General features: G+C 38.7%; 6 protein-coding genes across 8 annotated transcripts; 3 read left to right on the top strand and 3 right to left on the bottom strand.

The window, feature by feature from the left end:
* Positions 1 to 27,427: 27,427 nt before the first annotated feature.
* On the top strand, positions 27,428 to 45,993 carry LOC306847104 (importin subunit alpha-7-like). The gene is made up of 14 exons (XM_079380885.1): positions 27,428 to 27,588; positions 31,185 to 31,318; positions 31,592 to 31,687; positions 31,894 to 31,993; positions 32,072 to 32,166; positions 32,250 to 32,381; positions 32,483 to 32,571; positions 32,727 to 32,826; positions 36,257 to 36,420; positions 37,544 to 37,622; positions 37,731 to 37,856; positions 38,069 to 38,196; positions 41,514 to 41,692; positions 42,465 to 45,993. Exons 1-14 carry the CDS (start codon positions 27,585 to 27,587, stop codon positions 42,650 to 42,652), a joined length of 1,614 nt encoding a protein of 537 aa, XP_079237011.1. The 5' UTR covers positions 27,428 to 27,584; the 3' UTR covers positions 42,653 to 45,993.
* A 2,452-nt stretch (positions 45,994 to 48,445) lies between these two features.
* On the bottom strand, positions 48,446 to 50,831 carry LOC306847380 (THAP domain-containing protein 6-like). The gene is made up of 4 exons (XM_079381301.1): positions 50,308 to 50,831; positions 49,342 to 49,534; positions 49,164 to 49,265; positions 48,446 to 49,068 (listed from the first exon to the last, which is right to left on the bottom strand). The coding sequence occupies exons 1-4, from the start codon at positions 50,385 to 50,387 to the stop codon at positions 48,835 to 48,837; spliced, it is 609 nt and encodes a 202-aa protein (XP_079237427.1). The 5' UTR covers positions 50,388 to 50,831; the 3' UTR covers positions 48,446 to 48,834.
* A 6-nt stretch (positions 50,832 to 50,837) lies between these two features.
* On the top strand, positions 50,838 to 58,430 carry LOC306847379 (alpha-taxilin-like). Of its 2 annotated transcripts, XM_079381300.1 has the most exons (12): positions 50,850 to 50,965; positions 51,434 to 51,604; positions 51,681 to 51,941; positions 52,454 to 52,545; positions 53,106 to 53,276; positions 53,548 to 53,742; positions 54,103 to 54,222; positions 54,432 to 54,506; positions 55,844 to 55,936; positions 56,128 to 56,223; positions 56,310 to 56,345; positions 56,434 to 58,077. In XM_079381300.1, exons 2-12 carry the CDS (start codon positions 51,454 to 51,456, stop codon positions 56,572 to 56,574), a joined length of 1,431 nt encoding a protein of 476 aa, XP_079237426.1. In that variant the 5' UTR covers positions 50,850 to 50,965; positions 51,434 to 51,453; the 3' UTR covers positions 56,575 to 58,077. The 2 variants fall into 2 exon arrangements, with proteins under 2 accessions (XP_079237425.1, XP_079237426.1); XM_079381299.1 differs by having other exon boundaries at positions 50,838 to 50,965; positions 56,310 to 58,430.
* A 92-nt stretch (positions 58,431 to 58,522) lies between these two features.
* Positions 58,523 to 66,578, top strand: LOC306846747 (eukaryotic translation initiation factor 3 subunit I). The gene is made up of 11 exons (XM_079380336.1): positions 58,523 to 58,659; positions 58,943 to 59,035; positions 59,109 to 59,196; positions 59,363 to 59,428; positions 60,664 to 60,813; positions 60,895 to 61,022; positions 61,490 to 61,600; positions 61,684 to 61,773; positions 61,878 to 61,951; positions 62,055 to 62,147; positions 65,627 to 66,578. Exons 1-11 carry the CDS (start codon positions 58,657 to 58,659, stop codon positions 65,706 to 65,708), a joined length of 978 nt encoding a protein of 325 aa, XP_079236462.1. The 5' UTR covers positions 58,523 to 58,656; the 3' UTR covers positions 65,709 to 66,578.
* A 380-nt stretch (positions 66,579 to 66,958) lies between these two features.
* LOC306846746 (putative histone deacetylase 1-B) lies at positions 66,959 to 72,457 on the bottom strand. Of its 2 annotated transcripts, none has more exons than XM_079380335.1 (14): positions 72,319 to 72,457; positions 71,390 to 71,502; positions 71,184 to 71,301; positions 70,953 to 71,027; positions 70,709 to 70,847; positions 70,387 to 70,528; positions 70,202 to 70,294; positions 69,978 to 70,086; positions 69,756 to 69,896; positions 69,563 to 69,671; positions 69,148 to 69,272; positions 68,840 to 68,986; positions 68,625 to 68,673; positions 66,959 to 67,677 (listed from the first exon to the last, which is right to left on the bottom strand). In XM_079380335.1, the coding sequence occupies exons 1-14, from the start codon at positions 72,368 to 72,370 to the stop codon at positions 67,650 to 67,652; spliced, it is 1,440 nt and encodes a 479-aa protein (XP_079236461.1). In that variant the 5' UTR covers positions 72,371 to 72,457; the 3' UTR covers positions 66,959 to 67,649. The 2 variants fall into 2 exon arrangements, with proteins under 2 accessions (XP_079236461.1, XP_079236460.1); XM_079380334.1 differs by having other exon boundaries at positions 68,828 to 68,986; positions 72,319 to 72,442.
* Positions 72,458 to 76,657: 4,200 nt separating this feature from the next.
* Positions 76,658 to 79,366, bottom strand: LOC306846931 (uncharacterized protein). The gene is made up of 2 exons (XM_079380637.1): positions 79,097 to 79,366; positions 76,658 to 77,960 (listed from the first exon to the last, which is right to left on the bottom strand). Exons 1-2 carry the CDS (start codon positions 79,181 to 79,183, stop codon positions 77,424 to 77,426), a joined length of 624 nt encoding a protein of 207 aa, XP_079236763.1. The 5' UTR covers positions 79,184 to 79,366; the 3' UTR covers positions 76,658 to 77,423.
* Between the last annotated feature and the right edge of the window lie 64,813 nt (positions 79,367 to 144,179).

Here is a 144,179-nt window from a genome sequence, read left to right as displayed (position 1 = left end):
AGGACCTATATTTGCCTGATGAATAATTATAATTGTTTAAAAGAATTTCAGATTTTTACATTTGTGATTAAATGAGGCATTTCATTTTTGCCTTTAAATGTTGCCCTGTGCCCTTGTTTACACAGAAAGCATTTGTTTATGATAGAATATTATATCCGATACCATTATTGTATTTCCTGAAAAAAATGTAAAAATGGAGATGACTGCTTATTTATTGCAAGGGCTTAAATATGGAATTTAATCTAACTTTGCTCTTTGTGTTTTACAGGAAGCTTGAAAAAAATCTCTTACAAAGCAAATTACCAGAAAAGAGGCAGAAAAGTCAGTGTCAAAGTGGTTAATCGGTGACGGGAGGAAACTGTTCTGCGAAGTCAAGGGGCCGTTGTGAGAGCGAGGACAGAGGAGTGAGGAGCTGCACTGTTGGTTTGTTTGTTTGTGAAATGCACTTGAGAGTTTTCAGATATGAATATACAAACGATACAAGTTATGCCAAATAATGTTTGTCAGGAGCTTCACTTTAACTTTAAGATACTTATGTTTTATAAAGTTATAAATGTACAAGCTATGATAGTATGATGGTTTAAATTATTCTCAATAAACTTTGCTTAAAAGCATGAACTACTGTACTGGTTTCTGTTTATTGAATACCTTTAGCATTTTAGTGTATTTAATGTAATGTTTGTGTTTAGGGGATTACTGTAAAATAAGGTAACCCAAGCAGACAAATATGTTAGCCCATGTGAATACCTGTTATGGCCCATAAGGGACCTACATAAGACCTAGCTGGGTCCCATCACTAACCCATGTAGGCAGACTCATGTAGGCACCAAATGGGAGCTACCTGGTTAACCAATATGTGCCCTATATGGAGCCCATCAAGGGCCCATCATCACCCCCTCTGGGTTAACCCATGTAGGGCCACCATGGAAACTGAGGACAAAATTAACTGGGTCCGAGTTGGTTGCCCCAGATATCGGCCCAGTTGCAACCCCTATGGGCCCCACATGGATGTGTTGGCTGGGAAGTAACTCGTTGTTGTCCCTACGAGCCGTTTTTGTAGGCATTATACTGTCAGAATTTTAAAAGACATCTCCATTTGCATTGAACTTTCAGCTTCGTAACTTTGCAGATATCGTTTATGCTCAAACAGCAACATTACACACTAACTAACGTTAAAAAAGTGAAATCGCAATCAACCACCCCTTTAAAAAAAAAAACATTTTCATAACCATTATTTTAATAATCTAAAGAATATTTCCACTATAAAGACTCTTTTGGAAGGCTTTCATGAATGTTAAAGATATAAAATAAGTTAATGTAAAATAAGCTTCCAATGTCCCCAGAGCGTATATGTGAAGTTTTAGCTCAATATACCCCCCAGATACATTTTTATGGTTTGTTAAAATTGCCACTTTTAGGGTATAAGCCAAAACGCGCTGATTTTGAGTATGTTGCTTTAAATGCAAATGAGCTGTTGCTCCCAGAGAAGAGGGCGGAGCTTCAAGAGCTCAAACTCAGACATTAGCAGTGCTAGCCTTTGCAAATAAACATTCCACTATTTGTACAAGCCTGTTATCTTTAGAGAAAACATACTCAGTTTTAAAGTTAGTCATCTGATTATACTGTGCATAATAAATTCACGTTTATGAAATACACAGATGGGGAGCACGGCAGGATAAAAATAACAACATAGCTGGTCTTATGCTATCACAAACTTTAAGTCCCAATTCTGATTTTGAGCTCGACAATTTCAAACGATCAACTCACGTTGCTTTCATATGCAACTTTTAACTACCACATTCCTATTTAAGATCATTCTGGTAGCACTTGAAGGCAGCATCAGTGAAAACAGGCAGAGACAATGATAGCTTTAGCAGTTAGCCTTACACAGTGCCAAGAAGCTCTTTCTGAAAGAAAGGTAATTTGGAAAAAAAACGTGTGATACTTACTTTGTCTGGAGCTGACGTTCGCGCACAAATTGTTGGTATTGATTCCTAAACATTTAGGGGACGTTACTGATTTTTTCTGGGATGTTTCCGAAAATGAAATTTAACCACAGTGTGCTCGGCTCAGAGGGGGGGAGATTATGGTGACTCCTATGTTCATTAGTGCATCCCAAAACACAACACTTGTAAAGCCGCTTTGGTGCTGACATTGTATATCTCTACAGTAATGGCAGACTGCAGCTTCTCATTCAGGGCTGTGTTTATGCTAATAGGGCAGAGAGTGTCACAAATGGGCAGGACTTTTTCCCGCTTGGTGACGTGAACAGAGGGAGAATCTGAAACTAAAAAATTAGTTGGTGGATTTCTAGCATTATAGGCTGGTTGTTTTCACACACTACAGCCATACAACTGTGTTCAAACCAAGGTTATAATCGTTAACGAAAACGAACGAAAAAACGAAAACTAGGTAGGAAAAAACATTGTCGTTAACTGAAATAAAAATAAAAACGAGGCATTACAAAAAAACGATAACTAACTAAAACTGTAATGTGTGTTTGGCAAAACTAACTAAAATAAAATAAAATTATAGAGTAAATGTCCTTAGTTTTCGTCTTTGTCAAGGTCTTTAATTTTTTAACACTATTTAGAACATGCAGCGTATTCGTTCAGCTGCATTTCCTTTCCCTGCTCTCCCTCCGCCTCTCTGTCACTCATGTGTCTCTCACATGCGCGCGCGCGCACACACACACAGCCCCTCCCCTCCGTGCACACCGCGTCTCCATGAGAACGACTTCGTTCGACGTTGAAAGTTCGCGAAAGGTTGGTATCTCCATCTCTTGAACACCTTCAATCAAACATTAAAAAGTGATACAAAAATATTTTAAATTCTGAATATAATTTTGTCAGTGTGTTAATGTTGACCCGAGAAGCGATTATGCCTTCTTTAGAAAGTTAACTAGTCGCAAGTTTGAGGTAAAATGCACTTTTTGGTTGTGGTTGTCGATGTCAAAACACTATATAAGCTGTGATTCAAATATAAAATAATGTTATGTAATTTTTTTACTTTTACACTGAATGTTTGCTGCTTCAATCCAGATGAGTAGGCTATTGACTGTAGGCTATAGGGTAAATTTAGTATAGGGTGTGAAAATTGTACAGCTGTGGTATTTGTAGGGTGTGAATTCTAGAACATGTGTAGATTTTTGGTACGGCGTGTGGATTTTGTAAGAGGTATTCTTACACATGCTCACACACTCTCGCGCACACACACACACACACACACTCAAGCAACACACACACACACACACACACACACATACACTCTTGCTCACTCGCACACACACACACACACACACACTCTTGCTCACTCGCGATCGCACGCGCAAACACTCACACATGCTCACTCACTCGTGCACACAGTGACTGAAGTAAAGCCATCTCTCTCTTTCTCACCCATGCACACTCACTCACGCACACACCCACGGCACACACCCACACTAAAAAAATTGAAAAGCTGTATTTTAAACAGCTGATTCATTAATGCAAGGGACTTACATTATTTTGTTTACCATGTTGGAACTTGTCGGGACACAAGTTTATTTTTTATTTTTATTAGTTATGTTCTTTTCTCAGATTGAGCTCCCTGACAATCTTGACAGAAATGTCTTGTGTGGCTCAAAAATGGGTTGAATACATGTGGTTCATGTATGTCTTCTTTAGTCTGTTGGCTGTTTTGTTTTTTTCTTGGCATACGTACGTCACTTACACATTTTGCACTTACTGCGGAGACGGTTTACATACATATTTGTGCCCATATGTACATTTTATGTACTGGTGTTATTGTTGAATAAATATTTTCTAAAATTGTATGATGGTTTTGTTGAGTTATTATTACACAATACTTTTTCTGACCTTTTTAAGTCTTGCCCCTGACAAATAACCCAAATTACAAAAAAAGACTAAAACTAACACTAAAACTAATAAAAACTAAACTAAAACTAAGCATTTTCAAAAAATAAAAACTAAACTAAACTAGCAAACTCACTTTAAAAACTAATTAAAACTAAACTGAATTTGAAAACAAAAAGTCAAAACGAAATAAAAATAAAAACTAATGAAAAATGCAAAACTATAATAACCCTGGTTCAAACACCTTATAAAATGTTTTTTTTGCATAATAGGTCCCCTTTAAAGGTTGTTCATGGAGCCATAGTCAATAACATTTATTTTCAGGAGTGTAGATTGATGCTTTACTTAGCAAGCAGGCTAAAGGTTAGGTTTTTATGAGCAACTTTGGCAATGTTCACATTGCTCTGCATGTATAGTGTAGGCCTACTACTTTCTAAGTTTCTTATAACTTTTAAAAAGCATATCTAAATTTAACTGGGCTACATCATATTCTTTGGGGACACAGGCTGCTGTGCATCGGTTCCGATAGGTGTTGTCATTGTGAGGAGTCATCAGGCGGCCCACAGGCTATGTTCAGAAATGAAGCCCTCTTGTCTCCCTGACGGTTTTTCAGCACATTCACAGATAATCCAGCTGCACCTGCCATTTATCAGCTCTGTCAGTGATGCTTGAGGGAGGGAAGTACTGGAGAATAACTGCAGAATCAAGCCACAGAAGGATACACACCTTGACATGTGAAGCCAAGGAAACACACTCTCATCAGGACGCATCATACTACAAAATATACTACTGTCACTGGGGTGGTATCTTTTCAAAGGGTATTGATATGTACCTTTAAGGTACCAATATGTATCTTTTAGGGGTAAATAAGGTACCTTTTTTTCTGAGAGTGTACCAACTTGTATCTTGCAGCACTAAAATGTCACTCCGGTGGTGCATTCAGTACTTTACCTAAAGCATTTTTGGGGTACAATGAAAAATCAGTTACTGCTCACCCTTAAGTTGTTCCAAAAACACATCCAAAACATCCAAATCCAGTACAAGAACTGTACTCTTGAAATACCATAAATGCCATGGTACATAATTTTCAGTACCAGGATATATATATCAAAGTACGGTCACACTTAATTTTAAGGTCCAATTCTCACCTTTAAAAAACCATTAACTATGACATTTTCTTCAGGAAACTCCTAATTTATTGCTTATTAATAGCTAGCAAGGTAGCTGTTAGGTTTAGGTATGGGTAGGATTATGGATATAGATTATGGTCATCAGTGTTGGGGGTAACGCATTACAAGTAACGTGAGTTGCATAATATACTTTTTTCAAGTAACTAGTAAAGTAACGCATTAATTTACAAGAAAGAGTTACTTTTTTCCCATTTATTGACTGACAGTTCACTGTGTGAACATGCTGTTACTATAGTTCTAGACTAAATGTGAATGTGCATTAATTCATCCCACTCGCAAAAAACAGATTTAGTATTCATCAAAATGAATTAAAACTTTGAAATGCAAACTTAGAATATGACGCAAACCTGCAATAATTAAATATGTTAAACAACACAAATGTATCTAATCCCAGTTACTAACCAATGTCTCTGCTGACCTTTGATGGTCCAGTTCATCCATACTAATAAGCAAAAATGACTTTAGATAAACTAACAGTTGTGCTTCATTGTTTTTTTTATTGCTGAAGAGTGTTGAACCCTCTTCTTTAGTGTTCTACTGTACAGACGTGAATTTACTTCTCCTTCAGCCTCAAGTTTATTCATTACACTTTTTGGTGTGAAAGGGCTTTTACATTTGCTATGATTAGATCTTCTTGTATTAAAAACAATCAAACCCTGCTCATATTTAAAAAGTAATGCAAAAGTAACGTAATGCATTACTTTCCATAAAAAGTAGTTAAGTAAAGTAATTAGTTACTCTTTTAGGGAGTAACGCAATATTGTAATGCATTTCTTTTAAAAGTAACTTTCCCCAGCACTGATGGTCATGTATAATGTAGGCTACTGATAAACAGCCAATAAGTTAATGAGACAAGCTAATAATAAGCCACTAGTTAATATTGAAAGTTTTTCCCAATACTAAAGTGTTACCCAAAGTACCATGACATTAAAATAAAATGCACCATGCATGATGGTAATTTTTTTTAAGCCTTTTTATTTATTTATTTATTTATTTATTTATTGTTTACCTTGTAAGCAAGGTTATAAGGAAAAGTTAAAGAATCTTTATACTACCATTAATGTTTTTTAAATAAATTATTTCATTCATCAAGGATGCATTAAATTGGTCAAAAGTGACAATAAATTGATATATAATGTTACAAAAGATTTAAATAAATGCTGTTCTTATGAACTTTCTATTTTGAGTCATGGTTTCCACAAACATATAAGCAGCACAACTGTTAATACTGTTAAAACGTTAATAATAATAGTAATCATAAAGTATGTTTCTTGAGCATCAAATTAGCATATGAAAATTATTTCAGAAGTAACATGCGACACTGAAAACTGGAGGAATTCTACTTTAACATCACAGGAATAAACTACAATTTACAATATATTCAAACAGAAAATAGTTATTTTAAATTGCAATAATATTTTACAATATTAGTGTTTTACTGTATTTTTCATCAAATAAATGCAACCGTAAGCATGAGTCTTAAAAAACACACAAAAAATCATACCAACCCCAACATTTTAATAGTGTATAATGCCATGCATATAGATAACATATAATGCATACATTTATTATATTTAATAAATATTTGGAATACTCCAAAATGAAGTGACAATGTCACAAGAGTAAGATTATCATGGTGCATTATAAAAGTTTCCCTTATATGTCCTTTATGACTGCCCTAACACTTGCCACAGATTCCTGTTGGACACTGAGCTTATATACTTGAGATGGCAAGACTCAATAAGATATTGCTGTAGCAAAATGCATCCACTGTGTCTCACATTTTTTCCCCCAAAGACCCAATTAGCATCCCTTCAAGAAGTATGATATTTTAAGCACAGAGTTTTTGTCCCTCTACATTTCTTTCCCAGTAAATTTATCCATCAGTCGATGGCAATAGTGTGCTACATAAATATATTACTTATCTCCTCATTTGATTCCATACCTGGTATAATGTCAACTTTAGAGGGTTAAAGTCTCTTCCAGAAACAGAATCAGAATCCAGAATCATAATTACAGATTATTTTTGTCAAACGAGAACTCAAAAAATACCTTTGGGCCTCTGGACTTTAGGGTATAAATAGGTCAAATTATTTTCGACAGATTGCGAATTGCTTCAGGCTAGTTTACAACCACAAATTACACATGCGTGAGAGTGTGTCTATAAAAAAACATCTCTGGTCACTAGCTCCGTAGTCAAGAGGATTCTAAAATGTCAGCTTTTTCTTATTGCGAAGGGTCACCCGTTGACTGCCATCCCAGCATTGAGTCTGCAATCCTTTGATTAAGATTGACTTCTCACATCTCCACTGAGTACTTTTGCCAAAACAGATAGACAAGCGCCATAGTCATGTTTATTCATCACCACGCAAACACGAACATTCCGGATGTTTCAGAATTCTAAATATGCAAATTAATTTTCCCACAAGCACTTTAGACGCACAATCTTAAGGCCACTTCAAGCAAATGTTGCCGGCAGTCTCAAAAAGCCAAGCCTTTAAGTGACACGCCATTATCGCAAGCACACTATTTCAGTCTGGATGTGAAACCAAGCTCTTTCAGCAGATGACACTTCAGGGCCAATGAACTTCAGTGAATCCCAAATCGCTGGCAATAACGGAACCATTTAATGTACTCTCAGAATGTCCTGGCAAGGTTGCACTGGCCTATTCATTATAAAAGAATTCATATATAGTGAATTAACACCTGCAGTGTGAGGCAGGAAGACAGGGATGACTGTTTTACATATTTCCCACTTTTTTTTTTACTGGGTCAGCAAATCCAGTCTTAGGTTTTGGTTCTCCCAGCAGGAGCCTTTTTTGAGGACTTCCAGTGGGCGATGAGAAGTGATGACCTGGATGCCCACTGCTTCTAGACAGTGCCACACTTAATTAGTTGCCATGTAGTCCCACTCTGGGCGCAGGAAGTGAAGGGAATGTATATGTGTGGATGTGTGTGTCTTGATACACTTTCAGTGCAGTGGTGGTTTTCCTTGCCTGTGGGGAAAATGATATAGTAATTCCTGTACTCTCAGTATGAACATGTGCAGTTCAGACAGAGTACCACCGAGACACAAATTATTCGACCATAAACCATTGCTGAACCAATATTTACCTTCATTCAGCGATTGGTATAGAATTTGATATAGATGTAGACTCCTGGCACTGTTGAGGATGAGCTTAAAGTGTAGTATGATACTCTGTCTTCTAACATTCTAACATAATTAAATTTATTGAACAGCAATATTGATGACTCATGTTGCGCTAAGTAGATTAATGTTCAGTTGAATGCCCTCTAGAAGGACAATGTCTTTCCTCCTAATACCACCTGAATATGACTTGCAAATCATGGTTTTTGACTGTAATAATGTTATTAAATTATGTTATTGGTTCCTCACCAACATCCTGGAAATATAGAGAAAATGTATAGGAATAAGAACTGCAGTATTCATGGAGTTTTAAATGTCAACATAGCATTATTGAAAGAAATAGCACAGTATAAAAACAACAACAACTTAGAATTCATATTGTAGTAATGGATAGATTGTGATACCTAAATGTTTTATTATTATTATTTCCTCTTGTTTTTTCCTAGTTTAGAAATGCTATATTTAACAGAATTTCTCTGTTTTGACTTTGTGGCTTACTCACTCATTTACTCAAACTTTATCAACACAGATAATAATGACAAAGGTTATTTGAGCAAAAGAATCAACCTATTAGTATGATTTCTAAAGTATCATGTGACACTGAAGACTGGAGTAATGATGGTGAAAATTCAGCTATGCATCACATAAATAAATTGTATTTCAAAAAATGTATTATTATAATTTTTTTTAATTAAATAATTCCACCCTGTTACATTGAGAGGACAGGACGACAGAATCACAAGTGAAGGTAGGTTTAATGATCAACAGAGGTAATGGTAACTGGTAAGTGATGACAGAATCTGGAGCCGCTGAACGAACAGGTTGTTGATCTTGGGTTTCCTTCTTGCAGGAGAAGAGAGGGATTAGGAGAATGTGACAGACACACACCGCAGACTTGGGGTTTATCCGGAAACGCTCTCGGAACGGATGTCACTGGAGCTGGGTCTGGAGGTTGCCTAGGAGCGAGCAGAACAGGTAAGTAATCAACAGGTAAGTTTCTTAGGTAGGTACTGCACTATGACTGAGCGTAGTGAGTTAGTCCTCTTCGTAGAAACGAGACTGGACGACTGGTGTTGGGCGGTGTGTGTCTTTATACTGCGTGGGTAATGAGAAGGGAAATGAGTGACAGGTGTGCATGATCAGTATTCTGGTGAGGGTGAGCGCTGTGATTGGGTAGCAGAACCTGGCAGATCTGTAACATTACCCCCCTCTCCACGGCCCGCTCCCGAGGGCCGAAGACCCCGACGCCGTGGCGGTCTACCTCTTCCCCTAGGGGCAGGACGATCTGGGTGGTTAGAGTGGAATTCTTCGAGTAGCACTGGGTCCAGCACATCATCCCTGGGGATCCAGGACCTCTCCTCAGGACCATATCCTTCCCAGTCTATGAGGTACTCTAACCTGCCGCCTCGGCGTCGGGAGTTCAAGATCTCCTTGATCTGATAGACCGTTCCATCCTCCAATACCAGCGGGAGAGGGGGTTCTTCCTCGGGACCAGGTTCTGCAGGGGGAGAAACAGGAGGGTGAAACGGTTTTAGCAGTGACACGTGGAAGACGGGGTGAATTCTATACTGTGAGGGGAGCTGGAGCTGGTACGTGACTGGATTGATTTGTCTGATTATGGGAAAGGGACCAACAAATCTGGGACTGAGTTTCTTGCAGGGTAGACGTAACCTGATGTCCCTAGTTGACAGCCAGACCTTCTGCCCTGGATGATACACGGGAGCCTTGGAGCGGCGGAGGTCGGCTGTCAACTTACGTCTACTCACTGCGCGCTGGAGGTGGTGATGAGCGTTGTCCCAGACCCTCTCGCTCTCCCGGAACCAGTGATCCACGGCAGGTAAGTCTGAAGGTTCGCCTGACCAGGGAAACATGGGAGGTTGGAAACCAAGTATGCACTGAAATGGGGTTATACCTGTAGTAGCCTGGCGCAGGGAATTCTGGGCATACTCAGCCCAACCGATGAACTGGTTCCAGGAGTTCTGGTGGCCATGGCAGAAGGTTCGGAGGAACTGGGCTACTTCCTGGATCTTCCTCTCCGTCTGCCCATTCGTCTGTGGATGGTAACCGGAAGACAGACTGATGGTCACACCCAGGAGCTTGAAGAAAGTTCTCCATACACGGGACACGAACTGTGGACCTCTGTCTGAGACTATATCTTCCGGGATCCCAAAATATCTGAACACATGATTAAACATTAGTTCTGCAGTTTAACATGGCTGTCGGAAGGGCCTTAAGTGGGAGTAATCGGCAAGCCTTAGAGAACCGGTCTACAATCACCAAGATACAGGTATTCCCGTCCGATGGTGGTAAGTCCGTGACAAAGTCAACTCCTAGGTGTGACCACGGTCGGTTGGGAACGGGCAGAGGAAGTATCTTACCGGCTGGCAGATGTCGGGGAGATTTGGACATGGCACATTCCTTACATCCCTGGACGAATCTACTCACATCCTTGGCCATGTTGGGCCACCAGAAGCGCTCTCGTAGCAGCGAGAGGGTGTTGTTGGTCCCTGGGTGACCAGTGCCAAGGGAAGAGTGAACTGACTGAATGATCTGTGAGCGTTGGTTTCTGGGAACAAATTGTGTACCTGGTGGGCAGCCCGGCGGAATGTTGGAGGAGACATTGGAGGAGGTAAAGCTAGGAGAGGTCCACTGGATGGGGCAGACAAAAAGAGATTCTGGGAGGACTGATTCTGGAACTTCATCGTATTCTTCATGGGATTCGAATTGTCGGGAAAGAGCGTCTGCCGCTGTATTCTTGGAACCGGGTCTATAGGAAATGGAAAAGTTGAAACGGGTGAAAAACAGAGCCCATCTGGCTTGCCGGGGGTTTAATCTTTTGGCTTCTCTGAGATATTGGAAGTTTTTATGATCGGTGAGGACTAGGAACGGATGTTGGGCTCCCTCCAACCAATGTCTCCACTCCTCCAAAGCGAGCTTGATGGCTAGAAGTTCTCGGTTGCCAACATCATAGTTCCTCTCCGCCGGGCTGAGTTTACGGGAGAAGAAGGCACATGGATGGAGTCGTGGTGGAGTCCCCTGTCTCTGGGACAATATGGCACCCACTCCTGACGTGGAGGCATCGACTTCAACCACAAACTGTTTCTCTGGGTCTGGATGTACGAGGATGGGAGCTCGGGTGAAAGCATCCTTCAATTCTTGGAATGCATTGGTAGCGGCTACTGTCCAGGAGAGGGATTTGGGCTTTCCCTTCAACAGGTTGGTTAGGGGACTGGCTATGGAACTGTAATTGTGAATAAACCGGCGATAGAAATTGGCGAAGCCTAGAAAGCGTTGAAGTCTCTTTACCGTGTCAGGAGTGGGCCATTCTCGGATTGCCGTAACCTTCCCCTCGTCCATCTGAATACCACCGTGGCTGATGTTATAGCCGAGGAATTGCACTGAGGGTCGATGGAACAGACACTTCTCCGCCTTAAGGAACAGGTTGAACTCCCTCAGGCGTTGTAGGACCTCCGCAACGTGGCGACGATGTTCGGCCATACTCCGGGAGTAAATCAGAATATCATCAATGTACACTAGTACAAACTTATGGAGAAACTCCCGGAGCACCTCGTGCATGAAATCTTGGAATACGGAGGGGGCGTTGACGAGCCCATAGGGCATAACGAGATATTCATAGTGGCCTGTGGGCGTGACGAAGGCGGTCTTCCATTCGTCCCCCTCACGTATTCTGACAAGATTGTAGGCGCTGCGGAGGTCTAACTTAGTGAACACGGTGGCACCTCGCAGATGTTCCAGAGCAGCTGGGACGAGGGGAAGCGGATATCTGAACTTGACAGTGATTCGGTTCAAGGCTCGGTAATCAATGCAAGGTCTGAGTCCTCCATCCTTCTTTGCGACAAAGAAGAAACTGGAGGAGGCAGGAGAGGTGGAAGGGCGAATGTATCCCTGCTTTAAGGCTTCCCCGATGTACTCCTCCATGGCCTTCTGCTCTGGGATGGATAGAGGATATATTTTACCACGAGGCACTGGTTCACCCGGAAGGAGGTCAATGGCGCAATCCCAGGGTCGGTGAGGTGGTAACTGTGCGGCTTTCCGGGGACAGAAGACATCTTTGAATTCATCATAACCAGGAGGAATTTCGGTGGATAGTTTCTCTGGGGGACTCTCTACGGAGGTGGTAAGTAACTTCAGGATCTCTGCGGCTGGTCTTGTTGGTCTAGGTATATGTGGAAAACACTCGGGAAAACATGACTCACCCCACTTAATGATCTCGCCCGTTCTCCATGAAATGATGGGATTGTGTTGAACTAACCAGGGTCGCCCTGAGATGATGTCCGTAGTAGCATCTTCGAGCACCAATAATCTTATATACTCTACATGGAGTAAACCTAATTTAAGGCATACGGGAGTAGACCATCTGTTCACTAACTTACGGCTTACCGCCTTGCCCGTCACCGATTGGATCTGGTAGTTCCTTGGGGTGATGGAGGTTGGGAGGCCGAGTTGTCTGCAGAGACTGCCCGAAATGAAGTTCCCCGCCGACCCTGAGTCGAGGAGGGCAACGACTGGCACGGAGAAAGTGGTACCCATAAGAAGGGCCTCAGTGGTTAAAGGCTTGAGATTAGGGATCTCGGAATTCAAGGCACTCACCAAAAGGCGAGTTGGTCTTACTGGGCAGGTGACTCGGAGGTGCCCCTTCTCTCCACAGTACAGGCAGAGTCCATGGGCATATCGGCGTGCCCTTTCTTGGGAGGAGAGACGAGAATTATCAGCATTCATAGGTTCAGGAATGGATTCTGGTGGGTTCGGTGTGACGGGGAAATAGGAGCCATGACCCGGGTTGAGTTCAGACAGACACGTCTTCATGCGTGTGGCACATCGGATGGAGTGTTGAATTAAGCCCTCTAATCCCAGGGCATCAAAGGCGGCAAGTTGTAGACGGAGGTGAGGTGCCAAACCTTGCCGGTAGGCGGTTAACAGGACTCGCTCGTTCCATCCGCTGGCCGCGGCTAGGGTTCTGAACTGTAAGGAATAGTCTTGGATATTGTTATTGCCTTGGCGTAACTGATAAAGTTGATCACAGACAGAGGAATCATAAGCGGGTTTACCGAACACATCTCTGAAGTGTTGGATGAAGGCTTGGGAGGATTGGGTAACACTGCGTCCTTGTGTCCATATGGTGCTAGCCCACTGCAGAGCTCTACCCTGGAGATGTTGGATAATGAACGCAATCTTGGCCTTCTCAGTGGAAAACAAGTGGGGCTGCATCTCGAACGCCAGGTCGCATTGTAGCAGGAAACCATTGCAATCTTCCGCCGAACCAGCGTAGGGCGCTGGTCGGACTGTCGAGTGGTTCGTGGGCAGCGAAGAAGAGATTGCGGAAGCACCTGGGCTGGAAGAGACCGCTGCTGGAGCGAGTGTTTGTTTTAAAATGTCGACCAGGTCCTGGAATGCATCCGGATTGCTCATGCTGTTGATCGTTGATGTTAGGGTCCAGTCTTCTGTTACATTGAGAGGACAGGACGACAGAATCACAAGTGAAGGTAGGTTTAATGATCAACAGAGGTAATGGTAACTGGTAAGTGATGACAGAATCTGGAGCCGCTGAACGAACAGGTTGTTGATCTTGGGTTTCCTTCTTGCAGGAGAAGAGAGGGATTAGGAGAATGTGACAGACACACACCGCAGACTTGGGGTTTATCCGGAAACGCTCTCGGAACGGATGTCACTGGAGCTGGGTCTGGAGGTTGCCTAGGAGCGAGCAGAACAGGTAAGTAATCAACAGGTAAGTTTCTTAGGTAGGTACTGCACTATGACTGAGCGTAGTGAGTTAGTCCTCTTCGTAGAAACGAGACTGGACGACTGGTGTTGGGCGGTGTGTGTCTTTATACTGCGTGGGTAATGAGAAGGGAAATGAGTGACAGGTGTGCATGATCAGTATTCTGGTGAGGGTGAGCGCTGTGATTGGGTAGCAGAACCTGGCAGATCTGTAACACACCCTGGGTTAGCATAAGAGACTTGTTTTTTAACATAAAAATCTGACCCAAACTTGTGAATGGTGGTGTATATAACCTCTATCTATCTATCTATCTATCTATCTATCTATCTATCTATCTATCTGTCTATCTGTCTATCTGTCTATCTGTCTGTCTGTCTGTCTGTCTGTCTGTCTATATATCTATCTCTGTCTGTCTGTCTGTCTGTCTGTCTGTCTGTCTGTCAAGTCTGATCCACTCTGAAAGTCTTTGTTCATCATTACCATAACACTCAGTTTCTGTTTGAATATTCCAGGACATGTGATACAGTAAATGCTAGCAACGTTTTTTATTTTATTTATTTATTGCAATAATTATTACAATTTATTGTCTATTCTAATTTGTTATAACTGTTGAAATCTAAAATGATCTCTTTTGGCAACAAAAAATTAGAATTGATTCATTCATGGAATCGTAAAAGACCAGGAAACATCGCATTGAATTGTAATCAGAGACAGAATCATTATGTTCCTCATGATGCCCATCCTTACATCAGTATCCTCTGTGTTTTCTCTGATCTCAGGCTGGATATCTGCTATAAAAAGCTCTCCTCCTGGGGCTGCCTTTTTTACTGCAGCAGCAACAGCCGCTGGGTTTCTCTGGTGGCCACTGGTGCAGAGCGGAGTGCACCTGCCCTCACACAGCCCCACATCTGCTCCACCCCTCCAGACCAGGGCTGTGACTGCCAGAGACACACGCACAAGAGGGCAACAGTGTGCTGAAAGCACACTAACCTCCCATTTTTCCACCCTTCAGTCAAAGATTGAGACTCAAGAACAGACACATGTCACGAGGTCTGGGTGTGCATGTCCTGACTGTTTCTTTTTGCCAGAAGCTTTGTTCGAGAAAAAACACTGTTCCTCTTAAGCAAAAGAATGGAAATGCCCTGCAGGATGATGTTCTCTGTCTCCCTCCATCTCTCAGAGTCACTCAGTCTTTCTCTTTTGTCTTCGGTTCTCCTTTTTTGACCTTTTTTGTACACTTCCGCTGTCTCTCAGAGCGACGGTCCAAATGAATGAATGGTCCAACTGAATGAACATTGTGAAAGATAGGAAACAATTTATCTTTGCATGCTCAAAAAAGGTAAAACGATGACCCAGAATCATTTTTTTGTTAGGAGGTCATTACTTCATGACGCATTTATTCTTTTGATTTAAATATTTTCTCCTATCTTAGTTTAATAAATTGGAAACAGTTGCAGATTCCAGCTGAAATGGCAAAATACCAACAACAAATTATTGATTAATGAAGATTGTTTTCTTGTTTCTTGTACAATACTATGTTTTGACCTCAAAATACTTTTACCATAGTTCATAATTTACAAACACATTAATATATGTAATACATTTTTACATTTGAATCACATAACCAGCTCCATATGCTTGGCTTTTCTGAGGTAGTAAACTTGCTCGGCAGCTCACCTGGTACAGCACTGACTTGCTATGCAGCACTCAGGTACGAGTCCTGTGAAACACAAGTCATGATAAAACAGATCAAAGACTTGTAGAAGGAAGCTAAAATGACTGTCACATGTCGGTTTTCCTTTCAGTTCTGTTTTGACCTTATTTGGTAGTTCCTGTTCTTATTTAGTTAATTAGTAATCATCATTTAGTCTTGTCACCTGTGTTTGATTAATTATCTAGCTTGCTCCTTTGTTTCCTGTTTCTTTATAAGCATTCAGTTTTGTCCCTATCCTTGTCGGTTCTTAAGTTTACAATGGTTCATGTGTGTTGATGCTAAATAAATATATATTTTGTTATTCATCGTTGTGGGCGCCGATTACTACAACCACCAACCTTGACAGAAGAACCGACCTCTTACAGAAGACGAGAACTGCTCAGGAAGCTGGAGCTTGTGCCCGTTGTTTGCGGGGGTTCACGCCGCCGTTCGCGGCTCGCCCCTGCCCGTGCTGCGTGGGATGTCGGGCTGCCTGTAGCGGAGTACCCTGGCCACCCGTTTTGGGGACAACGGGTCGCCATTCGCCGCACACCCTTACCCACCGCCCCAATGAAATTCGTCCCGCCTGAGACGGCGATGAATGTTCCGCCCGCGGCGAGGAGGATTCCGCCGCAAAGGGCGATGAACGTTGCGCCGTCCGCGACGAAGAGGATCCCGCCATACACGGCGATGAATGTTCCGCCTGCGGCGAGGAGGATTCCGCCGCAAGGGGCGATGAACGTTGCGCCGTCCGCGCTGAAGAGGATCCCGCCGCCTATCACGGTTCACCCCGAACCACCGAGGAGGGCAAAACAGGTGCCGGTAGGGATTCTGATAGAGTTTGAGGGCATGTCAGTCCCTCCAGTGCCTGCTCCTCGCCAGTGCCCTCCAGTGCCTGCTCCTCGTCAGTGCCATCCAGTGCCTGCTCCTCGCCAGTGCCATCTAGTGCCTGCTCCTCGTCTGTGCCCTCCTATCCCTGCACCTCGCAAGAGGGTCCCGTCCAGCCCACCTGAGTTCCCGCTAGTCCCGTCCAGCCCACCTGAGTTCCCGCTGGTCCCGTCCAGCCCACCTGAGTTCCCGCTGGTCCCGTCCAGCCCACCTGAGTTCCCGCTGGTCCCGTCCAGCCCACCTGAGTTCCCGCTGGTCCCGTCCAGCTCCGCGCCTCCCGTGCGCCCTCTAATGTCCGCGCTGCAAGAGCGCCCTCTAATGTCCGCGCTGCAAGAGCGCCCTCTAAAGTCCGCGCTGCAAGAGCGCCCCCAAGTGCCCGTACTGCCAGAGCGCCCTCCTGCGTCTCCGCTGGTCCCGTCCAGCTCTCCTTCGTCTCCGCTGGTCTTATCCAGCTTCGCGCCTCCCGTGCGCCCTCAAGTGTCCGCGCTGCAAGAGCGCCCTCAAGTGTCTGCGCCGCAAGAGCGCCCTCACGAGTCCGCGCTGCAAGAGCGCCCTCCTGCGTCTCCGCTGGTCCCGTCCAGCTCTCCTTCGTCTCCGCTGGTTCTATCCAGCTCTGCGCCTCCCGCGCGCCCTCAAGTGTCTGCGCTGCAAGAGCGCCCTCAAGTGTCTGCGCTGCAAGAGCGCCCTCCTGCATCTACGCTAGTCCCGTCCAGCTCTCCTTCGTCTCCGCTGGTTCCATCCAGCTCCGCGCCTCCCGTGCGCCCTCAAGTGCCCGCTCCTCCAGAGCGCCCTCAAGTGCCCGCTCCTCCAGAGCGCCCTCAAGTGTCCGCTCCTCCAGAGCGCCCCCAAGAGCCCTCTCCTCCAATATGGCCGCCTGAGGGGAACTTTCCCAAAGAAATTTTGGGGGGGGGCCATATAGCCTCAGTTTGTGTGGCCAGGCCAAAGGCCAAGGCCACAAAGGACCCAGATCCATCATGGCCTCCCGAGGACCCCGATCCGCCATGGCCGTCCGAGGATCCCGATCCGCCGAGGCCGCCCGAGGATCCAGATCCACCATGGTCGCCCGAGGACCCCGATCCGCCATGGCCGCCCGAGGACCCCGATCCGCCGAGGCCGCCCGAGGACCCCGATCCGCCGAGGCCGCCCGAGGACCCCGACCCGCCATGGCCGCCCGAGGACCCTGATCCGCCATGGTCGCCCGAGGACCCTGATCCGCCATGGTCGCCCGAGGACCCTGATCCGCCATGGTTGCCCGAGGACCCTGATCCGCCATGGCCGCCCGAGGATCCAGATCCACCATGGTCTCCTGAATCTCCAGTCCCGCCATGGCCTCCCGAATCTCCAGTCCTGCCATGGCCTCCCAAGGCCCCTGATCTGCCCTGGAGGCTTCCCTGTTCTCCTCCCTGTCCGGATCCTATGCCAGCCTCCAGGACGCCCGCCCCCCCTCCCCGATGTTACTGTTACGGTGCGGGACGCACCTACCGGGAGGGGGGCGATATCTGTCACATGTCGGTTTTCCTTTCAGTTCTGTTTTGACCTTATTTGGTAGTTCCTGTTCTTATTTAGTTAATTAGTAATCATCATTTAGTCTTGTCACCTGTGTTTGATTAATTATCTAGTTTGCTCCTTTGTTTCCTGTTTCTTTATAAGCATTCAGTTTTGTCCCTATCCTTGTCGGTTCTTAAGTTTACAATGGTTCATGTGTGTTGATGCTAAATAAATATATATTTTGTTATTCATCGTTGTGGGCGCCGATTACTACAACCACCAACCTTGACAATGACATGGATGTTTTAGCAAATTAGTTTTCATCTCAGGTTTGCTTTTGTTATCTCTCACTTATGTTCAGGGTATGGTTTAGTTTATTATTTTCAAACACAATAGAGAATTGTCCTTTTAGCATTACTTACCGGGCATTTTATTTCTGAACTTCCACAATATGTACAACAACCAACATAATAAAAATATAGTCAGATTTACGTTTATCTGTTACAGATAAAACTGAATGCACTTTTATTGCCATTCACTTTAAATTTCACTATGAAAATGTCTGCACAGAGTGGTCACCTTTTTATTTCTAGTGAGCCTGTGTTGCTTGAAATGCTTAAAAAGATTATTTGTGCTGTCTATATAAGTGAGATGTTCAAAACTCTTAGAAATATTATAACACTTAGTCGTATAAGCAGTTTCTTTTTGAGTAAAGTAGCTTGAAGTGCATGTCCACACCCCTGCCCCATGCTTCAATGCCTTTTCTGTGGTGCTTCAGAGCGTTGCCTGCTAAAGCAAAAAAAAAAAGCAGAAAGAAAAACTACACTGACAGATGCTGCAGATAATCCGCACTCAGACGCACATAAACAGCTCAAAAATTTAAGCCATCAAAGAGTGAAACACTCTTTCACTCAGGCGGATCTTGCTGTGGGAGGCGTTTTTTCTCCATTCTATGGAACTCACTCATATGGCTTCTGAAGAGCATAATATTTAATTTGCCATTGCCTTCAGAGAGCGTGTATTGGCGGGGAGAGAGGGGAATACTCAGCATGTGCAGTCACTTACACATGACCATAATAGAATCTCTGATGTGGCATGTCAGACCTCTCAGAAAAGCCTTTAGAGTTTTAACTGGATGGCGTGCATGCTCAGTCCATTATTGTGGATACAGACCAAGCTAGCTATTTTTAAAAATGTAGAGATTTTATCTCTTCAAATGCTAATTTTATTAGTGGTGATCAGTACTTACAGTCATCATCCACCAAATAATATATATATAGAGAGAGACCAGAATGTATTCAACTTTTATATAGCAGGTCTCTTTTAACTTGACCTGACAGCAAAAAACTAGCAAATTATTTCATCAACTTTATCTTTTATCATTTTTTTGTGTTGGGCAATGATTAGTTGCGATTATTCACGTCCAAAATAAAGGTTTTTGTATACATAATATTTGTGTGTGTGTACTATATTTATTATGTATATATAAATACACACATGCATGTATATATATAAAAAAACATTATGTTTATATTTATATATATATATATATATTAGTGCTGTCAAACAATTAATCACGATTAATCACATCCAAAATAAAAGTTTCTATTTACATAATATATGAGTGTGTACTGTGTATATTTATTATGTATGTATAAATACAAACACATGCATGCATATATTAAATATATTTATATATAATATAATAATATAAATATATACATGTAAATATTTTCAAAATATATATTTAATGTGTGTGTATTTATATATACATAATAAATATACACAGTACACACACATACACTATATATATATATATATAAAAAATACTTTTATTTTGGATGCAATTGATCACTATTAATCATTAACCAGCATTTTAGTTTAGATAGTTTTTATTTTATTTTATTTCAATTTTTTTTTTAGTTTTTATTTTATTTTATTTCAATTTTTTTTTTAGTTTAGTTTAGTTTTTTTTTATTATTATTATTATTATTTTATTTTACTCTGAAATGTTTCCAAAGTTAATTATGTCTGTGCCATCTCAGACCTTTGAACCCTGCATCTTGGTTCTAAAATATATAGTTCATTATAAATACATACTATATATATACACTGTAAAAAGTTATAAGTTGACTTAACTTAAAAAATTTGAGGAAACCCCTTGCCTTAAAATTATTAAGTAAATAATAACTTTAAAAAATAAGTTAAGTGAACTTGACAATTCATATATTAATATGTTGTTTTGTGCTATCTGTACAATTTGGACAATTCTTGTATTTCAGATTAATTAATAAAATAGCATGCTCTCAGTGTTGATTCACAGCACATATGTGTGATCTAAATGTACATTCATATGTATCTTTTTGCTTTTGTTTATGTGTGAAGTATACAGTCACAGATAGGAAATATTGAAGGGTGTTATTTTTCAGCTCAGTGTGATATTCTTGCTTTCTCCGTGTGTCCTGCTGAGCCCAACCTGAGGTGTTTTTGGAGGTGTCTGGCAGACATTGGGCTGAGACAGTGTCTGGGACTCATGCAGGGCCGGGTGCTGGTAGGGAAGCTGCATTCACTCACCCCACAGCGGAAAGAGACAAACAGCCCAGCGCAAGCAGCTTATCATTCACACATCCCATAATCCATCACTGCGCTGTGTTTAAGAGGACGGGAGGACTGTGTTTTAGTCCTCTAATACCTGGGTATGCACACACACACACACGCCCAAAGAAACGCACACATAAACACACACCCCCTCGCTCACAACGCAGAGTCAGCAGCAATAGAAAGCAGTAAGCTGAAAAGATATTCTAACTCCACAGTAATTACAGTGAATATACCTGACTGTGGGCTTTTCAAGTAATCGGGGGTCATTTCTTCTTTTTAGCTTTTATAATATTTCCAAAAAGTGATTATCATTACTTTTAAGCAGTTTTCTTTTCTCGTATGTGCAGACTTGTGCGCAAACTGAATATAAACTTGGGCGCAAAGTATGAAATATTTTTGAGAAATATTTCCCGGCTGTGATGGCGTCCATCGGTTTTGCATATAATAAATATCCTGATACATTGGGACACTTAAAATGCTAATCATACACTAATCTATTTTGTATTATGTTCTACAATAATTAATGCAAATGAGTTGATGTTCAATGACTTCAGAACTCGAGTTATTTGAACTCATGTAAATATCAACAGTCTGTTTTCTTTGTCAAAACAAACCTGTTGTCTTTGTCACAACAAAACAGTGTCTCTCAAGAACATTATGACTGTTTCAAAACCATTATGACAGGAACATGTAAAAAAAGAGACCTTTTAATGATTAAAACCCTCAGCACAGATTGCACATGGTGAGAGAATCTGCAGGGAGTCGAGAAGATGAAAAACAATTAAAAGTCAGATGAAGATAAATACTGAACAGAACAGTCTGGAAAACCTCACAGGTACTGAAATATTTGTTTAGTGAGATTCATTATAAGAGGAATTTACACTAGTTTTTTTTTTTTTCAAAGCAATTTGATCTAGCTTGTCAATTAAACATAATACATTGGTTGAGTGAAGCACAACGAAGGTCGCTCGAAGGAAACTGGAGGGAAATGAAGAAAAGTAATCTGACATTGTATTATAACATAAAGGGACCTGAGAGATCACGATACTACAAACTACATGAGCTAGAATTACATTTAAAGAGACAGTTTACCCCAAAACAAACTGATTGTAATAACTTACTCTCATTTTGTTACTCCTGACTTTCTTCTGTGGAAAAAAAAAAGTCAATTTTGAAGAACATCCTCTTCGCTCTTTTCCACACTCTACAAAATGCTGGGTTAAATACAACCACATGGATTAAACATTTAACCCAACAGTTGGTTGAAAGCAACCCAATTGTTGGGTTTGTCCATACTTAACCCAGCATTTTTTAGATGAGACTGAAGCTTTCAGGATATAAAAGCATGTCCACATACAACTGTTTTTTTTTTTTTTTTTTTACTGTATTGCAAATATAGTTATTCTTCTGAACTCGTATGATAATTTTGGGTGAAAAACAGACTGAAATCTGTGTCGTTATTTAATGAATCACCGCAACCAGATCATTTAATGAGAGAATGAAACTCACTGAATCAGTTTGATTCATGGATCATTCTTATAAAAGAATGAACTGAATCAACTTTAAATGCCTTATTTCATACACTCTAAAAAATGCTGGGTTAAATACAACCCAGCGCTGGGTAAAATATGGACGAACTGGGTAAATATTGGACAGAACACATGCTGGCTCGTTTTCAACCAACACACTGTAAAACAAACAAACAAAAAAAAAGTTGAGCCAACTTAAAATTTTAAGGCAACCAGCTTCAGGAGAGTTTTGAGTTCTCTTAAAACAACAAGTTGAGAAAACTCAAAATCTGCTGAAGCTGGTTGACTTAAAATTTTAAGTTGGCTCAACTTTTTTCTTTTTTTTTTACGGTGTGTTGGTTGAAAACGACCCAGCATGTGTTCTGTCCAATATTTAGCCATGCAGCATTTTTTTAGAGTGTGATTACAAAACTTTGCATCACACAAATCATTTATATGATTTTTGAAATATATTGCATGAGTCATCTGAACTTTTATGGTGGTTTTGGGTGTCATTTAGAGCATGTAAACTCTGGTGCCCATTCACTGTAATTACATGTAACACAGCAGCAGTACATTCTTCAAAATGTCTTCTTGTCCATAAAACAAGGATGACAGGATGTCTGAATGATCCTTTTAACTTCTTTTTTCCACTGGAACAAAGCAAGATTTTAAAGAACGTCCTCATTACTCTTTTCCATCCAAGTATAAATGAATGGAGGCTGAACATGTCAGGCATCTGAAGGGACACAAAAGCATCATAAAACTGTTCTAAAATTGGTCACTTATATTACAAATCTTCCACAGCCATACTTCTACAGTCATCATGCAGTCTATTTACCTGAATAACATTTGAGTGAGAAACAGAATGAAATTTAATTCATTATTATATGAACTGCTGCAACCAGATCATTGAATCAGACAGCTGAACTCACTGGATCAGTTATATGAATCATTCTGATTAATGACAGAATCAACTTTAAATGACTTATGCCATGATTACAGAACTTAAATTTAAGTCTGATCACCAGACAAACCAATTCTATGATTTCAGAAGACTCGAAAGTGCCTGAGTATGAATTACCTTGCTTTTGGGTCATTTTTAAAGCTTGAAAGCTCACCGTAAGTTCGTATAATAAAGCAACCGGCACATTCTTCAAAACGTGTCCTTTTATTTTCCATGAAAGAAAGAAGCCGTACAGTTAAGAATGACAGGAGGGAGAGTAAATAATGATGCAATCTTCATTTCTGTCCAAATAATTCCTTTAACTATAAATAACATCCACACTAAGGCTCTCAGGGGGTTTGTTTATGGTATCAGAAGACCTTTTACTTTGACAGTATTAGTATTTATAGTCCCATTGATCCTCAGGCTCACAGAGTCTCAGATTTGACGATTCATAATGTTGAAAAAGCCCTGCAACTTGTGACAAAGGATTCTCGGTATGAATTTATTCGGACTGGCCTGTCTCTAAGGGCCTAGTGATCAGGCAGGACCAGGGTTTGATCCAGGGTGAGACTGATTTAGTGAGGGAGAAGGAGATGTTGGCCCCAGGCCTCCTGGTCTCTCATGTCCACTGATCCAGGATAACTATGAGGATTTATGTGCACAGCCGCCTGACTAGTGCAGCTCAGTGTAATAATGAGATCACCTTCAGGGGCCGCAGCTAGCACTCTTCTCTTTACACACATCTCTCTTTCTACGTGTTTGGCTTGAGTGGACCTCCAAATAGATTCTCTCTTACCAATTCTTAAAAATTAGCATGTTTATTGCCTAAAGCCAGTCCTCTGATACGCACTCGCTTTATTCTTTCAGTCAATGCTCTCCGAGTTTATGCATCTCGGTGTTTATTTCTCATTTTATCAATAAAGTATGTCATATTGGCTGAGTTTCTTTCAACTGAATAAATATGCTCAGTTTTTATGAGAGGAAATATAAACTGTAATTTGATAAATTGTGATTTATTGAATTTGCCTGTTCCTTGTATAATAATGTTGTACACGCCTGCAAAGCGGTGACACTTCCTTAAGTATCTTTATCAATTTTCATTTGTGTACAATAATTGGGCTGCATTGATCCAAGACAGTTAACATAGCTAAGTGTTTTCCAATGTAAACCCCTCACTTTGTCGCATCCTGCTGCATAAAGTGCTATTTACAGCTGTGAGCTTTGACAATGTAGCCTGAGGAGAAATTTTTCTTTCACTCTGCATTTTAATCATGGCAATGACATCTGTTAAAGTGAAAATCAATGCTTCTATTCTTGGTAAAAAGAAACAATATGCATTATATATATAGCTGATTTTTTTGTAATCCTTCAATTTTTCAAGTCCCTTGGCTCTCTGACAAAAAGTCCTTTATACTTAATTGTAAAAAGGACAGAAAAGCTCTTCAAATAAAACTATATTTAACATAATACATTTTAATTTATTTGCAATTAACATGCAATTAAGTGTCCGAAAACATTCCATTCAGTTTGCACTAAAGTTTTAAAGTAGCCTATATAATTTCTGTAGTAAGTACTCTTTTTAAAACTATGCTGACGTGTACTTCTTTTTCACAAGAGAATGTTTTTTAAGACATGGTGTCTACATGAACTGTCCTTGAATGCAAAAGTGAATTTTTAGATTCTTCAACAATTCACCTTTTGTGTTCCACAGAAACAAAACAACAGCACACAGGTTTAGAACAGCATGACAAAACCTTCATTTTTTGGGGGTGAACTATCCCTTTAAATCTAAGCCCTGGAAGTTCCTCTAAAAACACCCAATTATAGTATCAAAGTCTGTCACTCAAAATGACGGCTCACGTTGTCATATCTGGGTGCCTGGTGGTTGCGAGTGACTCTCATAACTAGCAAAACTAACACCATGCTTTTGTGATATCTGGCACAGCTGGACCATCTCCCGCTGTCATATTTCTCGCTTACAGTGTGCTATCTCTTGTGCCACCTTGCTGGCTCCACATGAAGAGAGACAGATAAAGAGGAGGGTGGGGAGCGAGGAACGGTGTGAGTTTAATTTTATGGTTTATTAATAAAGACGTATCGCTTTCTCTGCCCACACACCTCTGTTGAGTAGCTGCACCTCCCTCTTCTGCTATCTGGATCTCTCTTTATTAGGAAGACACAAAGCCCTGCTTGCAAGGGATCCAAAGATAGACGTCTGTGTGACAAGCAGTCAACTCTCATTCTGGAGTAGCTTTAGAGGCTGGTCATTAGCATATGCCGTATAATTGAATCAGCAAATTAGAAACCGCATTCACTAACATGCCTTCCAAAGTGCTTTCCATGGTTATCTTGTTATTTTGCAAATGATACATTGAAGGCTTGATTAGCCAAAATTAACAAGCAAACTACGTGGCCTACGAGGTTGCTTTTCATCAACAAACATGCATATACAATAGAAAATGAGAACAGCCGGCATGGTATAATTAAATGAAGTCTAAAGGGAACTTAATCTGTATTTAATCTTAATTACTAGTTGGCTCTCTAATGCGAGACGCCACAGTGGTAGTGTCAAGTGTAAATGTGTGCGTATAACCACAATTATGTAGGACTGGTTATTGATTAGATGTACGAGAGCGCTGGCAGGCTTAAATAAATATGCAGGAGAACAATTCATATTTCTAGAAATATTCCTACAGCCTTCCTTCCTTCCTTGACTTTATGGTTAAAAAGAATTCACTATTAGGGCAGAAATGCAAATTTGGTCAGAATACAAGATTTCAATCTTTCTATTCGTAGAAACGGCGACTACAGGGTCCGATAAATACAGAAAAACTCATTTTTGTGTAAACAATAAGAGCTGTGTGGCTTCATTGTTACTGAAACATATTGTTTATGCCGAATATAGTCATTTCTTGGGGTCACGGCTTACCTTTTGAAACTTGGCACTGATAAATGAGCCTGTATTATTTTCCCATTCTTTTAAACTGCCTAGCTACACGTGATCAGGTTTGATGGTCCTTAAATTAGGAATTGGTGGAAAACTGTAAACCACTGCAGGAAAACTGACATCAGTAGCGCTGGAAGGGTTGCATATGTAAATACATTTCATTATTTCACATCACACTAAACCAAGCTTAGTTGCTATGTTTCTATGCATGTAAATGTAAGCCCACAGTGTCTCAGGAACACGATGAAAATCTCTTGGTGTGGCGCGTCTCCTTTGGGGCCCTCACTGAGTTAATCCAACGTTGCCCCCAAGTGTTCATTGAAAGCAATGCCATCAGGGGCCCAAACACTGGAGCTGTAAAATAACTTATCGCTACCTGTTCAGTGCTCACAGAGAATTGAGTGCAGGTGCTGCACACTCTGTTATTGCGTCACATTCAATTTGTGCTGAGCCGAGCGCATTAATGGAGTCACAAGGCTGCAAAGACAATCCACTGTGAGCTCCATATTGCCACATTCAGAGTAAATTTAAAGGGTCTGATGCAGAAAAGAAATAAAAAAATAAAGAAAGAAAGACTAAGTTGTAAAATAGACTATATAGGCTTATCAAAATATATTGCATTAGCCACTAATTTTGTGACTGGACCTAATTAAAAAGCAATCCGGCCTGTTGAATCTATTTCGTGTGCAATATCTTGTCAATAGCATGGAGAACAGCTTATGATGAATTTTTCATCATTAATAAATACGTTTTAAGTACAAGTTAGAATATGTGTTTCAATAGCCTATTTTTCATTATAGATTACATAGATTTTATAGATGTTATAGTTTTTTTTTTCTGCAGTTTTGCAGTTGGGAAGAGGTGATAGGCCTGTAATTATGTTTCAATGGCCATAATAAATATATAAAGTAATTTTTAATATTACTGTGGAAATTCCATGTAGCCTACATAAAATTAGATGTTTAATATGACTTTAAACAAATATATTAGGTTATTAAATATTAATATATTAAATATCATACTGATAATTGGTAAATTACACTTTTTTATTCCTTTTTAATATTATTAATATAAGCTGCTTCCTTAAGCACCTTTTTATGTTTACGTTTTCTCAGTAGGCTTACTAAGTAGGCTAATTGAACATTTCTCTTGTTATTGTTTGTGTTACTATGCCCAATATGCTTCAGCCAATTTTTGTTGACAGTATTTGTATATTGTGTACTGACAAGCGTATTTAGCAAAATAGTCCATGGAATATTTCAGGGATAAATATTATTATAACCTAGTACATATATCATATATTATTTATTATTTTCCTAATTTGTAATTATGTAGCAAATCACATAAAAATATTACAACGATATAATATTGTGTCCGTTTATCTTCTGACAACGATAGGCTCGCATTTTGCTCGTTTGCTCAGAGCACAAATTGGAAACGCTGTCATTACGTTTGTCTCCTTCGGCTCTCCGTAGATCACCGACATATTGTTTGTGAGGAGCAAATTCTGGAAGGCAGGGAGAGATTACAGCGTTGATATAACCAATCATCAAATCGTATATCCGTAAAGAAAGCACGATGGGTAAGTATTCAACCTATACTGTTTTTTGACGCGTTAGTTCTGTTATTTGCGGTCTTTAGGGACCAAATCTGTAGCGGAAAAGCCGAGAGAAGCTACATCATGTCAGTTGAAGGGCCAGTTAGCTTAGCACATCCCTGTACTCGACATATGTGTTTACCAGTGAGCCTCAGAACAGATATTTGAAGCTAAAGCGCCTTTATAACAGGCGCTTGTGAGATTTATTGGATGTTGACTGAGGTGGAAGGAGGCTTTGAGTCTTTGCCGGTTAAACGCTTGGTCATGTTTAGCAATGTGAAATCGTTTCATGTTTACACGGTGGACGAAGAGGAAATGCTCGGATATTACAGGTTGAAGAACCTAGTGAACTGCCATTGTCTACATAAACGACGGCCATAAATGCTGTTTAGGTAGACACCTGATTGGATTTATACAGACTACTCCATTACTTGGCTCCAATGTCAGTGAGTTGACCAGTCAGCCTGAGAGCTAGGTAGTTTCTGTTTTAAATCCGTACGTGTTTACTCAAAGTTTACCACATCGAATGTAGTAATTGGGCTGTTTCTTTTTGTAACCCCTTGGTTAAGTTGTCAGGAGGAGTAATAAAACCTCACTCATGGTACATGTCTGTTAAATATTACTTGAACCCTCAGCTTTAGAGAGTAGTATTGAATGGCCTATTTGAAGGGAGGAAGAGGTTGAGTCAGGACGTCCTGGTCAGATTCTTTAAAATAGTTCTGCGACAGGGGCCCTGCCCTCACTGCTATTTGTGAGGCCCATGTGATGGGCAACTATGTAATGGAGCGCTTGAGTAGGGTAGAGCCACAGCTTGCTTGTCAAGTTGTCATCTCATCTAAATTTGTAGAACAGTCATTATGAAGTTCTTTCTCTTCTTAAAGGGATAGTTCATCCATAAATGAACATCCTACTCATCCTTATGTTGTTCCAGAGTCTTTCTTCCATGGAGAGCTTAACCTAATGTAATGAAAGTGAACTGGGGCAGTCATACTCCAGAATAACAAAAAAATTAGTTGTTCACGGAAAATCTTGACATCTGTCATTGCTTTACTTAGCATGCCCGATGTATGAAAACACTTTTTTTCCTGTGATTTGGTCTGAATTTAATTTATGAATCTGATTGATCAAGTTCTCAAGTTTAGCTCATGACGCAAAAATATGGTCTTGATTTTGTGTCCCCTTTGAAAGCTCCAATTCCCGTTCCCTATTTATTTTAGTTACGTGGAAAACCGCAACCAGTTACTCTACAATTCATAAGTTCAGGTTTTGCTTTTTAGATTATTTTTTTTTTTTCGGTGAAGATTAAAGTAATCATAAGTAACAGTAAAGACATGTATAATGTGGCAAGAGATTTTATTTCAGATAAATGATGTTCTTTTGAACATCAGATAATCCTGAAAAAGAAAATGTATCGCAGTTACCACAAAAAATAAAACGGCACAACTATTTTCAACATTTAAACTAAATTGTTTCTTAAACCAGCACAGTAGAATGATTTCTGAAGGGTCATATGACACAGAAAATGAGTAATTATGGTAAAAATTCAGCTTTGCATCACATGAATACATTTTAAAATATATAAAAATAGAAAGCAGTTATTTTAAATTGTTGTAATTTCACTATATTAATAAGACTTATGGTGAAAATTCAGCTTCGCATCACAGGAATAATTTTTTAAATGTATAAAATATAAAGCAGTTATTTAACGTTGTAATAACTTGATAATATTAATAATTTTACTAATTTTTGATCAAATTAATGCAGATTTGGTGAGCATAAGACTTTTCATCTTACCGACTTCAATATTTGAGTGTAGTAGATTATTCAAAAGTTCTTCCCATATTGGTTTGGAACAACAGTAAATGGTGACACGTCATTTTTTGGGCAATCTGTTCCTTTAAGCCATGGCCTATAATATTGTTCATGAGCAGATAAATTGGAATGTAGCCTTCCATAAGTTAGGAGGAAGGCCTCACCCATCTCACCCAAAACCTCACCCATCAGAAAGCCTGGTTTCTAACAGTCAAGCTGAAACTTGTGGTAGTTCTCTGCCCCAGAACTGCAGATCTTTACTTACTGAAGGTTATGGAGGCCTTCACATGGTGCCAATGCTGATTTTGGGTTATTTTCCTCCTTTGAGACACTGTACAATAAGATCATACAGAAACAATGGGAGCAGATCCAAGATCAGAAACTGTACCCTCAGGCGCTTTGTCTGTTAGTGCCCTGATGTGCATTCAGCAACATTAGCCAGTCATCATTCGCAGCCTCCTCTGCGATCAGTGCCGCACAAATGCTGAGACAGGCTGCTTTAGCTGCTTGCTCATGCAAACAGCGTTTAGACACCCTTACTAAAAGTGGTTTTGCTCACTGACTCTGGGTGGCTCTGTTCAAGAGTGTTGTGCTCAGCACAAACGGACCAAAGTGAGTAATTAAGGTGGAGATAGCTGCTGAGATTGTTGAACAATTTCTCCAACATTCATTGTTATGTTTTGAAGGGAAGGGTTTAATGCACTTCCATATTCATGTTCGTCTCGTTACTGATGACATGTGCGCTCTTGCAGATGGCACACCAATTGAAATTGTCACAGCTATTTTGTTTTTCCTCTCAAGATGCCCAAATACATGAGCATATTTGTCCACCGTGGACAGTCTGTGCAGGTCTTGCACTCGTCGTTTCCTCACTAGCAACTCATTGACACAAATATGAACTAAGCAGTTTAATCGGCAGTTTTAAAACAGGCTCTGCATCCCAATTCGCAGACTTCAAATCAAGATATTTATTCTTATTTAGACAAAGATTGTTTATATACACTACCGTTCAAAAGTAAAACTTAAAATGTTTAAGTCTCTTATGTTCACCAAGGCTTCATTTATTTGATCAAAAATACAGTAAAAACAGTAATATTGTGAAATTGTTACAATTTACAATAACTGTTTTCTGTTTTAATTAATTAAATATCAAAATGTAATTTATTCCTGTGATGGTAAAGCTGAATTTTCAGCATCATTACTTCAGTCTTCGTTGTGACGCGATCCTTCAGAAATTATTATAATATGCTGATTTGCTGCTTAAGAAACATTTCTTACTGTTATCAATAATTTCACTGCCTCATATTTTTGCGGAGACCTTAATACATTTTTATTTAGGATTCTTTAATGAATAAATAGTAAAGAAAAAAAAGGCCTTTGTTCTGTCATGTACTTATTATGCAATAAAAAATGTACGGCATGGCCAAGATTATGTGGACACCTGCTTCTAATTAAAAGCTTTGGTGATTTCAGCTGCACAATGTCTTTAAGTGCTCTTGGGAAACTCTAATATCTGAGCTGTGATGTCACACAATCTAAAGTAGACAAAAAAAAACATTTCATTGGATTGTACTGCTCGTGTTTTATCAGTGAGACCGGAGATTTGAAAAATGCTAATCGTGTACATTATTTAGGATGGATAGTGTGAAGCGAGAAGGTGGTTGGGAGGTTGATTATCATGATTTATCTATGATCAAAGCAGACTATGAATTATCCGTTGTGTTTTTGGAGATGTCTATAAACCGTTACTGATTCGTTCTGTTCTGCAGAGCCTTCAGGAAGTCCTGCGAAGGATAATTTCAGGATGAACCGCTACAAGAACAAAGCACTCAACCTGGAGGAGATGCGTCGGAGAAGGGAGGAGGAAGGCATTCAGCTGAGGAAACAGAAACGAGAGCAACAGGTGACTATCCACTTTTCTTTCTTTTCATGTTCCCTACAACACGTACTGTCTTTTAAAGGTAACTTGAAAATATAATAAATTCAGTTTATTTGCAATAGAAATATTTTGTATTATCCCATACTACAACCTTTTCTTATTGACTAACAGAAGGCAATTTAAACTGCAACAGAATAAAGAAGTTAAATGGTCTGTGCATGCTGTTTCATGTTAACTTTAACTGTCACATCAATTGATGCAGTTTGCACCATTGATTCTCTCTCTTTCTCTTGGCAGCTGTTTAAGAGGAGAAATGTGGAGCTGCTTGGTGAAGAAGGGGGGATGTTTGACAGTCCACTAATGGATTCCTACATCTCCTCCACCTCAGCCCCAGTGAGTTCAAACCCAAATGCATAGTTTGCCTTCTCCCGTTATGTCACTTACAGGCAGAGGTAACACTGGGACTGTTGTTAGTAGTGCATTATGACCCCTTAATTCAATAAGCGCTATTGGTTTGAACTTCTCAGAGGTGCAAACCTGGGCCGAAAACAAATTACAGTCATAGACCAAGTCCTATGTTTTTTTTTTTTTTTTTTTAGGATGGAGTAATTACAAGAGACATGGTTGAAATACTTTTCTCTGAAGATCCTGAACTACAACTAGACACAACACAGAGGTTCAGAAAACTACTTTCCAAAGGTATCTGACACAAACACATGTCTGGAGCTGCCTAGAAGCGTGGATGGGTTGTAATAAATCAATCTTTGTGTTGTTCAGAACCAAACCCTCCTATTGACGAGGTGATAAGCACACCAGGAGTTGTGAATAGATTTGTTGAGTTCCTTCAGAAAAGTACAAATTGCACATTACAGGTGAGATGTGATGAAATAAAGCTAAACTACTTTTTCCAGTTCTAAAGTCAGATCCTTGAAAGTGTGTGCTTTTTTCCCCTCAGTTTGAGGCCGCTTGGGCACTGACCAACATCGCATCTGGAACATCTCAGCAGACAAAGTTTGTGATCGAGGCTGGTGCCGTACCTGTCTTTATCGAGCTTCTCAACTCAGAGTTTGAAGATGTGCAGGAGCAGGTACAAGTTTATAAAGCTGCAAGGGATAAGTCACCTTGTTTTGTTTGTGCTAAACCAGTATAAATCCCTTGTGGGTATGTTAATGAATCTTCATTTGACAGGCTGTTTGGGCTTTGGGGAACATTGCGGGAGACAGCGCTGTGTGCAGAGATTATGTGCTAAACTGTAATATCCTTCCTCCTCTACTAATGTGAGTGCTCGGTTTTTCTGTTCACCTTACATGAGGCCACAGTACTGGTATTTATCTTATATAGCAGTGAATTTATCATCTTTTGCAGAAGAAACAAACTTTTTTGCTGAAGATAAGGATTGATTGTTTCCTTAATGATAATTTTTCATCCCCAGGCTGCTGACCAAATCGACTCGTCTCACAATGACCAGGAATGCTGTGTGGGCCTTGTCCAACCTCTGCAGAGGCAAAAGTCCACCCCCAGACTTTGAGAAGGTCTGTAATGCTTATCTGTCCCTTGACAACACTCTTATTTTCCTTATGTTTAAGAAGGCACTTAACGCTTTACATTTACATTTAGTCATTTGGCAGACGCTTTTATCCAAAGTGACTTACAATTGGGGAATACAAAAAGCGATTCATCTTGAAGAGGCAATCAGACAGAGGAAGTGCTCATAACACCAAGTCTGTCATTGTTCAAATAAGTACAAGCTAGTAAGCGGAGAGAAAGATAGAGGGAAAGGTTTTTTTTTTTTTTTGAGTTTAGGATGAAGTCAAGTACTGCCGAAAGGGATGAGTTTTCAGTTGTTGCTTGAAGATTGACAGGGATCCAGAATTCCGGATAGGGGTGGGAAGATTATTCCACCAGCCAGGAATGGTGAACGAGAATGTTCTGGAGAGTGATTTTGAGCCTCTCTGTGATGGTACCACAAGGCGTCGCTCACTAGCAGATCTCAGACTTCTGGAGGGGATGTAGGTTCGTAATAGTGAGTGGAAGTAGGAGGGTGCTGAGCCTGTGGTAGTTCTGTACGCAAGCATCAGTGTCTTGAACTTGATGCGAGCTGCCACTGGTAGCCAGTGCAAGGAGATGAAGAGAGGTGTAACATGCGCTCTTTTGGGCTCGTTGAAGATCAGTCGTGCTGCTGCATTCTGAATCATTTGTAGAGGTTTGATTGTGTTTGATGGCAGACCCGCCAGAAGAGCATTGCAGTAGTCCAGTCTAGAAACAACAAGGGCCTGGACAAGAAGTTGCGCAGCATGCTCTGTCAGAAAGGGCCTGATCTTTCTGATGTTGTGTAGTGCAACGCAACATCAGACAGATGACAGATGTCACAGGTACAAGCAAATTGGGTACCAAGGTGATATTAAAATAGATAAATAAATGTACAGCAATGCCACTCTTTATACACTATCTGCAGTAGGGCTGCACAATTAAATCAAAAGCGATTTCCATGCGCATTTTGTCAGTAAAGCCAGTTCTGTAATCCGCAGTAAATCTCCATCACCTGCTTTCAGATGGAGCAGCATTTACTACACAGAGGTAGTACTGACAGGTTACGTAAAAAAAAAAAAAAAATTGCAGACTATATTATTGTGCGATTTATGAAATTGAAGAAAGTGTTCATGATAATGACAGCTGTTTGCGTAGCTTCTCAGTGAACTAAGGCTCTGTGTAGTAAATGCTGCTCCGTCTGAAAGCATGTGAAAATGTCACACTTAATGTTTTTACTCCAAACTCACTTCATTACGTCAGTCGAGTGTTGATGATGTGGCTTCTTAACACAGAATAAGGAGCGCAGCATTTCATAGTATTCTAAGCACTGATAAAGGCATTGCATTATAAATATACTTTTATTATAATGAAAATTACTGTAACAAGAACTCAGATAAAACATTGTTGTAGTTGTGTGTTTTAGTCACGTTGAATCAATGAAAACAGTTAAATCTTCTGTTTATTCAATAACGGCTATAGGCATTTCCTGTGTTTCTTCTTTGGGGTGTATTTGGAGTTTCCGCTTGAGAGCGCTCTCTGGCCTTCGGATGGAGATTTACTGCTTATCACAGAACCGTGCTTAGAGGTCTGCATTCCTGTGGCTGTCCCGCAGGAGCCGCAGGACCAGACCAGTTTTCTTGCGACGCGGGATTAAATTCCTGAATAAAACGCGGTAGCGGTCGTAAATCTGGTGTTATTTGAACGGTAGCAGGCGGTCTAACAATATCCTGTTCCCGACGTCCTTTCAGAACAGCATATCTGCGCTTTATTCTTATTGACCACCAGTACAGCCTGCGCTCAGGACGAAGTGCTTTGAAGTGAAGTGCTAAACAAAACGACAGATGAAATCAAGATTATACTGAATTTTATTTTACTTACAATTAATTGTTTTTATTGAAAAATATTCTTCAAATGTCTTATTTATTTTTCTCTGTGACACTTTTCCTACTGTTAACAGCAAGATGTTAAACGAATGTAGTGTTTTGTTCGACCCTAATTTATTTTTGTCTGCTATACTTTTTCCTATTGTGTTGTAAATGTTAAATGAATTGTATCCTGACAAGACATAAAAATGTTGTACAAAATTTGTATTCTTTATTTTTATTTTCTCTGTGACACTTTTTCACACAAAATCCGTTTAACATTTTGCTGTCAATAAACTCAAGAATCTTGACCAGATGAATAAAATATATACAGTTTTGTGCAGACTACACTTTTATTTGTTAGCCTATCTCTCTTTCTTTTAGTAGCGGAAATGTAAATGTTAGATTCTGGAAAGGAGATCTATATTTAGCGGGAACAGTCGGGTCGGGAAAAAAAATATTCTAATCGGACAGTGGGTGAACAAAGAGTGAATATATAGTGGGAGTGGGAGTGGGTGGGTGCGGGATATAACCTCACAGGAGCAGGACTAAAAAAACCTCTACCGTGCTTCTCTGAAAGATACGCATGACAATCGCAGCTTCTGTCTAATCGCGATTTCGATTTCATTTCGATTTATCGTGCAGCCCTAATCTGCAGTATATCCTCTAGGCTTAGGGTGAGCTTGTTTAACTTGAGCTACAAAGTAATAGTGCCCTAGCAACCAGCCATTACACTCTGGCAACTACCCAAAACACCCTACTATGAAATGCTTAACTGACTTGAATGCAGGTTCAATCGTTTTTTTTTTATAAAGAAATAAATGTATTTACTGTATCTTTTGATCAATTAAATGCACTCTTATTTTATAAAACCTTTTTAATGAAAAAATACATGGAAGATATCGTGAAAATATCCAGAGAAAATATTTTTATATATACAATCTATATATATAGAAATATTTCATTATTTTTTTTTTTGTTTAACTTTTTACTTTTAATAATTTTATTTTCACTAAATGGTCCTGGAAAAAATGCATCACAAAATAATATGCAGTACAACATGTATAACAACATGTATATTAGAATGATTTCTGAAGGGCTTTGTGTGTCATAAGTCTGTGTCTCATATGACAATGAAGACAGGAGTAATGGCTGCTGAAAATATAGCTTTGTCATTACAGGAATAAGTTGCAAATTAAGAAGATTATGATCAAAAAGATTGTTCAAATAGAAGACAGTGGTTTTAAATTGTAAAAATATTTCCCAATATTATTGTTTTTACAATATTTTTGATCAAATTCAAATAATTTGTGACCTGCTTTTTATTAAAAATAAACCTTTGAAAATCATTTAAAAGATCTTACCAAGCCCAAGATTTGAAACAGTAGTGTACATTTAAGTAATATTTCAAATATTACTTATCAAATGAAAGAAGTGTTTACACACGTCTCAGTCATGTCATTGTGCATTTTTTATTTTTTATATTTTTCTTATATACATCATTCTAGACATAAATTCCATTTACATATTCCACAAACTTCATATTGAAAGCTGTCTTTTGCTCTTGTAGGTGTCTCCATGCCTGCCTGTGCTGTCCCGTCTCTTGTTCAGCAGTGATTCAGACCTGCTGGCTGATGCCTGTTGGGCTTTGTCCTATCTCTCCGATGGGCCCAATGAGAAGATCCAGGCAGTTATTGATTCGGGGGTCTGCAGGAGGCTGGTGGAGCTGCTCATGTGAGTCAGCCACATTGTCATTTCTAGGTCATATTGAAACTGGTTTTATGGAACATTTAAGTGCCATAATGGCATATTTCAAAGTGAAACTGAATATTCAGCAGGACATAACTAAAAATGTGGACTTGTCTAAATCCACCACATTTATAATGAAGATGGAAAGTATGACAAGACTACTTCTGGGAAACTCAAACAGATGTTTTTAAAATGATTCATGCCAATCATTTTTCCATACAGCAAAAGCATTTTTGTGACCAAAAACAATAAATTTGCGTGCAGACTTGCGTGCAGTATATTCCAAATCCAAACTTTAAATAGGATCTGTTTTGATTTAACTTGTTTTTAAAACTCAGATTGCAGGATATGTATCAACACATTTTTTTTTTTTATTATTATTTGTTTGAGCTTTACCTAATCAGTCTTTCTCAGAAAACATCCAAGGGATCCGCAGGCTATATTATTATTATTATTATTATTATTATTATTATTATTAATGTACTAAAATAATCAGACACTACTCTGAGTTGAAGTGCTAGACAAAACAACAGATACAATCAAGATTATACTGAATTTTATTTTACTTACAATGAATTGTTTTTATTGAAAAATATTCTTCAAACTACTGGAATCCAAAAATGAGTCATGGTTCATTAATTTTATATGTTAATCCTCTAAGTTTGAAAATGGCAGCAGTACAGAAAATATCTATAAACATTAATCAGGTTACATGCCATATTTAATTTAAAATGAATGAAAACGAACCTGTGAGGGACAGACTTGCAGTTTTTACAGTGGCATACACTGTATAAAATCGTGCAATTTTAACAACTTTCAAAACCGATTTAGGGAGTTTTTGTCTACTTGAAGGTTTTCAGAAAGGAGTTTTTTCAGCTGAACAATCGGTATGTTTTTAAACAACCAAGCAATCTATTGAACGCTCTGTACTTCTATCCCTCACAGTCTCGTTTTCATTCCTGTCAAAAAATAATTATGGCTCTACCCTGACTAAGGTCTATATCAGGGGGCCTTTCAAATATTGTGTTGGACAACAGGGGACCTTTTGAGTCATAAAGGTTGAGCAGTATTGGTCGTGATGGATGACCAGTTTCCTCTTTTCTTGCAGGCACACCGATTACAAGGTGGCCTCTCCTGCTCTGAGGGCCGTTGGAAACATTGTAACAGGAGATGACATTCAGACACAGGTGTGTTTGTGTGTGAGCTGATCTGTTTATTCGTCTTCATGTATGATTATCTCTGGTTTCGAACAGGAGATGGATGGTCTCCTTATGCTCCTATTCTTTCTGCCCTAGGTGGTGTTGAACTGCTCAGCTCTCCCCTGCCTCCTGCACCTGTTCAGTAGCGCCAAGGAATCCATCAGGAAGGAGGCCTGCTGGACCATCTCCAACATCACAGCGGGAAACAGAGCGCAGATTCAGGTACACCATGACCCACACTCCACATTTGCTACTCAGAGGCACACTCGCAGGGCTCTGCTCGTTTATCATGTGCGGCAGGGTTACACGGCTGTGGCCTCAAACCTTCAAAGGAGTGAATTTGTTTGTAGTGTCTACTTAGGATTTATTTTTGGATTTAAGGATGACTTTAATCTTCTGTTATTTTTCTCACCTGTCATCATCATCTTCTACAGGCCGTAATAGATGCAAACATCTTCCCAGTCTTGATAGATATCCTACAGAAAGCAGAATTCCGCACCAGGAAGGAGGCGGCGTGGGCGATCACTAATGCCACGTCAGGTGGCACACCCGAGCAGATCAGGTGAGCGCTCAGCATGGGCTTTCAAACGTCTTGTTTTAAGCATCTTAAAGGTGGGGTATGTAATTTTTCAAAAATGCTTTAGAAAACTGAGTTGGGGCCGAGTACCAAAACAAACTTGTAGCCAATCAGCAGTAAGGGGCGTGTCTACTCATGATATGGAGGAGAGAGCGTTCAGTGAACAGCTGAAGATAGAGATGGCGAATAAAAAAACAAAAGAGGAAAATGTCTGCGGAACGATAAGGAAAGAAGTAGGACCCGTGTAAATATCGGATCAGCTTACCAGCGCTGGAAAGAACTCAAGGAGCGGAAGGCCTGCGATCGGACGCCGAGGTTGCTTTGGTTCTTCTCGATATGTGAGTAACAAATATCGTTGTTGAGTGAGTGATTTCAAATATCAACATTGGCTTCCAGAAATCGCTTACCCCACCTTTAAGCATTCAGACTTCTGACTAAAGTGTCACAAAGACTGCCGTATCATTTGCCATCACTTTGTGAATCAACTCATTGACATGGAGCTCATTTTTGGCGAGCTAAACGCCAATACATGCAGATCCAATAGCAATATATGAACTGATATAATAGAGAAGACCCCTGCAGACCTGTATCACTGTGTGTAAAGGTTAATTAATCTCTTAAAATTAGATAATTTGCCTTTATGACAAGGCCAGTTTAGCTCAGTCAGTGAAATGTCATGTGGTGCGACTTCCCAGAGAATTATAAAAAGTACCTTTTTCCTTGGAAGTATAAAAAAAAAATTGTATCAATATTCAGTAAGGAAAATATGTTGTTACTTTTTAATTGATGGTTATACCACATGACATTTTAGAGTAATTTAGTTAAAATATTTTATATATGGTATAAACATTTTTCAAAACTGAATGAAAAATCTAAGAATACTTTTAAAGTAGATGTTTCCTTTTTCTTTATTTACCCTCTGATTTTTCATAGACCTAATTGTAAGCCTACATTTGGCTTTGCATTCATATTTACTAAGGATGCACTGGTCATATTTTATTTTATTTTTATGGCTAATCCTGATTTCCTATTTTTATTTATTTATTTTTAATTTGTGAATGGGCTGATACCAATTGCTAAGTCAAGTCAAAGTTTATTTATAAAGCACTTTTATAAAAAACAACAGGTGTTTATCAAAGTGCTGTACACGCATAGAAGAATAAAAATATCAATGATACAGCCAATAACAATAAAAAAAGACAATAAAACCATAAAAGGAAGCAGCTCTCACACAGCGTCAAATGCCAGACTATAAAAATAAGTTTTTAGGCTAGATTTAAAAACAGCAAGTGTTTGAGCCTGTCTAATGTAAAGGGGCAAGCTATTCCAGAGGTTTGTTGCCGCCACTGCAAATGGACGGGTAACCAGTGAAGAGAAGCGAGAACAGGGGTGATGTGCTCCTGCTTTCGTGTACCAGTCAGCAGGCGAGTAGCCCCAATTGCTAAGCAGGAGACAACAAAGAACAAAAGAGTACATGAACTATATTTATTGCTCTATTACACGCCAAATTGGCATCTGAAGCCATTCGAAATTAGAAGCAAACATTTAATTTTAGCCATGATCCAAACAAAGATGCTACATGCATTTAGCATAAGCAGTTGTTTTACGAATGTGTCTGAGTTGTCTGATTTTAGCGTTGTGAAATTATGCTACATAAAACAACTGCACAAAAAAACAACACAGCAGATGGGCTAAATGAATCGCTCTCTAACAGTAGGTGGCACTTATGGAACAGAATCTATAGCTTTTCCTTGGTTAAAGCTGAACACAAAGCAGCTGAGCTTATAAATGCAACTTTAATAGGCATTACATGCTGGTAAATGCCATTCTAAAATTTTCTGGACAGTCATTTACTTTCAGAGATGCATTCATATAAACCTCCACCCCCAATTCAATATTTAGAATTTTCTTGTTCTGCCTGCTACAGTATTTTCTGTGCTGGCGTGTCTGTGCTCTTGTACTTGTGTTCGTCTTCAGTTTGTCCCGTCTCTCTGTTAACATCCTGTTTACATCCTACTGATTGTCAATATGTCTGTGTTTTCGAGACAGACAGCCAAGTCACATGATGCCATTGGTTGATGGAAAGTAATGCTTTACTCTCATTCTGAGCTAACCTCAGAAACAAATTCTCAAGATAGTTTAAGTTTAGCATGATAGCCCATTTAAAGTGCTCTCCCAGTCCTCGTCTGGCCAACAAGAACTACTTTCAACAGGGCACAACTCAAGCGCTAATATAGGAGTAGTTGTCTTGATCACCAGGGATAAACACTTGTGATGTGTTTATCCAGATTGAATTGCAGTATGGTTTTCATGCCATCTAGTGAGATCACACTGTCTGGAAGTAGCAGTGTGCTTAAAGTGTTTATTACTATGCACACTTACAGCAAATGGCTTCAGTTTTTATCAGACATACACTTTTTTTTTACACTTTAATAGGTATTTTGCAGCAGCCAAAACAGTGCTTCATTAAATATATCAGCCTATAATGTGTACTTAAAGAGTGCTTCCTTTGGCATAAGTGTAGGAACAACTTACCATCTAAGATCTCATCTAATCGTATTTATAATGTACGAGACATTTTTAACTCGAGTGTTACATAAGTGTGGACTTGACGTTGTTATTGATGTGTTATGAGTATGCTTTACTTTTGGATTGTGCTCAAGGAATTTTACTTGATCCTTTATGATGTTTCTTAGTCTACTTTTAGACTGAAAGATAAGTTTGGCTGTAATAAAAATAGATTTTGCTTTCCTGTCCTTTCACGTTTCACATTGCTTAAATGTTTTCTAGAATCAGTGAACAAGAAAGGAAACTGGTGCCAGTTGCTAGCCTAATGTTGATGTTCACTTGCTGACCTTGGGATGTTTGGCTCGTGCTCATGGCATCATTGTCTAAATCTAAATGTGTGTCTAAATCTGAAATGCAGATTCTGTTACACAGCCATTTGATGGGTATGGCTTGCCAAATATAAATTCCCTCATCTTCAGTTATTTGTATTGAGGGAAATTAAATTATGATGTTTATTTTCGGAGAAATTAAGTGCTGAAGGACAAATATTGTCCCAGTCGTACTGGTGCGTGTCTAGTTTTACAAATTGATTCATTCCACGAATAACAAAGCAGCAGAAGGGGGAATACATGATTTTCTGTGCCAAAAATAAAGCAGCCATTGGACTTAATTTTCGAGGGCAGTATTCCAAGCACAATGTTATTTGGATTGTGGTTTTTCCTATTGAATTAAGACTGAATATGATGACACGCGTTGCTGCTTATTAAATCCCGCATCTGTTTTTTTTTCTGTAGGTATCTGGTGAATTTGGGCTGCATTAAACCTCTCTGTGATCTGTTGACTGTGATGGACTCCAAGATCGTCCTGGTGGCTCTGAATGGTCTGGAGAACATTCTCAGACTGGGCGAGCAGGAGGCCAAACAAAACGGCAGCAGCCTTAACCCTTACTGCAGTCTGATAGAGGAAGCCTATGGTAACATTATATTAATCAAAACATCAATTTTATGCTACAATTGCATGTATGTATTTTCAGAGACATCATATCAAAAATATGATGAGAAATGGCAAAAAATCAGTCTGTTGTAGATGGGTCAGTTAAGAATCATTTATTACACAGCCCCTGCATCTTGAAAAAAGAAAGGTGCTGATATGCTTAATATTGCTAATAAATATGCTTAATAAGATTTCAAGTTGCTGAGTTCAAAATTAATAAAACTTTGCATCACAGTTTTTCTTAAAAAAATAAAATAAAATTTGAAATCACAAAAAATGTATGTGTGTTTCAGGTTCAAGTAGTTGGATGTCAACTCTATAAACAAAAGTTTGTAAATGTATAAGCTTTTTTCACAAAATCTGTCATTTTCTGTCACTTCGTCTTTGTGGCAGCTTTTCAGCTGGTTTAAGGGATAAGGCAAGACTTCTTCACCTTACAAATGATTGTTGAAAGCAAAAATGCTAAGAAATGCACGTATCTTGTAGAAAACCGGCACCATTTTTTGAATCGGCACCCCAAAATTAAGAAATATTGTATTTCGTTCAGCAAATATGATGCAGGGAGGGGTGTGATTTTTAAAAAATAAATAAAAACTATATTAATGTTTAACAAGATTTAAAAAATCTATTTCAAATAAATGCTGTTCTTTTGAACCTACTATTTATCAATGTAAACTTTTGATCACTTTAGTGTGAATAAGTGTTTTTTTTATTTTTTATGTAAACGCTCACTCTCTTTCTCTCTCTGTCAGGGTTGGACAAAATCGAGTTCCTACAGAGTCATGAAAATCAGGAGATATACCAGAAAGCCTTTGACCTCATCGAGCACTATTTTGGAGTAGAGGAAGAGGATGCCAATCTGGCACCACAGGTGGATGAGAACCAGCAGCAGTTTCTTTTCCCGCAGCAGGAGGCCCCCATGGAGGGCTTCCAGCTATAACCAGCCTTCTGACACTTCCCGGCTGCCCCTTACCTTTACACCCATCCCTGCACCCAATACCGTGAACCAAATTTCGACCCATGACCCAGACTGATTTATTTAGACACTGAGGTGTGTCTCACATGGGGGAACATATCCACTGCCCTGTCACACACAAGAGAGCTGGATTTTAGTTTCTTTAATTCCCCCCCCTCAGTGATGCAGCTATATAATCATCCCCCTCAGGTAGAAATCGTGGAGCTGTGTCCTTTTGTTTTTAAGGGGAGGTATGCTACAGTTCTCCCCTTTCACTGAAAGATGAGAGAATTGTTTTCTCATTTATTTAAAATCAGAAAATCCAGATCTTCATCTTATTCTTTTGATCCTGGTTTGTTTTGCGGTTATAGAATTCCTTTTTTTTTGGTTCATTATTCATATCCTGGTAATTAAACAAGCCTGGTTGTGTTTGATATGGCCGTGCTTTATAAACTAAACTCTACCGTAATATCTGCAGATGTGTTTCATGAGGGTTTAAGCACTCTTCAAAGCCTTTGTGAAGCGGTTTCATTTCTCTTATTATTAGTATTCATCATTTCAGACCATGCTGGGTGTGGAGTTTATGTAGAGTCTATTTGACGTGATGGTGGTGGGTGGTGTTGAAATAATCCAGGTATTTTAGGAAAAGAGTATCCTAACAAAGTCATTACTGTTTAAAGACAATGACTGGAAAAGTGGGGCCCAAAGAGCCCATTTAGTAAAGATAATGCCCAGTTTTCTTTTTTCTTTTTTTTTTTTTTAAACCAGTCAGAGGTGAAATATCTAGTTGTAGGATGTTCGTGGTGTGCAGTGTTATGAATAACTCTTCTTTTGATCAAAAGGCTTTAACTTTGAAATGTGATCTGGTGGAAATGCACACATCTGAGGGCCGGATTGATGCACATGATGGAGTCTTAATTCTGCTCTGTTTTTCTTGTCATTAATTGGCGCATAGTAATTCTGAGTGGTTCGAGGTGTTTGTTCAGCGCAGCCCTCAGTATGTGCATGTTGGGGTTTTGCATGGTGTTCAACAATCATTTTGTATCCCTTGCCAGATCTTCGTTCAACAATTAGCTTGCACTCATTAGATTGAGTAGTTCCGGTTTCTGTAGTTTTGCAGGTGCTGTAGGTATGGTAAGGAATACTTCAAGTAATGAAATATATGGGCAAAAAAAAATCTATATATATAGATAGATATGTTCTATTTGCACACACCTTGCACACATGCATACACTTCATAAACATGTACACAAACAGAATAGCATAAAACAGAGGGGAAATGACTTCCATAATTTTTTTTCTGCGTATGCAAGTACGTTCATGTTGATTTGTTCCACCGTTTGGCACTTTTTGAGTGAATGCACTAAAAGTTAAACACACCTTGGTTAGATGTTGGACTGCTGTGGATTGAATGCAAAGTTTGAATATTAACATCTTGCCCCATACGAAACTTACTGTGGTTTACTTTAAAAACTGTGAGTAAACTTTTCATGCCATTATGGAAGCATTTTTCCTCTACCTCCATAGTACACTGACCGAAGGGTGCTTCTCTGAGTGAATGCTAGGGGTCATTTGATTTAGGACGGGCCTGTATCTATGAAAACATAACGAGACGTTGACCGACGGATGTGTTATATCAGCATCCTGTGTTTGACCTGTGTTGACTAGTATCTAGAAGCCTTTTCCTTCTATAAATGTCAATCTGATGCGATTCCTGATCAGAACTCATAACCGAAAGGAGGTTTCCATACTAATTCTGGTTCAAGAACCTTTTTGAAATCGAGACTTGAATTTAACTCTCTGAAAATATACCTCTCCACGATCTGATGTTCTTTGACAACAGTATCAACTTTAAATCGGTTCAAATCCTAGTTCTGTGTGATATTAGATAAGATTTGCTGCATTTACAGGAAGTCCATCTCAGATTGAGGATGCTGCAGTCATCCAGATTTCCATACACATCAGAGAAATAGTAAAATAGACAGAAATGATTAGGGGGAAGGGAAGTAAACTATGCTTATTAAAATATATCTAATGGTCTGCAAGACCACGGGTGTGTTGATCAAAAAATGCAAGGAAATGATCTCTTAATGGAAATGCACTCCTATTCACAAAAGTGCCAATCAGACCAACAAAGACAAGAGGCTGATGCGTATCAATGTCTTTTTTTTTTTTTACTTGAATGTGCACATATGTTGTGCAAATACTGCTGCTCTATTTTCTTATCTTACAAATTAGAGGTTACATTGTCTGCCACAGTTTCAGTAGAGATGTGATGGTCTGCTATTTGTACACCAAATTGGTAAACTCAAAGGTATAAAGAAAAAAATGCATAATTTATTGTGCTGGATTAATTAATATTAACCAAGGCCAATGCAATGTTGAAATACTGTCTCAGTGTGTACTGTTTGCTTAGCTTGTGTTCCTTTTGGATGTTCTGTTGGCATAGAGGAAGTGAGAACAATTGCTAACGATTGAAGGAGAAACTCTGTAAATTCTTTACTTGCCCTCGTTGAGTTTGTGTGTGTGTGTTTGTCTTGTTTATGAGCGTACGAGCTGACCATGTAGACCCAATGTTGTTTCAAGTCTAACTTCCCTGTGTAACTAACCGTAGCACAATTACAGCAAATCCAAATCACTTCAGGCCTCTTTCGTAGATGTTTTGTTCTCATTTAAGGACATTCACTTTAAGAAGCCAAAAGATTTTTTTTTTTTAAACGAAACAAAACTGGGTGTCATATGATCCGTGTATCTCTGTGAACTACAATTAAACCAGAAATTTAACGGTTATTGTTATATTGGCAGTTTAAAGTTGCAGTCCTTGCATTGCTCTTTGCTCCTTAAAATAACTTCTGAGAAGTGCAGAAAACAAAAATATTTACAAAAGGCCACAAATATGTAAAATTGGGTCTTTATGGTCTTCCGTCCTAGATCTTGTAGATGTTGACATTTGGAGACTTTTGTCTCTTCCAAACCTGGAGCCGATGCATATGGCTGTGTCTAGTAATGCTGACTCACCTGTTTACAATGCTACATGTTTAAGTACTTTTCATACACAATATTAAGACTTGCCCAGGTGGATATTGTAGCCTGGTTTGATAATTTCTTTCCTTTTAAATGTATTTATTTAAATCTTTTTTTTTTTTTTTTTTCCTCCTCTGCCTACAATTGCCCATACTGTGACTGACTTGACTTTACCGACGATATGAATGAGTGACGAACACACAAACTGAACATGTCACACAAACATATACATAAACAAAAACATTTGTTCAGAATCATTTTTTTTCTTTTTTGTCCAGATACAAATAAAAGGATAAAACGCCTTCTGGTTTGTAAACATACTTTGGTCAATATATAGGAGTGATTAATACAGCTGTTTAAGAAGAAAAGAAACATGTTTTATGACATTCGTGAGTTTTCCCAAGTTGCATTACTTTCACATAGAAATGTGGCTTAATGTAGACCTATATTGCTTTAAATTGTCTTTGCTTTTCCCAAATACTTCTGATTTTCTTTGGTAAAACACATGCTGTTGGAAAGGCCTGTATGGAGTGCAGATACAAAATGGTCAACAGTGATTAAAAAAAGGGAAATAAGAAGCAGGTCATCTATTTGAAATCCTTTGTCAGTTTATTCATTTTCAAGTTTAAGTTGCAGTTGTTTCAAAGTTGCAAGTCAGTATTAATATAGTACACTAAAGCATTTATGCTATTCTCAAATAGTGGATGTAACAGGCTGACTCAGTTCAGATGCTGAAGATGGAACCAACACCCAATTTTCTGATTCTGATTCATTGCATGTAAAGTAAAACATTTCAAAAGTTTTTTTTTTTTTTTTTTTTTTTTTGATGATTAGAGCTTACAGCTCCTGAAAGTCAAAAATCAGTATCTCAAAATATTAGAATATTTACATTTGAGTTTCAATAAATTACCATCCCTACAGTATAAATTCTGGGCATCTCTTGTTCTTTGAAGCCACAATAATGGAGAAGACTGCTGACTTGGCAGTGATCCAGAAGATGAACATTGACGCCCTCCACAAAGATTGTAAGTCACAGAGGGTCGTTACTGAAAGGTGTGGCTGTTCACAGAGTGCTGTATCAAAGCATATTAAATGCAAAGTTGACTGGAAGGAAGAATTTGGGTAGGAAAAGGTGCACAAGCAACAGGGTTGACTGCAAGCTTGAGAATACTGTCAAGCAAAGCTGATTCAAACACTTGTGAGAGCTCCACAAGGAGTGGACTGAAGCTGGGGTCAGTGCATCAAGAGTCACCACGCTCAGACGTCTTCAGGAAAAGGGCTACCAAGCCACTTCTGAACCAGAGACAACGTCAGAAGCGTCTTACCTGGGCTGTGGAGAGAAAGAACTGGACTGTTGCTCAGTGATCCAAAGTCCTCTTTTCAGATGAAAGAGAATTTATGGGGTATTGTCAAGAGAAAGATGAGAGACACCAGATCCAACACTGCAGATGACCTGAAGGCCGCTATCAAAGCAACCTGGGCTTCCATACCACCTCAGCAGAGCCACAAACTGATCACCTCCATGCCACGCCGAATTGAGGCAGTAATTAAAGCAAAAGGAGCCCCTACCAAGTATTGAGTACATATACAGTAAATTAACACTTCCCAGAAGGCCAACAATTCACTAAAAATGTTTTTTTTTATTGGTCTTATGAAGTATTCTAATTTGTTGAGATAGTGAATTGGTGGGTTTTTGTTAAATGTGAGTCTAAATCATCACAATTAAAAAGAACCAAAGACTTAAGCTACTTCAGTCTGTGTGCATTGAATTTATTTAATACACAAGTTTCACAATTTGGGTTGAATTACTAAAATAGATTAACTTTTACACAACATTCTAATTTATTGAGATGCACCTGTACAAATGGGCATGTGGTTTCTGGCACCAAGACATATGCAGCAGATCCTCTAGATCATGGGTGTTCATGGCCACTGCCCTGAACCGGCTAATCAAGGTCTTCAGATTGATTAGAACATCCAGGCAAGTGTGTTGGAAATTCTGTAGGACTTTGGCCCTCCAGGAGCAAGATTGGACAACCCTGCTCCAAGTTTGGATGTGGGACCTCGTTGGATCAGATTTGTTGGTCCAGCACATCTCATAGATGCTCAATTGGACTGAGAAATGGAGAATTTGGAGGCCAAAGCAACACCTTGAACTCATCATGTTCCTCAAACCATTCCTGAACAATGTGTGCAGTGTGGCAGGATGCGTTATCTTGCTGAAAGAGGCCATATTGCTATGATGGGGTGTTCATGTTCTGCAATAGTCTTTAGGTAGGTGGTACATGTCAAAATAACATCCACATGAATGCTGGACACAAGGTTTCTCAGCACGACATTTCCTGCTGCCATCTCTTCCTTAGGTAAATGACACCATAAAAGACTTGCCATTTTGGAGATGCTCTAGACATCACTATTTGGCCCCTGCCGAAGTCACTCAGAGAACTGACTGTTTACTTGCTGCTTAATATATCCCACCCACTAACAGGTGCCACTGTAATGATATAATCAATTCACTCATTGTGGCTGATTAGGGTTATATATATATAGAATAGGTCCCATATATGGAAATAGTTGTAATTGTATGTTATAAAAAGTTTTTCATTGATTTGTTATAATGGAATATAAAATACTGCAGTTTTTCCAGATTGCAAAAACATATTTCTCAAAATTACAAAATGATAACCCCCATAGCTAAACTCAAAAACCCATCATATACACTGAAGACCCATGTCACAATTTTTATTTTTTTTTCAAAATCAAAGATACCATAACAGTTCCTGAATTTAAGTTTAATGCTAAGTGTATTACAATAAAGCTGAAAGGAAAACTTTTTTTTTTAAAATAAAGTTACATTTACTGCACACTTTAAATATTTCTTATTATACAATTTTATTACAATTTAAATTTTTTCATATTCATTCCTGTATGCATAATATTTAAAAATACACAAAAAAGTGTGACCAGGCTACGACTGACAAATTGTCACAAAATAAATTAATATCACACAAGACTGAAGACTAAAGTCTTTTCCCACCAAACCACTGCACTGGAACTATAGACAAATCAAATATACATATCAACATATCTACCATCATTTCAACGCCAGGCTTGGCATCCATGGAACTCATCCGCCATACAGTTCAACTTTTTATTTTCATTTTCCCCGAGTAGAAATTGAGCTTGTGTTTCAACTCGTCATTTATAAAGTTCTTTCCATTCAGGTCCTCTAGAAGAGCTAGCACCATGTTCTTTGCCCTCTGTTCTCGTTTCTTCACATTCCTCATGTCTCGCTCCAGACTCTCCACTCTAGCCAAAGCTTCACTGAGTCTGGCCTTTAGATCAGTAGGATCTGCAGGCAATGCATAGGAATGGTCCTAGAAAAAAAGGAAGATGACAATTTTTATGCTATGTTTATAACACATCACTGAAAACATAGCTTTTTGGTGCATAATTCATAGAAAATACTCACTACATTAGGCAGAGGTTTAGTCTCTTGTAACTGCTGAGAATAGTTCACTGGTGGCCTCTCTTCAGCTTTCCTTGATGTTCTTGTTTTCCTGGGTGCCACTGGCTAAAGTTGAAGAAAAAATATAAAACTGATCCTAAAAACAAGCTATCAAAATCGTATGATATAATGGTAAACCTACTCTTTGTAGATGAGCTGGGAAATTGAAGACAGATGGTTTAGCTCCTTCTCGAATCCTGACAATTTGACCTGTCCTGTCCACATCCTGTGGCTTAAAGTGCTCACTGCAGAGCACAGAGCAGTCGCTGGCGGAAAAACCTTTCCTTCTTGTAGCTAATTCCCACTGCCTCCTCAATGCTTTCTCCCTAGGAAACCTTCAAAGTGTGTGAAAAGTTAGATAACCAGTTAACAATCGTCAGTTGCACAATATGTTAGTCAATCACCCGAAACAAGTTGCTTGTCATTAAAGTCAGTTTATAGAAAAATGCCAATATAGATGAAACGTTTTGGGCAATTTGGTTTGCAATATAAACCAGGGGTACTCGAAGTTTCAACGGCTTCATTGTATACAATTTATTCCTTAACAAAGGCCCAAACAGTAATAACTTGCATGGTGTCAGTATTTAGTACAGCTATGACGTTTTTGGAAGAGTAATTAGACATGTCTCCGTTTTCAGTAAAGTGAATGAAGTATACTATTTGTATACTATACTATTTTGAATAGTAGTAAAACAACTTATGATGACTAAGAATGTAAGTAATAAACAATGAAAAATCAGTGTGTACCTTGTTATTGTGTTATCAGCTGAAATAATAAGGAAAGTTAACTTGTCACACAATTTATTTATTTTTACCTGAAACGTGAGTCATATCAGACAAATGCACCAGTTTCACTTAGCTTCATTTCATTTCTGTAATGTGTATTAGCTAAATATTTAGGACACAGCAACGTGGCTTGGTGGCGCTGCTCAAAAGCGAGAAGGGTCATGCTGATTGGACCACTATAATAAATCCTAAGACTTTATATAAAACTTCACCTCGAATACAGTCTCAGCTTTCACAGTTAGCGACTGTTATCGTTAGCAATTAACAGTCTGGCTCTGTTACTGTAAAAATGACCTGATACAACCAGAATCAACAGTCTTACTTGTGAAAAGTAATTCCCCTGTATCTGCTTTGGACTGTGCGGCGGTTTTTGCAGCCCCAAGCAGCACACGAATCAGGCATATTTCCCTCCAGACCAGTCTTCTGGCAAAGAGCTGCCCGGTCCAATATGGCGGCGACGCTGACCCACAACGCAGATGATAGGAGGCGCTGTCGGAAACAAGAAGCTTCGAAATATTTTGTTCTGAATCAGTGGTTCCGAACTTGTGATTTCAGAAAAAGAGGATTCTTGTTTCGATACATAATTTCATGTTTACACTTTTTTTATTTTTATTTTATTTCATTAATTTATTTTTATTTTTATACCGCTTTTGACTAGCAGGCTCAACTAGTTTGCGTGCTTCGAAAAGCTTCGGTTTGCCATTACTATCGGCCAAATTCGGCGTTATTGAGAAATATTTTTTTTAGAAATATTAATTAATACAGAAACAAAACAACGAAAAATAAATAATAAAGCACAGTAATAAAACATGTATACACCGGAAGTTTGCAAACGCTCGACCAATCATCTTCGATTGTTTCCCTGGCATTTCCTGTGTCAGTTGGAAGCAGCTAACTGTTAGTTGGAAGGGGAAAGAGTGGTGACAAACATCAGAAGTGGTTTCTTGGACCAAACTAAAACACTGGCATTAATTTAAACGGTATTAGCTGACAGTACAGATGCATTTAATGTGTTTGTTTTGTGAAACTGTAAAACGGTAGAGCGAGTTAGCAGATGTTTAACTGAGCGTTTGGTTAGCCATGACTGCTAAACTAGTCGAGCGAGATGTTACACAGCTTATTATCTACAGTTTTAAAACGTTATTTTAAAGAAACACGTGTTCTTTGTTTTGGACGTCTGTTATTGACTGAAATTTGCAAGAAACATTTCATGATTGACAGTCGATTAAATGTCCTAAGTGTAATAAGTCGTTGTTTAGTGATTAGCATGCTATGGTATTGTGTGTATATATAGTGAGTTAACCAGTCATCCTCGTTTGTTTTGCCAGTCTCTCACGCTGTAAATTGGCAACTGAACTGAAACCGAGACTGTTCAAGCTATTAGATGCAATATGAAGTCTTGTAACCTCAGTCGTTTAACGTTGCCTGTGTGTTGGTGTGTCTTTTAGTATTTGTTTACAGATCAGCAATGCAGAGGAGTGAGATGGAGGATCCAGTAGCTGATAGCAGTGCAGATGATACTGAGGAGAGCACCGCTGCATCTGAGATGACCAACAGCCCTAAAGAAGCCGTAACACAGACAGATGGCACACCGACTAATTCTCAAGCAGAGGAAGGATGTAAGTGTATCCCAATGTGTCCAATTATTCATTGCCGTATTTCTTCTCGCTCATCTTCCATGTTTCTTATGTTCAGTGGCAGAGGCTGGAGTGAATTCTGCGTCCTGTGACATGGCTGAGGAACTGAGCAGACAGCTGGAGGACATCCTCAGCACCTATTGTCATGAGGATGGTGGTGAGGATGCGGCGGTGACCAGCGGCCAGCCTGACGGTGTGGAAGTGAACGGGCTGTCTGAGAAGGAGGACGGCAAGCAGGAGGAGGCCAAACTGAATGGCAATGGATGCACTGAGAAGGACCAGAAAAAGCTGCAGGACAAGAAGAAAGTGAAAGGACTGGGTGAGTCAATGTGTTTGCCTGAACGTGCAACACCATCTACCTTTGGCTCACTCTTAATGCTCTTTACATTATATGGCACAGTTAAACAGTGACAAGACAATGATAATGTTATGGAAGATTTCTTTTTTATCTTTCTTTTCATCAAAGAATCCTGAAAAAGTTATATTTTTTTCTACAAAAAATATTAAGCAAAACAACAGTTTTCAACATTGACGATAAGAAATGTTTCTTGAGCAGCAAATTGTCATATTAGAATGATTTCTGAAGGATCATGTGTCACTGAAGACGGGAGTAATGATGCTTTACATCACAGGAATAAGTTACATTTCACAATATATTAAAATAGACAACAGCTATTTTAAATTGTAATGATATTTTAGAATTTTTAAGTTTTTACTGTATTTTTAGATCAAATAAATTTGGTCACATTGTTGCTCTGCAAAATTTTGTGTCAATAACCAGCCCTATTCTTAACCTGAAAAAGAAATCTGTTTTCTGCTTGTGTATTTTAGGCAAGGAGATCACCCTTCTTATGCAGACCCTCAACACATTGAGCACTCCAGAGGAGAAGCTGGGTGGTCTTTGTAAGAAGTATGCTGAGCTGGTGAGACATGACGATATCAGAAATAAATGCTACCTTTTTAGGGTGTAAAAAAACATTTCACTGACATTATAAATGGAGTTGAGGGATAAAAATAAAACAGTAAAAAGAGTTGCCGTTGTGTCCTGATGAGCTGATTAAGGGTCAATAGCATTTCAGCTGACTGGGCTTGAGCTTGTTTACGTGAATACAGTACTAGGAAATACGTGGGTTTTCTCGGCACACATTTCCACATGAAGAGCCTTATTCAGTGATACATTTCTAAAGATGTTTCACATCTTCATTCCATCACCACTAAAATTCCCTGGGATGCGCTGAAATATTGGCCTGTAATCTAAATCAGCTGATAAATGCAAGTCCATTATTCTCAAAGAGCTTTGTTACTTGTGATAGGAAACCAAGTTTCAGCTCTAAAATTCACTCTCAAAAAAATCTCACCTCTCCATTTTATCACAAAATTCTAATAATATTTTGATGTCCTTTAATAGTATTTTTTGTGATTAAAATAATATAGTAATATAACAAATTATAATAATGCACCTGTTCTGCTTTGTTTCTTTTAGCTAGAGGAGCACCGTAATGCTCAGAAACAGATGCGGGTTCTGCAGAAGAAGCAGACGCAGCTGATCCAGGAGAAGGACTACTTAAGAAACGAGCACAGCAAAGCCATCCTAGCACGCAGCAAGCTGGAGAGTCTCTGTCGAGAACTGCAGAGGCACAACCGCACACTTAAGGTACACCAACTTGATATGAATGCAAATAACATGATATCCGTTATTTGCGCTCAGAGGGTTTTGTGTAATTCATCGTGTGTGTGGTGCCTGCCTCATGCAAAATTAAAATTCAGAGGTAATCGGAACAGAGATCTGCCTTGGCAGTTTTCCTTCCCTGCTGCTCAAAGTATAGTTTCATCTGCTCCAACTCCTCTTTTCACATAACCAGAGGCTTGTTGCCTTATATTTTCCATAATGAGATAAATGGATTGATGTTTGCTGTGCTTGGCAGGAGGATGGTGTGCAACGTGCCCGATTGGAGGAGGAAAAAAGGAAGGAAGTGACTTCACATTTCCAGGTGACTCTGAACGACATCCAAGTTCAAATGGAGCAGCACAACGAGCGTAATGCAAACCTAAGGCAGGAGAACATGGAGCTGGCTGACAAACTGAAGAAGCTTATTGAGCAGTATGAGCTCAGAGAGGAGGTGAGAGATATGAAAATAAAGGATGAAGAGAGAAGGGCACTTCTAGAAGGGAAAAAAAAATTGTAATATCTTTTAACGGAAGTTGTCTGTAAATCAATAGCAGCTGTGCTGTGCTACTATTTGTTAGGCTTCAAATTATAAACAATAGAGAATTTACAGTGCCGTTCAAAATGAAGACAAAGTATTTGGACTCTTTTCAAATGTTGATTTGTTCATATTAATGTGACTAGTCAACATTAATGTGTGTACAAGTAAAACATGACACTTGGTTTTATATTTTATATAATGCAATGACATATTTAAGTTTGACTTGTGTTGTTTTGGAGCCACTGTATCTAAGAGAGTTGTTTTCTTTCTCAGCATATTGACAAGGTGTTCAAGCAGAAAGATCTGCAGCAACAGCTGGTAGATGTGAAGCTTCATCAGGCACAGGCACTGCTCAAGGACTCAGAGGATAGGCATCAGAAGGAGAAAGACTTTGTGAGTTTCTGCATCCTTAAAACTGTACTGCAAACATGCTGTCAGCTGAGGTTGAAGAAGAAAACATTTATTAATTGGGGGAATGAATGTACCAAAACTTGACTGTGAGACCTGCACTATATATCCACCGGTGTGGTTATGCCCTCTGGGCAATAGCTTCCAGTCAATAATTAAGGTTTTATATGGTTTGTAATTTCTTTCTTTTTCAGCTCCTGAAAGAGACAGCTGAGTCCCAGAGGATGTATGAGCTTATGAAACAGCAGGAAGTCCATCTGAAACAGCAGGTGAGAAACATAGGATAGACCATGCACCAACATTTTTTATTTTTTTTAAATAAATTAATACTTTTATTCAGCAAGATGCATACCATTGATCAAAAGTAACAGTAAAGACATGGATAATGTTTCAAAAAATTTGAAATAAGATCTATCAAAGAATCCTGAAAAAAATGTATTGTGGTTTCCGTGAAAATATAAAGCAGCACACATTTTCGACATGTATAATAAGAAATGCTTCTTAAGCACCAAATCAGCATATTAGAATAATTTCTGAAGGATAATGTAACACTGAAGACTGGAGTAATGAAGCTGAAAATTCAGCTTTGCATCATAGGAATAAATTACGTTTTAAAATATATTAAAATAGAAAACAGTTCTTTTTAAATTGTAACAATTGTAATCACAATATTACTATTTTACTGTATTTTTTTGTCAAATAAATGCAACTTTGGAGAGAAAAATAAACTTTTCAAAAACATTAAAGGGATAGTGCGCCCAAAAAATTCTGTCATTAATTACTCACCCTCATATTGTTTCAAACCCGCAAGACCTTCGTTCATCTTCAGAACACAAATTAAGATTTTTTTAGCAAATCTGAGCTTTCTGACCCTCCATAACATAATTAAGATATTTTTGGTTAAATCATTTTGACCCTGCATAGACAGCAAGGGACCTACCACTTTCAAGGCCCAGAAAGGTAGTAAGGACACTGTTAAAATAGTCCATGTGACATCAGTGGTTCAACCTTAATTTTATGAAGCTACGAGAATACTTTTTGTGCACAAAGAAAACAAAAATAACTGCTTTATTCAACAATTCTTCTCTTCCGGCTCCTGCGTCAGCAGCACCACACGCATGTGCTGTGGTACTGTTGTGAATATGCGCCGAATTCAGACACTTGTTGAATAACAGAAATTGTTGAATAAAGTCGTTGGTTTTGTTTGACTATTTTAGTGATGTCCTTACTATCTTTCTGGGCCCTAAACATGGTAGTTCCATTGCTGTCCATGGAGGGTCAAAAAGCTCTCGGAAATTCTTCAAAATTATCTTAATTTGTGTTCAGAAGATGAACAAAGGTCTTGCACATTTGGAGCGACATGAGGGTGAGTAATTAATGACAAAATCCCTTCAAGAAATCTTGCCAACCCCAAACTTTTGAAAAGTATTGCATATCACACTTGGCATTGCATGGATGTAAACTGAATCCAGGATCTACCCAAAACTCCTTTGCATTGGGACGGTGGTTTTTACACAGTCAAGCGGCATTTAGAAACATGTTACTGTTTCATGTGTTTAACTGAAGTAAATCTGAGGCTGAAATGTTTTTATGTTGTCTTTTACAGCTCTCATTGTACACAGAGAAGTTTGAAGAGTTTCAAAGCACACTTTCCAAAAGCAACGAGGTGTTCACAACATTCAAACAAGAGATGGAAAAGGTAAATGACTGTTGAATAATTACGCTGTTGACTTCACGTCCCTGCAAAGAAACTTATCAGTCTTCAAGGTCTGTGTTCATGCGTAGAATGTAGGTTGTCTTAGGCGTTGCTACATATTTCCCAACACAAAAGACAAATCTCTAAAGCCTTTATGTGAAGGTGATTTAATCTGAATTTGCGTTGTCCCACAGATGACAAAGAAGATTAAGAAGCTGGAGAAGGAAACAACCATGTACAGATCACGATGGGAAAGTAGTAACAAAGCCCTGCTGGAAATGGCAGAGGAGGTGATTGTTGTCTTTGCAAGTTCGTACTTAAAGCTTTGTTACGCCAGCTAAAAATCGTATGTCTTTTCTCTCTGTGTCCACTGTAGAAAACACTACGAGACAAGGATTTCGAAAGCCTGCAGGTGAAGGTGCAGCGGCTGGAAAAGCTCTGTCGTGCATTACAGATAGAACGCAACGAGCTGAGTAAGAAGGTTCAGGGTGTCTCCACAGGTGTTGAGAGTAAGCCAGAGACAGAGACGGGGTCACCATCAGAAGCCACAGACACGGAGGAGGGCAGCCCTGTCCATCAGAACAGCGCAGAGACTCCACAAACCACTTGTAGCCCGGTGTGCCACTGCGCTCCAGATCTAGAGGCCGAGACTCACAGAGAGGTTTGCTCAGCCCAGGATTGAGTCTTGCTGCTGCTGCTGGGCGGCCAGGACACACACAATCCTTCCCGCCTCTACCAGACCCCCGACCCTCCATCGGCAGTCAGCGTCTGTTGTTTTCCACATCTGCGTTCACACTTGAACCGCTGACTTGGCTGCTCCTGGGGGGTTTCATTGTGTCAGGGAAGATTGTGCCTTCAACATGATTCCTATGCTGCATTTATAATCTTTGGTTTTTATGTGGCTTACTTTATCCCACCCTATTCCCAAGAAAATTCCATATTTGCATTTAGAGGGGCATGGATGTTGCTGCTGTGTCGGAATGCTCAGTGTTTGTCCACTAAATGCTTGTCTCCTTTCTGTTTGGCTGATAAAACGTATAGAATCTTAACAGGCAGATTGCTGAAATCGGTGAAAAATTCTTTACCGTGAAACAGCAGTTGTAATGCGACGCTATTTCTTTGGGTGTATTTATTTAATTTCTCTCCTTAAGTTGTTGTATCAGGTAAAATCTGCTTGTACACTTTCCAGCCACCCTCTTTCTTTGGTTTAACTCCCATAAATCATAGTTCGCACCAAACAAAGAATGTATGATTTGTTATTCATCTTCACTACTCCGAGTTTAGAATTGTAGACGTAGAGTTAAGACTAACACTGTTTTTTGAGTTTAAGGTTCGTGTAATCTGAACCCACATTTTCTTTTATGCTTCTGCACAACACTTGAATTTGTAACGTGTCTTTTAACTCAAGTTTACACCATCTTTAAACACCACTAGCTTCTTTAATTTAATATCCAGCATTGTAGATGCATTCCTTTAACATTCCGTTAACTTCTAATTAGGAATGTGCACTTAAATGATGTCATGACCAATGAGCTGTTCTCATTCAGTGTGTGATTTTCAGTTTGGACAGTTTTCATGTTCAGTTGTTTCAGATACTGATCACATGACTGTGTGTTTAACATTCAAATTGTAAAAAAAAAGCCCAGTTACATCAGATTAAACAGGAAGATTCAAGGACACTATGCAATTCTAGCTCTGTTCATGTCATCTCAGTGTTGAGCATGTGAGCAAAGCACTGACAAGCTGAGAAACGAATGTACGTTCCACACAAAGTGACTTAGTTTTGTGATGTCAGTAAATTTCAGCACTCTTGAATTTCTTGTTCCCTCCATTACTTTGAGAACTTGTCGTTTTTGTCCCCCCTCAGTACCCTTGGTGAGTGAAGTACAAAAGTATTGGTGCTTAAGTGCTTAATGTGCATCAAGTCGGTCATGTAAACCCTTCCATATTTCATTCTAGTCAGTCAAGGTTTAGATTTTTGTTTCAAAACGTTTGTGAACTGGTATGTGTGTGAAATTAATTAAATTTTATTTGCTGGTCACTCAAATTTGACTTTCCCAAAGGAGGTACCAAAGATCTTTGTTGATTTGTTTCCCCCTCACACCCTGTATCCATCTATTTGCAAATTAAAATACTAAGAATATAAAAGTGTGATTTCTGTAGTCATTGTTAATTAACTGATATATTAGACTTGATGATAACGTAAACTAATAACTTTACCTGCATGCTTGAGAAACCCAATTTTAAACTTGTTCAAATATTACGAATTATTATTGAAGTGAAAATAAGCGTTTTTATTGTGTAAATTAATTAGTAAGTATATATGAGTGTTATTTATTTGTATTAGTAAAACAATGTTTTTTTATTAAGTTAGTAAAAAAAGAATAAGTGTGAATTTGTACTCTTGATTTAACAGCGTCCAGTGTTCGAGACACAGAACAATAAACTCATTATCTGGCCATTCTAATAAAACTGACAAGCTGTTTATGATCTCAAGTAAAACTAAAGGTATTAAATGTGTCTTTTGTTGTTGCTAAAGACCGGACCGTTAGAATTGTTTGTTGTTCAGCGGGGACTTCTTTTTTTTCTGTACAGGAAGTGAAAGCCGTCTCTTCCGTTTGTAACCTGGCGCAGTTGAGCACGCGTACCGCGTACTGTTTTTTTTTCTTCGGCAGGTTTATATATAATTTCGGTTATATTCTGTCGATACAAAACCGTAGATAATGGTAAGTCTAGATCTATGCATTTTCTGAGCTGTTAAATAAATCGGGGACTCACCGGAAGATTGCTGACCGGTGGTTTTATTAGCTAACAGATGCTAAGTATTAGATTTGGCCAAATATTAGATCCTTCATATAATTGCGAAATTACATTGTGACAGCATCAGGAAGAGCGAAAACGTTTTTTAGACATTAATGCATACAGTCTTGTGTTATTACAATAACTGACATAATCGCTTGCCATGTATTTAATGACCATTAACTCACACATGCTTTATATTTTGCATAGAAACCCATTCTTCTCCAGGGCCACGAGAGGTCCATCACTCAGATCAAATACAACAGAGAAGGAGATATCTTGTTCTCAGTAGCCAAGGATCCAGTAAGTGCTAAACTACAATCTTGTCTTGTTTTTTTGGGGATTATTATGTTTTACATGTATGTTGTCATTGTAGATTGCGAATGCGTGGTACTCTGTGAATGGAGAGAGGCTTGGCACTTACAATGGACACACAGGGGCCGTCTGGTGTGTGGATGTTGACTGTATCCTTTCTAAAAGATCTGCTCTACTGTTGGAGCAATGCTAGATCAGGCTCATTCACTTCTGTTTGTATTAAAGTCATTTGGATTTAGATGAATATTTCACCTGCACTGTTCTTTACTACGAGTCATTTGTTTTTGGAAAAGTTTTCCTTAACATGTTTCGAAGGGGACACTAAGAACGTATTGACGGGATCTGCTGATAACAGCTGCAGGCTCTGGGACTGTGAGACAGGTTTAGTACAGTTACACTAATACCTCTCTGTTTTCTTCTTTTCTTGACACGTGACAAAAAATCCAATAAAAGCACAAATGTATTTGAATATTTCAAAAATAAAATTGCAATTAACTTATTTAAACTATTTAAATTGTCAAGAATTTTAGCCTTGTTCTTCCATAGTATTTTTTTTTTTTTTTATTTTTTTTTTTTGGGATGAATAAACAATGTTAAATAGTTTGTTTAAAAAAAAAAATCCAAAATTTAAATATTAAATATAATTATTTTAGATATTAATATTTTAAAATAAAACTTAAGTAGCATACCATTTTTTTCCACTTCTTATTTGCAAACAATTACAAATTCTTAATCTTTTTTTTTTTTTTCTCCAGTTGAAGATTAAAAAAAAATGTTTTTTAAGAAAATATAAATAATCATTAAACCATATGATTAGTTTTCTCAATTTCAGCCTTTTATATTTTTTTATCATCTTTAGATGGTCACAGCATCTACATTTCGTTTTTATTATAATAACAATAAATAATAATAATTTAGTTTTAAATTTTCTCAATAATTCAAGCTTTTTAATTTTTTATTATACAATCTCCAGACATTAAAATCACCTGCATATTGTTTTTCTGGTTTCAAATGGTAATATCTTAATTTAGCTTATTTAAATCACAGAAGCTTGAAGAAATTGTTGTTGTTATTATTATTATTATTATTAATATTATTAATAATAATATAATTATATATGATAATTATAAACTGTAGGCTTATCTTAATTTTCCCCATAATTTCAGCCTTTTCATATTTTTTTTTTTACATTCTCCAGTCATACCACCTGCATATTATTTTTAAAATATTAATTTAGTTCTGCATTTTCTCAATTTCACCCTTTTTTACAATTGTTTTTAAAATATTAATATCATTTACACAATATTTTAATTATATTCATATATTTTATACAATCTCCAGACAGTAAAAACCACATACACATTAAAATTTAAGCCCAGCAAAATGCATTTAAAAAATATTTTTAATTCAGAAATAGAAATGTTCATCAAAAAAGTGAGTTTTTAGTATGAAGTTTAGCATCATGTCTTTATTGTATTTGTACATTGTGAGCTTTCTTTCACAAACCACTTAGCCAAAAAAAAAAAGAATATAAATGAATAAAAATATTAAAACTGATTTAACAGCCTTTACACCTTTAGTCTTGTTGAATGAGTTCTGTGTGTTGACTTCCTCAGGAAAGCAGCTGGCTCTGCTGGAGACGAGCTCTGCGGTGAGGACGTGCGGCTTTGACTTCAGTGGGAACATCATAATGTTTTCCACAGACAAGCAGATGGGCTACCAGTGCTTTCTCAACTATTTTGATCTGCGGGACCCCCAACAAATCGGTTAGTATTTTACCACTGGTGATTAAAGCAATACTGGTGATGCTTCCTATCAAAAATAAATATTTTGTTTCTCTCCTACAGCGGACAACCAGCCATATATATCCGTTCCCTGCAATGAGTCAAAGATCACCAGTGCTGTGTGGGGTCCGCTGGGAGAGTTTGTGATTGCCGGCCATGAAAATGGAGAAATTAACCAGTACAGTGCTAAGGTTTGTGCCCTTTGTTTCTCTTACAGTAAGATTTTTTTGCAAATAAATACTTTTATTCAGCAAGGATGCATTAAATTGACTACAAGTGACTGTACATTGTTCATTTTTAAGTCAAATATATGCTGTTCTTTTGAACTTTCTATTCATCAAAGAATCTTTTGTCAAGTTTCCACAAAAATATTATGCAGAACAACTGTTTTCAACATAAGAAATGTTTCTCTCAGCATATTAGAATGATTTCTGAAGGATCATGTGATACTGAAGACTGAAGTAACGATGCTTGCATCACAGGAATAAATTACTTAAAAAAATAAAAGAAAGAAAACGGCTATTTCAAATTGTAATATTTTACAGTATTGCTGTATTTTTGACCAAATAAATACAGCCTTGGTGCAAAAGAGGCTTCGAAATGTTAGAAATCTTACCGATTTAAGAAATGTTAGTTGTCTAAATGTGTGATTCTTCAGTCAGGGGAGATTCTGAAGAAGGCAAAGGAACACACCAAACAGATCAACGACATCCAGTCGTCTGTGGATCTTACGATGGTCATCAGTGCCTCCAAAGACTGTACTGCCAAGGTTTGTGTTGAAAACTAACTGGTAAACTGTCAGGAATGATGCTGGGCTAGTCTGACTCGTATTCGGCTTCCTTCATTGTGCAGTTGTTTGACTCCACAACCCTCGATCACATCAAAACCTTCAAGACAGAACGACCTGTTAACTCAGCTGCCATCTCGCCCATCATGGACCATGTAAGTTTCTGAAGTCTACTGTAGTTTCTCCCATGCTACAGTTAATTTAACTGCAAGCAAATCCTGTTCTACATTGGCAATAGCAGAGATGTTCTGTTGCTCAGGTGGTGATGGGAGGTGGTCAGGAGGCCATGGAAGTCACAACCACTTCTACTAGGATCGGCAAATTCGAGGCCAGGTTAGTGCTGTCACGGCTGTGATTCTGTCTGGAAGATAATTAGGAATTTTTAAATGTGATCTTAATATCATGAAAATGCATTGATTAAAAAAAACTCTTCTAGGTTTTTCCATGCGGCTTATGAAGAGGAGTTTGGTCGTGTGAAGGGACACTTCGGCCCCATCAACTGTGTGGCCTTCCACCCGGATGGGAAAAGGTTAGTTCCTGCATTTGTTTTCTTATAACATTTACTTTGTCATTAGTTTACTATATGTGACCCCGTCTGTGAAACCCCGGCTAAAGTCGCATGATCTAATTCTGAGATAAAGAGTGTTAAAAGTATTAGTAAAAGTATAAGTAGTACGTATAAGTATTGTGATAGCCACAAAAATAGGTAATTTGTGTTTATTGCTGTAAATGTTAGATTATATCAGTGGCTTCGAGATACAGTTCTCTAATTTTCTTTTTTAACATGATAAATGCTGAAATTAATAACTTTATTAACACTACGTTTTATTATTTTGTGCCAAACAATACCGGAGGTTTGCTTCCTAAATACTGATTTCAATCATCGATGAGTTTAATTTCGGTGCAGAAACACCTGCTGAATCTCATATCATTCGATTCAAAAACTTATTTTCAATCATTATAAACTACAAATAGACCGTAATATCAATTCACGAGAGTGAAAATCATGTCTGTCTATTTGTTTTGTTACTCAACATTCTGCCAAGATAATCAGCTCAATTTTAAGGGCATTTTATGCCTGATACGTGTCAAAATAATTCGGTCTTTGGATGCTGATCATGACGCTGATGCTGCGGCGATTAATTCCTATCTGGCATGAAGCTCGATGCTGTGAACGAGTCTGCGTCAATCTGTAAACACAAACACAAAAGAATAGTCTAGATTTTTAATATACAGTGCCCTCCATAAGTATTGGAACAGTAAAGACAAAATTGCTCTGTTGGCTGTGGAGTGAAGACATTTACAAATATGATTAAAAGATGAACATGAGACAAAACTACAGAATGTCACATTTTATTATTGGGTGATTCAACACATAGATGTTTTACCAGCTAAGAAGTTCAGCACTTTTAGAGTTTCATCCCTCTATCTGATGTGAGCATAAGTATTGGAACAGTTGCCTCACAGGTCTTTCTAAGTGATCAGCTGTGTCCTGTTGCTCTTCAGATATTAAAAGCAGGGAATGTGTCGAATCAGTTATATCCATTACTTCTGTATTCTGAATCTTGCATTCGATGATGACACACACAAACCAGGATGAAGACGAGGGAGCTGACTTTGAGAGAAAAGCAAGTGATTTGGATGAAAGTCAGTTAGAGCTCTAGCAAAAACAAAGGGCATGGAGAAATCAAGAGTTTGGAAACCACCAGCAACCAACAACGACCTGATCGGCTGAGAAAACAACAGTAGTTGATGACAGACAAATCATAAAAGCTGTGAAAATTAACCCTAAAAGACGTGTCTGTAAAATCATCAACAACTTCCAGAAAGCTGGGGTGATGTTCTGACAATCTCCTGTCCTCAGGAGACTTTGACACAGAATTACAGATGCTACACAGCAAGATACAAACCTCTGACCAACACCAAAAATAGAAAGGCAAGATTAGAGTTTGCAAAAAAGCACAAATGTGAGCCAGAAGAGTTTTGGAACTGTGTTTATGGACCGATGAGACTAAGATGAACCTTTCTCTAAGTGATGGGAAAGCAAAAATGTGGAGAAAAAAAGGGAACTGCAATGATCCCAAGCATACAGCCTCATCTGTAAAGCATGGTGGAGGTGGTGTCATGGCATGGGCATGCATGACTGTCTCTGGAACAGGCCCCTCTCAACTTTACTAATGACTTAATGTATGATGACAGTAGCAGAATGAATTTGGAAGGGTACAAAACCATCTTGCCTACCAATATTCAAGAAAATGCCTTCAGATTCATTGGGAAGTGCTTCATATTGCATCAGGACAATGACACAAAACACCCTGCCAGTTCAGTCAAGGAATTTATAAGGGCAAAGAAAAGGAAAGTCTTAGATTGCCCAAGTCAATCTCCAGATTTAAATCTGATTGAACATGAATATCACCAGCTGAAGAGGAGAGTAAAGGCAGAAACTCCCCAAAACAAGCAACAACTGGAATTGGCTGCATTAAAGGCTGGGAAAAGTATTTCAAAGGATGAGACCAAGAGTCTGGTGATGTCTATGGGTCACAGACTCACTGCTGTGATTGTGTGCAAGGGATCTGCAACTAAATAATAGCTTTTAATCTTTTATATCTGCCTTATGTTCAACTGTCCCAATACTTATGCTCACATCAATGAGTGGGATGAACTCTAAAAGTGCTGTTCTTTTTATTTGGTAAAACGTGTACGTGTTGAAATGGCTAATAATAAAATGTGACATTCTGTAGTTTTGTCTCATATTCATCTTTTAATCATATTTGCAAATGTCTTGACTCCACAGCCAACAGAGCAATTTTGTCTTTACTGTTCCAATACTTATGGAGGGCACTGTGTGTATATAGGCCTATAATACTATTACTGTTTATTTTAGACTAAATGACTCTTAATATGCATTAATAAAAAGTTTTGTATGTCCTACGGAAGCAAAGGACCGTCTCATGTTTTGGTTTTTAAAAAAAGAATATGCATCAGTGAGAAAATAAAGTGCAGGATGTGCTTGATGTTAAAAAGTTTTTAAAAGTAATAAAACAAAAAGACTCGTCTCTCAGGCAGCATGCGCTCCCGGATCCCGAATGAACGGTTAGACCATCAGACACAGAATTACAGTATTTCAAAATATAAGTCTTGACGTGTATTCAAGCAAACATAGTCAGTTTATGACTTAATTGATCGTTTGGGGAACAGTTGGGGAAAAACGTGATATGTAACAAATATTAGATCTGTGCATTAGCCTATGCTGCCGTCTGTCATTAATAGATCAAACAATAGAAAATGAAGTGAATCACTCTCTGCTCTTGAGTGAATAATTTTAGTAGCTAAAAATGTTCATTTATAATAAATACAATAAAGACTACAGTGATTATTTTTTGTGTATTGCTGGATTTATTCCAAATGTTGCACAATGAATTAATTATTTACTTAAATTTCATATACATACAGAATTTATACATGTATTAAAGACATTTTCTACTTTTATTTAATTTGATTAATAACCTTATATAAATCATTTCAGTAAATTGACTTGTAATCGTTGCTCCAATCAAGCTCTTGTGCCCCCCCCCCCCCATTTGTTTCAATGTTTTTGTGCTGTTTGGGCATGCACATCATAATAGATGGGTCTGTTTTACAAAACTTAAAGAATTTTCCCATAAATGTGACACATAACTGAAAATGGGAGAATCTGGTATATGGCACATAGTCAGGATAATTATGGTTAAAATGTGTTGCAGTTTTAGATAAAAGCTTTTCTTTACGTTGGAATTTCTCAAAAACATGATTTTCTGAGTCCGAAATTAAGCAAATTTTTGACATGGTCTAACTCGGTCAATATTAAAGATATCAATATAATATTTTCACAGAATGTTGTTTACATTTGTTGGATGATTTTGTAGAAAACAGTGAATCACACACAAATGACACTTGCTGGGTTTTCACAGAGTGGGTCACATTTATCCTTGATTTTTTTTTTTAACGATGTCACTCTTGCACCCACAGTTACAGCAGTGGAGGAGAGGATGGTTATGTCAGAATTCATTACTTCGATTCCCCGTATTTTGATTTTGAGCTCGAGGCGTAATAAACAGTGACCGTCAGTGTTCCCAACATGCAGGACAGATCACCGTTTGATCACAGCAGTAGCACCTGATCGAATTCACAAGGCTGGAAATGGAGATTGTATTTTATATGGTCACCTGCATACAAACATTGCATTTAAAGCATTTCATGCAATGTGTATTTAATACATTGAACATTCTGAATAAACTGGGTTTGAGATACAAAGTGGCCTGTTTGGTTACTGCTCGTCTTTTTACATGTTGGATCCATCACTGTAGAAATACTAAAATTAATTTGTTTGGTTTAACTAATGCAAGTCCCCTCCCATTTTTTTTCAAGGCATTTTTGTTTCCAGAATTAATCTAGGTCAATTGTTGTTGTTCAGTAAACACATTAAAGGGATAGTTCATCCAAAAATGGAAATGTCATCAACTCGCCTGTATGCGTTTCAGAGGACGTTTAGAAACCAACCAAAAGTTCAAAGCACTTTTGTTCCACAAAAGGAAGTCATATATACACGTTATATATATATATATATACACACACATGTATCAAGTCAAATATACGGTATACATACCCACCAACATTATGTACACTACATGGTTACAGTTTACCTGTCCATGTATAGCATTTTATTTACCTGCATGCTGTCATGTGACCATTAACCAACAGAGAACCTTAACATACAAATGTGATAATCAAATATTCATTTTAAAATCTCAGATACGTCAAGTAAATATTACGTAAAATGTTTAAAAAGTTTGGGAATGCCTGCATGTAAATCAAATATATATTTGTGCATTTTAATGTGTTTGAAAGACAAGAGCCTTCCAAAATTGGTTTAATAACCTACTGTGTGATAATTCAAATAAAAATAAATGTGTTCATCAGTAGTTGAAGCAATGTTCAAATAACTTAAACCTGAAATGATGTTGGATCTTAATGTAATTTAATCTAATTACAAGTACATGTAATCAGTTACTACCCGGCTCTGCAGAGGTATTTAAATACAATTAATTACTATTATCAGTATTTATCACATTCATTTAGCATAGTAGAATTGAACATGAACTGCTGTCATACCTACTGCACTAACCAGCGTGAATCAACTGAGCCTTAGTGTAAAGTGTTACCAGTGTTTGATTGGTTTCTTTTGCAAATATACCATCTAATTTGAGCAATGATGATCACACATACTTACCGTAAAGCTGCCACTAGACAAGCTGTGAACGTGAATAATGTTCGTGCAAGATAAATGAAAAACCACAATATATCTGAATTTTTCTTTTATTTACCAAAGTCATTGTTATAATAAGGACATTTCACAACCACTGAACTCTGGAACTCCAAACGGCTATATCCGGTCAGCCGTGTGACTGACGTGCTAGCGTAACCACAACAGAAAAGAATCTGGAATCTAACAGCAATACAGCAAGCCTTTGCCGTGCCCCACCAGACAGGGGAAAGTTCAATACAGAGCCATCAAGACAGACATCTTAATAAAAACAAACATTTAACGCTTAAAAACCGAGGTAAATCGCAAATAGCATCCGCAGAGAAAACTAAACAAGAGCGGCCAATAAGTGTGTCAATCCATGATTTAAAAAAAAAAAGGGGAGAGATTCCCATGATGGGAGAAAAAAAAAAGGTATGTGCTATCCTGGTCCTGTTTGAGGTGCTATTGTCGGTAAACAGTAAGATAAGGATTACCGGTGGGAGGCAAACAAACATGGTTTCAAAAGCACAAGAAAAGAAAGAAAGAGAAACATCTGTCATTTCACACTTGTAAATGTAAAAACTTTTATACCGCTTCATTAGATTACAAATAGTAAAACGAGTCTTACAAAATAATTTACAGTCCTTAGCTCAGGACTAGAGCTAACACCAAGGATGTGAATGTGGGTTTGAGAGGATGAGGGTGTATGACAAGTTCATGCATCCATGAGGACCACATGTCCTTTTCTCAGACTGTTTTTAATTCCTCTTTTGGCCTGTAAATAAAAAAAAAAAAAAAAAAAAAAATCAGGAGTTTTAGAAACATTACAGAAAAATATAAAAATAATTTTATATATATATATATATATATATATATATATATATATATATATATATATAAATAAAAGGATATTGCGACTCACAATTCTGACTTTTTTTTCTCAGAATTGCGTGATATAAACTCACAATTCTGAGAACATAAGTCCCCCCCCCCCCCTCAAAACTGGACTAACTCGCAATTGAGTTTATATCTCACAATTCTGACTTTGTATCTCGCAATTCTGTGAAAAAAAGTCCAAATTGTGAGAAGTCGCAACAACCTTTTTTTATTCAGTGGTGGAAACGGGCTTCCATAGCTACATTTAATTAATCGAAAAGAGAGAAAAAAAAACAAAATTTACAATATAAAAACTTTTCTATTTAAATATTTTAAAAATAATTTATTCTCATGTCAAAGCTGCATTTTTAGCATCATTACTCCAGTCTTCAGTGGCACATGATCCTTTGGAAATCATTCTAATATGCTGATTTGCTGCTCAAGAAACATTATTATTACCAATGTTAAAAGCAGTTGTGCTACTTAAAGAGTTACGAAACAGAAAAACGGTTTCATGGTTTCCGCAAAATTGAGTAGAAAGTTCAAAACAGCATTGATTTGAAATAGAAATATCTTGTAACAGTGCTTTACTGTCACTTTTGACCAATTAAAAAAAAATACACATATACATACATACTATATATGTTCGTATTTTAAAAGTATCCCATTTCAACTAGACGTTTAGAAAAAAGCTGTCAGGCTGAGAAAAAAAAAAAAAAAAAAAAAAAAAAAAAAACATAAAAATCAATGAAGCCTATTGAGTGGATTTTTTTTTTTAATTAATAAAGCAACCCCTTCAATTTATAGTGAGCACACTCTAACCTGAGCACATATGTGAGAACTTACCCCTTTGTGTCCATTTTTTCTTCTGAAGCTTTCTCTTCTTCTTTGACATCTGGTATCAAACAAGAGGGACAGTGTGTCAATCTGACACCTCTTAACTAGAAGACATTGCTTTGATACAATATGTGAACGGCCCAACCTCACACAAGTACAACTGCTGTTCTTACTAATATGAATGAGACTGAAATGAAAGAAACTGTCTGTACCTGTTGGCTCACCTTTCTTCTCTTCTCCATCCTTCTCTTCTTCAGTCTTCACTCGTTTAGGCTTCTTGTAATTAGCTGCATTTCTCCGGCCACCCTGTCCTTCGTCCTCAGAGTCTGAGAACTCCTCGTCGCAGGCTATCCGCTTGTCGTGGGCACGGACTAAAGATGAGAAAAACAAGCACTCATGCTCTGCAGAACTCAGACCTCAAACTAAATGTATATGTCTGCATCAGTACGCATTAAAAGGTCCACAATGACAAGTAAAGAAGTTTCCATTTTCAGGAGTATGCGAACAACAAATGAATAAATGTGGCACTCACTGGAGATGCGTTTGTCAGGGTCATCCTCATCTCCGCTGTCCTCCTGAACAGCATCCTCTGGGATCGCCTGCATCTGAACCCCTGGAGCGTGAGGCAACATCCGCAGATTTTCAAACAGTCGCTGTCTGTAGAGAAAAATAAGAGACAGATACAAAACACTTAGGAGGAGAGAGATAAGTTCACCTCATGAATGTACAATACTAATTAACTTTTTACATATAAAAATGTGCATTTCAGAGTAAAATCATTTGTTTACTTTTTTGGACATGCACAAAACACATCCCATACAATCCAAAATTTACAAACCCAGTCCAAACAACATGCCTACATGGTCTGAAAACAGATCTGTCATCTTACTTCAATCATTCAAACTTACTTCATCAATGGAGCATGTGTGGCCCTTCATCCCACTTACTTGATCTTTTCCAGATAGTCATTTGTATTCTGATTGGTCATGTTGGAGGGGCTGATGTGAAGCTTGAAATCAGGTCCAAAATACTCAAAGTAGTCATTGTATGGGAGCTCTGTTGGAACGAAAGATCAAGTTAAATGGTGTTCACTACAGAGAACAAAACATGTGAAAGTCTAACACAATCAGAGTGTCTCACCATTGGGAATGGTGCTGTCCAGCGCTACAGCCGTCTCATAGGTCCAGCAGCGGGCCACGTTTCTGATGGTGTAGCCTCCACCTCCCAGCATGAGCAGGGGCAGGTTAAAGCTCTTCATGTACTCCACACACTTTGCATGACCTGAGAAACCCACAAGGGTTTGGTTAGACACAAATACCAGTCACTTTAGAGATGCATGTGTGGATTGATTACATTTGATACCTTTGATGGTGAGGTTAAAGCAGCCCAATCTATCTCCAGACAGAGAGTCGGCGCCACACTGGAGCACCACAGCACTGGGCTGGTACATCTCCATCACTTTGGCCATGATCTGCAGGACATTCAGAAACAGGAGATTTTCAGGACTCAAATTTCACTGCTAATTAAGACAAGCATGTTTTGACTTTTTTTTTTTTTTTTACACCAGGGAAGGTTTACAGACTTACAGGTTTGAATATGGCTTCGTAGGACTCATCATCTATACCATCTCTGAGTGGGTAATTCACTGCGTAGTATTTTCCCTTTCCTGCACCGATATCCTGATAATAAAAGGGGGATTTTTTTTTTTCCAATATTTAGCTTAGCACTCCTTTTTAACCAGAACGTACTTATTTAACTTGAAAGTACTTACTCTGAGGTCTCCAGTACCCGGGAAATACTCTCCATACTTGTGGAAGGACACAGTCATGACACGGTCTGTTGTGTAGAAAGCCTCCTCAACTCCATCCCCGTGATGAATGTCAATGTCGATGTAAAGCACTCTTTGATGGTACCTAGAAAGTTTTATAAGGCCTTTGGTTGAAATGGCAAAGTCTTTATTTTGTTTCGTTTTTTAAAGTAATCTCAAATGTTTTCAAAAAATATTAAAACATTTCAATTATCCCAAACTTTTGACCGGTAGTGTGTGCGCATAAATAAAAATGAGGTATAGTAGTTTCTTTTAAAGGGCATACTTGAGCAGCTCCAGAATGGCGAGTACGATGTCGTTGACGTAGCAGAATCCAGACGCCTCGGATTTCTTGGCGTGGTGAAGGCCTCCTGCCCAGTTAATGGCAATGTCTGTCTGCTGTTTGTTGAGTTTCACAGCCCCAGCTAAAAAATTTTTAGGATGTATGGTTAGGGAAAAAAAAAAAAAAAAAAAAAAAACACGTCCACAACTGTACCAAACTGTTAAAAAAAAAAAAGATACACACTTACCTACAGATCCACCTGTTGAGAGCTGACAGAACTCAAATAAGCCGTCAAAGACAGGACAATCCTCCCCTACATTAACTGCAGAGACGATAAAACATGTTCACTGTACACATCCAAGAGACGGAAACAAAGTGAAGCAACTTGCATCACAGTTAAACCCTCCTGAGGTATTTTTTTGTATTTAAGACCTCACATTTGAACATCTTGAGCAAGGAAAACAAAACAGCAACTTACACCTCTGCATCTGCTTGCTGTACTCAGACATGTTGTCTGGGCGGATGGATCGGAGGAACTTGATGTAATCATCACTGTGATACTTGGTCATTTCTTCAGCATTGGCTTTATGAGGTCGCTGAACATGCAAACAAGTGAAGAAATCAGCTTAGCCAAAATAATTATAATAATGCTGCATAAAAGTAGTAGTGATTAATTTCTCTTACATAAATTTCCATTTTCCTATACAGCCCATAGTTGAGCAGGAGGTTGTGGGTCATTCGGATTCTGTGGGGTTTCATCGGATGACCCTGGCCATAGTAGTAATTCCCAACATCCCCTGGGAAAGGAGGGAAAAAATAAACATACACACAAACATATACATATATATATATATATATATATATATATATATATATATATACATATAGTTTTTAAGAGAAATAAAAATTATATATAAACAAAAATAAAAAGACAAAATATTACTACATACTCTTAAAGATGATCCATCAAAAGTTAATTCATGAAAATATGCTTTAAAAACTTGAATTAGTGCTGAGTTTATGGACTAATGTTAATTTTTGCAACAGGCCTTGAACTAGACACAAAGCCAGCTGCACGTATCAAAATGATCATTACTACATCAAACCTAAACATGTTGTTCATCCGTGACTATAAGGGCAGAACAGAGTGTAAAAACAGGGGAAACGAAGACAAAACAGCTTGCGCTATAAAGTAGAGCATCATTCAGACACGCTCGGAGCAGTGAAGACATGAACACAAGCAGCGAGCTCAATTCATCTAAACTCCTACGGTCCATAACGTAAAGATCATTTTATCGGCGCTATTTGCGGAAAATAAAGAATACGTTACGTGTGGTTAAGTGTACACAGCTATACTGCACTTGCAAAAAAAAGTGTGTGAATTGTGCTAGTGTAACTCCATGCTGTGGTCTTGATGCTAACAGTGATGAAGAACAACAGGATGAAGAGCAGCTAGCACGCTAAGCTAACACTAGCATTAGCGCCGTGCGGCTAACAATTAGGCTGCATTCTGGAACTTTAGCGTTATGCTGAATTTATCCAAAGCAGACGCTGCGTTTCATTTCTCTGACAATAACAGCTCGATATATCGCCGGTAGAAATGCAATTCTTACCGTCATAATAATAGCAAACTTTCTTCTTTGTTCCTTGAGAAGTCAGCGCCATTTTACCCTCCAATTACAGCCTGCGCCTGCCGGGCTTTCTGCGCACTGAGGAACTTCAATAGCAACTTGTCTCGGAGAGCTTTGAGCCAATCACAGTTCAGATTCCATCACGGAGGGCGTTGCTCTTGCGTGTCTCCGCCAATCAGTTCTCTTGCTGTCTTAATCAAGTATTTAGATTTAATTCTATTTACTTCTCAGCAGTTTAAACGTCCGCTAATATATATAGACCGAATATATAACATTCACGTTATACTTATAATAGTTTACTTGTTATTACATTTTCTTATCTTGTTATTACCTAGAAAAAAAAAAAAAAAACAGAAATTAAGTCTGTAAGTAGGCTAATCATAACTAATAGAAAGTGTTGGGTAGATTACTTACAAATTGTACTCTATTACTGATTACAAATTACCTGATGAAAACTGTAGTCAGTAATGTAATTTATACTCATTTTAGGTCATGTATTTGGACTACTTTAGATTACTTTTGATCTAACTTGTTTATATATTTGAATAGAATTATTGATATAAAAAAGATAAATGAAATATATTCCATTCTTTGTTATGAACATCATGAAATGCATGTGAAACCTAAGATTTTTAGTAGTAGTAGTAATAGTATTTTTTGTATCTGCATGTCAGTGTGACCCTTAACCAACTTCAGAGAATTGTGAATATGCAAATGTGTTAAATACTTGAAATATTAACTTTAAATCTCAAGGGGTCTTCAAGTAAGTTCTAGGTCAAATGGTTTGACTGACAAGTTTGGGAATTCCTGCATCACCTAAACAAACATAAATGAACATGAAAATAGCAAAGACATGGTCAGGTCTTCCAGGTTTGAAATATTTGCAGTTATACATCAGCAGTGTTTAGCAACTTGCGTAATTATTCATTTCAGACATGGCATGATTGAGGTTCAAAAGCCTGGATCGCAAATAAATGTAAATCACATTTAGCTGGCCATTCTCTATTCTGTTGTGAATATTAATTACTGCCATTGTGTGAATAATATGTAATCAGGTAATCCATAAAAGTAACTGTAATCTGATCAGCATTTTAAAAAGTAATATAATCTAATTAGAAGTATTTTTTGGATTCTGAATACATAATCCACGTTACATGCAATGAGTTACTACACAGCAATGGGTAGTAATCATGTAATTAATTTCAAATTACATGATTACTTTTAGATCACTTTTCACAACATTTATCATATAGATGAATGAATGAATGGGAATATATTGTACCATACTGATATAAAACATGAAGAGAAATAATTTTTTTGTTAGCCACAACATAAAATTCATTAAACATTACATTAAGCCAGGAACTGGGGTTTGTGAAACAATTGCAAGGCCTCAGGATTTGATTAAAAGCTTTATTGTATGAAATCACACACACACACACACACACACACACACACACACACACACACACACCCGTTGGTTTTTGTGGTTTATGGGGACTCTCCATAGGCGTAATGGTTTTTATACTGAGCAAACTGTGTGTGCTATTGCCCTACACCAACCGTACACCTAAACTTAGCCCTCACATGAGACTTTGTGCATTTTTAGATTTTCAAAAAAACACCATTTAGTATGTTTTTTAAGCCCTTTGAATTACGGGGACATTGTCCTCATAAACCACCTTCATATTGTAATACCTCTGTCATACCCATGTCATTATACAAATTTGTGTCCTCATAATCCATGGTGGTGGACGAGGAGATACCCCCCTTACTATGTAAAGCGCATTGAGTGCCTAGAAAAGCACTATATAAATGTAACGAATTATTATTATTATAAACCACATAAACATGCACACACACACACACACACACACACACACACACACACACACAGTTTTAAAATTAAATCAATCAATATAAAACGCTTGAGTACAAAACAAATAAAATATTAAATATTTTTCTTTGTTTACCTTGATGTCAGCGTGACCATTAACTGACATCAGAAAACTGTGACTAAGTAAAGGTGTTGATAAATTATAGATCTTTTTTTATAGGTTTGAAATATTTTTTCAAGACTTAGTAATTAGTGAAGGTCACTGTATATGTTGATGACATATCATCAACATATCCAGAATTACAAATTGATTGAGTGGGGATTTTGTCCCAAAATTCAGAAGCATGCATTGCTGTCTAAAAAAAGATATCACAAAGTGCATGTTTGTATATTTCTGATGCAGAATACACTACCAATGCACAAAACAAAAAAACAAATAAATAAAATAAAAAAATGTACTTTACTACACTACTGCAGTTGCTCTGGCATCCATGTGTTAATTACACTGATTTTGTGCATTGTCATGTGTTTAAAAGACAAAAGCCTTCCAGACACACAGTAATACATGGTTAAATGACTCATTGACTACTAATCCAAATAATAATTCAAATCTTTGTCAGGGGTTGATTAGATATGCAAATTTGAGATATCAAGGATACTAAATGTTTATATATTTTAATTTTTTTAAGACTTAAAGTAAAATATTTTGCAGTCGATAGAGATGCACAGGCAAAGTTTATACTGTAAAGTAATGTTTCTGCCATGTGTCTCCTTCAAAGTGAAACAATTTCTGTAAATCCAGTGGTCACCTGTCAGTGGCTGTCATATGCCTAACATGTAATAAATATATAACATTTTTGTGCCTAACTTGTAATACATAAAGTAACTCTGATTATGAGCATTTCAAAATGTAATATAATCTAATTACAGATACTTACAGCCTGATTATGTCATTCAGATCTCTATCAATATTTTACACTCAAATTATTATAATTATTATTTTCATTTTTTTGCAGTGCTGTAGCAGCAATATGCAAGTTGCTTTTGCATTTAAGTAAATAAACTGCTTTAGAAAGAATAAAACAAGTTAGCCTAAAACAATAAATCGGATATACATCTTAGGTTATCTATCAAAGTTATCGTTGTGATATAATCTATCTGAAAGCATCTGAATTTTAATGCAATTTTACTTATAGAGCTACTTTTAAAGTATACTCACAAGGAGATAAAAATCACAAAACCAGTATAACAAATGCTTAAAAATAACAAAAGCAATATAATAAAACCAATAACGCACCACATTAATCACATTAAAAGCAACGCTGAATGGTGGGTTTTGAGTCATTTGAATATAGACAAATCAGTACACTCTCAGATATGATTTTTTCCATTTATTTAATCCAGTTATTTTAGAATAAATTCAGCCAGATGATGCATAGGCCTATAAAATTATTATTTTATTCATACAGAGAAGAAAGAAGATAAAGAGTCAAGGAAGAAAGTCCCAAAAAGTACAGACAGAGGGTTATGTATTTTAATTTAGTGCTTAAATAAGACTATCTGCACAAAAAGCATCATCAACAGGGTGATAAACATTTATTAGTATTGGTGCTTCTCAACACACATTGTTTGTCAGCAGAAAGATGCAATAAAACACCCTTTTTCAGAAACCTAAGACTAAGTGCAATAAATATTTCTAAACATTTGCACTTTGTCCAAAGGTCAGCTGTGTGCTGCTGCTCATGTGAAACTAGAAAATGTTGCAAGTGTGACTGTAATACTTCAATGCAACACATGGTGGCGCCATATGTTTATATTTGATCACCCAATCCCCAGAGATAAATCTGTTTCCATTACCATCCAGACACAGACGGGGGAAAAAGACGAATATTATAATACTTGTTTTACTTAAGATGTAATAGTTACCCATTCAAGGACGAGTAGGAAAAAATCTGCGCATTACACATTTATTTTCGTAAATGAATCGGTCTATCATACCTTGCTTAAAATTCTTCACAAGTTCATTATTGTGGAAGAAAATAGCTAATTATTTAATAAAACTGCCTTGGACATAATTAATAATTTTTAAAATAATAAATGTTTCCAAGGCTAAATTAAATTTGCAGCATGAGCATGTAATGAAATACACTATTGACTATTTCATTAGATATTTTTACTGGTCTACTGAACTGCCAGCTTTGGTCATTTCTGCTTTCTTGTCTATTAAGGTATTTTTATTTGAAGTGGTGTACATTTACTCGATGTAAACACTGCCACATTACTGAACAGGTTTCAGTGTGGCAATGTATCTATATGTCGTAAAAGTATGAATAAGATGTTTTCTATATTCCCAAGTGGATTAATTTTACGTCTAAATGTAGGTAAAGTGGCTTATGAGTGACTTGTGACCAAACATGAATATGCTCTGGGGGGATTTACCTTGGAAAATAGCCACTGTGAAGAAGGACAAACAAAGTGAGCATCTGTAGGTAACCAACATTTATTTACCATTATCAACTTTACAATAAAACCAGTAACATCTTTAAACATTAGCAAAATAAAGAACAAAATTGGTCAAATGTATTTACAGAGACCAAAAAGCAGATCAAGGCTCACATTTAACACATAACAACTCTGCTTCTTTTAAAACTTCAAATGTGAACATAGCAAGCTCAAATGTGTTTTTATTTTGTTTTGTTTTTTTAAAGCCAAGATGAAAATTAAAATGCGATTTCAAACAAACGAGACAAAGCCTTCTGGATATTTAAAATGGTTCTCTATACACCACAAAATACTTAAATTTGGGTTAAAATATAGGAATGTAGAAAGTTGGCAAGTCTTTTTCGATTTCCTTTGTTTTTTAACAGTCTTTATAATATGTGGTGATGTTGATCTTGCGCAATTCATCAGTATAGTCGCATCTATTCAGTGGTGGGCTTGAAAGATGCTCCTCCTTGATCCCATCCTCAACTCACTCTTGCGTTGACATCCCGCTCCCAAGAGGTTTCGGCCTTCGCTCAGAATTCCAGATCTTTGAGCCATTATCAGGGAAGTGAACTAGTGAATCTAGTCTGTCATTTGTTATTAATCTTGAAGAAAGTGGCACGAGGAGTCTTTTTTTTCACATACATGTGTATATATACATATACATATATCCATGTATATATACATATGTATACATATACACATATATATAAATATATATTTTTTTCTTGGAAAAACAGTTCACAAAGTCCTTTGTGAAGTACAATCACTCCTTCTGTTCAGATGGTGCAGGTGTTGAGCTGGTCTCCTCTGTTGGTTTTGTGGGCTCTGCAGCAGGTGCAGCAGCCTCTTCCTTGGGGGCAGCGGGTTCCTCAGCCTTGGCAGCGGGTTCCTCGGCCTTGGGGGTCTCGGCAGGGGCGGGTGTCTCCTCAGCCTTGACCTCCTCCTCCTTTTTCTCCTCAGCGGCCGCCCCGTTCTCCTCAGGCTTCTCTTCGGCGGCTGGAGCGGCCTCAGCGGAGGCTTCTTCCTTCACCTCGGCGCTCTTCTTGTTCTTCTTCAGCGAGATGCCCTTGAATTTGAAGGAGTTCTTCAGGGAGAACTTCTTCTTCTTCTTCTTGGGGGTCTCCTTGGTGGCCTCGCCCTCGGGTTTAGCAGCCTCTCCCTCAGCGGCGGGCGCGGGTTCGATGGCATCGCCAGCTGCAGCCTCGGATTCCTTGGCTGCCTCTGCAGAACCGTTGGTGGTGGCGGCATCTCCCTCTGCTTTGGCAGATACATCGCCGTTGGTCTTAACGTGGCCGTTCTCCTGAGAAAGGAAGATGGAATTGTCAGTTTAATAATGCAACGCAAACCAACATGGATGAATATTTACTACGTGTCTGCTACATATGCAGCAGGGCATTCCTTGAATCGTCGACGGACACATCAGTGACTCCTAACGTAAATAATGCATGTCTTCGAGGTGACGCCTTGCAGTAGCGCACACCGCCGAGCGAGGGCTATAGAGCCGCACACAACTCACACAATGCCAAACGAGAGCAGCTTTGGAACAAAAGACTGAGATCGAGCGAATTTCATTGAGATTCATTCACTATTTATCCGTCGACGATGGAATAACTACAAACGTCGATTTTAAAAAGTAACATAAAATATAACTACACTCATTGATAAGAATGGGGTTTAGTCGCATAAAACCCCAAAAGCTTGACCAAATGTGGACTCTCGCCTCAGTGTCTAGACTTAAATGCTCGAGCGTCTGCAAATTCAGACTCCACGCGCTTCACAGAAAACAAACAAAAAATCAAGCAGAATCCGATTAAATATCAAGAAATAAAATATTTAGACTGTAAAGAGAGAAAAAAACAGTAAATAAATAATAAACTAAACAAAAACATGAAAATGTATCTAGCTGAATATATGAAATACTATAAAAAATAGAACGAAAAAGGGAAAAAAATATTTAAAAACAATATATTATGTTCTAAAATTCCAATTACAATCAAATTTCCAAATTGATCGCAACCCCCTGCTGATAACCCATGCATAGTGAATACGTGCAGCATCCTCCTACACGGGCATTACATGGAGATCGCGTGGCATCAACACCGACCTTCTCCAAGCGCTAGAAACGGACTTTAAAGACAGAAATAAATCGTGATCTTGTCGAAATAAATATCCGTTTTTAGTGCGAGACAGAAAACCGTGTCTGGTCATCCTAGTGTGATTTGCGTAATGCCTCTCGAATGAAATCGCTCGGTTTTCCCGCGTGCCACGGGACACATAAATAAGACAATGAATGGATGGTAAACTAGCATTTCTTTCTTTTTCACTACAAATCACCGTCTTCTCTGTTTTTCATCACACTCAGAGCGATGGTTAAGCAACTCTCGCTGAAGCACTTGTTGGTCAGATGTGGGTGTGTCGCAGATGGAGATGAATTACCTGTCCGTTAGTCTTGACGGCAGCCGGGTCAGCATCGGCGGCTTTCCCCTCCACAGCCACTCCTCCCTTTGATGCCTGGGATCCCATTATTCTTGATGTGGTTTTAAAGTAAATTAAAAAGAACTCAAATTCAGGTAGGTGGGAAAAAATAATCCAGACCAACGGGCGTAACGTGCATCCAAAGGCGCAGGAAAGTTGGTGGTTTTTTTTTCTCTCCCTTTTATAAGGAAAACTTGAGATGATCCACTCTTGTCTCGTTGAGGGCAGCCTACTACTACCAGTTCTAGTGAACAGCGCTTCAAGATAACACAAAGCCCCGCCCATGGGCGTGCCTCGCTAGCGTGACCCAATCCAAAGCACGGCCCCGCCCATTATTGATCCATGTCCCACCTCTTGATTTCGCATTAGGTCCAGAGAAATAAAAAATGGCATCAAACTGGAAAGAAGATGGAAACGACAGGGTGACTTGTTGAATTCTCTGGTTACTGAGAGCAATGGGGTTTCAGTTTACTTGAACTACACTCTAAAACTAAAGCATTTAAGACTGGTGAATGCGTCTGTAGTTCATTATGCTTGATTGACTATTTACTATAACTAATGATTGAAATCAGTGCATACTTTCACCTACTTCTCTGATAAACAACCTGTATGCTTTATTAATCTGTTCATGCTCAATAGTGAATACTATAGAACTGAATTAACTGTTAGTGTACACTTTTAATGTGTTTTACATTCTGGCTTATAGAATTTGAGGATTCTTTTTTATTTTTCTTATAGACTGTGTAAAATGATCATTTCAACGATATTAATACCTGATATAGTAATACATGAGCTCATTCCAGTGCTGAATTAGAAATCAATGCATGTCAAAAATATTTTTTTTGCTTGAAATGTTTAAATGTATTAGTTTTTACATTGAATTGCATAACATAACATAAGCATAAATGTGAATAAACAACAGCAAAAGTGTGATTTACAAGTGTAAGACATGGAATAAATACTGCACCAAATAATGTTTTCATGTTTGCCACATTAATAAGTAACATGAATTTGCACCAAACTACCATAAAGTTTGATTGGACTCATGACCTTTGGCATTAAGAAAAGCTATGAGAAGAGACGTCTCTTCCCTTTTAAAAGATGATAAGCCGCTATATTTTATGATCCTGTCTGTACGATTTTATGGCCAGTTCATTTTATTATCTGCATTTAGCATGAGAACAGACCTGTGACCCATTTTGAGGCTAAGATGGGTCACAGTTTTATCGGTTCTCATTGTTTATATTGATAATCAGATCATCTCAAAGTGCCACCAAGGATTCCCCGAGATATATTATACAACATATTAATCTTTATCCCATTTTTCATTCTCTTCTCTCGTCACGTACCCCTCTTGTTTTTTTTCTCTTCGGCCTTGTAATTGACATAAAGTCTAAACTGTTAGTGGAGGAATGCGAGGCATGCAAACGCTCATGAAGAATGTTTCACCACATCTGCATCTCGCCACTTTCTCAGAATGTCCAGAACCTCAGGGAGGGGGATCGGGGCAGAATACGTTTTTTGTGTGTGTCAGATGAGAGAATGTAATGAATAAGCTCATATATTGAAACAGTCTCCTCTTCTTCTCCAGGGAGAGAGTTGGGGGGTTGGGTGTGATGGAGTGAAGAGGAGGGGGGAGTTTTCTTGTGCCCGGAGCTTTTGTGATATGGTTCATTTTCTTGATGACGGGTCAGGACACATCACCTCATCATCCATGCGTCAGACTCTCGCTTTCCCCTTTCCTAATGGCTGAAAGGCCTTTATTGTCACCAGATCATTCGAAAGTTAGAGGTAAGAGTAAATGGCTGGCGTCCTCTACAGTGAGGTCTGCAGTTCACACCTTCCATACAGCAGAGAGTCTTCTTTGGCTTGGTGTTTCAATCCCTGTGGAGATACACGGCCAGACAACAAATAGCTCCTGCAGGAGCAGCATCTCGCATATGAATGTCAATGGGTGTGTTGATATGCCAATGATAGGCCCATCAGACCGGGCAGGGCAGTTGAGAACTGCTTTTTAGTCACCGATGAGATCTGTGACTGTTTTGACCACAGCAGGGAGCGAGAGAGAAGGATGGTTTTGTGTGAATGCGGGGGTTGGTTGCCCTAAAGCATTATGGACTCATCTGAAACTAGATGCTGACTTTACAGAGTCCAGTGCAGGGAAATTTGCCAAGGAAAGAATAAATGACACATTCAAGTCTCATAGAATTGTTCCCCACCAAAGCAGAGTTTTTTGGTTGGCTCAGTGGTTACCACTGTGACCTTTAGGTCAAGTGAGCAGAGTTCACATTCCTTTGAGTTTCCCAGATCCCCCTTGGTGCCGTTAACCGGCTTCTGAGCTAATGTGCTGCCCATCTCAGTGGCGATATCTCAATATTTAACACGTCTTTTTTTACATGTGCCATGTAAGAACTAAAACACAATCAAGACATGCTTCCCATGTGGTGTTACTTCTTTTAATTCTGATGCAAAAACATACATAAAATTAAACAGCAATTAATGTACAATGATAAATGTGTCAGAAAGATGTTTCAATGTTTTTGAAGGAAGACTTTTATACTCACCAAGGCTGCATTCATTAAAAGCAGTAATATTGTGAAGTAAAGGCCAATTTTTCTAATTGAATTTTCCGCATCATTACTATTAATAGTTTTCTTTGATTATTAGAATGTTTTAACTGCATTTATTTGAATAGTAATAATTTATTACAGTTGTCTTTACTGTCACTTTGATATATATTTTTGCATCCTTGTTATATAAAACTAATAATTTCCTAAAAAAAATAATTTCTTACCCAAACCTTGGTGTAGTGTATATTTTATTTATTTATTTACTCATTCATTCATTCATTCATTCATTCACTCATTCCAAAAATCTTTAAAATATGAATAATGTTACATGGAAATGTGATATTCTTGAGTGATGACAAAAGTTGCCAGAGATCAAATGTGTGAAAGACTTTGAACTTACTCATAAAAATTTTCTTATTCATCAAATTTTAACAGTTTTTACTTCTAGTTTCATTCTGAGGTGCTACTGAAACATCTAAACTCCTTCTCACATTTGGAAATCACGAGACAAGAACTGTGAAAAAAATATATGAAAATATAGTCTAACAACAAGAAGACATTATGAAGACTTTAGAAGACATAATGACTCAAAAAAGGCAAAATAATTTTAATTTTGATATATATGATATATATACATTCTGCCCGCTGACTCTCTTTAAGACAAAAGGCTGTGGTTTTCTGTGTTTTCAAGATTTGAAAAATCTTCATTTAGATCTCGGAAAGCTTGTGGAGAGAATCATTTCATCCACAGCGATAGATGGGCAGATAACCGAAAACATGTCTGTGTGTCGCGCATGAAACACGGGCTAAACAACAGCACGTTCTCAGGAGCATGTGATCGATTCAAGCCATGATAATTATATAGGTTATATTATTTTGTATAAGACCAAGGGCAAGACTCCATGACTCAGCAGAAGACACCGCGCCCAGGATCTCCTCCGGGTGTGAGAGGCGAGAGCTTTGAGACAGAGTGCACTTTTAAACTTTAAACTCAGCTGTCTGGAAGAGAAGTCAGCACATGTTGTTGCTCTGGTGTCCTCTGAGCAAACTTCACCCCCGATGGAAGTAAGAGCACGGGGGAGGACATCAAGGGGAGGTGCGTGACCCACTTCAAACTCTGTCTATTTCTGATGCTTAATAGCATATCTCTCTCTCTAAGATACGGCCTAGGGGCAGTTGACTGGTTTCTGCTATACTCGACGTGGGGCATCTTATCTCTTTCTTGTTTTTTTCTTCACAACACTCAATGGCCCTTTTTGTCTGGTTGCCCAGATTTCATGCCTGAACACAGAGTGAGATTTATATCCTCAAAAGGCCCTATTGTTCTCCATTCAGAAGGCAACTGATGAGCATCACAAGCTGGGATGAGGGGAGGGAAAGGAGAGAGAGAAAGAGCCAGAAGAGAGAAGTAACATTGTATTGCTTAATAAATCGATGTATCACAAATTACTCACTCAATACAGTTTCACACATCGACAATTTTACACAAACAATTTCCCTTTTTCGTCTTCCTATTAACCGAAAGATTTGACTAAACAGTTTTGCCAGCTGTGAAACTTTCTGTGTTGCAAAACAATGGTGCCATTTTAGTTTTTTTCCTTGGTTTTCGCGAGTTTCCTAACCAGAGGTGAGTTTTAGCTCATTAACGTACTCTGCTATTATCCAAAATATGCTTTAATCTGGCCGCCGCCATCGATCAGTAAAACGAGATTAGAATCTCTGGAGACAATGGCAGCATATGGCATGGCTTTTTAAGAGACAGATGTTCAACTCAGGCAAAGATGAAGGCAAGAAAATAATCTTGACTTTAGCTTTGAGCCTTAGTGTGCTGGAGGGTCAAAGGCCAAAGGGTCGCTCAGCTCTGGGACGTTTTCTTAGATGTTTCGTATAAGGCCTGACTAGCATGTCAAAATAATAACCTATCTGGTCTGGAAACAAAGTTTAGAGAGCTGCACCACAACGTTACCCTACCTCATCCTCCAGGTCTTGATGCACTTAAAACATCTTTTATCAGTAAAAAGTCACATAAAAAGTATTTTGTAATCAGTGACAACACACTAAGTTTGAATATGCAGAATCAGACAGGACAGGGCAGATCAACCAAAAATGAAAATTTTGTCATTAAGATGTTCCTAATTTGGAAAATGTGGGTCTTTTGTTCATACAGTGAAAGTCGATGTTGTTTTCAGACCCGATTGATATGGACAAAAACAAAAAACATTCTTCAAAATTGTTTTGTGTTCAATAGAACAAAGTCATACAGGTTTTGAACGACTTGAGGTAAATGATGAGACAACAACTACCTTACTACCGGTAAGCAACAAATTAGGATTTTATTGAGGGAAATGTTCCCTAATCTAAAATGTTTTGGTGAACGTTCCCTTTAAGCCAGGACTTTTCATCATTACCAACAGTAAAGTCCCTAAACGAGGGACTTTAATCTATCAAACATTCCCATCAGTACTCTTGAAAGGAACATGTTGTATTTCAGTGCACCAGCACTTGGCAAATGTCAGTTCCGCATTGACACTGACCCTGGAAAACACCTGCTGTCCCCACATATACAATGAGAAGTATTTGTGATGCTGTGGCAGATACGCACCCCACCTGTGTTTGCAAGCTAACTGACACGTGGTAAAAGCCTAAGGTGCTTTCTGCGTTCACTGGGAATCCCTCTGATGAGTTCATTATTGCGACATTTACTCTCAGAGCGTGGCTTTCACTTTCACTTGTCACATCACAACCATGTCAGTTTCTGCTTTTACTTTCCTTTTTTGTGTAACCTCCCCACAATGGGCTGCATCAGCAGTATCTGGGAAATTCCAGAGGGCAAATTCCAGCAAATATACCAATTAGCCATTAAACAGATTGAGATCACATTTACACGGGCATTTCTGCTTCAGTAAGTACCAAGCTATTCATTGAGCGGAAGGTTCTATATTACATTAGAGGCGACTGTTGGCCATTTAATAGTGTTTACTTCGTATTTGCGTGCTCATTCCGCGACAGCCGAGCCCTACTCGATAACCCAGCTGTTTAAATCACAAAACAAGGTAGATTTGTTATTTAAATGTTATTATCTACCACCTATCACACATTCTCCTGACCACTAATGAGAAACACACAATGGCCATCATGTCCTTTCGCATGGAGACACTGAAGCGTCTGTCTTACTGCAAAATCTCCAAATGAGAAAAATGGTTTGTTTACTGCATGGAGGAGTGATACTGTGAATTGAATTATGACACTGCTCAAGTTGTCTGTGCATTGTGAACAGATGCATATCTTTCACATGCTGCTGCTCTCTGGCCCCCTTCACACCTGGTTTTCGGTGATTGGAACATAATCGGATTTAATTGCATTAAAAGCCAGGTCACAACGTATTGTGATCGAATCAATGAAACCACATTAAAAGTTGGTCAGAGATAGATTCTGACCATATTGCACAAATATGAGTTAAAGCGAATTAACTTTCACTGCCTGTATGTAACTACATCAGTAAGATGCCATACAGTGGTTCTGCTACAAGTAATAATTATCAGTCAGACCGGGTTGTCATGATATTTTAGTCTTATCCAATTGATTCTTCTTATTGTTATTTTCTTGTTATGTGAAAAAGACAATATAAACATAGATCTTGCAATCTGATCACCTGATTAAATAAACAATATCCAAGTAATTATTACACTTAAAATCTGTATTTTCCCTCTGCAAATTCTCAATTATTTGTTTTTGCTGGGGCTTTCTTTTTCATTTTTCCCCACTAAAAAAATAGTATATTTTTCATATAAATAGGGAACCACAACAGACCAGATATTTCTATATATACAATATATTTATACAATATTTATAAAATATTATAAATTATTATTTTGAATTATCCTTCAGTGTTTTAAAAAAATCATTAGGCATAAATAAATATTATAAAATAAATATATATATATATATATATATATGTTTTTAAAATTCCATAAAATATTCTTTTAAATTATCTGTCAATGGTTTTTATATTCAGCAAATTATTATTTTGAGTTATCTTTCAATGTTTTTAATATTATGCAGAAGATTAGGTATTAATGACAAAACGCAACCCATAAATATTGTTTTACATTTCAAGATTGTGTCTTGAAATGCAATATGTAAATGCAATGGAGCTCAAGAATATCAATGTACTATCCAGATACAAAATGCATGTTAATGTCAGGTTTAAAAGGGACTTCTCCCTGTCTCTCTCTCAGAAACCTCACACACATCTGGTTTCACCTACCACATGAAACCACTGTATTCACAGTGTAATTCTGAGAACTGTGATTCTCCTTGTGTATAGACGCTGCCACAAATAGCCTGAGGCTAGAGACTGATACAAGGAGCACAATGCAGACACAGGTGAGTCAGGAGATAACATGCAGGCCAGCCAGTGTGCACCAGTCACTGCCATTTTGATGGACAGTGGGCAGAATGGATTTAGGTGCGCTGGCCAACCACCTTCCAAATTCCCTTGCCATTAATGAAAAAAAAAAGAAACAAGAAAATGAAAAAAGAATCTCTGTCCATCTTCGGTCCATCGCCATTCTCCTTATTTAAATGATTTTGCACCTCTCCCCTTTCTCCGCTTCTCATCTTGCACTAGAACTGGGAGAGAAAGAGAGAAACGTGAGGATGTGGGCTAAATTTACTCACATGTATCTAAAGGTTATTTTTATTTTCCTGCGTGGGGCACAGCTCCCCCCCACACACACAAGCACATGAGGAAGTGAATGAGCCATTATAGGAAACACATCCGCATTCAGCAGACACATCCGATTAAAGATAGTTGCATAAATTATTATTTTTGAGTTTTACAATTATAAGCAAAATTGACAGTGAAATTAATTCAGATTGTTATTATTGTTTATATGGATATTTATTATACTTTAAGGTTAGTAATTTAAACAAATACTCTTAAGTATTAACTGCCAAAAACACATAAAAACATCTTAGCAATACCATATCAACGACACATTACACCCAAGTGATGCCTTAACAATTAAACACCCTAGAAACACCCTAGTAATGTCCTAGAAACCACCCAGAACTAATGCCTTAGTAACTACCTAGAAGATCTTAGAAACACCCTAGTGATGCCCTAGCAACCACCCAAAACACCCTAACAATGCCTTAGATGCCTTAATATCCTAGAAACGCCATACTAATGCCCTAGCAACCACCCAGAACACCCTAAATTCAAGTTTCAAGTTCAAGTTTATTTGTATAGCGCTTTTTACGATACAAATCATTGCAAAGCAGCTCTACAGGAAATTAAGTTTCCACAATATATTTATATATTGCAGAACCTTAATATATTTAACTTATGGCAAAATTTGGCAATTCTGTATGTTGTCTGAGCATTGGCATCTTCTGAGGTCCTCTGAGGGGTTAGCATTATCTTTCCTCAGGTGTTCGGTCATCTCAGATCATTTAGGGGTTGGATCCAGACTGAAGCTTCTGTAATTCCTAGTTACCACGGGATGTTAATCCCGTGACAGAAACAGAGAAACAAATAGAGACATAATTAGCATAGCTGCTGTTCCATCTAAGCAAAAATGATTTGTTCAACCCAAGCTAAAGAATAATAACCATGTACATTTGATCAGATATAACTGCAGTACAAGATTATAAGATGCATTATGTGAATGCTTGGCTAAAGAGATGTGTCTTTAATCTAGATTTAAACAGAGAGAGTGTGTCTGAACACCGAACTTTATCAGGAAGGCTATTCCAGAGTTTGGGAGCCAAATGTGAAAAAGCTCTACCTCCTTTAGTGGACTTTGCTATCCTAGGTACTACAAAAAGTCCAGAGTTTTGCGACCTTAGAGAGCGGGTTGGATTATAGCGTGGTAGAAGACGAGTTAGGTACGCAGGAGCTAAACCATTTAGGGCCTTATAGGCAAGTAATAATATTTTGTAAATGATACGGAACTTAATAGGTAGCCAGTGCAGAGACTGTAAAATTGGGGTAATATGATCATATTTTCTTGACCTGGTAAGAACTCTAGCCGCTGCATTTTGTACTATCTGTAGCTTGTTTATTGAAGATGCAGGACAACCATCTAGCAGTGCATTACAATAGTCCAGTCTAGAGGTCATGAATGCATGAACTAGCTTTTCTGCATCATAAACAGGTAGCATGTTTTGAAGCTTGGCAATGTTTCTAAGATGGAAGAATGCTGTTTTTGTAACATGGGAAATATGATTTTCAAAGGACAAGTTGCTGCCTAATATAACACCCAGATTTTTGACTTTAGAGGACGTAACAGTACATCCGTCTAGTTGCAAATTGTAATCCAAGAGATTCTGTGTACTGTTTTTTGGTCCAATAAGTAATATCTCTGTCTTATCTGAATTTAATAGGAAGAAATTATTGGTCATCCAATCTTTCACATTTTTTACACAATCTATTAGCTTAGATAGTTGAGAAGTTTCATCTGGTCTTGTTGAGATATATAGTTGAGTATCATCAGCATAACAATGAAAACTAATCCCGTATTTTCTAATAATATTACCAAGGGTCTACATTTATATTGAAAATAGAAGAGGACCTAGGACAGATCCTTGTGGTACTCCATACTTTACTGGTGATAATTGAGATGACTCCCCATTTAAATGAACAAAGTGGTAGTGATCGGAAAGGTAGGATCTAAACCATCCTAAAGCCTGCCCTTGAATACCAGTATAGTTTTGTAATCGATCTATGAGTGTGTCATGGTCTATAGTGTCGAACGCAGCACTAAGATCAAGTAATACTAGCAATGAGATGCAGCCTTGGTCTGAAGCAAGAAGCAAGTCATTTGTAATTTTAACATGTGCAGTTTCTGTGCTATGGTGAGGCCTGAAACCTGACTGAAATTCTTCATAGAGATAATTTTTTGCAAGTAGGAACACAATTGAGCAGACACAACTTTTTCTAAAATTTTAGACATAAACGGAAGATTTGAAATGGGTCTGTAATTTGCCAGTTCATTAGAATAGTTGTGGTTTCTTAATAAGAGGCATAATAACTGCCAGCTTGAATGGTTTTGGGACGTGACCTAAAGATAACGATGAGTTAATAATATTGAGAAGCGGTTCTTCTGCTACAGGTAACAACTCTTTCAGTAGTTTAGTGGGTATAGGATCTAATAAACACGTTGTTGGTTTAGATGCACTGATAAGTTTAATTAGCTCTTCCTGTCCTATAGTTGTAAAGCACTGCAGTTTTTCTTTGGGTGCGATGAATGAAGCTGAAATACTAGACGCAGTAGAATCTACATTTGATATTGTATTTCTGATGTTATCTATTTTATCAGTAAAGAAATTCAGTCACTACTATTAAACTGTGAGGGAATATTTAGATCGGGTGGTGTGTGTTTATTTGTTAATCTAGCCACTGTGCTAAATTAGAACCTTGGATTGTTTTGGTTATTATCTATGAGTTTGCGGATATGCTCTGCCCTGGCAGCTTTTAGAGCCTGATAAATAGCTGGACATACTGTTTTTCCACGCAATTTTAAAAACTTCTAAGTTAGTTTTTCTCCATTTGCGCTCAAGATTCCGAGTTTCTTTCTTGAGAGAATGGGTATAACTGTTGTACCATGGCACAGTATGTTTTTCTCTAACCTTTTTCAATTTGAGGCGGGCAACAGCTTCTAATGTATTAGAGAAGATAGTGCCCATGTTGCTAGTCATTTCGTCTAGTTCATGTGAATTTATGGGTACACAGAGCAGTTGAGATAAATCAGGCTGGTTATTTGTGAATCTGTCTTTGGTGGCTGGAACAATAGTTCTGCCCGGACGATAACGCGGAGCCATATAACTAATATCAGTAATACGCAGGATGCACGATACAAAGAAATGATCAGTAACATCATCACTTTGAGGTACGATATCTATATCGGTAAGATCAATTCCATGCGATATAATTAAATCTAGCGTATGATTAAAACAATGAGTGGGCCCGGTGACGTTTTGCTTGACTCCAAAAGAGTTTATTAGGTCAGTAAACGCAAGTCCTAACGCATCATATGTATTATCAACGTGAATGTTAAAATCTCTGAGTAATCTCAGAGTACATCAAAATTATTATCTGTGATCATTTAATTTGCAATAACTGCTTTGGGTGCGAGTGATCTAATGTTTAGGAGCCCAAGCTTTAAAAATTGTTTTTTGTTCATTTATTTTCCGTTTTTCTGGTTTAATCACGATCAGATTTTTTCTAGATCCTGCATTAAATTTATATTTTGACCTCGCTATTCGGGGAACAGACAAAGTCTGTATAGATTGGACAACGCAAGTACTTCTATCATTTAAGTGGGTAGAACAAAAGTCATCATAGTAGTTATTTGAGAATTGGCTTACTAGTCATATGGAGCGTAGTGTCCTGGAGATGTTGTCCGACAGGAGTTCCGCTCCGACTCTGCCTAACAATGCCTTATATCCACCCCTTCCTTGCCGTAAAAATGGGCGCGTTCATTTATAAATTCTATGGGTCTAGTTTCCGGTCTCATCCGCTTCCAGCTATTTTTAGCTGTACAAAACAATTCATTTTGCTGCTTGATATTGAAAATTCGTCTGTCTTATATTATTTTAATGTATTATTTTAAATATGAACACACTGGTTTGTAGTGCAAACAGTTTTACCGTTTACTGCATGTTGTTATTCTCCTTGTTATTTACCTATAGCGGCTAATGAACCGGAAGTCTTATCCATAGGCTTACTTCTGCATTGAAGAAAAAGGCGGATACCTTACTATTCAAGAAACACCCAAGTAATGCCCTGGCAACCACCCAGAACACCCTAACAATGCCTTGGATGCCGTAATATCATAGAAACACCCTAGTTAAGCCCTAGCAACCACTCAGAACACTCTACACTCTAAGAAATTCTGGGGTGTTTCAAACCAACTTTGGGTCAAATATGGACTAACCCAGCTGTTGGGTTAAATTTTTTGAATTTTTAACCCAAAAGTTGGATTAGTCCATATTTGACCCAAAGTTGGGTTAAAACAACCCAGCATTTTTAGAGTGTAGCAATGCCTTAGATACCTTAATATCCTAGAAACACCCTAGTAATGCCCTTTAACCACCCAGAACACCCTAACAATGCCTTAGATACCTAATTTTCCTAAAACACCCTAGTAATACCCTAGGAACCACCCAGAACACCATAGAAACACCCTTGTAATGTCTTTGCAAATCAGAACCAGAACACCAAAGTAATGCCTTCTCAGCCACCAAAAATATCCTAGAAACATCCTAATATTGCCCTAGCGTCCACCCAGAGCACCATACTAATGACATAACAACCACTCACAGCACCTAATAATGCCTTAGCAACCACCAAGCACACCATAGAAACATCTTAGTAATGCTCTCGCAACTACCTAAAAGACCATAGAAACACCCTTGTAGTGTCTTAGCAAATTAGAACCATAACCAGTATACAAGTTATGCCTTAGAAACTACCAAGAACACCCTACAAATACCATAGCAACAATCCAGAAAACCTAAAAACATTTAGACCACCTTAGCAACCCTAGCAGCCACCCTCAATCAGTCATACTTTTACACGTTCAAACACCAGTCGCGTTTACTTATTGTTGATCACTTATAAAATGATGATTTGTTTGTAAGACTATCTGGGTTGCAGTGCACAACTGATTCATTTTAAACACAAACACAAAGCCTGTTTACAGCTGTTGGCGTAGTAATAAGGTCAGTGGTGCGCTCACGTGTCAGAAAGGATTTGCACTAGCGCTTCACTGTTTACCAGCGCTGTGGACACAGAATTGTGTAACCCAATTTGTGAATGTGTGATCTTACGTGTGGGCGTGTGTAGAGTGCTAACACTTGTGTTAGCAGATATACAGGCTACACACTCACTTTGTTATCACTGGACGAGACAAAATGACCGAATGAATGACAGTTGTAAATAAAACAAAGATTACTAAAAGTCTTTCTACTTCAAAACTTAACTTTTAATTCAATGTTATTTGCAGATTCTTCATAATGTTTGTGAAATGTAGGCTACTATAGCAATTTCTGAGTGGAAAGTGTTTCTACATCATTTTTTTCTTCAGTCTTCACCACATACAAGAACCAAACCAACCAGTTCTCTCTAACGCTGGAGGTTGCAGACACCTTCATTGACAGAAAAGAAAAAAGCACTCCCGCTGACCGCATCGCACGGTGCTTCACTGCCCTGCACAGTTTGGCATTTTTAAGGTTGATGTCCAACATGAAAGCACGAGGGAGGGAGGGAGAGAGAGAACAGTGATGCCGAATAACACGATGGCACACTGACCCAGTAATGCTGCAGCTGCACTGCTAGTGGGCCTGCTCTGCCCTACTGAACTGCACTGATTCTCCCCCCGTACTATACCCGTACACACACATTCACACCCAGCTGTCGCTTATTTTGTCTGCTCATAATAACCCCCTATTAGATGCACAATGATAAAAATGAGAATGTAAAGAGAAGACAGAGCTGTTTATGAGCAGAAAACAGTGCTGACACACTGTTTAAAGACAGCTCGGTTATGAGCACAGAACACACAGCCTTTCTTTCCATTGCAGCACAAAGAAACAAAACGGAGGGGCGACGGGCGACGTGCAGAACAGGCAGGCATCTAAATGAAGGAGTTGTGACTTTTGAGCCTGAATGCTCTGATAGAGAATAGTGTGCTTTGGCGTCCGTGCTGTGTACTTTCTGGACAGAGAGATAAGCTCGATTTTGGTTGACAGAGGCTAAATCTAATTAATGGCAAATGAACAGAGCAGTAACCCTCTCTTGTATATGGCGGTGTGTGTGTATTAAGAGAGCGAGGGGATAGTGTTTGAAAGATCCTGGGGTGAAGAACATCGTCTCTCCTGCCAAGAGCAGCAATGAGCCAGTAATGAGAGATACTTTCATCTCGGTTCTTGTCTTCTCTATGTTCAGTATGGGTTATCATGTCATTCTTATGCTTTTGAAATAAGACTCTTATGCTCACCAAAACAGTATTTATTTGATCAAAGATATAGTGAAAACGTCTTAGGTTACGTATGTAACCCCAGTTCCTCGAAGGAACGAGATGCTGCGTCAGGAGACACTTTGGGGAACGCCTACAGCGTAACCAGCTCTGAATACCAATGAAATCTGTCCAAAGGATGGGAGGGACGTCACGGGCGAGGTGACGTAATGACCAGCTGGTATAAAAGCACGTGCGGTGAAACCAGCGTCAGCTTCTAGAATGAAGCAAGTGCTGGTAGGGATTCCGGAAGTGTGGGCTCGTGATGCAGCGTCTCGTTCCTTCGAGGAGCTGGGGTTACATATGTAACCTAAGACGTTCCTCTTCAGGAACTCGAGCTGCATCAGGAGATGCTTTGGGGAACGAGATACCCACAGCACCAGACTTCCAAATCCCTGCCCTGTGTGTATCCATACGGAGCACAGCTAGGGCAAGAGAACGGAAAAACCTGGAGTGGCTCGTATGTCTAGGCCATAAAACCTGACAAGGTCAGGAGTGTAGACCACCCCGCAGTGTTGCAGATGTCCTGGACAGGGACACCTGCGAGAAAGGCCTTGGAGGCTGCCACACTCCTCATGGAATGAGCTCTTACTCCCAAGGCGAGGGGAGGTCAGAAGACTCATAGCTGAGTGGCATCCACGAACCGACTGCCTCAGTGCACCACGGAGGAAACGTGTAACTCGGGGTTGTCTGCCCACTGTCAGTCCACCAAGAGGGGTGTGGTAAGCCGAGATTGCCGCCACATAGACCTTCAAGGTGGAGTGGGCTAACCCTGCGGAGAGTCGAGCCTGCAGGAACTGTACCAACCGGGCAGTTAACTGGGTCGTGCTGGTGATCTCCGCACCATGAAGTGAAGAGTCCCCACTTCAGGGCATACAGTCTCCTCGTAGAGGGAGCTCTGGATTGGAGAATGGTCTCAACAACCTCGGTTGAGACACCGGAAGCTATGAGCTGTGCCTCCTCAAGGTTGTCTCCACATGTCCAAGGCACGTAGGCACTGCCGCGTGACCTTGATCATGGGAAGCGGGTTTCCCCTCGGTGAGAACCCCTTGGTCTTGAGCCACCACTGTAGGGGTCTCATGTACAGCAGGCCAATAGGTAACACGTTGGACGCAGTCGCCATCAGACCCAGCAGTCTCAGAAACTGCTTGACAGTGAGTGACTGGCCTTCTCTCACTCTCCTGACTTCCGTGAGGATCGAATCGGTCCGAGCAGGAGACATACGTGCCTGCATCGTGGTCGAATCCCCCACCACACCAAGATAAGTGGATCTCTGTACTGGAGAAAGAACACTCTTCTTGGCGTTTAGCCTTAACCCCAACACTTTCATGTGGACGAGAACAACATCTCGATGTTGAGCCGCCCTCCGCTCTGACTGAGCGAGAATCAACCAATCGTTGATATAATTGAGTATGCGGACGCCCCGTAGCCGCGGAGCTAACGCGGCGTCCACACACTTCGTGAAAGTGCGGGGTGAGAGTGCTAGGCCGAAGGGAAGTACCCGAACTGGTAAGCTTCGCCCCTGAAAGCAAATCTCAGGAACTTCCTGTGAGAGGGAAAGATGGAGACGTGGAAGTATGCGTCTTTTAGAACGATCGCGACAAACCAGTCCTCAGACCTGATTTGAGACGCGACCTGCCTGAGCGTGAGCATCTTGAACTTTAGTCTGCTGACTGAGCGGTTCAGATATGCTGCGATCTAAAATGCGACACAACCCTCCATCCTTCTTTGGACCTATGAAGTACCGGCTGTAGAACCCGGACTCTCTCTCGTGAGGACGAGAATCGAACTGGATTCTGTAGCCTCTCTCTACAGTGCGCAGGACCCATCTAGACACATTTGGCAGTCCACGCTGCAAAATAGTCTACTAAGGGAACCAGTCCCTCGAGACTGGCCTCTGGTGTAGTGAGAGCGGCTAGTTCAGTGCCCTGAAGCGGCGCACCGGCAGAGAACGACCGAACCAGCTGCTCTGGAGCCCCCCGAAGGGGTGGCAAGCATCTCAGCTCCACTACATTATCGGGCGGAAGAAACTGAGACATGCGATCGCTGGAGACCGCTACGCCCTGAAGCACCGTAGGTGGCAGGTGTTGGCAGAACGATCTCCTGAGGGCTTTTAAGAGCCAAGGTGGTCTCCACATGTCTAAGGCACGTAGACATCGCCGCGTGACCTTGATCATGCAAAGCAGGTTTCCCCTCGGGGAGAACCCCTTAGTCTTGAGCCAACACTGTAGGGGTCTCATGTACAGCAGGCCAATAGGTATCACGTTGGAGGCAGCTGCCACCAGACCCAGCAGTATCTGAAACTGCTTGACAGTGAGTGACTGGCCTTCTTTTACTCTCCTGACTGTTGTGAGGTTTGACTCGATCCGGGCAGGAGACATATGTGCCTGCACCGTGGTCAAATCCCCATCACCCCCAGATAAGTGGTTCTCTGTAATGGAGAAAGCACAGTTTCCTTGGGGTTCAGTCTTAACCCCAACACTTTTAGCAAGCGAGACACTCGTAAAAGTGTGGGGTGAGAGTGCTAGGCCGAAGGGAAGTACCCGATATTGGTAAGCTTTGCCCCTGAAAGCAAACCTCAGGAACTTCCTGTGAGTGGGAAGGATGGAGACATGGAAGTATGCGTCCTTTAGATCTACGTGTCAAAGCAGTCCTGGGACTTGATCTGAGATACTTACCTGAGCATCTTGAACTTCAGTTGCAGACTGAGCGGTTCAAATGATGCAGATCTAAAATGGGACGCAATCCTCCATCCTCCTTGGAAATATGAAGTACCGGCTGTAGAACCCGGACTCTCTTCGTAAGGAGGACCCATCCTTGATGGCTTCCTTCCTTAAGAGAGTATCTACCTCTTGTTCCATTACCAGAGCCTGCTCGGGGGCCACGAACGTGGAATTCACCCCGTTGAATTGAGGCGGACGAGAATCGAACTGGATTCTGTAGCCTCTCTCTACAGTGCGCAGGACCCATCAAGACACATTTGGCAGTAGTTTCCACGCTGCGAAATAGTCTACTAAGGGAACCAGTCTCTCGAGACTGGCCTCTGGTGTAACTGGAGCGGCTAGTTCGGTGCCCTGAAGCGGCGCACCGGCAGGGAACGACCGAACTAACTGCTCTAGAGACCCCCAAAGGAGTGGCGAGAATCCCAGCTCCGCTACGGTACCGGGCGGAAGAGACTGAGATGTACGCTCGCTGGAGACCGCTGCGCCCTGAAGCACCATAGGTGGCAGAGTTGGCAGAACGATCTCCTGAGGGCACTGGGGGAAGACGAGCACCGTACGCTGCTGTGAATCGTGCTCTCATAAGCCCTGATCCAACTCACATCAGGGCTTCTTGGCCGAAGACCTCTTCGCCTGCTTGGCTGGGAGGTCCTTGACCGCGCACCCTTCTTACTGCCCCGACCCGCTCCAGCAGGCGAGCTTGCCTATACGAGGAGCCAGCACGCGGCAGAGGCTGCTCTCGCCCAGCAGCCCTGTGAGCTAGAGAGCGGCGAGGGAGAAAACCCCACCCTCATCCAACTCCTTGAGCAGGTCAGCCTGGCAGGCCCGCAACACCACCATGGCGTGCAGACATAAGCCCGACCTGCTGCCGCGTATCCCTTGCCTTCAGAGATGACTCAGCGTCAAGGGACAGATAGCTCGCAAGCGTCTGTTCCACACGCGGCATCGCTCTGTGACCACGCTCACTCTTCCCCATCACATTGCCGTAGTAATCAAGGAGGGGATGAAGAGGCGGGCCGAATGTTTTCCCCACGACCTCGACACCTCAGTGTGGAGGTCGGGGAAAAAAAGGCAGGCTCGGATGTGGAGGCGAGTCTGAAACCGCAGAAACGCAGAAAACCTTCTCTGCGGTTTGACAAGCCACTCCACAAGCTCCTCATATTGGGGTGACAGAGTGGGTGCACATGCTCGACGCTTCCCATGTCAACCTCCTCCTCAGAAGACACGAGAAACGCAGACGCCGCTGCCCGAGGGGAAGTAACCGCGAGGCGGGCTTCCGAACTCGAGGAGTGGTCATGGGATCTGACAGGTGAGGATGGAGATAGAGACTTACTCGTCTCCGATCCCTCCATCAGATCCAGCCGCGAACCCCACGAGCGCCGCGGGGAACACCAAACACACACAAGCTGTGTGTATCCCCTGCATACACAAAAAACATCTGCAGGGAGGAACACACAGCTCGTATTGCGCTTCTCCCATAATCCAAGCCTTAAACTGGCTCTTCTTAGCCATAGATAAAGACAGACAACAGTAAATAAGACTGACAGAAACACAGAGCGCTTACTGAATGACAAAAAACTGACGCCGGTTTCACCGCACGTGCTTTTATACCAGCTGGTCATTACGCCACCTCGCCCGTAACGTCCCTCCCATCCTTTGGACAGATTTCATTGGTATTCAGAGCCGGTTACGCTGTAGGCGTTCCCCAAAGGGTCTCCTGACGCAGCTTAAGTTCCTGAAGAGGAACAGTAATATAGTGAAATATTATTCCGATTTAAAATAACAGGTTTCTATTGTAATATATTTTAAAATTTAATTTATTTCTGTGATGACAAAGCTGAGTATTCAGCATCATTACTCCGGTCTTCAGTGCCACATGATCCTTCAGAAATCATTGCAATATGCTAATACGTGGTTCAAGATTTTTTTAATCACTGTTAAAATTTTATTTATTTTTTTGTAAAATTTTAAATGTCTTTACTGCCATTTTTGATCAATTTAATACATCCTTGCTGAATAAAAGTAATTAAAAGTAAAGTAAGTAAAGCTTTTAACCCATTAATGTCTGGATTTTTCCTCAGAGATGCCTTGGTGGGCATATATCTCTTTATGGATACTGTCATTGACATCTGACAATGTTCACCAAAGTTTCTAAACAACTACATATGGCAGCATGAAATAAACACCCCCACATGATACACTATCTACCAGGTTCCTAATAGTGTCAACTTGCTAGATGTTAATGATATCTGTAGCATCTGTATTCACCCTAAATATATTTGCAGATGGAAAAAGAACAGCAGAGTCTTCAGCAACTTTAGTGATCTTGAAAAGGTTAAGCCTGCAGGCAACTGAAATTTCCAAAGAGATTTTCAATGCTCAACTTCATGCAAATAAGGAGTGGAATATACCGGCCAGCAGCAAATCGTAGGTAGTGACAGTCAGTGAAAACACAGGCCGTTTTCTGAGAGAGGTTCTGGCTGTCATTTTGGTTGCTAACTCTTGCTTTTCCAGAGCATGCAAAGTTAATTGCATTTTTAAACTCCACTAATGGTCCTTTTCTATAAAGTGTGAGTAACATTCCTCATGACCAGCATTCAGTTTTTAGGATGAGCAGCACCAGCGCTCCCTTTGCCTCTTTTTGCTTTCCTCAATGTAGAACAACCGAAGTAGTGAGAGTGGGCCATTATTTGCTCTTTTGTGCAGATGAAAACTATGTCAAAGGTTCTCTCTCTCTACTCAATGTGAACGGCAGCCAAAGTAGGTCACCAATCAAAATTTGAGGGAGAGCAACCCTCATGGAAAAGCAACTCGAGAGATGAGCCAGGAGATGTCTGGAAAGCCGCCCTGTCCCTCTGCGTTGGAGGACATCACAAACCATAGCTGCATATTAACCCTGACATGACACTGAAGCCTTTGGGATGATTTCCTCTCACTTATTGCATATGCTGCGATAACAAAACAGCTGTTATCACTCGGTATGGCACAGTTCCATCACAAAAATAGTCAGTGCAGAAGAGGAAGTGGCTACATGGAGGATCTGAGGAAATAGCTCTGTTGGAGACTGTCACAACAGTTTGCGATTTTCATAATGGTTGTAGGCCTGCTGTATCTGCGGATGCAAATGCTGCTTCAAAGTGACCGCATGCTGGCTGCCTCTAAAATCTGGCCTTGTTAACCCCGCTCTTCACAGGGGTGCGAGACTGAACACCACCAGCCAGTGTGTTCGTTATCACAGGTTTCGGTTGATCAGTGGTGACCCGGGCAAATTTGAGAATTGGACGAATGCTTATGTGGCAAAGTGCGTTCTGGGCGATCTTCACGTGCCCTTCTCTGCCAGCACTCTGGTTTGACCTCTCTAAAAGCCATAGTCATAGACTCATTGTTAATACAGTCCCCTAATTAGATAACAGCTCAATCCAAATGACTGTTTACCAAAGCTTATAGAGTTAATTAAACGTTCAAGCCCTTTTCAATGACAATGATTGTGGACCTGGTACAACAGTATGCTTTGTGAGACAGTCATTAAAACTCTCTTTATGGGATGGCAAGTGGGGGGAGATGTAAAAGCGGTTGAGCTCTCTGGCTTCGGAGCGAGTCTTAAACAAGTCAGGCTTTGTGAAGTTGGTGTCTTTGAAGTGAGCAAGATGTACTGACAGTCCCGAGCAGGAAGGCTGCCGCGAGCTCATCCCTGTTTTGTCCCTCCCACAATCCTTTGCTCCTCAGATAAGATTGCCTGATGTAATCAAACGTGATCAAAACGCCCTGTTGGAATCTCACTGTCCTACTGGGGTTATTAATAACGTCTGTGGATTGTGTTCAGGCTCATCAAATCATAAAAAGGGGCTGGATGCAGGCATGTTCAGAGTACAGGATGAGAAGCCCTATCAATGTGCAGAAAAAACAGTAATATGTGCATAGATACTGTAATAGTTGGGTCATGCTATGAAACTGGTGCTTGAAAGATGATTTTTAAGTATATTTAAACATTCAGTCCAACAAATAATGTCACTAAGTGATAATAAATTGTGTTACGCCATCTCAAGCTAAATTAAAACATTGGGATGCCTTCGGAAAAGTAACAGGGCTGACAGTTTTATAATGTAATTTTAAATGGCAAAGCTTGTGCTTAAGGCTATGAAAGTACACAAGACTAATTAGAAATAATATTTTATTCTGATATTTCCACTGAAATCCATTTTTCATATAATTTGCTTACTATACAAAATTATGGTAACAGGGTTGACATTTAAGGATCACAAAGAGTTCACTCCCTGAAAGGATGATGTCATTATGATTTTCTTTCTCTCTCTCTCTCTCTCTCTCTCTCTCTCTCTCGCTCTCTTTAAAGTACTTTGAATATGGGTAAAAGTTATGGTAACTGGGTTGACATCCCATTGACAGAAAAGGCTTATTAGTAATGCAGGTAAAATCTAATTATGTACAGTAAACAGAGAAAATAAAAACAAAATGTTTCATCAAAATTGCCATATTTATATTAAAGTGATGGAGTCAGTAAGATTTTTTTAAATTATTTAAAGAAATTAATTGTTTTATTCAGCAAGTACACAATAAATTGATCGCCAATTACAGTAAATACCTTTATAATGTTACAAAAGATTTCAAATAAATGCTGTACTTCAAACTTTCTATTAATCCATCAAAGAATCCTGAAAACAGTATTGCAGTTTCCACAAAAATATTAAGCAGCACAACTTTTTCAACATTAACAATGCTTCTTGAAAATCAGCATATTAGAATGATTTCTGAAGGATCATGTGACACTGAAGACTAATGATGCTGCAGACTAGTAATGATGCTGAAAATTCAGCTTTGCCATTACAGGAATAAATTACATTGTAAAATATATTAAAATAGAAATATTTAGCAATATGTATTTTTGCAAATTACTGTATTTTTGATCAAATAAATGCAGTCTTGTTGGGCCAAAACATTTTTAAAAAATCACACTGACCCCAAACTTTTGAACTGTGGTGTATGTTTTAAAAAATGCATATAACAATATTCTTGCACATGTATGAAATACATTAATGTATACTGAATTAGATATAAAATTGCACAAATTTGCTAAGATATTGCTTTAATGAAGACACTGATTAGAGTGATTGCTAAATTGTAGCTATAAAATGTGTTAGTTAGTCCAAAAGGAAACAGCACAGCAGGACATGAGCCTGGGATCAAAGAGTGCCGCTACAGTATGTGTTGACACAGTGAGCCACTATTTTCATCTCTCTCTTGAAGAAAAACAGGACTGATGGACGTTTAGTCTTGGCTCGTTAGCACCCTATACAATTTAAAGTAGGCCATGTTTGCTTTCGATAGGCTGATAAGAACATAAAAGCTCATGAATTCCTTCACTTCTAGTCATAAATAAATGGCAATGACCATAAACCATTCAACAGCTCAACAAAAGGCTAAATACATGAATGGCTAAATAGCTCTATTAGCTCTATGAACTATTTGCATAATTAGCCATTGACAGAGCCTCATTGTGCTATTTCTCTGTTACAGTTTAAGTCCTGTGTTTGTTTTTGCCTATCCATGGGAGAGAATCTTTTTGGACTGCTTGATCAATATCTCTCTGCAAGAAAAAAATTCTTGCCAGAGTTTGTTTGTGATTCTCCGGTATTAAGCAATACTGTAACTGTAATGTCAATAAAATCGCCTACTTGCACAGAATCAGCTGTGAATATGTTTGTTCAGAATATAGAGTGAAACCCTTTGATGAACTCTAGGGAATTTCTGGAATTCTCTTGGAATGCCAAGCATTTTAAGAGAGGAGTGAATGGTACCCAGAGGAAGATTTCATAGCTCACGAGACGTAACTGAGCTCTTGTCTTTCATTGTATAAATGTTATCTTAGATGTTTCTTCTAAAATTCCTCAGGAGAAAAAAATACACCGAAGTGAAACAATTGTTGACAGTAAAGAACAGCATGGTTATTACGATCAGCATAGCTCAAACTATTTGGCCTCACACTGAAATCTCAGATTGCAGACTTGTACTTGATTGTATCTCTACAAATCAGATCTCAGTGTGAGACATTGTTGAGATTTGTAACTCTTTTGAAACTCTAGAGGAGACATGTGAGGTCACCGAGGACCGTTTCTCTGGGAGAAAAAGTTGAAAAGTAGAAGAAATTGTTTTGCTCTACTTTTAATCGTACAGGTATCTAGGAGAAAATGTTGAGATATTACAGAGATCTCATTTGTGAGTTTTCTTTCCATTGGATTAAGCACGTAACGTATGTGAGGAAATCTATTGGAATATTGATGGTAAATATGGATCATCTATCTCAAAATCATATAATTCATTATATGTGATGAATTTAACGAACAGTGCATTTTAAGGCTGCACAAAAAAAATTGTTGATTACAATAAATAATCATGATCAAATTATTAACAATCTTAGAAGAAAATGGGCAAAAATTGAAGTAACTGTAATATTTTTAACCATGTACAGCCTGAAATTCATGTTTTCAGTTTAGACAAAATGGACTAAATATATATATTTAAATATTCAAATTTAAAAAAGTTTGCATATGCTATTTTTGTTGGGTTTCATATTTGATACATCAGGCTTTTATTGCTTATATAATACAGCCAAATATGGAGGTGAGCAAAAATATGCAACTTAGTGCAGATGCTGTTATTTATATGGCCAAAAGTTCTTTATAACAAACTATTTACATAAATGCTTATAAAATTTACTTGTCACTCATATCTCTCGATAACATGTCTTGTTAAGATAATATATAAATGTTTAAATTTATGATCAAAGCTCTTTTATTGTGGGGACTAAAACATATAATGCTAAACAATACAATGATGACTGAAAGATGAACAAATAAACGTTTCTTAAAAACCTGATGTATCATATTTAATACTCACATTTTAACATTATTATTGTTTTCTAAAAATGGTGTATGGATAATCAAGTAAACCCAAGTTGCTTCGGTCCAGTAAGTGCTCATTAAAATATTACTACCAATATAAAATTATTCTTACATTTACTTAAAAACAATCCAGAAAAGATATCATAGCAAAAAGACACATGAACCAAGACCTGAAGGGGGATGTTTTTTTGTTGTTTTAAAAAAAATATATACTAAAAGGTATAATAAAGTATAAACTATTGATCAGATGACAGAAGGCATGGGTTGTTTACATCATCAAAGTTTACAACATGTTGATACTTTCAAGGCCTATTTGCATAAAAAATATAACACAGCAGGCTTTATAGAGTTAAACAACAGCAATCAATAAAGCCCCCCAAAATAATTGAATGTAAAATCTCCTAAAGAGCTGCCCCCTCCCACATTCCCTCTCTCTCAGCGGTGTGTCTCCGCGGCGGGGTGGTGTCCATGGGAGACATACAGGGGGCTTTGTCTGACTTCTCATTAGTCACGATCCCCCGCTCACAGAGCGACCATTAGAGCCCCTTCACCCGGCAAAGACTAATCACTCAGTCCAGTCACCGCTTACACACTGTCCCTCTCCCGCTCACTTTCTCTGCCTGCGTCTCGTCGAGCTCTCATCACTTCTCCACCACCTTCCTATCTCGCAGTCATCATCTCATTTGGCAGACAGTTATATAGGCTATTTACTCATCTGACTGACAATCCGCTATTATTCGGATGTCTGGTAATACCGAACACTCTCTCTATTTTGTCCTTCATATCTCCTCTCTCACCCTTGGGCATCTGTCCCTCCCCCTCCATGTGCCAGTTGGTAGTGGTGGTGTGTGTGTGTGTGTGTGTGTGTGTGTGTGTGAGGAGAGGGAAGAGGGGAATGGCGGAGAGTGTTAGTGGGGTGTGTTGTTGATGGTAGTATTGAAGCGAGGCCGGGCAGTGGTCAGTGTGTGTGCTGAGTCAATAACACTGGTCCCTGTGTTGAATAGGAACAATAGGAGGGGTAAGTGTGTGTGTGAGGCATGGTCAGTGGGGGTAGGGATTGGGTAACAAGCCGACAGCTGGGATCGAGGTTTGGATGTTGCAGACTAGACACATTTTGGGTGTCTGTTTGTGGAGATAAAGAGGAACTTGTTTATAGAGAAGCCTTTAATACCACAGAAATTACATGGTGGAAAATGAATCGATTCCTTGTTCCTCTATTGAATTATCTTCCAATCACTGATGAGCGAGGGGTTTTGGCTGTTAAATTTCACCAGCCCAATGTGGCTGCCACACTGACGTACACCACTGTCTGAGTTACAATGGGAAAGCCCAGACATGGCTGAGCTCACCCAATCAGGAACTGTCAAGTCAGTAAATGCTTATCGTCCATTGATGTGTCGGCCAATCAGAGATGGTCCAGCTAGTAAATGCTGAGCAACCAAAGACGGCAGAGCTACTGGGGGCAAGATTGCTTCACACACCCCCTACTGGAGCACATATCACCTTCAAAGCACTAACTACTGGTTTTACCTTCACAAAATGGATCTTTGGCTTGAGGAAATCACAACTATATAGGTGTTTCTTAAATGATGCACACTTTCGGACCAGTGAATATCAATGTCTAAAGATTTGTATACATGTGTTGCAGGAGAGTTGCGTTTTTTTTTTGTTTAATTGCTTATGAAAGTAACAACAAAGATGTCGTTTTACACCATAGTGCATGTAATTTCCACCACATCTCAAATGATGTATTGTGTTTATTAGAATTTTGGGATGGAAATGTCATCGGTGGAAATGACATTTTAAACATTTTTGGAATGAAATGGACATTATGTATCATAAAACAGTCTAATAAATCACATCTTGATTGGAAAAAAAATAAAATAAATCTGTTCACAAGTAATATTAACCATGATTTTTTTCAAGTTTGTGGTAGAAAAGCATTTATTTATTTACTTATTCATTTTTTTCAAACAATATTAAATGGTTTATATTTATGTCAGTCTTTGTTTAGTCTTTGTTTATAAATAAATAAATAAATAGATGGATGAATGAATTGTATTTATATGATGGATGTTCATAGAAACAATTGGCCCAAGACATAAAAAAAGAAAAATCTATACATAAGAGTACATAAAAGGCATTTGAAAAGTATCAAATATAAATGAAGGCATGATAAACAAACAAATAAATAAATAACAACATAACATGTCTTCATGTAACAAAAACAAATATCTTGAAATCTGTACATATATTAATAATCATCTTCTGGAACTTAAAAATGCCTAAAGAAATACCCAGAAATTTTGTTTTTAAAGAATATTCCTGGTTCATTGTTCATGACATCTGTGGCATAGTACCGATTACCAAAAATAATTTCAACTGGCGCCTCAAACTGTCAAAGCAAACAAAAAATGGTAATGCAATGCTGTCAACAGAGCTTAACACTTTGAAACATTTTTTCATTTATATAATGATCATTTTACCACTGATTGTACGAAAATATTTTAATATTATACAACAGAGAACATTGTGATTTCTCTATAAATAAACCCTATGGTGGTAGACCTATGCTAATATACAGTGAGCTGCTAAATCTACACACTAGCCTCCAAGGAGCAAGAACGGACAGCTCTGACCTACATTAGCATCAGCGCTAGCATCTGAAAACAGCGTGGGCTGAGTAGGCGTTCATTTTTAACTGGAATGCTTCCCATGTCCCACATTTCCACCTCACTACTCCAAACATATCCGCCCAGGAATCCCCAGTGAACAGGATGTTTAAGATGAAACGGCCAGGTGAGACTCTGCTCCAGTGGCAAAGAGAATAAAAGCAGAGCCAATTTTAGTTACTAGTGCTGCTGGCTAAGGCAAAAATCTATTGCTCATACTCTCCCTCCACTATTTGTGCCACAGACATGAATGATACCTCAAATTTTGTGGTTTATTGAGGAAAGTTGTGCTATTTTCAGAGTTGACATGGTAGGTAAGTGAATGTATCTAAAATACAGACTAGAATATCCCACTATTTCCATCCAGCACAAGTACATAGCACTTAAAAATACCTTAAAGGGGTGGTTGATTGCGATTTCACTTTTTTAACGTTAGTGTGTAATGTTGCTGTTTGAGAATAAACAATATCTGCAAAGTTACGAAGCTGAAAGTTCAATGTAAATGAAGATATCGTCTTTTAAGATTCTGTCAGTTTAATGCCTACAAAAACTAATGGACTACAACGAGTTACTTCCTGGGTCCGTTATGTCAAGAACCCAGATAAACCCCGCCCCCGGGACCACGCAACGAAGGGGACGAGGCCATGCTGTGCTGCTTTAGAGAAGAGGAAGAGAAAACTAGGGATGCACGAAAAAAAATCTATTCATATATGAATTGCGATTCTGATTTCTAACTATTCTAATGGATTCACAAGATTCAAAATCAATGTTCTAAAGCAGCAGTTATTGATACTGTTGCTCGCGTTATACATGTATGCGTGTGCGGTTGCTATACTGTATTTAGCTTTATTATAGCTTTAATCAGAATAAAACTGTATATTAAAAGCTAACAGAAGCAGTAGCATTTACAAATAACAGCGTATCTAAAAGTATGAGACAACAACAAACAAAAAACTTAGGCTTACCATTAAATGCCGTGCTTGCACAGGTTCTGCGTGATCCTCTTCACTAATATCCTCTGCGTCTCAATCGGGCTCAAACTGATAAGCAATATAGACAACGCCATTGTTTACAATACAACCGGAGCATATTCAGCTGAGGAGAGGGGCGGGACGTTTAGCACTAGAGGCGGTTTAGCCAATCACAACACACTGGGCCAGCTAACCAATCTGAGCCCATTGCGTATTTATGAGGGAGGGGCTTCATAAAACCAGGAAATGATCAGCGTGTTTATCAGAGAAGGGACAGATCGGTGTGGAATAAAGGTAAATTATGTGAAAAATAATATGTTTTTTAACAAACGAAACATTAACACATGTTAGACTGCACCCCATAAACACAATCAAGCTTAGAAAAAAAACAGACAACCACCCCTTTAAAAAACACACAGAAACAACCTGGCAACCACACACAACACTCTCATTCTGCACGGCTAAGCAGCACTCCCATTTAAACAAAGATCTAGTTTGCAATCATGTGCAATCACACGTGTTACGTAAAATAATTCAGCTTATCTGTGTAATAGCCAGAGCATTATTGCACAGATAAAGAATGGGAAGCTATAGTTTCCATTTTCTCTCTGCACTCGCACACCATCCTGTTTCTTTCAATCTGCCTTTTTCTTTCCTAATAGTCGAGAAGAACCCACGCTGTGATGTGAGATACAAAGGCCTGATGAGATGTGTGATAAATAAAGACATGTGAATAAAAGACTGAATACCACATCTCTATAGCTGATTATAATGACCTTTTCATGCATATCGCACCAAAAAAGCATCAGCGTAATAGACAGAAAGGGAGTTTGAGAAAATTGTGCTTTGTAGCGTCTTATTTTAGTTCCCAATTCAATTACAGAATTATGCAAATGTTGTAATGGCACAAAAAATGCATATTTGTAAGTGATTCTGAGCACTAGACTGCAGACGATATAACAGACCAGTGCAATCTGGCGTACTACATTGGGATTTTGATCCAGGCACCTATCAGCTCTTTAAAATGCAGAAAGTATGCTTGACTGCAGTGTTTTTGGATATATGCCCGGTTATAATGCTCTTCTCCATCATTTGATCATCATTTGATGAATTACTGCTGCCACGGTCAATAGAAAATGTACATCTCAATACAATTATGTGTGCAAAAGCGGCCTCGTGTTTGTCCCAGTGCCTGACCCTTTGAAAACGCTGTTTTAACCTGGTGTTTCAGTCCATCTCTCCTTTATGGCAGGAAAACAGTGAGAAGGAGAGCAAGGAAGAGAAGAAAACAGAGGGACTGAGATGACAGATCGCCCAACACTGCACTCAGCTGTGCCAGCTCTCATAAATCATACATGCCTTTCAGACACGGCGCCATCTTATACTCTAATGATCAGCGCAGGCCTCTTTATTCACTCAACTCCTTCTCCCACGGTTCCCTTGTTTAAAGGTTTCACCGCTCTCAAAGCTCCAATGCATGCTGGAAGTACAGTATATTTCTGTATTTTTATATGCCGAGTTTACGGCAGATATTTCAATGAGCCTCAGGCGTTAGATACTCTGTTTCTGAAGAGAGCCTTTGTGAGGTTGATGTATTGTGCAATAGGAACAGACACATTTGAAATGATAGTGGGCTGATGTAACAAATGCTGTCCCAGTGAGATTTGACCTTGCCTGGGTTTATGTTACTCAGCGATTTGCGAAGAAGTTTGACAAAACAGCAAGCGGATAGTAAGTAACCACCTAACAACCATCCAAAACAGCCTAACCAAAACCAACCAAAAACAGCAGAAACCCCATAACAATGAGTTTTGCATTAGCAACACCACACGTTTTCTACATAAAAAGTAAAAACGGTATTATTTATGTATCGTTTCTTATTTGCAGTTTCTCTGGTGTCTATTCTTGTTTGTAAAACCTTCTTTCCTTTTCCCCAGCATGCACGCGTTTCTGTGCCCGCTGTGCTGTTGGCGAGTGGCAAGGTTTGAAAGCGACTCTCTCCTCCATGCAGACACTAGCAGCTCACACGTGAAGGAGACAGACTTGAGGGGTTGTTTTCTGCTGTTCCCTCTCCTACTCCACTGCCAGCTGCTCTTGTGATGTGAAAGAGAATTTATAATCGGGCGGCTGAGGAGAAGAGACGAACGGAGAGAAGCTGGAGAGAAAAATGGAGGGAGGTAGGGAGGGGAAGGAGTGGAGGAGAAAGTGTTGACCTAATTCTGCACAAATGGCGGCTACTCTGCTGTGGTAGGCAGCTCTCTCTCCCTCTCTTTATCTCTCTCTCTCTTTTGTAAGTTTAATGCCTGAAAGTAGACTTCAGAAGGCATGGAGCTTCTGCCTAGTCTTTCTCTTGGGTCTTCTTCTAATAGTGTTGCTTGAACGCTTTAAGCTTCTCTTCTGCCATCACATTTCTGCATGCTAAGCATGTGAGGATTCTTCATACAACACAAACATGAAAACACACAATGTATGCCATAAAGTAGGCCACTGTTAAAATTTGAAAACACTTACATATAGAGAATTCAAAGTGAAAAAGATACAAACAACGCAACCCTAGGTGCTACGGTCAGAACAGACTGACAATGATAATTATACAACAATATCTAAAACGAAGTCGCAAAAGCATATTTGAGTTGTCTCCAGTGGTTACAGAGGAAAAAGTTTGAATAATGAAGAAGATTACACAGTGGCTAGTGAAAATGAAGGTCAAGGCCTGAACTCTCAATACGAGGAGTCTTTGGAGCACAAAGCATTTGTGCAAACACTGCAAAGAGCCATTCACTTCCCACGGTCCCATTTCCACATGTAAACCAATGGACTACTCTCATTCTGTAAAGATAGATAGATAGATAGATATATAGATAGATGAACAGGAACACACATATAGTAACAGACGGACACACAGATAGACACACACACACACACACACACACACACACACGCACACGCACACACACACACACACAGACAGACAGACACACACACACACACACACACACACACAGACAGACACAGATAGACAGACAGATAGATTGACAGACAGACACACAGATAGACAGCCAGATAGTAAAGCTCATGAGCAGCAGGGGTCGAGCTCTTGTTGTGTGTGAGGTGTAAAGGTGAATATCTGCCTCATCTGTGTCTGCTCTCTCCGTGTGTTGACAGGTGCTGTCTGGGGGTAATTGGTTTCCATCAAAGTGCTACTCAGCACAGGGTCAAGCACTGGAAGAGGAGACTTACCCCTTACCACTTACCCCTCTGTCAATACCAATACCACAGCGGGACGAGTACAGGACAGCAACAATCCTTTCTGAAAGGATGATCAGGGATTTCTTTGGTTATTGAATTAAGTTGTACATACTACATTAAAAGCAGACAGGTAGACATATTGTTGTTATCATGGCCACCTGTAGCTCCTGTTTGTATGAATTTTTACATTTTATGAAGAAAGCCTAGTGGTGGTAGCCCTTGTAAGTGAAAGTGAAAGTGAAGTGACATACGGCCAAGTATGGTGACCATACTCGGAATTCGTGCTCTGCATTTAACCCATCCAAAGTGCACACACACTGCAGTGAACACACACACACCATGAACACACACACACGGATTTATGCTGCGTGCCTTGCTCAAGGGCACCTCAGTTGTGGTATTGAGGGTACATTCACTCCCCCCACCTACAATCCCTGCCGGCCCGAGACTCGAACCCGCAACCTTTGGATTACGAGACCGACTCTCTAACCATTAGGCAACGATTTCCCCCCAAAAAATGGTGTGTGTCCAAGTATGGTGACTCGGAATTTGTGCTCTGAATTTAACCCATCCAAGTGTACACACAGTAGTGAACATACACCCAGAGCAGTGGGCAGCCAATGCTGCAGCACCAGGGGAGCAGTTGGGGGTTTGGTGCCTTGCTCAAGGGTCTCACCGTGGTATTGAGGGTGGAGAGAGTGTTGGTTATTCACTCCCCCCACCTACAATCCCTGCTGGACCTGAGACTCGAACCCCCAACCTTCAGGTTACAACTCTCTATCCATTAGGCCACAACTGCCCTAAAAACTCCCTGTCATAGTGTTAGGATGATGTTGAGAGTTTCCAAGGCATTGATTTGTGGATTCTTGAGTGTTTTTTTCTTGAGTGTTTCTATATGAATTCATTCATTCATCCATTCATTCATTCTTTATTTATAAAGCACATTTTAAAACAACCCAGGGTTGACCAAAGTGCTGTACAGATCAAAGTAATCAAATAAAAATACAAATTACAGTCTCTCAAACAACAAACAAATACACTAAAATAAAAAATTAGAAACCCATGCTAAGAAAATGTGTTTTAAGTTTTCATTTGAAAGAGGAAAGTGATGATACCATTCGGATCGATACCGGTAGGCTATCCAGAGTTTAGGGCCTACTGTCGCAAAAGCTCGGCCTCCATGATGTTTTAACCTTGATCTACAAACAGAGAGCAATCCAAGACTGCCTGATCTAAGTGACCTAGAAGGATTACGATACTGTAAAATGTCAGAAAGATATGTTAGTGCTAGGCCGTGTAATGCTTTAAAAACAAAAACAAAATTTTAAATTCTTTTCTCAGTTTGTCTGGTAGCCAATGCAGAGAAGTTAAAATGGGAGAGATACGATGAAAATTTCAACTGCCAGTCAGCAGCCTAGCTGCAGCATATGCAATATCAATTGATTTACTATATGAATGGTGTGTTCTACCCATAAGGATTTTTTCCCCCTCAAATATATTTTAAATATATGTTGCAAACAGTGTAGCTCAATGAAATATATTTTTGAAACATAAAAATATAACAAACATGCTTCAAAATTTATTTTGGGCAAGAAAATATATTTCCAATATTACAATGTGGATGGAATAGCCTACTATAGATCTAAGGGCCAGTTTTACTAAGCAGGGCAAATTTGCGCAAGAGCACAATTCCAAAACAGCGCCGATGGGTGAGGAAATTTCTGCAGGTGATTTACTAACAAAGCGCAAATTGAAGAACACAGATGCTGTCATGAAACAGAAACTCAAGATCCAATTGCGAGTGAAATAGATAGTCTTTATTAGACAACTCCAAAACACAGCCATCGTAGAAGTGCAGATAATCCGGTAGTGCAGAGTCTCCAGCACAGGCAGAGAATCACTCTGACCAGTCCTCACCCTCCAGGCCCACATGGAAAGAACCTATATGAGGATATATGCGCATATATGAAACCTATATGCAGTATATATGCACATATATGATAACATATATGCTGCATATAATGCATATATATGCCACATATAGGCAAAATTGAGGTGCATATATGTGCATATAAAGGCCATATAGGTCTCCTGTATTGCTTCTTTATATCCACATATAAGCCCTATATGTACATGTAAATGTAAATTTCGACATTTTGGGCTTTTATTTATGTTGTCTAGCAGCTATGGATTTTAATAATTTTACTAATATATAGGTAAACATATAGGTGCATATATGCACACATATATATACATGCATATATGTACCTATATAGGTACATGTATGCACGTATATATGTACATATATGTACATATATTATAGGAAAACGGCCAATTTTATATATGTCACATATATTAAAAACATATATCAAAACCTATATTAAAACATATATGTTTATATAGGTTATTTCCGTGTGGGGGGAATCGAGAAACAGCAAGCAGGCGAAAACAGACTCAGGGAGCTAGAAGGACTGACAGAGAGCAAGACTGGACATGAGCAACAACGATCTGACAACACACACACAGAAACGCCAGCCAGATAAAGGCAGTGCAGACGAGCTACATCTGTGACCGCTCTGATTACCTCGTCAGGTGCGCAGTAATTAGGCAACGCTGACAAGCCCAACGAGCGGACCCACACACAGAAATGAGCACACGGATCCATGAACTGTGACAGTACCCCTTCCCCTAAGAGCGCCTCTTGGCGCTTCCAGAGGAACTTACCTGACGATTGTAATCATCGATAAGAGAATGATTCAATTTGTCCCTTGCAGGTATCTAACTTCTCTCCTCCGGACCGTAACCCTCCCAGTCCACCAAGTAATGGAATCCGCGTGCCCTCCGCCTAGAGTCCAGAATGCGATTCACCGAATAAACAGGTTCGAGTCGTGGTGGTGGGGGAACCGGGGTATGCGGATTAATAGTAACATGAAAAACGGGCTTTAATTTGGAAACATGGAAAAAAGGGATGAATCCTCCTGTACGCAGGAGGAAGTTTAAGGCGGACTGCCACCGGACTAATGATCTTGGTAACAGTAAATGGGCCAATGAAATTAGGGGCAAGTTTATTACAAACAGTACCGAGAGGAATGTTCTTAGATGAAAGCCACACTTTTTGTCTGACGATATAGACGGGAGGCCTTGACCGGTGGCGATCAGCCTTGGCCTTGGTGCGCGCCCCCACCTGGAGGAGGGTCTGTTTGGCGACGACACCTCTGGACAAATGCGTGAGCAGAGGGAACCACGATTTCAGATTCCAGACTGGGAAAAATAGGTGGCTGGTACCCTAAACTACACTCAAACGGAGATAGGTCCGTGGCAGACACTGGTAATGAGTTATGTGCGTACTCAACCCATGAGAGCTGCTGACTCCAAGAGGATGGATTCTGAGAGACCAAACATCGCAACATACGTTCTAAGTCTTGGTTGGCTCTCTCTGTCTGACCGTTACTCTGGGGATAAAACCCAGAAGAAAGACTAACAGTCGCCCCAACAATTGACAAAACTCACTCCAAAATTTGGAGACGAACTGAGGCCCCCTGTCAGAGACCACGTCCATCGGGAGGCCATGAATACGAAAAACAACCGCCGTCTCTCTGGCAGAAGGTAATTTAGGTAGAGCAATAAAATTAGTAGCCTAATTAGTGGTCCACCACGGTCAAAACACCGTGTTCCCACTTGAGGGTGGGAGACCTGAGACCAGGGTCTCGAAGGAACTGACAGCGGCTGAAGGAGTCCAGCAGGGGGTCGATTGGAAGTCTTAGAAACGGCACAAACAGAGCAAGCCAAAACAAATCATCGTATGTCACGAGCCATAGACGGCCACCAGAACCGTTGTTTAATAAGAAACATAGTACGACTCACCCCAAGATGACAAGCCACCTTGTAACAATGACCCCATCGAATGACATCGGACCGTAATGTCTCTGGCACAAACAAACGACCTAGTGGTCATCCGGGCGGAGGCATTACCCCTTGTGAGGCCGTGCGGACCTTCGATTCGATTTCCCATGTGACTACACAAACAAAAATCTTTTGTGGCACAATGGGCTCTGAAAAAGACAGGCACTCAGAATGGTCGAAAAGACGGGATAACGCATCGGGTTAGATTGCAGCTCCGCAATATAGGTAGAGACCCTTATTTCGCCGCCTACGCTTCTCCTCCAGGGAAAGGCGGGATCTGCCAATCTGCATGGGTTCCGGTTTGGAGAAGATGACATCCGCATCGCAGGAGGTGATGGGAAGATGGTTCAGGAGATTGGCTTCCGGAGCTCGGCGCGCTCGCTGATCTCTCTGCTGCAATCTGGTATCCACACGAATAGCCAGACTGACTAAGCCATCCAGCGATGTAGGTAGCTCCAGTGAGTAAATCCCGTCTTTGATATATTCAGCCAGTCCATGCAAAAACATATCCCACTGTACTTCTAAATTCCAACGGCACTCCACCGCTAGGGTGCGGATTTCAATGGAGTAATTACAGGAGTAACTACAAACACGAATACAATAAGTTAGAAAAACTACAATGTGGCAGATGCACGCGACGTAGAAAAGTTTATAAAAGGGTTTGAGTGAATAATAATCAACATTTAACCTGGTAAAAATGTTTTATTTATTGTTATCCAAGTTATATTTCATCTGCAACAGCAATGTGAACTTTTATAAACATCCATTTGGTCATTAACTTTTAAATGCATCATTATTCATAAAATATGACTGGCTGATCAACGAGCTACTTCTTTTCTCTCCAATACGGTAGGAAGTTAAATGAAGTGAAATGTGGAGGATGTTAACTGTGACAAGATGACTGACAGGCCAGTTTACAGTGACAGGGTGCGTGTAACAGATGCAACAGAGCGGTCCGTTAAAGACGCAGTTGTGTGGTGATAGTATGTCCCAAAGCTTGCCTATTCTTCTACTACACACTCGCACAATGGGTCCACGTGAAGTCATTTACAAATGTGTCCGCTGCAGCTCGGTATACGCAGCAATTGAAGAGATTAGAAGACATGTTTGTCGTAAGAGTTTTATAGTAGCATAGCATATCAACATGATGATGATGAATTTGTAAGTAGATGTAATTAACATCAAAATAAATTCACAAGAGCAAGTATTGTCACGGTTGGTGGTTGTAGAAACGGCGCTCACGACTTTAATAAAAAGGTACATTTATTAAGCATCAACCACTATAAACCAATATTAACTTAAGATCCGACAACTAAACAAAGAGAACTGAGGACGTTTAAAGGGTGAGGAACAAATGAGGAAACAAGATGATTAATCAGACACAGGTGATGGGGATAATTAATTAACAGAACTAGGTCAGAAACTAAAACAGGAAGAACCAAATAAGGAAGAAACAGAACAAAACCAAAAGTGACATATTACAAGTATATTGTTTGCGCGTGAACTGAAATAATAAGAGCACAAGTATCTGGGACTTCTTTAAGTCTGTAAATATCATGTAGTAATTGCAATGTCTTCTGGTCCATATCCTTTCCTTAGGAAGGTGTGTTAGACACTGATTAATGTAACATAAAAATACTATACTTATATATTTTGCTATTGTATTGTGGAGTGACACTTTCTATGCACGTCTGATTATATAATGGTAAATATTACAATATCATAGCACAATAACAGTGATCAGCAATAATGATAAGCCTAATAGAATAAAAATAATAAGGTCATATATATCATAACACAGTCTCTGAGGTAAGAAGTGGATTATCCTTCACCTGAAATATTTGTCTTTTCATCCTGAAATGTGAGGCAAATGTTGGATCACATTAATTAGGAACCACAGTTTCCACAAATCCCTTCACTCGACTGGGATGTTCTCTTTTATTCTGGACGGCAAGGGCAGTGAATGTAGCATCGAGCGTATTTTGCGGTATTAAACAAGTATTTACACCAATTTCATCAAGCTCCGAAAATTCTTCAAAAGGAACACAAAGAATGGCCTTCTCAGCTGCCATAGTTGCAACACTTGCGTCATCAGAACAGGGTGTTCAACGCACCACTGTTTCCGTTTTATAAATGTTTTGCACTGTTTTGTCGGGGCTGAACGCAGGCTTGGTATTGCGTGACTCCTAGTTGAGGGTTCCAAGTCGTCTTTTACTTCCTGAACAAATTAAATATAACATGGCTTGGCAAAAGATATGTTCGGATAATGTGTTCTTCTGGCATTCAAAATAAATGAATAGGTGTGGAAAAAATCCTCTCACTTCTACCACATGCTCTCTGATCTCTGCAGTGACTCCTCCTAGCAACAATAACTGCAGTCATTTCAAGCACAAAATAGTTTAAGACATGCTTTTTTGGCCGTTAAATAATGGCGCAAATGTCAGTAATTTGACGAGTGCAAACATTAGTAAAACGCGTTGCGTGATTCATTTGAATACTCTCCTCCCATAACTTTTTAATCTGAAAGGGAAACTCCTACAAATGCATATAAGGTCAGGCGCAAAAAAAAAAAAATTAAAAATAAATAAAATCTTTAGTAAAACCTGACAGTACAATTTTAACGCCAAGCTGTTAGTAAAACTGGCTCTAAAAATTTAAACTACATTTATAAGGATATACAAATGTTGGTGAAAATTATGGTGAAAACACACAAACACACACACACACACAATATATATATATATATGGTCAGTAAATATATAGGTAGAACATTTATTTATATAAATTTATCTTGAAAAATATTTTGACCAATCTGTAGATTTTGGAGTTTTCATATTCAACATATTCAACTTTTTTTTGCCAGTTTGCAAACTATAAAACTTGATGTTATGGGTTTGGTCACATCTCTAACTGTAAGTATAAGCTATAATAATATAAATGCTTTAGCAAACACCACTAATTACAAAAGCTCACTGCTACTAAATGGCCAGTTGTGTTTTTACTGCAGATGGCCTCTTTGCATTCCTGAGTGACTCTGAAGCACTTTGGATTGAGGGAGTAATGTCACCACAAATAAAGGAAAAAAATAAATAAACAAATAGACCTATGTGATGAAGAGCTTTTCTCAGCCATGTGTTTGTTATTAAGCACCAATTAGGCTCCTTATTGCGCTTTGTGATGCAAATCACACTGGATCAATAGACATGTACTTACCCTATCAGAAACCCCCTGACGCCTATAATTACTGCATCTGGGACCAATCAAAGGTGGACAGGGCTCTCCTCTCTGCAAACATCCCATACACATACAAACACACACAACTGGAAAAACATTTATATTGAAGGCACTTAGCCAACACACTTATGCAAAGCGACGCAGAAAAAGAGCTTTTGCTTTGCATGTAAGACTGCAATGAAAAAGTATTACTGTAGATTCAGTGTTGTGGGCTCATGTCGAAACAGCTTTTGACGGCAAAGTAAGACAGCTGAGTGAGCATTGCGAGAAGTCTCCAACTCCAAACAAACACAGACAAATTGGCAATAAAGTCGGCTGATCAGAAACAAACAGCGCCAACCAAAGATGGGGGTTTGGATTCCTGAGAGGCCTTTCAGCGGTGGGTGGTCACATCTCATCAGTATGGGGTCAAAGAACCGTGATGAGTGACGGGCAACCTGTGTGGGGCAAATAAAAGGGGAGGATACAGGGAGATGGCTGCCATACGGCCACATTAGCAAAAGTAAGCATTGCTCCTAAATCAAAGCCACAGGGGGCTGATAGCAGGCCGTTCACCTAGAGGGTGATATGATAAACCACTGCCTGACTTTCCCTGAAGGTATTTCTGCATGAGGCGTGGGGTTATACAAACTATACACTCAAAACAGTGTCAAAATGTGGGTTTACATACAAGCAAAAAGCAGTGAGACATTTTTTAGTGATTTTGCAGTTTTAGGATTTTTAAAAGATCCTGTCCAGGCCTAAATTTGTTCATTAACAGGCCTAATTTTATTTATTAAATTAATCAAAAGTGACATTTTAAAATAAATTCTGTTCTTTTGAACTTTCTATTTAATATTAGGCAGCTCAACTGTTTTCAGCTTTGATAATAATAATAAATGTTTCAAATCAGCATATCAGAATGATTTCTGAAGGATGTGTCGCTGAAGACTGGAGTATAAATTACAATAATGGAGAATAAATTACATTTTAAAATATATTCAAATAGAAAATTCATTTTAAATTGTAATAATATTTCACAATATTACTGTTTTTACTGTCTTTTTAATAAAAAAAAGCAAAAAAGACTTTTAAAAAACTGTAAAAATCTTATGACCCCAAACTATTAAAAGGAGTGTATATGTACGTATATGTCATTGAATTAGATTTTGTCAGTCCACAAAGTGTCACAATACTTTTATGACTTCTTGTTCGTATTTGAGTTCATGTTTGTTTTCCTGTTTGTTTTGCTTGAAAAGTTATAAATAAATAAATAAATAAAATAAATTTGTTTAAAATAAATACCACTTAGTTATCAAATCTGATATATATTTCAATGTGGCTAATATTCACATCATCAATGTCACACATTTTGCTTATTTGAACAGTTATTGAACTTATTTTAAACATTACTTTTTTTCTTTACATAATGTTTCTTTAAAAAAATATATGATTATTATTGTTATTATTATTAATAATAATTTTAATGTAATAAAGTAAGCATTTTTTCCATGCCAGTGAGCCAGAGTAAAAGTAAATAGCTGAGGTTGACTAGGACCTCATTTATTTCACAGCAACACATGCAGTGTGTGTGTATGTGTGTGTGTGTGTGTGTGCGTAAGAGACAGAGATATCGCACTGTGTATTTTCGCTTGTGCATGGCGCGTCTCTAAACGGTGCCTCACCTACACACACTTCTCAATAATGTGATCTGATATGACAGCTGACACTGACGGCGGCAGAAAAATTAGAGATTAGGGCAGTGCAGCAAAGAAAAGAGGAAAAAAGACTAAGATACACTGGGGAGGAAAGAGAGGAAGGAGGAGGGGGGTCAAAAAAGCTTCAGCATCATTCTCCCATCTGCCTGCCTGCATAAATATTTCATACACACACACACACACACGGCAGGAGCTGGTATAGGCTGACATGTGCTTAAATCAATATCTTCTTATGTTCAGTTTTATAGCAATCTATAGGAACAAACCTGTGTGTTGTCTAGATGTGTTTTGTGCACATGAAATGCACAATGCTACCTTTCATTTATAATGTACTCGTCTAGATTCAGATTAAGATCATAATTCCATAATGTGGAATTAGAGCTGCAATGTGCTACACAATAAATCATTTTCCAACCAGCTGCTGCACAATTATACCTTAATAAATCATACTAGAGACCATATAAAATTGATTTAAACTTTCAAAAAGTTACAATATAACAACTTTACAGAAAATTAGTAAGAGACTGAAGTGAATTTTGAATATATTTTTCTACAGACATTTAGCCACCACTACAACACTATATCTAATTCGATTAAACATGACTAGCATGCTAGTCTGAGATTATTTTGAGGCGCTAATAAGTAATTTGCCAATAAACTGGCTTTAAATACTAATCCAACCTGTAGTTTGCATTTGCAGATGAGTTTGAGGAGCCATTTTGTTAGCCCAGCTGACTAAGTCTGCGCTAACTCCTCCAATGTGGCTATTAGCATCATTTATACAAAACACTTCAAGTGTTAAACTCACAAGTGTGTTTACATGCACAAATTTACATGCACACCCATCTCACCCATCCCCGTCCTCCCCCTGCAGGCAGCGCTCCTCCAGGCGGACTAGCACGTGTAACGGCCGTAATTAGAATGTAACGAACAGTCTAGACAGTGTTCAGCAGGATTAGGTGGCTCGCAGAGGTCACTTGAGCCTGTGTAGCATTAGCAGGGCCATGCTGTCTTGCTAGCTGTGCACAGAGATGTTTGGGATAGAGGCTGGACAGGGTAAGAAAGGAGGTCGGGGTGATTAGGATGTTTAGAGGGGGCTGACATCTGAACAAAGGGGAGGGAGGAGGAGTGTTGCAGCTGATATTGGGACTATAATTCCCAAATGCGCATTCCCTCAAAAACTACAAATTTCAACACATCCTTTGGCAGTTTTTTTTCTTCTGTTCTTTATTACAGAGTACTGCACATAATGTGGCCACAAAAATAAAAATTTGTTATGACGACTTTTGTGGCCATGTTGCACTACTTTATTCTCTTGTTTTAGCTAAACTGTGGTCAAGTTGGTTCAAAGTAGTGTTGTCAAAAGTACCGACTTCGATACCAGTCGGTACTGAAATTTTAAAAACGCCCATTTCCCACTGACATTTGAGCGATCTGTTTTCAAACGCTCCTGTGTGTATCGGTGTAAATGCTTGGTAAAGAGCGATGATCATTGTAGCCAATCACAGTCATATCTGTTGAGAATGTGAACACAACGGCCAATCAGCAGTGTTTAAGGATCCACTCAACAGCACTCAAATGTTAGTGGGAAATGGCCGTTTTGAAAAATTTCAGTACTGACTGGTACCAAAGTCGGTACTTTTGACAACACTAGTTCAAAGTAGTTAAAATTACATTTGAATTCATTAGCTAAAATGTGGCCACATTGCACTAATTTGTTCACTTGTTTTTAGCTAAATCACGTTGCACTACTTTGTTCTCTCATTTTAGTTAAACTGTGACAATGTTGCATTAATTCATTCCCTCGTTTTAGTTAAATCATGGTCAAGTTTTATTTGTTTTAATTTGTTTGAATGGTGTTCAAACCAATTAAAATAGTCATTAATTAGCTTTTAGTTTTAGTTACACCATGACCACAGTGTATTAATTCGCTCTCTCATTTTAGTTAAAACATTGACATGTTGCACCAATTGGTTCAAGTTTGTTGGAATGGCATTCAAATTCATCAGTTAAATTGTGGCCACGTTGCACTAATTTGCTCTTTCGTTTTAGTTAAACTTTGTCATGTTACACTAATTGTGGCCATGTTTGCACAAATTCAGTCTATCGTTTTAGTTAGACTAAAAGGGATAGTTCACCCAAAAATGAAAATTCTGTCATGAATTATTCACCTTCATGTCGCTCCAAACTCGTAAGACCTTCGTTCATCTTCAGAACACAAATTAAGATATTTCTGATGAAATCTGAGAGCTTTCGGACCCTCCAGTAAGGGAACGACCACGTTCAAGGCCTAGAAAGGTAGTAAAGACATCGTTAAAATAGTCCATGTGACATCAATGGTTCAACCTTAATTTACTAAAGCTACGAGAATACATTTTGTGTGCAAAGAAATAAAAAATAACGACTTTATCCAACAATTCTTCTCTTCCGTGTCATTCTATGCTGCACATTCACTAGAGTACCACGATGCATAATAATAATAATAATAAAGAGTTGGATTATCTTGCTAAACTTGACCAAAGTCTCAAAAAACGAGTTGGACGTACAAAGTATTTCTGTGCCAAATGTCACCAAAGAAGTGTGATTTTGGTTGTGAGTAAAAGATAACCTTGTTCAGCTTCCCAAAGAACCCAGCATTAAGGGAATTATTTATGTTTATATTGGAGACAAGCGGTACAGCTGTATCTTTTTTGTTTTATAAATCTGATAAAACTAAAGACTCTTCGGAGATGTGAAGGATGCAATACAATTCTATAGGTATAATTCTATACATTCTTAATTTGTGTCCACAGTATTAATTTTTTTATATATGTGGGGTTCCAAACCTTTTGACTGTTTGCTTTTCTTACAATATAAAATCAGTACAATATACACACAGTGAGATCTCAACAACAACATCAGTTGTATACTGGTTGCATCTTAGCTAAGACTCTGTTCACAATCTACAGCACTGACTGGGTGATCAATCGTGGCACATTGCGACATCCTCATTAACATGCTAATTTGATATGGTACCACACAAAACCAAGCACCATGTTAGCAATGCTTTGTCTGGAAAAAAAAATTAAATAAAAGAGTTTGTCATGCCTAGGGGAAAATGGCATTCTTCAAGACTAATGTCAGTTTTTTTTTATTATAATGTAAGAAGAAAATGCAGAATAACGAGACTTAATAATGTTGCTTTTTAATGCAGTGGCATTCATACATTTTTAGGCACATTCTAAGTGTCCCCACTTTTTAGGGTCACTCTATGTACACACACATGCATTGTGAGAGAGAAACCCCACTTGTGTTTGCTTTGAAAGTAACGGGGTGGATTCAGAATGACCTTTGACCTTTCTGGCACAGGAAGAGGAAGTGACCCATGGTGGTCACAAAGGGGGTTGGGTGAGTGTGTGCGAGCGGACGGAGACAGAGACGGCGAGAGACAGAGTGTGCTCCCATAATAAGGTGGGGTTCGGGATACAAGGTACATTCACTAAAACAACATCCCAGCGAGAGAACAGCTGAACATCAGCCATTGATCACATAGTATCATTGTCATCTGTGTTTAACATATTGCCCCTACACGCTCTTCAGGCGTAATATGAACACAGATATGATCCTTTAGAAGTTCACAAAGCACTATAATGGAAAATTCTAGCCCAATCCCTGCACTGATTCTTGAGGAGATGAATAAAATATTGTACAATGCAGTTACATGAAGAGCACTAAAGTGCCGTCTTCAAGTTTGACAGATCTGTGGTGACATCACAGAGAATGAGGCGTGTGATTGGCTAAGAGTGCTCTATCAGTGCGATTTTTCATCAGCTTGCATCACACACTCACTGAACCTCATTCCTACACACGCACAGATTGTTTTATCGCAGTTTTCTTTTATCATCCCACATTATCAGACTTTTAGTTAAGCTAATGTGCTAACCTAAATGATGTTCGTCTTTTGTTTTCACTGTTTTTCTTGAAGATGCTTTTATGTGAGACTGTGTGACACACACAAATATGTAAAATAGCAAATATAGACACGTACAGTATTACATGACCCTCTCTTCTCATGCTGTGGTGAAAGCGGACTGAGGGAGGGGTGGGGGCATGCAGAGCGATCTGAAACACTCTGAAATATTCATGTTTATGTGCCTACCTCTCAGTGGGACAGAATGTGCATGTAGACCAACGAGTGTGTGTTTCTTTGGAGAGCCAGAGAAGGAATAATAACATTTGCTAAAGATACAGATGTGTACATCCGAAAAAAACATCACAAATATGTTAACACAATACAAAGTATTAGTGAATCTCATGAAACCTCTGTGGGTCATATTTCACCTGCAAATATTATTTCTTAAAAAAAAACAATAACTGACCCCAAAATTTGAATAGTAGTGTATATTGCAACACAAAATTTATATTTTAAATAAACACTATCGCAGGTCCCAACACTGATTATATATCAGCATATTAGAATGATTTCATAAGGATCGTGTGACACTGAAGACTGGATGCTGACAATTCTGCTTTGTTTCACAGGAATAAATAATATTTTATAGTATATTAAAATATAAAACTGTTATTTTAAATTGCAATAATATTTCACAAAATTACTTTTTTTCCTTCTGTATTTCTGATCAGTAGATGCAGCCTTTATGAGCATAAGAAACTTGTTTTAAAAAACATTAAAACTCTTACTGATCCCAAATTTTTGAATGGCAGTGTGTGTGTACATATATTCAGTCATTCTCATCGTCATGCAGTTATTAATTTGTATTTTAAAAACCTTTCTGTAATACAATGTTATTTTAAGTAAATTAACTGTAATACAATGTTTAATATAAAACAGGAAGTTGAAGTGTATAGCATTATTATGTATAAATGAAAAAATAACAAATTAAAAACTATATATATATATATATATATATATATATATATATATATATATATATACAGTTTTACAATAAACAGTAATTACAATAATGCATTATGAATCACCATAAAGGCAGTTAAAAAACTGAATCTCAGTATAAAATGTGCTTAATTATCATTGAAATAGTCTCATAATATCATTTGAATACTTTGATTACTTTTTTTTTCTTTTTGTAGTAATATTTGACCCGTACATGTGTGTGTGTTCTGAGGAATTTTGCCTGCTCAGGCGTAAAGTTCTGTCGCTTTACGTACATACTAAAATAAAGTCTCCTCATGAATTAAACATGGAGACAGCAGGCCTGTGCCGCTCTGTCTCTGATTGGCCCCAGCGGATCAGCCAAGGGACTGGTTATTTACAGTTGGCTCCCGGGACGGGGTCTTGCTTAGATTAATTCACAGAAAGGCATGATGGGGGTCCAGAGATTGTGGAGTCAACTTGTGTGTGCCTTCCCAGAACGGATGCCATTCACATGGGCCTCATTCTCTTCATCTGACTGCACCCATTCAGTCTTCAAATCATAGTCAGCTTCCTGCCCACACAATATGAACGAGATGAGACCAGGGGAGGCTCATTCGCCACCCCTCGCAGCCCCCAACGTTATTTGCATGACATGCAGACAAGCTTTAAAACAGCTGTCAGTCACTTGTATACTCCTATTGTTACTGTGACCCATTTTTCATCCTCTCCTATCCCATAATCTAGCGCTTTGAACCCTTCCGAGTCACGGTCACCCCTCCTTCACACCCAAAGTGCTTACAAAAGGTAACTGGAGGCAGCAGCAACTGCACTGGTTGCTATGCGGATGCCATGGCAACCGGTGCAGATTCCATATGGGCCTCACGTATCGAATGGCTGTAATGGATTGAACTTTGGGGGGCTGAGGGGAGAATGAGGCATTGGGAGCTAGTGTTCATCATCTCATCCACGACGCTGTTTGGGGAGGGTCTGCGATATTTGCCCCAGTGGGTCACAGCGAAATGCCAGCTATTTTCAGCCTTTGAAGACCCACGTCATCGCCAGGCACAATATCACAAGCGCTCAATTAACTGGTTCACGGATTAGATGCTACATCCATTTAGTGTGATGCTAAGTCACAAAAATGCGGTTATGTTGCATTTTTGACTGATTTTGTGAATAAGAGTTGTGTTGTGTAATTAGTTTTTTACACCTTGCAATTTTGAATTTTGAGTTAGCATCTCACAATTCAGACTTTTTTTGTGAGAATTGTGAGTTTATACCACAATTATGACTTAATTTCACAACTATTTCTTGCAACTGCAGAGTTTATATCTTGATTCAGATTTTTCTCTTAAATTAAATTAAATTATGACTTAAAAAAAGGTGATTGCGACTTTATATTACAGTTCTGACCTTATTTTTAACACAATTTCAAGTTTATATCTTGCAATTTTGAGTTAGCATTCAGTGTTGCCAAGTCCACGGGTTTCCCACGGAATTGGCCAACTTTAACACTGTTGCCGCGGGTTGCTTTTCAGGTCCACGGGTTGAAGCGACCCTAATAACATGATATTTAGCCTCTGAAATGTGAATTTCACTAGGAGAACCCTGCCAAAAAACTTGCATTTTACCCTACGGAACGTGAATTTTACAGGGGATCCTCTCCCCCCTCAAAACGCTGATAAAAAGCTAAATGAGTGAATAAAATCACTTACAGAATAATGCATACTGTAAACAGTCAGACCACATGAATAAAACAAGCAGGTCAAAGAGGCGGGTCAGATGACAGTGAGGAGGGTGAGTGTGAAAATGAGTGTGAGGCAGAGATGGAGGATGTGACAGAGGGACTGCAGGAGGTCTGTCGTCTCCCAACATTCCTAAAGAGAATCTTGGCAGGGTGTGTGGGAGGATGGATCTGAGCTCGTCCTCCGGAGTGGGAAATGACAGTGGAAGATGTTACAAACTAGAGCCTTCAAGAGATACAGATTCACACCAGCAGCAATCTATCAATCCAGCGGCAGAGTTGCAGGTGGCCAGAGCCAGTCTTGTTTTATCACTGTGTGTGTAAATGAAACTGCAGACAAAGCTATATGGCTTCAGGAGGAGTATACCACACTAGTATGGCGCCTTTATAGTGTTTTTGCAGCTTAGAATTTTCTTTACAGAAATATCCTGTGCACTTTCTCTTATCAGTTGATGTTCTTCTATTTCTGGTAACACCAGATGTTGAGTTGTAGAAAAAGGACATCCACAGGAAAAAAAAAAAAAAAACCTTCTTCCTCCTCTTTTAAATTACCCACAAATGTTAGCCTTAGGATGGAGCAGTCTCTGCTTTTGTCTCCATCGGTCCATCCTTCTTTCTCGCCCTCTGTCCTTAGAGGAATGTGTGGAAAAGAGACAGGATGCCTAGCTTGCGGTGCCAAATCAATTGACGTCTTCGTCCCATTGGCTTTCAGGGGTTACTGGCATGGGAATGTATTCTCCTAGAACTGCCAGACAAGTCATTTAGAGAGCAGGTTGCTAATTACTGTGAACTGTCTTCATTAATAAGTGGTAATGGCCTGATTTTTTTAATTGTTGCCAGAAATGTCACTATTATTACAGAAATAAACAAATAATATATATTAGTATATATTATATAACTAAATATTACACAATCTTTTGGACACATCAATGAACACATTACATTCAGAGACAGGTTTTCACAGTGATGCCATAGAGCACAGGTGTCCAATCCTGCTCCTGGAGTGCCAGCGTCCTGCAGATTTTAGCTCCAACGAGCTCCAACACACTTGCCTGGATCTTTTTAGTGAGTCTGAAGACCTTGATTAGTTGGTTCAGGTGTGTTTAATTAGGGTACACTAGGGTAAACTCTGCAGGACAGTGCCCCCCCCAGGTTTGGACACTGCTGCCTTAGAAAAACCAACGTGGTTTCACTATGAGAACCTTTAGGTGAACAGTTCTTAAAAGAACGATTTTTTTTTCTTTTCTTAGAGTGAAGAACATTTGAAACCTTTATCCACTATGAAGAACCTTTTGGACAATGGAAAGCTTCCATAAATGTAAAAGGTTCTTCATGGAACTGTAGATGGCAATAAAGACTAAAAGCTTACAGCGAGTGTTAGAGAGTTCTTATCAGTCTGATTTGAGAATGAATCAGTTCTGTCAACTGGATAATTTGATTCATAGTAGAAAAGATCTGATTCATTTCAACAATTCATTAATGAATCAAACATGCATTCAAACATAATTTCATGATTAAAGGCCCATTCACACCAAGAACAATAACTGTAAAGATAACTAGACATGTACATTTTCTAAAGTATCAGCACTAGGCAGTGTCTTTTTTTTAAATCATGTTTTAACACTTCAAATCTCTATTAGCATGTAGCTATTCTGTAAAACTGAACAGTGAAATAAATTAAATGAAATTAGTTAATTTCACTCAAATAATAACGAAAGTTCATTGGACTTAATTGAAATAAGTTCTGTAAACTCAAAATGTCGTTGTAGTAAGCTGAACTTAAAATAGGTGTGTTCGACTTGAAGCACGGCTACAGACGGCGATCAACAAGAGTACCCACTTGCAGTCAGGGGCAGAGTTCAGAGGACACTTTCTGCTCCAGTTAGTGACACTCGCGTGGTGTTTGCCTACTCTATCACAGATGAAGTGAATAAAATGCAATATTTGTCAAGTACACAGACGTTTCAGAAACGTTTTCATGAGCAACAGAAACACTTTTTATATACTGCTTAATACAGCGTCATCTGCTCAGGAATAAAGTTCAACGTAAACTAAATACTAATAAAGTGGGGGTATATATGCTTTCATCAGTGTTTTATGATAAACGTGACTCAATATAACATTGCGACTACTGTAAAAAAAAGCCTTTACTGTTCTAAACACAGATTTGTGAGCTGTATAGATGTTAGAAAGACAACATCATTGTTGTCATGTGGTGAATTTGGCCAATTGTGAAACAGCTATGCTCCTGCAGTCTGAGTGAGCCGGCTGCTCTCAAAACGCTCTCACAGTACTTTGATGCCACACGTGACAGTGACGTAGCATCGGCGCCAGTTCAAGTCGAACAAATTTTCTAACCGGCATGCACTGCGTCAAGTCAGCCGCTGATCGGTCTGTGAAGTGCTGCATGAAGTCGAACGCACCCAATAAGTTAGTACTTAAATGTTGTGTTATGTTTGGATTTACATAGGTTTCGGCTATGTTGGTTTTGTAGTGTTACCATTGTCCTGAAGAGTAGAGCCTGTGGTTAGCTTGAGGATGGACAGCAAAACTTAAAAAACTATATATACTGCCTGTTGTATGACTATTTACATGCACACGTATAGTGAGAGTCTTTTTAATAACTACATTAGCATGTGCTAGTGTGATTTTGCTAGCTATAACTTAACTATAAAGATCAGAATGAATGAGCTGTTCATGGAAGCAAGTTGTTTGTAAATATTATTGTGAAGAGTGGGGTGGGATCATGGAAGAGAGGCTTGGCTTGGCTCCCATGGCTCTCAGCCCCGCCCCACTCGTCATAAAATTCTTAAGCTCTACTAACTTAAAAAAACTACTAACTTATGAGTTTGTTTACTCATATGTTTTGAGGCAATACGTTTCCTCAAATGTTTTTAGTATACTTAACTTATCAGTGTAGCATGAGTAGCATATTGGAAGATAGCTAACATGAGTAAAAAGAGCCAACTCCCCTGTCTATACGATGTTCCGATGCAGAGATATAGGTCTTGCTAAATGGTTGCTAGGGTACTCTCTTTGGTTGTAAGGGAGTGGCTTGGCAGCTGCCAATGATGATACTCCAAAGGCTGCTTGAATGACATAAACCAATCACCACGTCTCTATGACATTCAGATTTGAAGATATGCCTCTGTAGGTTTGGGTTGCTAAGGTGCCGTAAATGGTTGCTAGGGCATGGTTTGGTGGATTCACGATGATAGGCCGATTGGTTGCCTGTAAAATATGTCCACCCCCATGAGTTATGCTCAATGCAATATTAAGTTACGATAGTAGGTGAAAGAGGTGTGCTCAGCTCCTTCACCACAGTATGTCTATGAGCCAATTTTGGGCGGCTGTTGTGCCCAAGGGGTACAGCTTATACCCCGCCGTCTTTCGGATGAGGCGTTAAACCGAGGTCCTGACTCTCTGGCAAATCCCATGGCACTTCTCGTAAAGAATAGGGGTGTAACCCCTATGTCCTGGCCAAATTGCCACCACTGGCCCTTGTCAATCATGGTCTCCTAATAATCCCCATCCACTTGATTGGCTCTATGGCTCTCTCTCCTCTGCACCTGTAGCTGGTGTGTGGTGAGCGCACTGGCGCCGTTGTGCTGTGGCTGTCGTCGCATCATCCAGGTGGATGCTGCACACTCGTGGTGGTTGAGGAGAGACCCCCCCCCCCCACATGATTCGTTCATTCATTCATTCATTCATTCATTCACTGCGAGGTGTGTTCTTGCACAGCTTACCAGCCTCTTCAAATGTGGTGACCTAACATGCTTCTACGAAATCCTCGCTTGGTGCTATGACCTGTCAAATTTGGTCACAATGTTAAGTCTATGGGATTGTTTTGCCCGCTGTACAAACATTGTATGCCTGATCGCTTATTTCCTCAATAAGTCCCATGATTATAAGCTACCTCATTTGTGGGTCTGTGACAAACTGAGTGGGACAAGTTATGTGCCAAAGTTTGTATGGAAGAGTAATAATAATAATAATAATAGACAAGTGAGATAGAAATAGTGATGCTTTGCTTTGCAAGCACCACTAACTATAGCGATAATTATATTAGCCTCCACACCAACACACAATATCACTTTGATTATTATAAGCACACACTTCAGTTTTGTCAGATACCCCTTTTAAATGCTTAAAAGCTCTGTAGTGTCAGGAGGATTCTCTTTGGCTGTCAATGTTTTTATCATGCATCAGCTGGATATAATACTTCAGGGATACATTTCCCAAACAATGACATGCTGCTTAACTACCACGATGCATTGTTAGAGAAAATCTTGTTGCACATCCATAATTCAAACCACAATAATTAAAATGGTTGTTAATGACGTCAAGCAGGTGGTGGAGTGATAACTACTTTTGTGTTCCACCAAAGAAATAAAGTAATACAGGCTTGGAACAACATGAGGGTGAGTAAATGATGATAGCATTTTATTTTTGGTTAAACTATCCCTTCATTACGGCACGACTGAGTTCTCCTAAAGTAATTTACTAAATATCAAAGTAATTTATGAAGAAACACTCTGATGAAGTACACTGCAGCCCCTCAGCAGATGTGAGTTTCAATGTTTTTGCATCATGACGGCTGATCATTACAATCTCTGAGGCTCTTAAATGGCACAACATCATTTTAAGAGTCTTTGCTGAGGACAACGACCCCAAAGCTTGAGATGTGTCTCTTAGCCAAGTTGGTACAGCATTGCCCACTGTAATCCACCTAGAGGTGGGTCCTGCCAAAATGGGTGCTTTAAATAATACCACCCATAGTCCCAAACCCAACAAGTAGGTCTGTCTGGGATTACCCAAATGTTCCCTGCCGAATAAGGGTCCTTTCTGAATTCATAAATCACCAGCCTTTGCTTGATCAAAATCCCCTGGTGTTCTTGCTCGTGGTTGTCCAAAGTCCACAGACGTCAGGCCTCTGGGAGCTAAATATACATCACAAATCTCCTGGACTGATGGGAATTATATAACCATTATTACAAAAACCCAACATGAAGTGCAATGACCCGCATGAGGAGTGATTAGCCTGCAAGAAAGGAAATTTGTTGGGCAATTTGACACAAAATGTGCTACGTATTTCCAAACGGATGTGATTTCAGGCCCTGTGTTGGAGGAAAAGGATTGTATCCACACACATCCACTTCCTTTGGGAATGACAGTGTCACCTGGTGTGGATGCCAGCTGTCATGGTGAGCTTCACTGGGTACGAATGTCAAAGGACACTCCTCTTCTCTCCCTCTCTGGATTTCTCTCTCTCTCCTTCCCTCTTGTGTTTCAGCTGACCTCTAGCCCTGTCTTTCTAGATTTTCTTTTCTCTTTCCCCCAGTAATTTTGTGAGTCTTCTGTCCGTTGTTTCAAGTTTTCTCCACCCCATTTCCTTCTTTCTGGGATGGGGAGGGTCATGGACTCTGTTTATCCTACTTATAACTTTAATTTCCCCAAAGAATGTTTCAGACACGCACGCTTATGCACATACACACATGCAGATGCACACACTGTCACACAGCAAGCTAAACCTTTGTCATGCACAGATCATTTACAATCTTATGTTACTTGCTGAGGCTAACAGCTTTATCCTTCCAGATTTTAAAGAAGTTGGTGCCATGTCAAAGTTACATTACTGTTCAAAAAATTGAGGTCAGGAAGATTTTTTTATTTTATTTGTTTATTTTCTTAAAGAAATAATTTCTTAAAGAATGCATTCAATTGATTAAAGTGGATTTAGTCATCAAACAATCCTGACCCCCCCCCCCCCCCCCCCCCCCAAAAAAAAACAATGTATTGAAGCAAAAAGCATAGTCAATGTTTTGTTAATAGCAAGAATTTGACCTTAAAATAAAGTGTGGCCAAAGATCTTATTGATGATCTTATCTAACCTTTCAACAGTAGTGTATTGACAATAATAACTGTGATCTTCAGATTTCTTCAGAAGTGAGCAGGTTTTTTTTTTATTATTATCAAATCTTGATTGGAATATTTATACAAATAGACTGTGAACATACTAAGAGTTTATTAAAAATGGTGAAGCATGAAACATGGTGGTAGTTACCAGCTACATTTTAATGATCTCAGTCTAGGTCCAAAAAGGTGGTGGAGGGCAGTGATTTGATGTAACTTTACCCTCTCAGCCTCTGGGTTTCTTCTCTCAGAGCTGTGACAGCTGTCCATGCTCTCCCATATGGCACTTACATATAATGCATCCTGCTGTCTGTCTCTGTCTCCAGATGAGGTGGGACCTGTCCATGTCATGATGGCAGTTTCACAACCCTCATCCCTCACAACACACAGTGGGAAGCTAATACTGAAACCAGGGGAAAAAAAAGAAAAATAATTTTTAAATCTAGCCCTAGAAAAGCTGCTTTAAAATATGTGCAAAAAGTGTATCATGTCCACTGCTAGCTACTCCTTTCAAAAGTAATATTATTACTTAGCTTATTACTCCTGGTCAACAGTATACTACAGCTACACTACTAGTTACATAACTTTTCCATTACACCCCAAAAACTTGGTAATTGCCAATTTTTTTGAAGCCTCTGAATCCATGAAAGTAACAGATAAATGAAGTGTACAACTGTACAACCACAATTTTTAAACAACTTCTGTTTAATAAAGTAGCAACAGTCAAAGCTGCAACAGAGCTCAAGCAGGAATAACCTAATACAGTATAGACCCTTTTTCTGTTAGTAAACATTGTGACGTTTTTCTGTGGGCGGAGCTTAGCTGGAGGCAGAAAGATTCCACTGACCGCTTCACTAACGCTAGCTATGAAGTTTGCTAGCTTGTTTTTTAACAATAACTGGAGAAAATCCAATGTAAGGTCACGCACTGTCCAGGACTGCGATTGTTATTTGAAAAGGTTAACTTTAATGGACGAAACCAGATCGGCCGACCCGCACACACTTTTCCTCGAAGCATGGACGATCTGACCGGATTCCCTCCGGTTGAGTGACTCACATCTAACCTGTGTAGTTAAGACAGACTCACAGTGTCTATCTAGTCATGAAGATGTATTTTCAATTTCAGCAAGCAACTATTTTTACAGAAACATTATTATTCCAACTTCCAAGCCACAATTACTCATAACAATACAATTACAAATGATTAAGCTTATAAGTTTGTTGTTTTACACACATGCACACAGACATTATTTCATACACAACATAATCGTGAGATGCATAAGAAATCTATAGACGCACTCATAACAACAAAAGACAATACTTTATTGAACCTTTTCTGACAAGAAGTGTGCGTTGCAAACGCGAGCATTTTGACGGTCGTTTCTGTCCAGTCCTCTGGTTTTATCGCGTTTTAATCACAGTCGTCCGTTTTTGTCTGGCAGTGGCAGCAGGTAAGCGATAAAATTTCAAATCAGAGCCTTTACTATGTCGATTCTGGCACCCAACATCACAACAAGACTATATTTAAAGCTCCTTATGTTGCTAAATCTGCGCTGGTTTGAATGGGCCGCCTCCAGTTCTCCCCCTGTTTTGCCTCCAGCTTGTGCTGTGACGTAATCGTGACGTCGACTCAAAAAGGGTCTATATATCAATGAAGTACAAAACAATAATATTTGTTTTATTTTATTGTAAGGACAAACATTTTCTTCAAAATATTGTCTTTTGTGTTGTGCAGAAGAAAGTCATACAAGTTTTGGAACGGCATGAGAGTGAGAAAATGATGACAGAATTAAAATTTTGGATGAACTATACCTCTATAGATGCATAATAGTACATGGGTGATTTATTTTAAATTTTCACTCAGAAATTGCTAATACATTTCAGAAATAATTATAAAGAAATGGAACAAAGAAATAACGCATTCACTTAAACATGATTTAATATATATATATATATATATATATATATATATATATATATATATATATATATATATTGTACAGTGTACTCCAGTAATCTATTTTATTTACAACTTACAAAAATATATTTTTTTTCTTTTACAGTGTACACATATCAATAGGGTGTTTCTGAAATGGTAACTGAGAACGTTTGTGTGATGCTGCATCCATGCTAATAAGTGTTAGTCCATGACCATCACAAGACAAAGCACCTTTAAATAGCTCAGCTGTTGAATTTACCTCAGTGGATGGTATAGAGTTTATGTTATTCGATACATGGGCCTGGCGGAGGAAAGTTAGGGTGAATGAGTGTGACTGTCAGGGAAAGCAGATGTAGATAATGATAACGCAGATCCCTTTGCACCCGTCACTCTGGGGCTGCAGGGCTTTTTTTCTCAGAATAATCAGATCCTTAGATTGCGCTCAGCAGAGTGCTCATAAAACACACACATAGAACTCTTCACACACACACATAGGACTCTTCACACACTCATTCACAGTCTTGTCAACACGTCTCATCTACTCAGATTTATCCTCAACATCACTCTGTATCCCTGCCAGTCACTCACTCACACACTCCTCCAATGGACGGATGGATAAAGGACGAAGGAAAGAAAGTGAAGTGAAGTGACATTCAGCCAAGTATGGTGACCCATACTCGGAATTCGTGCTCTGCATTTAACCCATCCAACGTGCACACACACACAGCAGTGATCACACACACACCGTGAACACACACACACCGTGAACACACACCCGGAGCAGTGGGCAGCCATTTATGCTGCGGCGCCCGGGGAGCAGTTGGGGGTTCGGTGCCTTGCTCAAGGGCACCTCAGTCGTGGTATTGAGGGTGGAGAGAGCGCTAGACATTCACTCCCCCACCTACAATTCCTGCCGGCCCGAGACTCGAACCCGCAACCTTTGGATTACGAGTCAGACTCTCTAACCATTAGGCCACGACTTCCTGAAAGGAGGAAGGAAGCCTCATAAATGTATCGGTCACCAGTAAAACCAGAGATGACACACTTTAGAAGGGAGCTGATGTGTCATAAATGCTGTAACAGGAATAATAGCTTACTTGTAAGTGGTGCTTTCTAAGGCAAGCAGATCATTACTTCTGCTCTGAAGTAGAATAAACCCTTAAACATATGTATTAAACATTACTCATAATAACTAATGGTAATAGCTGTGCTATTAATAGTTTGTTCCTCAGTATGGGATGGGATGTGCTGTTGTCACCACTTTAACTCAACCTGAAGGTCATCAGCATCACCAAAAACGGTACTACTTGACATGCTTCACAAGAAGCACAAAATAAACTCTCTTGCTTTTGTGCAAAAATATTCAAACATCCTAAAACAAGTATAATTGAATGAGTACAATTTAAAGGAATAATTCACTGAAAATTTCCACAAGTCATCCAAGCTGTAGATGTTGGAGAAATGTTTGGAGAAATTTAGCATTACATCACCAGTGAATCCTCTGTAGTGAATGGGTGCCATCAGTATGAGAGTCCAAAGAGCTGATTAAAACATCACAGTAATCCACACTACTCCAGTCAAACAATTAATGTCTTGAGAAGTTAAAAGTTGTGTGTTTGTTTTTTTTTTTTTACTTCAAACCGCTGCTTATGAGTACTGTATCCGTAATATTGCTTTATCAAGTGAAAAGTCGTCTTGTCTGAATCAGGAGATAAATATGCACAGATCAAGCACCGTTTACAAGCAAGTAAACAGTCCAAAACAGTTAAAAATAAATATGATGGTGGATTTTGATGTGAGAGGACAACAGGTGATGTACCTTTTTTTTCTTTTTTTTTTTTTTGATATATTGCTTAATGCTAAACTTTTCCAAATATCCCAAACAAACACATCTACATCTTGGCCAGAGGGTGAGTAAATAAAAAAAATAATAATAATAATTTGAAATATTTGAGAAACAAATATTCCCTTTAGGCCTGTTCACGCCAACACAAATGTTCCGAATGAAAATGCGGTCTGATTTTGCATACGATTTGTTTTTCCAGACCAATGCGTAAAAACAGCAGATGTGCTGAATGAAAATGCAGAATCACTCTCTGACAGTAGGTGGCAGTTTTACAAAAGTAGAAATAACATGCAGCGCAATTTTCTGTTGCTTCTCCTTATTTTTTTTCCTTAATTTAGAAAAATAAGTCTGTTTGTGAGCACCACCAAGTGGTAGTTTTAGCAACTCTGGTCATGTGACCAAAAACACGACTCCTATTAGTAGGATGGACAAGAGATTAGAACACCTCGCTGTTTAAAAAAAAAAAAAGTGTTACTTTGATGGCACGTGAATGTTCATGCAGGCCTGAACAGATGCATTAACAGCTGTTCATTCAAATTAAAATGTTTATCACATCAAATATTCGGCCTAGTGTGAACAGGTTTTACTTTTCTTTTTTTTTCTTTTTTGCACGGACAAATTTATTTATTATTTTCTTCTTTTTTCCCAGTGGGTTTAAAACAAATAAACACCATTAAATTGCATAAAAATTGTTTTCAGAGAATATATATCATATATTCTCTGAAAACTATTTTTTATGTAATTTAACTTCTCAAGTGATTTTATTGTATTAAATGGATAGTTCACCCAAAAATGAAAATTATGTCATAATTTACTCACCCTCAAGTAGTTCAAAACCTGTATTAATTTCTTTGTTCTGCCGAACACAAAGGAAGATATTTTGAAGAAAGTTTGTAACCAGGCTGTTTTGGGGCACCATTGACTTCCATAGTAAAAAAAAAAAAAATACTATGGAAGTCAATGGTGCCCCAGAACTGCTGTTTCTCACATTCTTCAGAATATCTTCCTTTGTGTTTGACAGAACAAAGAAATTCATACAGGTTTGGAACTACTTGAGGGTGAGTAAATGATGACATAATTTTCATTTTAAGGATATTTAAATATTTCTATCGGAAAAGACAACAAAAATACTGATTAAGAAACTGAAGTTGATTGTTTTTTTTTTTTGGGATACACAGACAATAGTGCAGATTCAGTGTGGCTCACTGGTCCAGGACCGGATTTGAATCACAAGCACTATTGTCTGAGCTTCGGTTCCTGCATTGGTTCTTGTTTGTTTGTCTGCACTGTTGCACTGTGATTAGGTGAATTGGAGGGCGGCAGCCAAAATGCCATCTGTAAAAAGTGCTTCTGCTGCCTGACTGAATGAATGGCATGCATCCGTGTCATGTGTCATTAGTCTTGCACAAACAAGCTCTGTCTTGCACAATGCAAACATATGCATGCACACAAACATAATTGGCTTGTGCATCGTCACATCCGTGGCCAATGGACTTGTACTCTGCATCTGAACACACTCATAATCATGTTTGTTTTTTTACACGTTGCTTGCGTGCAATACGTGATAAATGGTCGACATGTCATACAGACATTTCAGTTATGACTGTGTGGCATATATGGCAGAAAGTAACCATTCAAAGACCTAAATGACATTTTATTCACAGGCGTATTTAATGGTTTCTGGGTGCTTTCGTTGTTTCTTTGGGGCCTCTGTGTTCAGTGCAAGACCTTGTATTACGCCGTTGATACAGCTCAGCTGAATTCCATGAATGAAAAGAACTGAAAGTATGTGAACTAAATGTCAATCCATTCTTCAGACTGCACTCTCCACTGTTCTTTTGTTCATTTATTCAATCATTCAGTCAGTCATTCAGGGGCCCCTGCTTTGGAACAGGTCTGACATATTGTAAAACAGAAACTGAAAAAAAAAAATCTGAGATTTCTACACTTAATTTCACTTGACACCTTGAGCAAATAAAGGGATGCTCCACTTAAGATTTCTGTGTACTTAGCAAATGAGATAGCACCATCGCAACTACTCACAATGAATAATCACCTTGGTGTCCCCAGGGCCTAGCTGCGAATCTAACAGGAAGTGATGCATTTCCGAACAGGAAGGTAGCTTTTCCCCTAAATAGCTCTTTAGCGTCTCACTTTTTCATTCATAAATCTGACACAGACATAATGAAGAAAGGTTGGCTCATAAATCTTCTTCGGAGAGAGATTTTGAGATAGCAAATGAGTCACTGGAAGAAACAAGAGATTTTCATTTCTGATTGAGTCTTTGACGTATTAGTGGTGAATACAGGTCTTTTGTTCCTCATACTTGACAATTTTTCCTTTGAGGAATGAGCTGTTTTACTGTTCAATATTATCACCATGTGATGCACTGCTTATGAATGTATTTGCATAAGCGTGAGCAGACAACAATGATTTAAGCAAATACATCCCAAAGAAAGCTTTCTTTCATCGACAATCCTGTCAATGTCATTCATTCAGTTGTAGGCTTCTGTTTTATGTGTTTAATTTAACCTCTGACTATTTAACTTGCATTATTTTTACAGATTCAAAGTGACTTACAATTGATTTAAAGTCTTCAAAACTCATGATTTCAGAGAATCTTGGAAAAATGTATCAGTTTCCACAAATGTATTTCACAATACAACTGTTTTTTAACATTGGTAAATCAGCAAATCAGCATATTAGAATGATTTCTGAAAAATCATGTGACATTGAAGACTGGAGTAATGACATTTGTACTCATTGTGTGCATTCTGAATCAAGTATGTTTTGATATTGAAATAAGATTGTTTATCTTGATGTTTAACTAACCGTCACTGCTGGTAAAATTCCTCAATTTTTTTTCTTCATTTCTAAAGTGTTTTCAATTCATCATTCATCTCATCTCATCTCTTTTTTTTCCTGTAAAAAAAATAGTATCCAAAGATACTGATTCGCGAACATAATGAGATGTAGAACTGGAGCAGGTACGTGAGGACAGAGTTAAACTCAAGCGTTTCTTTGACCTCGGCAAAGACCCAGAACATCCTGACCCTCTATCAATCTCTCTCTGTCTCTCTCTCTCTCTCTCTCTCTCTCTCTCAAACACACACACACACACTCGAAGTTGGAAATGGAATATAGCGGATGTGAGTAGAGAGAAAGGAAAGCAAGGGAGCAGGGTCAGGAATGTGGCAGCATGGGAGTCTGCGAAAGGGGGCGGCGGCTTCGAAACACTTCCTGTGTTAGGAGGGAAGAATCCATCAACTATGAGACAGGAATCAGGGTCAGTGAGATAATAAACATGCATATACATACACACACATGCATACCAGCACACGCATCTGCCTTGGCCTTGAACGGCTGGAAAGACCAGGAGTGTCATTTTGAAACTAGAAGGCACAGAGAGACAGATGCTTATTCTGAGAATTCAATTAATAGAAAGTCAAAACTGATCTCACACACTCACTTGTGTGAATTTGGTCTTATTTGAACACTTCAAATGAACTCTGACTTGGTTTGAGTTCAGTTTGAGTTCAATCTGCAATGTGTTTTATTTATGATGAGCATTTGCACAGCACTCCATGTTCATTTTCTTTTTCTTTTTTTCTGTCAGATTCACATCATTCTAGATACTGTTTGACTGCTACAGATTCCCACACAGATAATGATACTCGACAACACTGACGTCTCACTCAAAGAGGATCCACTTATTAAAAATTTATGGAGATTACATTTACATTACATTTATATGTATGCATTTAGCAGACTCTGTTATCCAAAGCGACTTGCAACAGAGGCTACTCAGGCATACAGATTTTTTTTTTTATAAATGTATATATAAAATTATTGTTATAAAATAAACAAATACATAAAACAAAGGAACCAATAAACAAACAAACAAAATACATTTAGCATATGCTGTTTTCAAAAGCAATTATATAATAGATATTTAGTCATATTAAAAATACAAAGAACAAAGAAAATTACAAGTGATTTGTATTTTTTTAAACTTTATTATTATTATTATTATTATTATTATTAGTAGTAGTAGTAGTAGTAGTAGTAGTAGTAGAATTATACTACTTACAATATGAGAGGCGTATTAAAAATAAAATAAATAAAAAATAATACAGTAAAATAAATATAAAATTAAGTGTGAATAAAAATATTCTAATACTCAGTTTATTATTATTAGTAGTAGTATAACAAAAGTAAATATACAAAATAAATAATAATAATTATTATTATTATTATTATATTCTATTGTTTCCAAAAGCAATAGTGTGAATGGAAATGAACTTTTACCATTAAAATGAATCTAAATGAAACCTGATTCCAATGACTAAATGCACTGTTTATTTTTTTTTGGGGGGGGGGGGTTGTTTTAAAGTCTTTACCAGAGTCAAGATGGTTTATTTGACATCACACATGACAGACGCTATAAACCAGAGAGCATATTTCCAGTGCACCATATATCTTCACAAGCATTCAAAGCTCTGGATGTTTGAGACTGACCCTGTGGTTCATGTAGCTCCTCTCTACAGCTACTCATCTGTGTTTTCTGTCTCGCTTCAAGGAAGTCCTCCACTACTTTTGGCTCAGCTGTAGGAGCCTGTGGGAATACCCAAATACCCACAATACCCGACTAGCCAGACCAGCATTGACAGCTGCCAGCCTGCCTCATGTAACACATACACACACACACACACACACACACACACACACACACACACACACACACACACACACACACACACACAAACACACATCTCTGGCAGTCTGAGACAGACTGAAACTGAAAGACACAGAACATGACAGTGAAAGATCCAGTAATATTGAGCCCTAGAGTTTCATTCTAAGTATATCAAAGCTAATGGTGATGCCTTTCTTAGTAAACTTTGCTAATTAAAGATCTAGTTCTCAAGTACAGCTACAATGCTGAGTAGGTGTAATTCATGAAGTGGAACGCTAATGAGATCTTTTTGTGACCTTAACCTCAGGTTGAGTTCTGATTATGGTTGTGTACACTGTAAAAAAATAAACAAACTGACATGAAATGAAATGAAATGAAATTAAATTAAATGAAACAAAACTAAATAAAATGAATGTATGTACTGGTAATTTTCTGCCAGGACATTATCCGGTAATTTTAAAGAAATTTCCATTAACTCTAAAACATAATACATTAATCTGCAAGATTCAAAATACAGGTAAAGCACCTGTAAAAATAATAATAATATGGAAAACTCCTCATATTAAAACAGTACATTATTCCCTATTTATTTATTTATTTAGAGAGTAGAGTGCAAACTAAAACTAAAAATAAATGAATAAAAATACTTGAAATTCCTCTGGACACTCAAAAAAATATATAAAATAAATAAAAACAATAAAAAATAAAACAAAAAAGTCAGCTTTTTTTTTTTTTTTTTTGTTAGTTGCCAAATGAAACAGTTCCCATTTTTATTTAGTTCAACTTAAACTAAAATGTGACCCTTGACCACAAAACCAGTCATAAGGGTCATTTTTTTATTTATTTATATCTGAAAGCTGAATAAATAAGCTTTTCATTGTATGGTTTATTAGAATAGGACAATATTTGGCCGAGATCCAACTATTTGAAAATCTGGAGTTTGAGGGTGCAAAAATAAATAATAATAATAATATTAAGAAAATCGCCTTTAAAGTTGTCAAAAATGAAATGAAATTCTTAGTAACGCATATTACTAATCAAAAATTATGTTTTGATATATTTACAAAATATCTTAATGGAACATGACTTTTACTTAATATCCTGATTTTTAGCATAACATAAAATTAATAATCGATAATCTTGACCCATACAATGTATTGTTGGCTATTGCTACAAATATACCCATGATACTTATGACTGGTTTTGTGGTTCAGGGTCACAAATAACTAAAACAAATTTAAAAGAACTAAAACTGTAATGAAAATTAATACAAACTACATAGGAAAAAAAACCGAATAAAACAAAATTACTAAAACTTTAAAGTAAACATTAAAACAGAAAATTGAAAAACATAAACATAACCTATAAATAACACTTGTCGCCACCCTCTGAAAAGACCGCCTGAACAGCACAAACATCTATGCTGGTTCAAGCTGGTCTATGCTGGTAAGTGCTGGTTTAGTGTTTTCCGGTCAGTATTAGCCTTAAGCAACCATATGTTGGTGACTAGCACTGACCAGGTAAGCAACCGAGACCAAAAACACCAACCGATCACACACTTCAGTCTATTAAACTCTTTACATTGTAATTTTACCAGGCAGATTGATACCGCAGCAGCGAGCTGCAGAATTTATATCACAGCAATTATATCTCAGCAATATATTTTCAGTCTATAATCTTCATTCCCCTCAGAGGAGAGCGAAGGCCTCCGTCTATCACTCGCTAACATGAAGCAGACATCTCTCGCTGACCAGTCCAGGAGAAAATTGGGTTTCTCGATTATAGATCAAAGTTTAGTGAATAAAGGAGATTTAATTTGGTAAATGCTGTTGCAAGTCATATTGAATAGGAGCTTTATTCTGGTCCATTAAGCTGCTTGTGGCGTGCCTGTGGACAGCTGTAACCTTGCGTAAATGCCCTCAAAAACTCTGCAACAGAGCAACCAAAAGAGTTCAGAATATTCATTATATCACACTTGTGCTTCCTGCTGGGTGTGACTATTAATAGTTTAATTAAATTAAACACAGATGCACAAATCATACCTACAAGGCATGAAAGGTCATGGAGAAGGTCTCAAGAGATGTGATATTATAATGCATGTGTGTACCATCAAATCCCAGCTAGTATCAGTAAATAACACCCTACCACACGCAACACACAGCAACACATACACATACATTAGGTGCTTATAAATACACCACATATATTATATACAGTTCACATACCCCATAAAAAAAAAGAAAAAAAGTTTGTTTATTTATTATGCTGGCTTTAATAAGATAAATAATTAGATACAATTTAAAATAAAGTCATTGTAACATAAATTGACATTGTGAAAGATACATTTGCATTAAAAAAAATTAAAAGATATACAGTTGCAGGAAATAAAATTCCAATTGTTAGATATAAAGTCACATTATGACATATAATGTCACAAAACATACAGAAGTCACAATTTAAATTTTTTTTTTTTTGTAAAGCTGCTCTCTTGATTGCTCAAGACAAATTTCTCCTTACAGAGACAATAAAGAAAGAAATTAAAGGAAGAAATTAAATTAAAATCACAACTAAAAAACATATTGTGAGATATGAACAGTTTAAACGTTTTGGTAAGATTTTTTATGTGTCTTTATGCTCAGCAAGGCTGCATTTATTTGATAAAAAATACAGCATGCAGAAATATTGTAAAATATTATTACAATTAAATTAACTGTTTTCTACTGGAATATATTTTAATATGTAATTTATTTCTGTGATGCAAAGCTAAATTTTCAGCATCATTACTCCAGTCTCATGATCCTTCAGAAATCATTCTAATATGCTGATTTTTAGAAACATTTATCATCATTATCAGCGTTAAACAGTTATATGGTTTAGTATTTTTTTGTGGAAACTGGAGTTTGCAGAATTTTTAATGAATAGAAAGTTCAAAAGAGCCAATTTTTTTATATTGCTGAATAGAAGCATTAATTTCTTTCAAAATCAAAAATACTGATCCCATACGTTTATTCTAGACTTTATGAGTATCAAGTATCATAGGTCAAATTATGAAAGTTGTGAGATATAAAGTCAACAGTAAATTCCTCAAGACAAAGTAATATATGAAATGACAAACTCTCCTGGTACCTTCTCTTAGATGTTAATATTATGTGTTTCCTCCTCCAGAATCAATGACTGCTTGTAGTCTTTTGTGAGAGTTGTCTACAAGCATGAAACAAAATACTGAAGATTGGGGGGATCAATTGTAAAAGTTGATGAACTGGTCATTGAAAAGCCCATATTGTTTGAGTACTAGACTGCATGTCTGTGGTGGTTACGGCCCTGAGTCCCTGAAGTATCCTGAATGGTAGCGCTGGATCTAAACATTATTGAGCAACTGCATGGAAGAATTCAAATGTGCAGAGCATGCTGGGCACTGCTTAAAGTAAAACTAGAGACTCAAGAAGACCAGCACAAAAAAACTACAAACAGTCGTTGATGACACATATGTAAGTAGTATATATGCTACCTCAGTATTTGGTGGAATACACTTCAGTAATAGCTTCAACAGAACACTACTGCATAAAAACAAGATTCTTTCCGGATATGTACATTTATGAACACATCTGTACAGGCTTTATGCATAACCACAGGTGCAGGGAATTTGAGGACACACACAGTATTGGCTGGGTTTCTGTCCTTGTCTCTCGTCTGGACGTGAACGCACATGCGCATGTGGCGATTAGATTCAGAGACAGTGTCAGAGACCCTGAGTTTGATAAATGAGGAACACAGCTCTCAGTTCCTGTAGGGTAAACAGGATAGAATACTACAGGTTCAGCCCTCTCAGCTGGGGAACAGTCAGGGTCATCTAGAGCCTGACCTCACACACACACACACACACACACACACAACAGGCCTCTTACATCTGCAAATGTTAATGTCTGACAGGCCTTCATCTGCACATATAATATGCTCTTAAGTGCACGAGTGAATTATTGAAGGCTTTATTTTTAATGTTTGATCTGCTGCGTATGCTTGGTGCTGAGACTTCTCTTTCTTTCTCTGTCTCTCGATCTCTCGTCCTTTCACTATCTCTGTTACAGAACAGGATTGGGTTTCCTAATTACATTTCATCAGAACAGGCCACTCAAATAGAGCAGGATTTTCTTTCACACTATTTTCAATGCACACAGTGAACTGAAAAACTATTTAGACACTTTCAAACACTTAAGTCTTACTTCTAAATGTCTGAATGTCATTGCATTTGACAGAAAAGATCATTGCGACATTTGCAATGCAACACTCGGTACTTTTTTCTCAGAATTAACTCAGCATTTCTCAGAATTGACTTCACTTTTCGGAACTAGCTTTCATCTTTCTATTTTACTATATACGTGTATATATATATTTATTTCTATTTGTACTATTGTAGTATGGGATTAGGCTAATTATTATATAGGATCATTATTTTTTATGAATAGGTAATATTTCATTCATTCATTTTTGTGAATAATAATATTTTATTATTATTATTATTATTATGGATAATATTGTTACAGCTAGTATACCCCACAAATGATACAATATACAATTTAGTAAGGTCAGTCAGTAAGTTTTTTTTTTTTTTTAGAAATTAATACTTTTATTCAACAAGGGTGTATTAATTTAATCAACTGAAAGTAAAGACATTTATAATGTTACAAAATAATTATATTTTTAAAAAGCTGTTCTTTTGAACGTTCATTAAAATACTCCTGAATAAATAAATAAATATATTCTTGAGCAGGAAATCAGCATATTAGAATTATTTCTAACAATCATGTGACACTGAAGACTGGAGTAATGATGCTACAAATTCAGCTTTGTCATCACAGGAATAAATTATATGTGAAATTATATTAAAATAGAAAATGGTTATTTTAAATTGTAATAACATTTCACAATATTACTGATTTTATAGTATTTTTGATCAAATAATTGTAGCTTTGATAATCATATGAATCTTCTTTTGAAAAACCTTTTTAAAATTTTACTGATCCCAAACTTTTGAATGGTAGTCTACAATATAAGCAATATCTTCAAATGCGTTAAT

Source organism: Barbus barbus (assembly GCF_936440315.1).
Source record: "Barbus barbus genome assembly, chromosome: 27".
Lineage (NCBI taxonomy): Eukaryota > Metazoa > Chordata > Actinopteri > Cypriniformes > Cyprinidae > Barbus > Barbus barbus.
This window is presented reverse-complemented; position numbering and strand designations above follow the sequence as displayed.

Bases quoted from the DNA above. Each gene is read 5' to 3' on its own strand.
- LOC306846746 (XM_079380334.1), bottom strand. From the start codon at position 72,370: ATGGCGCTGACTTCTCAAGGAACAAAGAAGAAAGTTTGCTATTATTAT. The intron at 71,028-71,183 runs GTAAGTTGCTGT...TCGTCTCTGCAG, and splicing joins CAGCAAGCAGATGCAGAGGT to TTAATGTAGGGGAGGATTGT. The intron at 69,672-69,755 runs GTGAGACACTCT...TCGTTCCAACAG, and splicing joins GGACAGCACCATTCCCAATG to AGCTCCCATACAATGACTAC.
- LOC306846931 (XM_079380637.1), bottom strand. From the start codon at position 79,183: ATGGGATCCCAGGCATCAAAGGGAGGAGTGGCTGTGGAGGGGAAAGCC. The intron at 77,961-79,096 runs GTAATTCATCTC...TTCCTTTCTCAG, and splicing joins CCGTCAAGACTAACGGACAG to GAGAACGGCCACGTTAAGAC.
- LOC306847380 (XM_079381301.1), bottom strand. From the start codon at position 50,387: ATGCCTGATTCGTGTGCTGCTTGGGGCTGCAAAAACCGCCGCACAGTC. The intron at 49,535-50,307 runs GTAAGACTGTTG...CACACTTTGAAG, and splicing joins AGGGGAATTACTTTTCACAA to GTTTCCTAGGGAGAAAGCAT. The intron at 49,266-49,341 runs GTAGGTTTACCA...CTTCAACTTTAG, and splicing joins TCCCAGCTCATCTACAAAGA to CCAGTGGCACCCAGGAAAAC.
- LOC306847104 (XM_079380885.1), top strand. The intron at 32,827-36,256 runs GTCTGTAATGCT...TTGCTCTTGTAG, and splicing joins CACCCCCAGACTTTGAGAAG to GTGTCTCCATGCCTGCCTGT. The intron at 41,693-42,464 runs GTAACATTATAT...TCTCTCTGTCAG, and splicing joins TCTGATAGAGGAAGCCTATG to GGTTGGACAAAATCGAGTTC.
- LOC306847379 (XM_079381299.1), top strand. From the start codon at position 51,454: ATGCAGAGGAGTGAGATGGAGGATCCAGTAGCTGATAGCAGTGCAGAT. The intron at 53,277-53,547 runs GTACACCAACTT...TGTGCTTGGCAG, and splicing joins GGCACAACCGCACACTTAAG to GAGGATGGTGTGCAACGTGC. The intron at 53,743-54,102 runs GTGAGAGATATG...TTTCTTTCTCAG, and splicing joins AGTATGAGCTCAGAGAGGAG to CATATTGACAAGGTGTTCAA.
- LOC306846747 (XM_079380336.1), top strand. The intron at 59,429-60,663 runs GTTTAGTACAGT...TGACTTCCTCAG, and splicing joins GCTCTGGGACTGTGAGACAG to GAAAGCAGCTGGCTCTGCTG. The intron at 61,774-61,877 runs GTAAGTTTCTGA...TCTGTTGCTCAG, and splicing joins TCTCGCCCATCATGGACCAT to GTGGTGATGGGAGGTGGTCA.